The 129,142-nt window shown below is 41.1% G+C and overlaps 5 protein-coding genes across 12 annotated transcripts; 2 read left to right on the top strand and 3 right to left on the bottom strand.

Annotated features, from left to right (window-relative positions):
* The first annotated feature begins 34,203 nt into the window (after positions 1 to 34,203).
* Positions 34,204 to 76,480, top strand: lef1 (lymphoid enhancer-binding factor 1). 7 transcript variants are annotated; one of them, XM_071504191.1, is made up of 11 exons: positions 34,204 to 34,842; positions 36,905 to 36,971; positions 38,242 to 38,369; positions 57,485 to 57,617; positions 61,631 to 61,721; positions 63,569 to 63,688; positions 64,546 to 64,708; positions 65,523 to 65,630; positions 67,502 to 67,550; positions 68,224 to 68,265; positions 76,265 to 76,429. In XM_071504191.1, exons 1-10 carry the CDS (start codon positions 34,633 to 34,635, stop codon positions 68,256 to 68,258), a joined length of 1,104 nt encoding a protein of 367 aa, XP_071360292.1. In that variant the 5' UTR covers positions 34,204 to 34,632; the 3' UTR covers positions 68,259 to 68,265; positions 76,265 to 76,429. The 7 variants fall into 7 exon arrangements, with proteins under 7 accessions (XP_071360292.1, XP_071360294.1, XP_071360293.1 ...); XM_071504193.1 differs by having other exon boundaries at positions 34,485 to 34,842; positions 67,511 to 67,550; positions 76,265 to 76,403; XM_071504192.1 differs by having other exon boundaries at positions 34,485 to 34,842; positions 67,508 to 67,550; positions 76,265 to 76,403.
* Positions 76,481 to 79,111: 2,631 nt separating this feature from the next.
* hadh (hydroxyacyl-CoA dehydrogenase) lies at positions 79,112 to 83,619 on the bottom strand. Its single transcript, XM_071504194.1, has 8 exons — positions 83,431 to 83,619; positions 81,783 to 81,911; positions 81,526 to 81,683; positions 81,034 to 81,160; positions 80,024 to 80,113; positions 79,858 to 79,930; positions 79,640 to 79,756; positions 79,112 to 79,470 (listed from the first exon to the last, which is right to left on the bottom strand). The coding sequence occupies exons 1-8, from the start codon at positions 83,545 to 83,547 to the stop codon at positions 79,352 to 79,354; spliced, it is 930 nt and encodes a 309-aa protein (XP_071360295.1). The 5' UTR covers positions 83,548 to 83,619; the 3' UTR covers positions 79,112 to 79,351.
* Positions 83,620 to 85,662: 2,043 nt separating this feature from the next.
* Positions 85,663 to 91,404, bottom strand: cyp2u1 (cytochrome P450, family 2, subfamily U, polypeptide 1). Of its 2 annotated transcripts, XR_011694458.1 has the most exons (6): positions 90,796 to 91,404; positions 88,558 to 89,208; positions 87,667 to 87,828; positions 87,347 to 87,514; positions 86,260 to 87,238; positions 85,663 to 86,165 (listed from the first exon to the last, which is right to left on the bottom strand). XR_011694458.1 is itself a non-coding variant. In XM_071505063.1 (5 exons), exons 1-5 carry the CDS (start codon positions 91,226 to 91,228, stop codon positions 87,057 to 87,059), a joined length of 1,596 nt encoding a protein of 531 aa, XP_071361164.1. In that variant the 5' UTR covers positions 91,229 to 91,404; the 3' UTR covers positions 85,663 to 87,056. The 2 variants fall into 2 exon arrangements, 1 of the variants encoding a protein (XP_071361164.1); XM_071505063.1 differs by having other exon boundaries at positions 85,663 to 87,238.
* A 2,071-nt stretch (positions 91,405 to 93,475) lies between these two features.
* On the bottom strand, positions 93,476 to 104,086 carry sgms2a (sphingomyelin synthase 2a). Its single transcript, XM_071504174.1, has 7 exons — positions 103,955 to 104,086; positions 103,225 to 103,453; positions 97,780 to 98,283; positions 97,231 to 97,348; positions 96,144 to 96,297; positions 95,549 to 95,715; positions 93,476 to 94,373 (listed from the first exon to the last, which is right to left on the bottom strand). The coding sequence occupies exons 3-7, from the start codon at positions 98,226 to 98,228 to the stop codon at positions 94,188 to 94,190; spliced, it is 1,074 nt and encodes a 357-aa protein (XP_071360275.1). The 5' UTR covers positions 98,229 to 98,283; positions 103,225 to 103,453; positions 103,955 to 104,086; the 3' UTR covers positions 93,476 to 94,187.
* On the top strand, positions 104,005 to 120,131 carry papss1 (3'-phosphoadenosine 5'-phosphosulfate synthase 1). The gene is made up of 12 exons (XM_071504172.1): positions 104,005 to 104,239; positions 105,058 to 105,172; positions 105,277 to 105,512; positions 106,358 to 106,496; positions 107,048 to 107,166; positions 107,485 to 107,598; positions 107,788 to 107,899; positions 110,550 to 110,755; positions 113,308 to 113,443; positions 113,812 to 114,080; positions 115,437 to 115,666; positions 118,876 to 120,131. The coding sequence occupies exons 1-12, from the start codon at positions 104,180 to 104,182 to the stop codon at positions 119,012 to 119,014; spliced, it is 1,875 nt and encodes a 624-aa protein (XP_071360273.1). The 5' UTR covers positions 104,005 to 104,179; the 3' UTR covers positions 119,015 to 120,131.
* Positions 120,132 to 129,142: the final 9,011 nt, after the last annotated feature.

Genomic DNA, 129,142 nt, shown 5'->3' with positions numbered 1-129,142 from the left:
CCACAGCACAATGGTGATGTGTGAAGATGTTTGAGGTTACATTAGCACCTCAGTTATGTAACTATTATTTTCATTATAGATTAATGTTGTTTTTTCAAATATCCATAGATAAATACTAAATCTGAAAATAGTGTAAAAATATCTTTCACAATTTGCCAGAGGCTGCGATGACATCTTCAACAGTACAGACCATCAAACAGAAAAGCATTGAAGCAGCAGTGGAAGGAATATTTGCATCCTTTTCTTAAAAAAAAGCCATCCCTTCAAAATAACTGTAGTAAAAATACAGAATTATAATTAACAAAATATATTTATCCAAATTAAAGGTACTCATTAAGTAGAGTGGCTCCTGTTTTTCATTTTATTATTATGATATATTTTAATATATTATTATTACAAATGCATATAGTATGTTATTATTATTATTGATGCATTAATATGTAAACAGCATTGTAATGTAGTAATGTAATGTATGTAGAATATTTATTTACTTCCAAAATGTAGTGGAGTAGAAGTATAAAGCAGTAGAAAATGGAAATACTTAAGTAAAGTACAGGTGCCCCAAAATTTTAAGGGTAAATGTAGTTCGCACTGCTGCATTTGAGAAGTTAAAACCAGCAAATGTTATAAAACTTTCTGTTGACTGATACATTAATTGACTAATAGTTTCACCGCCAGTTTACATGAGACATTCTGTGTAGGCCTCTTTATCTGAAAAACCATAAATGGTCTTCTAAAGGCCCTTCATCCTGAAAAGAATACAGAGCGATGTTATATTCATGAAAACACACACACACACACAAACACACACAGAGGCTCTTCCCTCAAACATCATCCGTAAGGACTTGCAGAGTGAGGGGCTGGACTGAGAGCGGGGGAATATCGAGCAGGCCTCCTCTCCTCCTGCATCCCAGTATCAACAAACGGGACCCAGCTGTAGTCACTAAAGACAGAGGCCACCTGCTGCTTATCCTGCAGGCCCATTCTGCTGCAGCATAAACATACCTGCACTGCTTTGGGACTGGAACATCAGGGCAAAGGTGCATGCACATACACAAACACACACACACACACACACACACACACGCACACAGAGCACAGAGCCAGCTCTTGGGGCCTACAGGTGCAGATTTTAGTGATAGCTTAGGTCAGAATAAGGATTGGCTTTGCTGGATTCCAGTAAAGACTTTGGTTAGACGAGCTGTGGTGAGTCATACACACTGCCAGGAAACACTGAACAGGCAGCCCAGCAGTTAACGTCTTTTTAATATGCAGTTAGACAGTACTTCATTTTTTAAGTGTAAGTCACAGTCATGAAATATATGTCAACAATTTGACAACAATTAACATGCAACGGCTTTTCCAAAAACAACAATTTTCTTTGCAGTGAAGGCTTTTTTTTTCTTCTTCTTTATTTTTGCCTGAATGTCTGATGAATCACCTGAACCCATTTATAGACTAATTAAAAGAAGGGGTTAGTCTGCAACCGCCTCCACATCACCACCACAGCACAAACACACGCACATGCACGGCTAGGCTCGTAGAGGACCAAAGATAACACTAAAGCTCCAGATGACGAGAATTTATAGACACACACACACAAACATGAGCGCACACATCTAATGGCACCGCCAAAGCTCCTGATGATCTTTGTTGTGAAAAGTTAGCTGAGACTCTAGAGCCATCTTCAAGGTTCAGTCAGCCGCTGCGCTCAGTGAAGAGTTTGCGGGATGGAAAAGCATTTAAGCTGGATTCACAGTGGGGATCTCCACAAAGCACACTCAGAAGACAGCAAAACCAAGTATTATACAGCTTTCTTTGAAGAGTGGGAAATACCAGTTGTTATGTTTCCCCAAAATAAGCAGTGCAGCACACAGTGGGTTTGTACCTTCAATTTTTCTCCTTGTACAAATAAAACTAAACATGGGGGAAACGCAAACACACACAGCCATGCATGAGCACACAGGAGAAGTCTTTTAGATTCAGGGGTACGCTGTGTACATGAAAAAAAGCCTCAGTGATTTACTGTACTTGTACGCACATACACACACTACACATGCATGGCAAACCGCTTCCTAACCCTTTACCGCTAACTAGAGTGTGGCAGCCTGAGAGTTATGTCCCTCCTCTCGCTGCTCTTCTCGTAATCGTCGGCTGGCTGCTGCCTCAGCCACAGCGCTGCCTTGCTCAGGAGCCTGCGGGAAAACAGGCCAGCCAGCCAGCCAGCCAGCCACCTGTGAGGTAGGCTGGCTGGCCTGGTGCCAGAACAGAAAACAGATATGAAAGGTAGTACCTGTGAAGGCGTCACACTCTAGTGCAAACCATACACACCAACACTTGCGCACACACACGCGCACAAAAGGGAGGATAATTCCCTTGGCCACATGAAAGCAGGAGGCGGTGGGCAGAGCGCCAGGCAGCGCTACCTGGAGACAAAGGAGCAGCACCTCTGGGGGGGGGGGGTTTAATGTTCATCTGGGATTCAACATGCTGATGGATCCTGCCTGTGAGGGGGAGAGGGAGATTGGGCTTGTGTGTTTGTGTGTGTCTGTGCACAGATGAATATATTTGAGCCTGCAAGCAATGTGTGCTCCCAGCATGCTGCAGCTCCGTAGTCTGCAATTAATCTCTCCGACATCAGGCCTTCCCCCAGGGGGGGCAGATTTCTCTCTGCTGCTACTGATCTCCGCCGCACAGCAGGCCCGCGGGCTTGTGGGCGGTCTAAGAGCTCACCCAGTCTACTCAGGCAGGAGGGGATCCACCTGAACACCGGGAGAGACACGAGCAAAGGCACCGCTCACCTGCCTTGGCAGGGTTGATGGCGTGATGTAAGATTAGTTTAGATTGTTGCCTAATTAAGTGTAAGAAAGCACTTTAAGTAATGTTAACATGTTTATTTTCCTTATTACCACCTTCTCCTCACAGGGATGTTTGTCGTTATGAAGGAGCTACTTGGTGAAATAAAAGATTTATTTGTTCAAATACAAATTGCCGTCCTCTGAAATTCTGTCAGTTCATAGTGCGATTTCTTTTTTAGGATCTGAGTCCGACTGCCTTTTTTACTTTGATGACAACACATTTTGACGTGATCCAGTGGGTTTTAAAAAGCCTTTTAAGAGCTCCTCCAGAGTCTGATGGTGTCTGAACTCTTAGCTGTTTCTTCCAATGATAAAACAACAATAGAATCACCAGGATTGGAGAACGGCACAACGTTTTGAAAGCCAAATATATCAGTACAAATCTGTATATAATTTGATGTATTTGGACAGTAAATCAGTTTATTATCTGTCATATTTTGAACATTTAACACAATCACGTCTGACAAATCATCACTGGCTTTTCTTTTTAAATCACTTTTTTTTTTTTAAAGCAGAATATTAGATTTGGGGAAAACTGTAAATTGCTGTTGAATTTAATTAAATTGTAAAAGTTTGTTAACTTTACTTATAAAAACACTGTAAACCTGCGTGTAGGCTATGCTCTTGTTTTTGGCTGTGGCTAATAATTATTTTCAATATCTACAAATCTGCCATTTCCTTGATTCATTTATTACTTGTTTGGTCGATAAAATGTCAGAAAAAGCTGAAAATTGTCCCTGATGATCTCGTTGAGCCGTTACTGACTTCCTCATATTGCTTGTTTTCTCCAGAGCTGCAACAATTACTAAATTAATCTGTCAATTGATGAAGCACCAGTTGCTTGACTGGATCATTTTTCAAGCAAAAATGCCAAAAAATATGATAATTCTAAATTCCCAAATTAGAATTTGTTCTTCTTGTTGGTCTTACAGTGAGTTGAATATTATTGGGTTAATCAATTTAATCAACAAATTATCAGCAGATTAATCAAACATAAAAATAACTGTTGCCATCCTAGCTTTGTTTAATCAACTCTAAAGATATTAAGGTTACTCTTGGAGAAGATAATGAAAACCAGCAAATGTAAGAAAAGAATTTTGAACATTATTTGATTATAAATGTGACTTGTTTGTATGGCAGGGTTCAGCTGATAGCTCACTGGCAGGAGCATGGTCAATAAAATCCGAAAAGCATGTTTCCACAGGATAAAATACAAGTGATCTGATCCCTCTCTGGGTGAAGGCTGCTCTGGCATAACGGATGACCTTTTCAGCATTACATAATCTGAACCAAAAAGGATGATGCTCTGGGAAACAATGCACCTTTCTGCCTTCCAAGTCTCTTGGTTCTGTTCCACACACGGCACAGCTGACTGATAGCGCCGGTGGAAGCGGTGGCGCTGCTGCTTCTGCTAGTGCCAGATAATCCCGTGTTTATGTTTGCATGTGTATACTGAAACATGCACAGTGTCACTCTACATCAGTGCAAAGAACCTGTGATGTGAGGATTACCACATAGGAGCAACGCGGTGATTTTGGTTTCATGCGGTGGGACGACGGTTGGCTGCTGTGCACCACCACCCTCTGTCCTAATGATGTTGTCTGAGCACTGAGGGGTGGGGAAGTAGGGAGTGTGAGGGTGGGGGGTGGGGGAGTGCAGGGGAAAATGGGGGAGGGGGGGATGTTACTTATCTTCACTGCTCCGCAGCATTTCTCTTAATTAAAACTCCTATCTGTGTCTTTGAAGTTCATAATGAGTCAGTTTGGTTACGCAGAGGAACAGGGAGAAAATAAGGCCAGGGCTGATATTTATGCTGTTATTTCTCCACCTCTGATTACTCCCGGTATTCGACACCATATTGAATGCATGTTACTGCGTATTATGCGAGGGAACGAGCATTGTTGCGTTTGTTGTAGAGTCTTCTATTAAGTTATTTACATGAAAACAACCTAGAGGAGCTGCGATGTAAGAAATGAGGCTGATAAAAAGGAGCCACTGCTGCTCATTTTTCATTATGGGATGTGAATGGGTTTAATCTTATCACTGACTGCTCCTCACAGCTTGTGCTGATCTCTCTCTCCCTCTCTCTCTCCCTCTCACTGCACACTCCTGCTTTCACAGGCCTTTCAGATTACAGTCAAATATTACAGCCCGTGACCAATCTCCAATTAACCAAATGTTGTAGGGGTATAGTATCACCCTTGGCTCCTTTCATGCTCCTTTAACGCCTTTTCAAGGGGCTTGAATATTTTTCACTTCTGTACTATGAAATATCATTCTGTTAAAACCTCCTTACTCTTCTGCACAGCACCAATGGAAGCTTAACCTAAATAAATCAGTCTTCCTGTAATGTATTCCAAATCAGCTTGGAATTAATTGAACCTCAAAATTGTATTCCAATCAAGTAAATTACCACAGCATCCCAGTTTTGAAAGGCTGACCAAGGAATTTTAGTGTCTCTAATTTTTCGACACAAACTACCAGGCATAATCGAGCGTTTAATAAGCTGATCTTTTGACAACATGGTCTACATGCGTTTTGCTGGTTTACATGCATCTCCTTTGTGTGTGTTTTGACGTGCTTTGGCCGTGGCATCACTGTGACAGTTTTTATCTACCCTTTCTCGTGTGTACGCCACCAGTGGTTCAAAGCACGTAGGAAAATAATTAGGAGGCTGAAAGAGAATAAAGAGCAGAGATGCAGACAGGTTCGGTAACGTCAACCAAGATGCAAACTGCTGTGCCAATGTTGGCATTTCACATTGATGGACAAATTGAAGTCTCTGTGGCTGGGGTTTGTTCTGTGATATCCACTGACCTGCGTTCAGTCTTCATTTGCAAGCAGACAAACATGTTTCTCACAAGTCTGATCTTTCCTAAAGCGATTGCTCTTTTCCACGTCTCGCTCACCACGAGATGAACCTTAGCGCTAACCTGAAAACTTTCTGTATTCCTTCACTCCACTCGTCTCCTAAACTCCAGTTGCTCAAAGCTGGCATCCTCTCTGTTTCCCTCCAAGAAAAGAAATCTGACCCTTCATGCCCAGATACACTGGATGTGAAACTCCAGACAGCATGTTATTTATTTTTCCATCTTTTTCTTGAGTCGAGAGAACTTCAAAAGAACACCCAGATAGTGTAAAGCACGTTTGATGTCACCAGGGACAAATATTGCAGCTGAGACTGGTGTAAAGTTTGGAGAAGGCGAGGTGAAAAGCTCAATATCAGAGAGACTGAAAAGGGCTTACTATATATGTCATATAAAGCAAAATTGTGTCTTTGTGTTTTGAAATGAGAGTGGATTCAATTTATAATATCACTGGATTGATATCTGAGTCACTGTGTCGACTGCAGTGACACTGTATTCAAAAGTGCGACTGGCATGGATATGTACCTTGAGGACTGTGGGAAAGTAGACTTAAAGTTTGTGTGTTTGAACTATCATAAAATATGATTCTTGGATGTGTGGCTTTTCATTTCTGATCTAATTGTTTTCTGGGAGTGTTTCTCTGGTTCACAGGCATATTTTCTCTGCCTTTGGAGTTTCATATTTCAATTCTTCAACTGAATTCTCTGTGTTATAATCTATAACAATCTGGTTGTAATCTGCAACAATCTATGTACAACATGTGTAGACTGTCTTAATTACTCCTAATGAAGCCCTGAATGAAAAGAGGAAGTCACTGAAGAAATGAAGTGATTTCATGATTTGTTTTTACAACATGAAAATAATACACAGTTTTTTCTTTTAAACTTCTTTGTGGTGCTGGGACAAGCAATGCAAATACAGCATCATTGTTACAGAGTTGTTATGGTGAACGTGTTTCCAAACAGTTGCATATCCATTCCATATCCAGCAGACATGAAGCAACGTTAGCATTCATTTGGGGTGAGATTTTTGGCCGGATTCTCTTCTTGCAGATCACTTCAAGTTCTGACATATTTTTAGGCTGTTGTCTTGCAGACGCAGCATTTTAAGATCCTCCCACAGATTTTCGACAAAATTCAAGTCACAGAACTGTGAAGCCTCAGTTTTTATTTCTTGAAGTGCTTCATGGTACATTTTCGAGCTGCACTATTGTCCTGTTGTAGGAGGCAGCCTTGTTTCAATTTCACTTCCTTGACTGCAGGACATTTGCATCCAGGATAGCATAGAATTCAACAAATAAGGAGAAATGATCTTCCAATAAAACATCAATATTTACTTGATTTAAATGAACTTGTCATAACTAAAACTACAGTGCTAGTATTTCCTTGCTCCTCCGTGCTGTAAAACCAAAACAATAAGCTGAAAGTCCTTAAACTGCTCCGTAGTGCTGAGGGGAACTGACGTCTCTGTGGATTTGTCACTGTCTGTAACCCCTTTGACTTTACACATAGTCATTTAAACCATCAAAGATAACAAAAAATTGATTAGTGCAGCTTTTATATAATTAACTTTAAGTTCAAAATGCGAGGTGAAAATGGAGGAGCAGAGGAAAGCAAAGTTGATGTTTTTATCGTTGATATCTCAAAGGCCAGGACTCCTGCTGATACCAGACTTTCCAGCACCTCTATTACTGACAGACACAGCCCAGGGCCTAGAAATTGGCTTTCTGTGTCCAGAGGCAGAATTCACTGGAGCATCTTGAGAAAATGCATCTGCGAGGACACAGAAGTCCTCTTCACGTCTAAACCTTTGATCCTTAAGAGACCTCCACCTTCCTTTTACCCCTCAGGTACTGGCATCAGTGTAATTGAAGATCATTACCAACCCACAATGCAACCCTCTCAGCGACCGTCTCCATAATGGAAATGAATTGTGTGGTGCAGAGCAGCTCACAACAGCAGAAAATGGAAGCCAAGAGGTAGAAGGAGCGAGGGACGTATTCCAAATTGAAATGAAGTGGAAATATCCTGTCCGTGGTGCCATTGGTTAGCCAAGGAGCCGAAACGAGCAAGATTACTGGCTTACATTTGTAGCTCCTCAGTGTTTTTGTTTTGTTTCGCTGAAGTGGGGTGGTATAGGGGGGCTGTGTGTGCACTTCAAAAGAATTTGTAACAAACCTAATTCATCTGAAGCGTAGGATGAGCTGGTAAGAAAGATGAAAGATGAAAGTGAGTTGGCATGGAAACAGAAAGCACATCAGTGCTCACTGGCACACAAAAGGGCTGCCTGTGTTGCATGTTGCATTTTTGCGGGAAGGGATCCAAAGAGGCTTTAAGTGCTATCATGACCTTACAAACAAAATTAGCCAATTATGACTAACTAGGGTGCTCAATTTCCACTTCTTTATGAGACCGTGCTTATCATGTTTTTCTCTATTTTTACATAGGCCTATAATCTGGAGCATAGAATCAACATTTTTGTTACACACCTTCGAGTATATTTGCTTCACACTTGTTACGTTGGAGTGTGTTGATCAACAAGAGAGCGCATCCAAGATTTCCAAAACACGTAAGAAGCTCATTCCATCTGTGTTTCATACCCTGTGTACACCTCTGGCTGTCCGCGTGTCTGCCGTTATCACTTTTCATCTTATCATAGATGCAGGTGAAGTATTAATTGGAAAGCAGTGAGAGCCCATATATCTTTTTTTCCATTTGATCTCAGGAAGGGGGATTCCACAAGTTGCTACTGCACAGACCTCCGGTGCTGCTCTTGCTGCCACTGCACACACATGCAAGCACACGCACATCCATGCATTGCGCATAACAACATAAGAAAAAAAACGACTTAGGAAAGTCAGCAGAATACAAAAGAACAGTGAAGAGTTTAGGTTGAAAGTTTTTCTGCAAGCTGAAGCAGCATTCCCAGACCAAACACAGTCCAAGTAAGAAAAAAAAAACAAAACGTTAAAGTAGACAATCATTTCCAGAAAAGCAAACATTGTACAAGACTGTTGCCCCCAAACATTTGTGGTCAGAACATCTGAAACAAAGAGGGCTTCTAAACAGGTAAACCGCCAGGACACAGTGTTTACCTTTTCATGTTCTCTCTCTGCAGAGGAGTTTGATCTTTTTCTCCTGTATATCCCGCAGTGTCACAAACACAATGCAGTGTCTCGCAGCTTCAAAGGCCCATCGGTGACAGGTTCAGGGGGAAAAGATCAAATATTCATTTCTAAGACACAGAATGGAAATTTAAATGAAATACAGTGAAAATAGGAAAATAACTGCTTGTGTCAGTCGTGACAGGGACTCGCTCGAGAGGAAGAACCTTTAGGCTCTCCTTTGTGTTGTGTTTTTTTTTTTTTTTTTTTTTTTTTTTGGTGCTTGTTTTACTTTTATGACATTGTTCCGTGTGGTGACAATCGCTGTTTTTTTCTTAAGCGGGTTTCATCTTTAAACTGAGTTCTTTGTTTGACAGTCAGAGAAACAGTCAGTCTGATTTTAATTATTACTTCCATCTAAAAACCTTTTTCAGCCCTTTATGAAACCTTAGGGTTTCTCACTCATCACTGTAGCCGAGTTTGTGCGAGAAAGATCGCAGCCTTGTTTTGCCCATAGTTAAAACTTTTCAGTTTGTTGTTTGTTATGACACCAAATGTTCTTATCATATCATCATATTAGCTGGCAACCCTCTCTTGACTCACTTTTTGCTCGCTGCATACCATCAACAAAATATCCCTCTGGGCTTCCATGGCACGCCCAGCAAAGAGTTAATTGAATTAAACTGCATTAATATGACATACTGTATGTCCTTCCAACCAAAGAAGAACATCACTCTCTAATGCCCTCATGTTTATGATTATATGGGCTATTGATTTCAACACTTAAAAGAGCGTTTTATCATATCATCCAAACAGCTCTCTCATGGTTGCTTGTTTACAGCCGAACTCGTCTAAATCATAAAAACAGATAACAAACGTGCATGAAAAAAGTCCCACAGCAATTTCAACAGCAATCCTCAGCAAACACCCTTTTTTACTCTTTCCGTGCACTTGCGGAGGGAGCAACTTAATCTCTCTCCTCTTAGAGGCGAGGCACGTTGTCAACTGAAATATGGGCGTGCTGCGAACCGATTGCAAGCTGAGTGTTTCATCAATATGACAACGATAACAACGGGGTTGACCTCGCGAAGCCTCCGAAGCAGAACTTCACAGAGGGAGGAGGAGCTCCCTCCACTTCTGTTAAGTGTGTGAAGAGGTGGAGGGCTTTAGTGGATTATTGTGATCCCTGCCTGGCTGGCACATGCAAGGGAGCGTCTGCTCCGAAAGTCAGGATATAAGGAAGATCCGTCACCGCCATCATTGTTTTCCTGGCGTCCTGATGTTGCCAAATAACTCACATTACAAAAGCAAACATCATACCAAACAACAGAACAGCTAGGATTAAATAATTCACCCCCCCCCCCGCCTTTCCTCATATTATCTCCCTTGTTCTCATCTTCTCCAAACTGCACTATACCGTGCCCCCCCCCCCCCCTTACATTTTGTGTATGTGTGGATGCATCTGAAATGTGAGCGAATGCTCCAGCAGTGGGGAAAGCGGAAGGGAGACCAGCCGGCACATGTTGAAAGGCATGGCTGCTCTTTAATGTGGCTCCAGCTCGGGAGTCCTGGGCCTAATGAGGTGCTGTGGAGCTCTGCTGCTCCATCTCCCATCGCCTACACACCAGCAGCCCACATACTGCCACTGCCGCACCATTCAGGATCATTAAGGAGATGCTCCCAAATTCCTCAAGGGACCATGAAAGAAAAGAACAAAAAAAAAAAAAAAAATAGAAAATGACAGCCCTGAAGATTGGCACACAGGAGTTTGGGTGAGAACGGATGCTCCATTTGCCAGCAGCCACACCCTACAGCCAACAAACGCACACATTCACACAAAGCAGACTCATCTTCGACCGACTCTAACATATGTCGAAGAGAGCAGAGACTAGTTCGCATAGACTGGTTGGCAGAGACATTTAGATTTGAATTTGATCAATTTTGATTCTGAATCCACATCAGCTTCTTGATTGTGGTCATCTGTCATTCCTGGGTTATTAGTTGGGCAAGAAGAGTAACCAGAATATGGCAGATTTGAGTCATAAAAAGTATTTTGTCATAAATATCTTGATAATTTCTTTGGTGACTCTTTATAAAGACTAAGATAAAAAAACCTGAATATTTTCTGCCTGAGCATCTGCCTAACATTAGCTAATTCTGGAGCATTATGACTGTGAGCTTCTGCAACTAACAATGTTTTTCATTATTGATTAATCTGACAGTTACTTTCTCTATTGATAATTTGGTCCAAAAGATGTGAAACATTCAAGGTGAAAGTGCTTGTTTTGTCCAACCAACAGTCCAAAACCAAGAGAAATTCAGTTTACTTTAAATTAAAATCGTCACAGTTGAGAAGTTAGGACTGGGGAATGTTGAATGACTCAAACAATAGTTGCAGATTAATTTTCTGTCAGTCAAGTAATCAGTTTAGCTCTAATACCATGCAGGATATGCTTTGTCATGTAGACAGACTTCATAGCAAGCAATTATTTTTTCCCAGTAATTACTTTTTTTCTCTATCACTACTGTATTTTAAAAAACCCAGCTACCCTTTAGAGCAAAAACTTTATACACATATGTAAACACATTAATGACCAGTTATGTAGACAAAAGAGCAGTAGATCCAAACTTTACTTTCAGGAATTAATAAGCATGCCTCATAATGACTCTTTGGTTTAGATAAATTAGTAACCAATTCCAACTGAGAAGCGGTTCTCGATAGCCAACCTAATGCTGACACATTCAAAGCCTTTGTTTTCAAAAGCTATTGCATCAGGATTTCAGCTCTTTCACTCGGAAACAAGACCTCGATGATTAGGCGAGGATCTCACACATAGTGATAAATAAGATTACCCTTCCCAATTCTGACTCTTCATTGACATAAACTGATTTCATTTCAGTGTAGTTCAAAAAATATGTCCATTTCTGAAACCTTACTAGAACAATAGCTCTTCTTCTAATACCCACAACTCTATGCATGTCAGACAACAATGGAGTTAGTGTAACCACTTCCTGGTAGATTGCATTATGGGTAATAGTCTTGTATACAATACTATACACTTTAAGCATTTAGACTTAATTAGGCATTATGTTACCACAACTTAATGTGGTACAACACTGCAGTACTGTATATGGTTTTTAACAGCGTCACATTAAATTCACAACAGTCAGTGAGTGATAATACGGGGATAAATATCAACTGCTGGAGTCACAAAAAAAATCTCCTTAAATAAGATTGTCACTGTTTAGCTAAAGCTTATTCTTACTTATCATTTAACAATAAATTCTTGATAAGACATTCATTGTGCCACTGACAAAGAAAGAAAACAAAAACATCTCCATTTGCTTGCATTATAATTATATATACAAGTATAATATACCGTAAATGATGATTGCGCTAGCTTGATGTCTGAAGAATAATCAGCTTAAAACTTTACACTGTCGCTTTGTAACACATAAAACTTCATGTGCAATATTGCACTTCATCTAAACTATGTGCAAAATTATTCATTTAAACTATGTACAATATTACACCACCTGTAAATACAATGACGACGTAAATACATTTCTTTCTCTCTTAACTATGACGATACCTACTGTCGTTTATATCCTGCTGCTGGTGCAGTGATGCAAATTTCCCCCCATGGGATTAATAAAGTTCATCTTATCTTATCTTATAACAACAGCTGTTCCAACATCAAAGTGTGGCAATGGAAAAAGTCAAAATTCTTGAGTAGGAAATATTGGTGTAGTTATTTTTCAAGAGTGTGCCTGTATGTGCATGTCTGCATGTGATGCTGCTGCTGGTGCTGTGTGACAGTGGTATACGGCCCAACGAACAGGATGAATAATCCCCAACACCACCATCAAAGGATCCCCAACTAGAGAGCTCAGGCCATGACAGCGGCACATACAGCAAGTCTCCTAGCCTGTCTCATACCCCCTGGGGACAGCAGAGGCTGAGGAGAAAAGGGAGAGAAGTAGAGAAATGGGTAAAATGACGGGAGAAGAGAAGGGGAAGAGAGCCGAGAGGGGAAATTGGAAAGGGAGAAAAAAGTGGAGAAAAAAATAGAAGAGAGTCTGTGGTTGAGGGGAAGAGATAATGTGAGCTGCAGATAGTTGAAGAGTATTTAAGAGCTATTCCTTTGGGTGATGGAAACAAAGTGTAGGAGATGGTGCTATATCCCAGCTGAGGGAGCCTGGACATAACATGCAGTGTTAACTCACTCTTCTCGCTCTAAAGGATGACCAGCTTAAATCAAGCCTAAAGTTCAAAGTACAAGTGCTATTTTTCTTAGAAAAAGCTTTGGATTGAGCAGTGCCAAAAAAAAACAACAAAAAAAAAGAATCACAGAAACCAATTTTACAGAGGCCAGAAGTCCCAAAATATACTATTTTTTTTTTAAAAAGTGCATACAAAGAATTAAGTTCAATATTAACATAATCTTATGTACATAAGATATTGGTAGACAGCACAAAAAGCATACAAGACAGTGTTGTGTTCAAGACTATGGGACTGTGGTCACCATAAAATTATACAAACTTAGTCAAAAACAGTCAAAAATCAAGAAAACAAAAAACGATCATAAACCTGAGTTTATGAATTTAACAGCCTCTTACTCCCACCACTCAATACTGGTATTGGATTTTGCTGAGTTTATTATTGACAAAATATTCTATATACAACTACACTTACACAGGATTATAAGTTAAGGCCTCAAAACTAAAACTTCAAAACTATCCCTGAAGCTGTCAATTTCACAATAAGCAAAACACTGTCCATCAAGACAGGTCAACAAACTAGAGAAATGGGGCTGTGTTATTTAAGCTAGGCTATATAGGTCAAAACATATGACACTAAACAACATATGACACATGACATATGACATGAACATGTGATAAGTGTGACATGTGCAGTGTAGACAGGTGTCTGGCTGCTCATCTCATTCTTTGCTTGCTATCAGTACCAGTGTAACGCCAGCATCCTGTCCACTGTTTAGGTGAGGCTTGTGCACAAACTGATTGGTCTATCTTACTGTTAATCAAAATGAACAATTATGCTTGCTTTTTATGGCAATCCAGGCCACATGCGAACGTTAAAGTTTAGTTGTGTCCTATTCTACTTCGTTGGGAGAAAGATTGTGAAGAGGTCACTGAGAACTTGCTTTGTTATTTATTGGTTATGATGCTTTTGTAAATGATTCACATTCTTGGAGTTGATCATTGACCCGTATAAAGTCAGCAAGTTAAATGACGTGATTTCAGTTAAAGCATGATTAAAAGTTGCTTTGACTGAAACTTTGTTGATTTTTACTTCATCGAATTTTGACTATTTTATTTATTGGTTATGAGGCTGTTGTAAGCCCATAGTGTCTGTCAGTTTCACCAAACAACTCACAGATGTCACTGTTTAGTTGTGTTACTGTTCTCATATTAGACAACTTCACAATTCTGATAAAAAATTAATTTGCAACTTTTTTTTCTAAGCGACCCCCTAAATTTGACATGTATATATAATCCATCATAAACCCTTCATTTTTAAATAGTCCACTGTACATTTGATCTGTTCTTTATGACTTCAAATACACTCTCCTCTCCTCTCCTCTCCTCTTGGCATCAGTGCATTACTGGCCTGTCTGACAGGGAAATACAGTAGATCACAGCTGGCTTGATGCCCACAGATAGAGCGGCTCCCCAGCGTCCTCGCACCGCTGCCTCAGATCCCGGGCCAATTCTCCTGCCCCGCCTCGCAGGTCAACCTTGGCTGCTCTCTACACCCTCACACTCCGTCCCCTGAGCCGATGCCCATCCCACCAACCCTGGCACAGACACTCCTGCCTTTCCCTGCCAGCTTTTTACACAAACCAAAGAGGATACAATGCAGTGTTTTGGTTAAGAGATGGACATGTAATTAACCTTGGATCATGGGTGTTTTTACTCCGTGTCAAGACTTGTGGAGAGTTACTGAAGGCAGGTTAGCTAACAGTCAGGAATGTTAACAGTGCGTGAGGGGGGCTAAATTAATGAAAACGCCATCCATTAAGCTGTGGGGCTCACTGGCTGCTCTCTCTCGACCCGGGCCTCTGGATGGATCACAGCAATGTAAACTCCAGAAAGCACACGTGAAATTATGCACGTTTATAGTTCGAGCTGTGACAAATAGGTGATTAACAGAACGTTTATTTGGCATCCTTTTTTTTAAAAAAAAATTAATGATCTTTTTCAAGCAAAAGAGCCAAACATTCCCAGTTCCAGTTTCTCAGTTTTGAGATTTGATTTAATTTCTCTGTCTTGTACGATGGCACGTGTGAATTTCTTTGGTTCTTGGACTGAAGGTTGGACAAAGTAAGAAATTTGTTACCTTGGATATTTTTGGAAGCTGTTTCCTTTAGAAGAATAAGAACATCAGTCATTTCCACAAGCATTGAAAATGACTTCTGCTTACATTGTAGTGACAAAGCCTTAGCAAAAGAGGAAGTAGTATGACATCGTTATAGAGCCACAAAGTCCACAGGAGAAAGAGATCACTGTTCGTTCCCTGTTTCCTACCTACACTCAACTATGTTCTTTTTCTTTTTATATTTTTTTAACCGTTGATAAAAACACATTACCATCCTTTCACAGATCACGCCCATGGTCTCCTCTTACCTTTACTCACCTAGAGGCATCGTGAATTGTCTGAGAAGGTATTACAGTTAAATTTAGATTTGCACAGTCATAAGACTCAAACACTGCTCCCAGTATAAAGATAGTTCTCGTCACATGACCCTCTAAGCCGTCCCTCCTCCCCGAATCTGCCAGTTCTGTGACATTGTTCATCAGCAATTACATAAAGCCCTTACAGCCGCTGCCGATGTTAGGCAGCGTCTATTCACATGCAGATGTTACTAAATCCTCTTCTTGTTTTGTTTCGGGGATGGCTCATTTTGTTTTACCCCCCTGCCCCCTCCCACACCCCCCTCTCTCTCTGTGTTTGTCCCTCATATTTTAATTTATAGCTAAAAAAAAAAAAAAAAAATAGGTTAAGTCTAAAAATACATGGTACAGAAATGTTAATTGGTTGCATGGTCTATATAATCAACCCCTGCACGCTCTGGGTGACTGTTTAGATGATGACTGATAAATATTTCATAGTAGACACGAAGCCTTATGTACAGCATCCCCCCCGTCCATTCTGTCGTCCCTCTTTTTTTAAAATCAACCGAACAATAGGCCTGATATTTTTCCCCCCGCTCATTCGCTTCTCCCTCTTTTTCTTCTCATTCTCTGCCATCCCGTCTTTAAAAAGACTCTCACAGCTGCTCCACCAGCAGGGGCTGCCTTTCATCATATGCTGAATCCATTGCTCACCTTTTTTTTTTTTTTTTTTCTTTCATCGCCCTCACAATAAGTCAGGAATCATTGTGACATTACGCAATACGCTGTAACACTATTACCTCATTGTCACATTTTAACGTTGTTGTGAAGGCGGGTACACTGTCTTCCAACACCGTAATCCAACAAATTCAAATGTCCCCTCACACAAGAGGGACACGCTGTGACTTCCTTCCTCTGCCAGACAACCAAGTCACACTGTGGCTGGTTGGCCATCTCTAATTATTTCATGCCCCTTGGTTCTGCGTGTACAGGATGACACGGCATAGTGTTGGAGAAGAATGAGGGTGATTGACAGCCGGCCCCCATCCCACAGGAACTCATTAGGCTTCCTGACTAAAAGCTAGTGGGCACGCTCATGCTGCTCTCTCCTTTTTCTTCCTCTGGTCCTCCTTTTAGTCCTACATTCAGTAAGTTGGAAAAAGAAATGCCTGAACTCAGCTGCAAGCAGAGACTGAACTTACTGTGCTCTTATCTCATCTGATCTGAGGATCAGCTCAGAATAAAAGTTTTTCTGGGCTCTGCGCTCTTTCATTTTGAGTTTCTTTTTCTCTGTGAGGGTTTCTCTGCTCATCTTGGCCCCTATGACTCTTTTGCATTTTGGTTTTTAGAGTGTTCTCCCTCTTGCTCGCTGTCTCTTGCGTTCTTTTTCTATTTCTCTTTGGCCCGCTTTTCTCTCCCTCTCCCGGGGTGATACAAGGCAGTGGTGCGGGTTCTAAGAAGCCCTTGAAGTGTTGGCTCCTCTGAGAGCACTTTAAAAGGCCATTTCATCATGTTCATGAAGCAGCACTTGAGACCAAGCTCAAATATGACTTATGTGAAACTAGTATAAACTCCCTGGAAAGTTTTGTTGCATCCTTTACTGTTATATACCACTTTTCTGTGCTGTGGATGTGCGCTCCTGCTGCTTGTTTGTAGTCTTGCAGCTGGTTATCTTCAGATCTTCATGCATGCACATAATGTTTCTAGTTCAAGGAAAAGGAAAAGTGAGTTACTGGATGTTGATGGGTATTAATTATGTTGAAATGTAACCCTGATCTAAGCTTTTCGTTTTCCAGAACTATCGAATTGCAGCCCTCAAACACCACATTCCTCCACCAAAATTGCAGACTAGAGAGCGTAGGGTGCAAAGACACCTACTTTTAGACATTCACTGTCCAGACTTCTCTGGGCTTTGTGGAGTGGCAATTATGACATGCCAATTAGACAGAGATAGAAAGATGGATTTGCAGCTCTCCAGATTGTAATCCGCTCCCAAACTGGGAAATCTTCAGACTGAATGCATCAGATTTGGTCCACTCACTGCCCTTCATTGAACACATCTGTCATCACACACGCACACATATGCACGTGTACGTACGGCTGAAACACACATACGGATACACACTGATACGAGGGTAGCAGTCTAAAGGTGTCAGTATGCTCATACGGAGCTAGTTCATACAGCATGTCATCCGACCACATCTAAAGGCAAAAATGTTTACACCTGTTCTGAATGGTGGAGCGTCCTCATCTGTGCACACTTGGCCGATCGCTGCACCAAGCAGGTAAGGATGGCAGAAAGTTAGAGAAATTGTCAGATGCGTGTTCATGAGTTCTCTAATGTTGTTTTACTACCAGTGTCTTTAAAGCTTCACAGAAGTGAAATGTGCTTTTTTTTTATTTTGTCACAATTTGAATCAATTTGCACAAATTAATATTTTCTGTCAGTGTTATTTATGTGTGCATTATTACCAAACAGTTGTTTATTTCCCTATTCCGCAGATATGGAGCAACATTAACGTTCATTTGGAGTCATGTTTCTGGCCGCCTGATAAATGAGACTCCAATATTTACTCTTTTTTTTTTTTTAGCTCTGTTTTTTGTCTCTATTAATTCCTAAACAAAATCTCTGGCTCTGTAGCCGCTAAACGCGCCACTACGTTCATCAGCTGGTTTCCTAACTTGGTTTGTCCTCTGTTTGATGCTGAGCAGTGTGTGTTGAGCTGTAGTGTACAGTCAGTACAGTCCTTAGAGCTTTCTGCTGAAAACACCTGCCTGCTGCAAGTGAAAACAACACTGATGAGAATGATGCGACTGAACCACAGGGGTAAAGTTTTCTCATACCAAAATTTTATTTAAAACTGTCTCAGAATTGACACAATTAAATTATGTTCTAACCCAATATTTTGTTTTAGGATAAAACATTAAATCAAAGAAGCAAAATCTTCTGACTTTAAATTAGTTTTAAAATCAAGTTCTTCCTCCTGTCTGAGTAAAAATTAAGTTTGGCTAGATTGTTTAATTAATGAATTTATTTACCACTGCTGTAGCACAGACACACACATACACACACACACACACACACACACACTCACAATATATTGCCTGATTTGATGTATTCCATATTATTTAAACTGAATTTGTGTTGTTTGAATTTACATTGACCCGACTCCCTTCACCAAAGCTGTTTGCTCTTTCTGTCTCCCAATTAGTTTCCAAACACATCTGAGCAAGTTCCATTTTCAGCTCATGCAATTCAATGCAGACAATTACTTCTTCTACTTGCAGTGTAGTACCAAGACTTAAGGGCTCAACAGCTTGTTGTGGGAGCCGGGGTAAATACAGTGCTGTTTGAGGAAATGTTGACGGTGAAATCATGCAGTTTCATCTGCGATTAACATTATTTACGACATTGTTTGCCCTGGGTTTAGCAGTAAGAAATTAATGATGGATTTTAGAAGGCCATAAACACAATCTTTTTTGGTGCCAAGCCAATGGTTAAATATAAATTAAGAAGAAAGCGGAAGATCAATGGGGTTTCTATCACTCTCAAATCCCCATTGCTTTATGTTCTGTTTGATGTCTCAAGTGAAGAGCTCATTCACACTAAAATCAAAGACCTGTCATCTCGGTTGCAGTAAGAGCAGATAAAATCATGATGTGGGACTTTGGGTATGGGTTAGTTTTTAAGTCTTTAGGAAGCTGTTGTTTCCACTGGGAGGTTTATTTGGGCTTGACTTTGAGTCCGCTGATCGCTACTTGCTGACCAACATCTTATTGATTGTCAGTGGGGACCAGTGATCAGTCTCATGGGATCTTGACCAAACAGATGACGTATGATGAGACCTTTCTGACTCATTCTGCAAATACAGTATGACTGACTGCTACCATTGTTTACCAACACGAATGGAAAAAAAAAAAATTTAAATTCAATTATGAACAATAATAACTCTTTTTCAATGTCTTTGGTAGAAATCAATCAATCAAATCAGTGAATCATACAAACATGCTTCTTTTGTTGTCTTAAATCATTACACTTTTTATATTTTCCTTCCTTAAATATTAGAAGTGGATATTCAGAAATACAGACCAACCTGAAATCATAGACTGCTCATTCTTGGTTTCTTTCACATTTTCTGACGACACCTACAAAGGGAAAGTGAGTCATCTCAGACTGTTTTGTAAAGCGTTTGATATTCTTAAATAAATTCTTTTTATTGTTACAACAATTGCCTCTGTTACGAGTCACTCAGCTGAGTGACTCACTTAGCTTTTCTTATGAGAGAACTCAAACTACAAACTACAAACTAAAATCTGATGTTACTCATCCTGATGTAACATAGAGAAACTGACACGTTTGTATTGGCTCCAATGACTCTATCACTTACCGCCCTAAATAGTCAATATTACAGTAGGATTGTAGATGAAGCTCCTGTTTGCTACTCCTTATACTGATAAATTCAAGGTTACAATGTATGTGTCAATATAACAAAATCTCATGACTTTTAATTTCCTCATTTCGTGAAAACTGCCCTTCTTTCTGTAACTTTCATAATCTAAAGATAAAAGGATTAGACAATTAGTAAAACAGTCAACAAAAAATTAAGTGACAGCTCTTTGCTATCTTTTGGTTGTGGACTGAAGACAGTTAGACAAAACACCAAATTTAGACAACAAAGACATCACTATGGGTTCTGGGATAATTAATTGATGAATCAAGGAAATAAGAAGATTCATCAAAAATGAAAATAAATGATAGGTGCAGTTGTTTTAGGTTCATCCCTGTACCAATCCAAATATCACATCAAATTAAGTTTGTAAGATGCTCTTATAATGCTGTTTGACTGGAACTGTCATTTCTTGATTTTATTCTATTATATTAATTAAATTTATTTGCAACAATACTGCCTTTATTACAGACAAATACATAATAATACATAATACATGACAAATGTAGGGTTAAGTTACAGCCACTAAATGCTTTTGTTAAGGGTAAAGAAAAGTAACGGTTGAATAGTTATCTCCATGTATATGGACGAGGATATCAACCCACATCATCCATGAAAACCTCCACGCTCTTACTGTTTGCTGAGCTTTATGAAGTTACACTTCTTTCAGTTCTGATGATGATTGATTGGTCAAGTATAAATATAGTTTCAAATCAGCATAGCTCACAGGAGACAATGCTTTAAACAGACTTACAGGAAATCACACAAAATAATAATGTGTTCACATGCTACGTTTTCCCATGTGACAGGAGAGACGCATGATTCTGTCAATGAACGCTTGTGACGTGAAGCAGGATGTGGTCATGGCAGAAGTGAAAAGTGTTACAGGAGCTTATTGTGCAAGCCTTCGCTTATAGATTACACATGTAAAGCCATGGAGGAAACCCACATGCCACATCACCGAGAGTAATGAGATGTGACGAACTCAAACCACAAGAAGCGTCAGAAAAACTTCCAGTCATGTCAGATGCTATGACAAGGCTGCTCAATGTAAATAAACACAGAAAGATTGTGCGACAGAAAGACAGAGAAAGAGACACGGCGTTCGTGTATTGCTGTAGTCACATACGACCATGGATTTTAATTGTGCTGCACCCAGAATGCCTCCACCAATCAGAAGACTTACTCAGGCACGCTTCAGGGTGACCGCAAAGGAACAAAAAACAAACGCTGGGCAAACAAACCAGCCCTGATCCAAAGCCACTGAGCCCATCCTGTCCTAGCAACAACAGAGCTGTCATGAGGCTTTCAGGGACAGACACCCATTCCTCCACGCTCTCTCCTTTAGATTTCCCTTTTTCTCCCTATTTTTGATCCCATCCTTCCTTTCCTTTTACTTCCCTCTTCTCTTTTTGACTTTCTTACCACTTCTCTATCTGGATGCTTTCTATCTCCCTCCCCTCCTCCTCCTCTGTGTCATTCAGCCCATCTGGGCTGCCTGGTGGACTTGGGAACATCGGTCCCTGTCAGGGGAGCTCAGTGGGGCCCTGTTGAAGACACAAAGGGCGGATTACTGCAGCTGCCAGTCACACTAAGACCCACACAGCAGCTCTTCGGAGTCTATACCAGTGTCCTCAACCCTCACATCCAGCCCTATCACAAAGGGACATCATTAGCACTGGCACAAAGGAGCCCCCTGCTCTCCCCGTCTTAAGCAACGCTGCAATCAGACCCACAAATAGCGTGATTAGCGAAGATAATATGCATGTGTAATGTATGCTAAGGCAGTGTCATCTGCTCAAAATACACAGGGTAGGTTGAGGGGCTTTGTTTTTAAGGAGCATCTTTCACACAGGTTTAGTATCATGTGTGCTCATAATTGGATGTATTCTTAGTTGTTGTCTCACTTTTTGTCTTTTTTTGCACAATGTACCTGTCAACGTTTGATCACTTTTCTGTCTGGAACCAATCGTATGTTTTAAGTATCAGTACAAATGACATAATATGAAAGTTTATAATCAATAGATACAAAAAATGTTTATGTTTCCTTTCCTTTCAATAACCTCAAATAATCTTAGAGTGTCAGAGGATTAAACTTAGGCCTCATAAAACTGTAATGCTCAACTGAAAGGTTATATTATATATTAACCAATTTTAATTATACATCTAAAAAAGGTGCGATTTAATTGGACTTTGTAGGAGAACTTCATTCCTTGTCTTGATTAGAACAAGTGCTGAGACTATGTTTTTGTCAGAAAAATCATTACATTAATCTTAATTGCAAGAACAAAGAATTCCCCACTCATCACTCTCTCATCATCAAACAGCCACAATACATATAGTTTCCCCACTTTGCTTGTTCTTCTTATTTAATCATTTCTCGTATCATTGGGAAGAAATAGTTGTGCAATGTCATTTCGGACCAAGATTAATTTCATTCTCACCCATGATCCAGCCCGATCCCCTCTGACAGAACACGCAGAGCATCTGGTCAGATTTGCTAATGCACCGAAGCCAAGCAGCCCTCGGGGTGCCTAAAATGCATATTCACTGCTCCAACTCACATGCTGGGTCGCTGACACACTGTCCAGCATGGTTATAGTGTTGGCTGTAGACTATAACTTATAACGTCTCTATTCAGGCCAGAGACAACATTGAATTCATTGCAACAGCAACACGGTAGGAAATTTCTCTTTTCCTGAGGAGCGTGAAAATGTTTTGCGCTTCTTCTTGTCATGTGTCATGTTACTCCACTGACACACTGCTTCCAGACTGCATGATGAGGGTCAAGGGGTCAACAGCACTGGTGCTCATGTCTGTGACCTCAAGTTAGCCTTGAAATCTTGTCAAAACACCTCCCAGAGTGGACGTTACAGTTCCTCTATATGTCTTCTGGGTCTTAAAGGAATACACTGACATTTTGGGAAATATGCTTATTAGCTTCCTGGCAAATAAGGAGTTAGACTCTGATCAATACCATTTCTGTCTATTAAAGGCTATAGCCAACAGTCAGTTAGCTTAGCACAAAGACTGGAAACAGGGGGAAACAGATAGCCAAAGGTAGCAACATAAACCAACAACCATAAACCAGCAACTGTAACATTCTCTTATTATCAGGCCACATCTGGTTTGTTTAATCAGTACAAAAACTGAAGTGTAAAAAATGGTAATTTCTCTGCTACGAAGTAAAATGTTGCACTATCCCTTTAAACACCAGCATGAACACCATTTAGTTTTAGGTCCTTGTGGTAGAAGTAAAGTCGAGATGCTACAGACGACACATGTCTGCAATGACTTTCATTTATTTTCTATGTATTAAATTATAACATCTCTTATGTTGGCTGTTGCACATCTTCCCCTTTCATAGGTTCACTCAGGCACTAGCCTTTTCCATATCCATTATTTTATCATTGACCCCGGAAATTCTCATAACATGAGAACAGTCTTTGAATTTGTTGGATTAGAGCAAGGAATAATATAAAAATGAGGCCCAAAGGCTCGATAAAGAGGTTGGGAATGCCTTTTAAGTCTGACCCAGGACGAGTGGCAGTCCACAAAGGGAGGAAACATTCATGTGTTTCATGTGTGGTGGGAGGGATTTCTGTCCATGGAAATGTGTGAACATTTTAAATGTAATCTCTGGAGGACTGGTCTGTCTTAAATCTTTATCAGGGTTTCCTCCCTCACCACCGTCTGTCTCTTCGTCTTTGGGTCTGACAGTGCGGAGCCTGAAATGGTGACCCCAACAGCACTGGCATTCCCGGACATATCAAACATTTAGCCAGCAACAAAACTGGATGGAGATGAAAACAGAGAAATGCTCAAGGGACGCTTGTTTACGAGCATCACTTCAAGTCAAAGCCAGGGTCCGTCAAGTGAATCACAAGAGGGCAAATGACATTAACAGCAGTAGGAAGGCACAAGCACTGGAAAAATCAGCAAGGGCAGTAGGTCACCACACCCTGAACGAAATTCCTTCCCCATATCTATTTTAATTACATGCAAGGAAATTTGGAAAAATAATATGAATGTTTACAGAATGTGGCACTTTGGCCAGGCTGTACAAATCTCACTCTCACAGGCCTTACGTGAGTACACTTTATGAAGCAGATGGCAGGGCGAGGCAGGGCAACAAAGATTTTGGCACAGCTACTTTACTATATATCCTCTGGGATTTTACTGTTTCAAATTTGGCTCAAATTGGGCTGTGACTTGGGCGAGACGGAGGCCAAGAGTTCAAACGTTCTCCTGGCCACATTTTTCGAGCAACAAGACAAAACAAGTCGCAGCTTTACAGAAAACACCACATCTCGGCCTCCACATACTGTATACATCGCACTTCAGAAATATTACCTGCAAGCACATGTTGGAGCTCAAAGCAACAGGGAGGGGAAAATATGACATTTTCAGTTTAGAGTCAGCCCAGAAATGAAGGCCAGTTACTGAGAGACGAGGTCTGCCTTTGATATCCCCTCCAAGACCGACAAGAGCAATAACACACTCATTTACCAACACACACAAGTCATGCATGCACACAAACATAAATGTCAACACACATTTTCCAAAACCTTTTTCCACAGACACAATCACTCACACACAATGCCACACAGAACTTTTAAATTAGTGTCGAATCACTTTTTCTACCATGTTAAAGACAATACAATTTTCAAAAATACAGTTTAAGAGATTACAAAAAATAAATATCAATATCAGTAAAAAAAACCACTTTTTATCAGAAATAATTCAAGCAGGGACAGGATAAGTAAATTGCTTTTGTCTAGAGAAGAACATGGCCATTCTTTTTTCTTTCTTTTGCCTGAGGCCTGCCAAGAAGAAATGACTCATTTGCAACAATTTCTTCATGTTGGGAGACGTGGGGGGAAAACCCTTAGACAAAGGAAAGAAATGAGTTGTTTCCCCACTCTGAAACAGAGTCAAGCACAGCCTGCCTAAGAAAAAAAGAACACTCATCTGATGCTTTTTAAATACAACAAAGGAGCGGAGCCAAGGTGCCTAACTAAACCTGTCAAATTGGCAGCATGTGCCTCTGTCTGGAAATGCTTTCCTCTCTAGTAACAACTCCCGGGAATTGTAGACATTTCCTCTGTGAGACTAGAAGAAATCAATCAGCACGAGTAAGTATCACACTCCAGTGGTTTTAACAGTTAATATCCTGATGGTGGAAGTTTGCACACACAGGAAATCAGGCACCAACCTGGTTAAGCATTGCTTGCTGGGGCTCTTTACACAGGCTCTCTTAAGCTTTTCCCAGTTTTCTCAAGTTGAGAGAAAACAGGTGTAAAACAGCAAAGATTAAACTTGTGCATGGCGTTTTTTTTAATTTACCTTTCAACCAAAAAGAATGACAAAACATCTCGCCATTTATAACAAATGACAGTTTATGGCGACTTAAAGCTGCTCTAATCAATAGTGTTTATATTGACATAGTGATAAACCCACTAAACTCAACTCTGTAGTGCTTTTCCAATTCCTTATGCTAAATGTTTTGGTGACTTTGTTATGATTCAGTCTTACTGCTCTCATTAGCACCAGTGGCATCCTCAGTAGGCAGTAAAGCACTAAAAACAGACTCGACTCTCAGAACCAAAGGGTAGTCAGTCAAAGTAAAGAAACTGGTGAATATAGTGAAACATTATCCAGCTAAAGCACCAGATATTTTCCTCACGAGTTGGTAGAGACCAAAGACAGAGCTAAAAGAGGAATGAATATCAGACTTAAAGCCATCAGGTCAATTGAAACAGGATTTCAAATATACAGCCATATCCCTTAAATTATGTTTCTATAACTAAACTGCAACAGCAGATACATTGAATAAAAACGTAATATGTAAACCAGGAAGACTTAACACTGGGAGTAATGGCTGGTGCGCTTGTCATAGAGGAAGGAAGATGAACTGGCACAGAGGGAAGGGCGCACAGAGACTAAATACACTAGGAGAGGGGAGACAATGAGACAGGTACAACACATTAGGGCGGGGCAGACAATCACAGTAGTGGGAAATACATGAAGGCAGGAAATGGGATCTGAAACAAGAGGGAAAGTCAACTGTTGTGTCTCAAATCGGATACTTCAGTCAGTACACTTCAGTAGTACATTGTGTACACAGTATACTCACTGGCATTAGTATGTGAATTCCAACAGGGTAGTATTGTCCTAAATCAAACACTGCTGTTGTGCACTCACCAGAAATTACGATTGCAACATTGATTGTTGCAAAATAAATGACCCAGGGGACAGAGCAGGACATGACATCAACAAATACAGCATTTTTCAATTTGCTGAAAATAAAAGTGTTTTAACATGGTTTTGTTGTTTTGCTGAACTAATTAAATGGCAAGAAGAGCCCTGACTGATCAGAATCAAAATGTAAATCAAAATTGATAAAAATGAAAAAAAAACAAAAACAAAAACAAATAGTTAGCCCCAACCTTCATGCACCTGGATGTCGTCATGCACAGACTTTGATATTATATGTACACAAGCTTACACACACACATGCAAACACACACACAGTGAGTGAAACCAGGCTGGCTGTGTTTACTGTTTAGACCTGCGTGTTGATGTGATGAGACACCCAGGCTGATAACACAGGGCCAGAGGTACCGCCGCTTCGTGTTTGATCTAAGGCAGCCGAGGCGGGCTGAGGCTGGGCAACGGGCACAGACGGAGGAGCGGGGTCAGCGAGGTGTGCTGTGTGCTTGATTACAGACTGGATGGGGGCCCCGCGACCTCTTAGCAGGTCAGCTCTGACCCCTGACCCCAGCACAGCAGGGCCTGACGCAGTGCTCAATGCTTTCTCCAGTAACACAGTGGGATGAAAGGAGTACCTCTGTGCACCGAGAGGACCGAACCACTTCCCCTTTGGACCCGAAGAATGTAGCACACAACACAGCAGTGCACAGTGTGGGATGGCCGGCGGTGAAGCTTGGCCAGCCTCTGGACATATGTAGCCCCTGTGCAATAAAAAGGAGACTTGTCATGCCTTTCTAATCTGATCAATTACACCAGTGGAGACCTTGCCCTTTCCCACAGAGTAACTGAAGGAAATTCCTCAAAATTTTCACTGAAGATGACCAAAAACTGCAGAAGAGCTCGATATTTCAGTAACCATAGATGTTACAGCACGCACATCGCTAAACGACTGTGCCTATCAACAATAGAAACTCATGGCGCCAATAGGCAAACTCAGCAGATTTCCATAAATTCCTGCCCGCTGCACAGAAGGTGGCCGTCCCAGCTGGGTGAAGTTTGTATGTAAACACCCTCACCATCAGTTTCCCTTGAGGCACCTAAGTCAGCCAAGTGTTAATCTGCCCATTAGTCTTCAGGAGTGACAGCAGGACAGGGCTACGTGCACACACAGAGGAGAAAGACTGCCTGTCATGATATTATATGCTCCAGAGGATTTTTCTTTTGGCTGCAGTGAGGCAGCACCTGAGTATCAGTGTGTGCTGTGGACTTGCTGTGTGTTGAGACAGTGAGGAAAGTCAGCAAATAGACGGAGCCTGTGTCTGTGCATGTTGGTCCAGTGTTGTGCAGCGATGATGGCGGCATGCAAGCATTCTGGTTTTTGAAGCTTGGAGAATGTAAGTTAATACCATCTCGCCTGTGAGTGTGAGCCAAGTCTCAGAGGGAAAGTGATCCCTAACTCTCTCTCTTTCTCTGAGGAGCTTTCTGAGTGCCTCTCTCTCCTCTGTCAGCATTGCTCACTGGCGAGGATAGAAGGGTGGAGTCAGGTGCCATTTGGCATGAATCACTCTTTATCTCTCTGTGAGTAAAACAATAGAGGAGTCTTCTGATTGGATTTGGTAATCTGTATCAGTGAGTGGGGGAGTGGATCCTCCTCAGGAAACTTGTTTTTCAAGTACAATGTTTCAAATGTAGAAATGCTGCAGTGTTTCATTTTTAGTGGTGCTAGTGGCATGGCTCTGTGGATGGCAGTGTTGGTCAGTTGTTCTGTCCGCCACTTTAAATGTCTCAGAGAGGATTGCCATGAAACTTTGAATGGAAATTCAGGGTCGTCAGAGGATGAATCCTACTTTTCCTCTAATGCCACCTGCAGGTTCAAATTTTCAATCATTAAGTAAAACGTCTCAGCGTTTATTAGACGTTTGTGCAGATGTTCATGGTTTCCAGATGACGAAACATAACGACTGCCATCGCGAAAAAACGTAATATGTAAACCAGTTGGTTTACATATTACGTTGGTTATTTGGGGATCTGAGTGAACGAGGCACAGATATACATGACTGCGTGAAGATGACTTGCCACAACTTTGGTGATCTATGAACTTTTACTTAGGACAGGTCAAAATTTTATATCGTCCATTATTTTGGTTTACGTGTTAATACCTGCAAAACTTATGACAGTCCCATCAGCTGCAGGTGTACTCTGTGTTTTGTGCTAATAGCAAATTTAGCTTGCTCAACTTGAATGGCAAACATGGTAAACAGTATAGCACTGAAATTATAAGCATGTTAGCATTTAGCTCAAATAATGATGATGTTTCTTACTTTGCCTGAATTCTTGAGTTTTTCGCTTTCTTGTTCTGTACTTGTGCTATATGGCCTCTTGTTGCCAAATTGAACACATCCCGAATATATACATAGCATGACAAATTCCCCTCCTTTTCCATCACAGAGATAATTTCATTTTAATGACAGTTTGTCTGAGACAGCTTCATGACAGCCATAAATCAACAGATCACACATCTGCCCCTCTCTTCCTTCACCTTACCCTCAAGACATACCCCCCCCCCCCCCCCCCCCCCCCCTTCAAGAAGGTGACTCATCTTCTACCAATCAAAGAGCAGCACAAATAATCACTCACCTTGGACCTCCCCCGTTTTTGATTTTCACATTTGATAGATGGTGTCTTTTCTTGGCTTTAATTGCAAGCTCTTTTCATCATAATTTGATGTTTGTTTCCTGTCGTTTTCTTGGAGATGGCTGCGAGTGCTAAGGGCTATAATTTCTACATCAAGGAAGTTGTTATGAATGACTAGCAGGTGGAATAGACAGCAGAGTAGGGATTTCACCACTGAACTCACCTGGCAAGTGAATTTAGGATTCGATATTGACAAATCATCACACACCGAACAGACTGATATCACAAAACGCAGACACTGAAACACACACACATACACAGCACAATGAACGAACTGGAGATAATTAGGGTAATTTCTGTTTGAAGTATTATGCATTGCAATGAAAATAGAACAGATAAAAGATGAGACAATAATAGATCTAAAGAGGACCTTGACTGAATGTTGTTCCAACAAAGAGCATTTTGTTTGACACAATTCATATTGTCTGCTAAACTGATATCCTCTCCCAACTTTACAAGAGAGGGAAAAAAACAACATATAAAACAAAATACGCTAAATATGCATTATGTTCATCAACACTTTGTTTGTCACCACAATGTGAAGAGCATTCATGCATTTATTTCCTGCTTCAGATTGACTACTGGTCTTTAAGCAGGGAGATAAGGAACTGAAATCTGCTGGCGATAAATTATGCCCTGTGTATAGTTATATTCCTTCCTTATACAACATGCAAAATGTAGTATCTAAAGTGAGAGACAACTGAATTCAGGTCACAGCGCAGCAGGAAATCTTCCTTTTCATGTGAGATCCAGAGGGGTCACTCTTATGAACTCATTAGGAGAGAAATGCTAATGTAGCTCTGTTTTTTCTTCCGTCTCTCTCTTTTCCCTCCACACCAACTTTCCTGGTTATTTTAACAACCAGGGCTGCAATACACAGAGCCTCACTGGAGAATATAATGTTTTTTGATGTCAAGGGAAAGTGTGTAAGGTGGTTCTGACAGCAGCTTCATTAGGAAGGCTGTCGTTTGTTGCCTTGTCATCAAGTCGCTAAACTAGAATCATTACACAGCAAACAAAAGCTTCATCTTTATCTCTGCTGGCTTATCACTGATGCGCCGAATCTGCTGCAGCAAACCGTATTCATTAAAATTGAAAAAGAAAAAAAAAAAAAAAAATCCATATCGCTCGGCGGAATATGTACATCCGCGTAGCGTCCTGGTGAACAAATGACCCCTTCTCACAGGCCTTCTGATCAGGAAGATGGACTTCTCTGCAGTGGTCTCTCACCATGCAGCAGAGAACATTAAATAATAAATCTCTCACTCACCAAAGACTTCTACAAACTGCACTTCCACTTTAAAGGCCAGAATATGAAATTAAAGTAAACTTTAAGGTTATATTGGGAAATTTCCATGCATGAAACCCAAGCAAATAGACACCCTAACTGTCTTTGTCTTCTTGTTCCGTCAGACTAACATTTGGCCTGTGTTATTTAATATGTGCAACAACGGCAACAATATGCTCCATTCTTGGTTTATTTCTTTAATATTTGTATCTTGAATAGTGTCGTTCATCTGTCTTTTTATGAATTTTCGGAGGGGTGTCTTGGATACTGTCTCCTTTAACTGCTTCTTTAAAAAATGAATTGTCTGTTTTTTCTGTTTCAATTTTCCAGTTGTTTAGTTATTAGTTTTAATATTTCTATGGTCAGACATGAAACGACTTTAGCTTTACTTCCTTGTCAACTGGGCTGCTGTTGTATGTGTAAAAGTAATAAAAGAGAAGAAAATGTTCCCCTTAAATATGGATTGATTTTTCAATTATCATTCATATTATTAATATATTTGTTATTATCATTTTAAACATATATGGGTTTAATAAGGTAATATTGTTAATGTAACCCTTTGCCACACACTTGGTTTGTACATTTAATGAAAATAATCAAACAGGATAACAGGATTATTACACCAAAACAGAAACTATTTCACGTTTTAAATGATACAGGGGCTATGCATGACCAAAATATTTGTTTTGCAAATACGTGTTTGCAAAAAAAAGTCATTCTCAGACAAAGAAATGTTTGTTATTCAACATGCTGAGGTTTCTCATGTTTGGGGTCATTTATACCCCACAGAGGTCTAACCCCCTGTTAAACCTTTAATAACAAAATTGTTATGAAACTCTAATAACAGAAATTTAGCTAGATGTAAGCTATTTGGGAAGTCGTGTCAGCAGCAATTGCAGATGTCAAGCATACAAAAATACATAGTATTTATGTTTTACAGCTGGGCTCAGTTCAAAATTGTGTTAATAATCAATTCTCATAAAATTATGAAGCGTCATGAAGTTTCAAGGTGATAAAGCAATGTTTTGAGTTGTTAAAGAGAGCCTGGGGTGTTCAAACAGAATATTAGGATTAAGACTGGTATCCCTAATAAAGTCTGATATGTTGTTGTTTTTTTTAATAATATATGACAATGCCAATAAACCAAAAGTGAACATTAATCATTTAATCCTGTGGTTTATTTAATCTGTTTTTTCACAGCTTGGATCTCTTCAGCTCTTACCTCAGGCCCTGAAGGCCTGCACTGTCTCTTTTTAGTGGCCCATCTTAACAGGCCTTAATGCCACCCCCCACCCAGACCCCCGTTTCCCCTTTCTCCCAATTTTACGATTTAAAACCATATCCAAGGTGAATGCTGGAAAAGCCACAGAAGAAAAACATATGTACAGAAAAGGAGGTTGTTGCTATTAGCCTGGTTTTAGGGTGGCGGCGGATGTAGGTAGCATCATTTCAAATTGTGCCAGAAAAAAAAAAAAAAGTGGCGGCTAATTAAATTAAAGAAGCGCTGTAATGAAGCAGAACCGACACTTTCTACAGAGTGGGAAGGAGAACAGCCAGAGTTTATGCCTTGTGTCACATTTTTTTTTTTTTTTTTGGCTGAAAACATGAAATATAGCTAATGTTAAAAGGTTTTTTATATATATATATATATATATAAATGAAAGGTTTGGTTGTTCGGGTCCGCCGGTGTGAAATCTTTTTTTAATTAACTCTCTACCCGCGCTTGTAACTTTTAACGCGCGTGTTGGTGTGCCTGTGTGCGCGCGCGCGCACGAGCACGAGCACGGGCACGCACGCACGCGAGAGAGAGAGAGAGAGAGAGAGAGAGGGAGAGGGCGCGTGCGGGTGCGCGCGCTTCCCGCCACACTCTGGAATGCAGCCAGTCTCGGCTCTTTTGAGTCCACGCTCCGCTTCCAAAACCCCAAAGCTTTTGATCTTTTTTTTTTTCTTTTTTTTTTTTTTTTCTCGCTGTCTCCTTACCCGGAAGAGAACCCCCTCTCCTTCTCCCTCTCCCTCTCCCTCTCTCTCTCTCTCTCTCTCAGCTGGGATGAACGCACACGTGGAAATGTTGGCCCGGCTCCACACTCGGACCAAATTTAGTCATACAAAGGGAGAGAGAGAGAGAGAGAGAGAGAGAGAGGGAGAGAGGGAGGGAGAGGGAGGGAGGTGGTGGTGGTGGTGGTGCTGCGGGGCGGGGGAGGGAGAGAGAAGGAGGGGGGGGGGGGGGGGAGTCGGGGATGAAAGAGCCAGCCGCCGCAAGATCAAAGGGAGCCGCGGCTCCGCCCCGCTAACCCCACCTCCGCGCTTTATAAAGATCTGCCTCCCCATCCCAACTTTGATTCTCACGCAATCTCTCACTGCTCAGGCAGACGCAGAAAGCATGCCACTTCCACTATGTTTTTTTTGTTTTTGTTTTTTTGTTTGTTTATTTTCCTTTTCTTTTTCCTGTATTTTCTCATGAAATATTACAGACTCAATGCCTCAAGTTCTTTCCTCTTAAACAGTCTTTCCTTATGTTGGGGGGGGGGGGGGCTGTTTTTGCACATGAGGCTATTTCTTAATTAATTACCTAATTTATTTATTCAGTGTATCTATGCGTGTGCATCCCCCCCACACCCCCCACCCCCCCAGTGATAACTGTGGAAAACACTTGTTTTTAGGCCTGTGTGTGTAGCCTGTGTCTTAATAAATTAACACAGCTTTCATCCTTTCCATATTTCCATATAGAGAATAATTGATCCGTTGGGTCTCAGAGGAATTTTATATTTTCCGGGGTCGCTGACACGCAAAAGTTTAGGGACCCCCCCTTTTGTCTATTATTTCTAGACCATTAGCCTGTATCACATTTGGTTATCTCGCTATGGTGGCGGCTGGAGACTTAAATATATCATCTTGTTGAAGAGCAGTAATATAATTTAATATTCGCCCATACTGTGTTGTATTGCAATACAAAAGCACAGTCGTACACAGATGAGCCCATACAAAGCAGTTTAAAGAGAGAAAAAACTGACACACCCCTTTCTCCCCAAAGCTGCTAAATAAATGAGCAAATAAATAAAAGATAAATCTATATGGCTCTGTTATAGGAAGACGTAGAGTGTTTTTCTTCTTTTTTCTCCCTGTGGCCTCACTATCTGAGTATTTCTCCTGAAAATAACGTTATTGCCATTTCTTGCGTTTTGATTAAATTCCACCTCTCCTGTCTCGGCCAGACAAGCTCCGGCTTGTCTTGTTCTTTTCTATTTCTTATTATCATTTTTATTTATCGTGATTGTTTTCACCCGCCACGCACAGTGCGTGTGTCTGCCTCGCCTGCCGCCTCCTTCTCCTTCTCCCTCTTCTTCTTCTTCTTCTTCTTCTTCCTCCCCTCCTGTCTGCCCATTTGTTGTGCGCTGTGTGTAAATCTCTCTCTCTCTCAGGAGGAGTGTCAATCGGTGCGGTGTCAATCAGAGCCTCGGCTTCCCTTTCATCTCTCCTTCCTCCCAGTGACTGAAGAGAGAGAGAGAGAGAGAGAGAGAGAGAGAGAGAGAGAGAGAGAGGAGGAGGGAGCACAGCTACATTACTAACACACACATACACACACTGGTTACATTACACTGTGGAAGCAGTGCGGGAGCAGTGGGAAGTCGGTCCGCGGCGTCTTTTTCCGCTCTATCTTCTTTTTTTTTTGGGGGGTGATTGTTTTATGACTTTTGCTTTTATCCCTCCTCATCCGACCAGCGACGAGGATGTATTTTTACGCGTGAGAACGGCTCTCTGCGCTGCTCGTGGCCTCCTCTGAGTGTTGAAACTGTGTTTTCTTCCAGTATCACATCCATCAGTTACCTTTTCACCTCTAGACGCTGTTTTAGTTTTGTTATAGCCGACTGTTTCTTTTTCTCCCCCCCCCCCCTCCTCCACACACATTCAAGGACAACCCAGCTTCTTCACTGGACCACCGAGGAAATATTTTCTCCCACTTTTCTAGGCTAAATGCACTTTTTTAGCGTTGAGTCATTTTTTTTTTTTTTTTTTTTACTGGACCATATCCGTCGTCAGTTGAGCGCGTGTTGACTGAAAAACTAGTGATGAGATTTTAACTCGTGGTTTGTCTCCCTTTTTTTTTTTTTTTTTTTTTTTTTTTAATTATTTTTTTCCTCATGACATTGAGGCGTGCACTGGACTCTCACTCCGACCCTTCACATCTCAAGTTTTCCGGGTCTGAGTTTCACTCGTTTTAGTTGAAGCGGTCGTGGTGTGAGGGGGACGCCGACAGCAGACGCACTCCCTCCTGTTGCTTCAGTGAGAACACACCGGCAGCGTGTCCGCACGCCGCTTCCTCTTCCAGTGACTCTCGGTCGGCGCTCCGGTGAGACGGAGAGGACGGTTTCCCAGGCGGTTACCGGGGATTTTGGTGGGAGTTTTCCCCTCTGTAGTTTCGGACAGTTGTGGCGTGTGTGTGTGTGTGTGTGTTATCTTCAGGTTTCTTTGTGAAGCAAACATAGTAGAGAATTAAAAAAACAAAACAAACAAAAAAAAAAAAAAAATGCCACAGTTATCAGGCGGCGGCGGCGGCGGCGGAGACCCGGAGCTGTGTGCTACAGACGAAATGATCCCGTTCAAAGACGAAGGAGACCCGCAGAAGGAGCAGATCTTCGCCGAGCTCAGTCACTCGGAGGAAGAGGGAGACCTGGCGGACATCAAGTCATCTCTGGTCAACGAGTCGGAGAGCAGCCCCAACAGCAACAGTCACGATGTGAGTAATGCGTGTTTTTCACTGATGTGGTGAATGATGAGGAAGAGGGGAAGGTGGGTATCACCCTCTGAACTCCATCGGTGAGGAGAGGGAACAGCCTGCGGCCGCCTGTAAACAAAGTTGTTTTATCCCTTTTAATCATGGAGAGACCTGGTTTTCGTTTAGCTTTTTGCACTTTGATGTCAGTGGGTTTGCCAGTCAAAAAGATGACTGATCTGCACCGAAAGAAGAATTAACAATACAGGCCCATTAATGTTTTTTTCTGTCCTGAAGTTTCCTTAGTTTTATTTTGTATATTATTCATTTTTCTCTCTGTTTAGATCATGTACAGGCTGAGTTCAGGTGCAATTGCAGCCTCCTTTGTCTCACTGTGTGTGTGTTTATTTTAATTGTAAATTAAAAGTGTCAGCAATGCCATTACCAGTCTGCAGACCCTGGTTTACCTAAAGAAACCATACAGATGCTCCTCTAAACACCACATCCTAAGTTCTCCATTATCTCCTGACTGTGGATGCTAGAGGCCTAAATACACGGACCCTCTGTTTCAGTTATATTTCATGAATTCATGGTGAAATTTGGATCAAAATAATATATTTTCGGATGCAAGAATTGGGGCCTGGTGTGCTGCCTGTGAGAAGCAGGCTAGTAGCTGTGTTTGCTTTGGTACACTATAACCCTCAGCAGCTGTAAACACCAGCACATGAATCTGTTTAGCAAAAGCTACTGACAAACAAGATTATTAATTTACTTCAGAGATCAAAAGCTTATAAAATGCAACCTAAACAAAGGGACACAATTTAATTATTTTGTTATCAGGATGTGATCTTTGCATTTTTGTTTCCTGCCAATTCTAAATCTTATTATTATCGTATCCGTTTACTGGTGCCCATAAATTATTTTTGCAGGTTTTGGGGCTGAGAAATATATTAAACAAATGTACACTTACCTTTGTTTTGGCCCCACCTCACTGATCAGATATCAATAAAGAATATTAAGAGGCAAGATGGGCCTATCAGATGAAATTCTTAAATGTATAAATGTGTTGAATTCATTGTGTATGTAAATGCATGTACAATCTCAATGGAGGAATTATCAATGATGAATTTTTAATGTTTCTAAAATTGTGACTCTCCTGCTTTACACTCAGCACTCGCATTTTATTAGCACACACAAAGACACACAATAGGTATGAAACATCATGGTTAAAAATTTCGACTTAATTTTTTTTTTTTCTGATTCCCGTCTGTCCCGTGCACTGACCTCAGGATGCAGGCTGCAGCTTCTACACTACAAAGTTAGTTGGCTGTTTTTGTCATTAACCACAGTGTTAATGAAATTTTGGGGAACATCCTGAACAAGACTGTACACATTCACCACCAAATGTACTAGAGACGCACAAGACAGAGGCTGAATGTTAATTAGGAATCCAGCGAAGTTCCCTCGCTCAGCTTGAAGCCATCCTGAGGGGTCTGAACTCCAAAAAAGAGGTCCTCTTCCCAATTCTGATTCAGAAAGAGAAAGGAAATGGATGTGCGAAGTGCAGGGAATTTTTTTTTTTTCTCCCTCTTCTTTTTTTTTTTTTTTTTTTTTAGCAAAATATGTCTGCACCATTTTCTCTTTTTATTGGATGATTTTATTTCAGTTTTTACACAGGCTTTTAATTTCTAACACAAATACACTCTATTTATTTGAATTTAGAAGGAGGCTTAAACTGAGAGATGAAAATGAGAGTGGACCTATGGTATTGAAAACAAGTTAATTTGTAAGCTCCTTAAGGACATGAAGCTTAATTAAGTGGTTCTTTTGAAGCTTTGATGCAGGCTGCTCCATCACCCCTCTATAGATAGTGGTGTGTGTGTGTGTGTGTGTTTGTGTGTGTGTGTTTGTGAAAGCTAGTTCTGCTGTGGTTGCAAGCAAAGGGACAGCATTTGTCCCAGTACTGTTTGTGGGTGTCTGACCGTATCACCATGTCTGCCTGTGTCACTGCCTTTGAAGGCCCTCTTAATTGATTCACCATCATTTCATTTCTTTTCTTTTCTTTTCTTTTCTTTTTTTTTTACAGGCAGCTAGACAGTCCCAAATACCGCAAGATTCATATCATGAAAAACACAGAGACCATCCAGAAGATGGTAAGTGACACAGCCTTCAGCAAGAGCTTGTTGAATCGACTTTTGCTTTATGTTATAGTCCCTGTGCCATTTAGCTGCGACAAAAAAAAAAAAAACAACAACAGGATTTTCAGAATAATGTGCTGCAGCTTGAGAAGTTGAGGTAAGTGTGAGAAACCACCACCTCGTTCTCCCCACACAGAAGTGATCAGTCACACTGTTGCACCGTTGGTCCTGTTCTTATCAGAGCCCCTGTTTCTGCTGCTCTCAGACAGATAATCTCTGCTCCAAGTCTGGTCAGGTCTAGTCATGCTATACCTTCATGGACACAGCTACCTGTTACCTACCTCACAGATGAGGGTGCCTGCAGAAATGGGAAAACAAAGAATACTTGAAGTAAAAGGAGATTATGCCCTCCTTTTTTCCCCCTCATGTTTTAATTTAAGAATGATCATTATTGCAAATGTGGCACAAAGTTACATTTGAGGATAGTTCAAAATCACATCTTGCATTGTATTTACCCCCAGTAAACTATTTCCCCACATACATCAGCTCTGCCATTGCACTGTCACGTGCAACATGTTGCTGCTGCTCGGGGCTCATTGCTCTCTGGCTATTGTAGTCTGACCCCACTGCTGCAGGTCATCATTATAGGGCTTTGAGGAGGAGTGTGTCTTGTCTTTGTTCCCTTTTCACTCCACAATACGATCCCCCTCAATCAAAACACCGGCTTTCTTCACAACAAGATCCATGTTGCCATCAGGCTGTATACCAAAAAAACACTCCCCACCCCACCCCACCCCCCTGGTCTTATTACGCAGCGTGCAGTTGAGTGGCGAGTGGCGTTGTATTGAGGCCTCTTGTATAAAGCTCCCCCTCTCAGGTCAAAGGCATAGAGGAACAGTTGGGGCGTCTCCTGTTTTGACACAGTCTGTATGTTCTTCTAATTGGTGCTAATTGGCACAGAGGGGCTCCATTGTTCCTCTGTATAATGCAACCCTCCTCTCCAAGACGGGAAGAAAGGGCACAAACAAAAGGCTGAGGCAAAATAGGGCACAGGTTAAAGCGATCGACAGCGATACCATTACAGCATCAAAACAGGCACAGGCAGAACTTTGTGTGCAGCTTTGAATTTGGCATCTTTAAGATTTGTTTGTGTTTAAAGCCACACTGTTAAACACACGTTTGATGCTTGCTATTTAAATGTTGCTTGTGCATGTTCTTTATGGAAACACATGATAAACATGATATTTTTCCACTTTTTTTTTTTTTTTTTTTTTTTTTTTATTAGGAAAGCTTCAAGACATGTACAGTAAAGGCCATCCATACTCAGGCTACCCAGGTTACATCATGATGAGTAACATGAACAATGACTCCTACATGACCAATGGCTCCCTCTCGCCACCAATGCCCAGAACGGTCAGTACCTACTCTTCTCTTTACGTGTCACTGTGTCAGTTTAACTCATATGGTGTCAGGGCACGAAATGCTGTTGGTACAGCCATGAATCAGTCTATTATCAGTTTTAATTTGTAAATATGACATTAGTTATTCTCTTTGGGTGGGGGGGTGGGGGGGGGGGGGGGGGTTAAAGGTGAAGGGTTTCTATTTAATTGTGGTAAAAGGTTGTGAGGCGATGCTGTAAGTGCTGGTCTGAAACAACAGGTACCCTTGGTTTATTAACATGTGCTTGAGGGATGGAAAGCAGAAACAAACATGGAGACACGGAGTATGGTGATAGACAGCGGAGATTTAACTTCCATGTTGCACCTGCTCAGGTTAAATCCAACTTTTGGCACAATTCCAAATATTACAGTTGAAAGGACCACTGAAGATAGACGACAGAAGTCGCTTTTAAACTCTTGCATGGTGATGCCACACATTCCGGTATTGTAACGTAGAGTGTGCAGACTGAGGAGGAAACCTGTTGATTTACCTGCCCACAGACTATGCAGACATGACTGTGGAATCTATCATGAAACATTACCTGTGATATTAAATGTCATTGATGGTGTCAGTCCATACTGATAAAGTAACCAGAAATGACAAAAAATGAAATTGAATCATAGTACTTTAAAATAATTGCAATACTCAATCCGGTGCTTATAAGATGTGATAAGGTATTGCAAACTTAGGACCTATATCCAGCCCTAATTTTGATAGTTGGTTTTGTTACCAATTTAGTAAAAATAGCAAACAGTTGCTCTTCTGAGCTCATGTTCTGTGAACATTTGCTTACTTTTTTCCATTTCTAATCATTGTAAATTGAATAGATTGTGGTTTGGATTGCTGGTTAGAGAATGAAAAACAATCAGCGATGTCGCACTGGGCTGTGATATGCACTTGTTAATTTTTTAAGATTTAAGAGACCAAACAATTAATTGACTAAGTAGTTGCTTTGATTTCACAACCATAAAAAACACATTTAATTTCTAATATTAAGATTCAATGAGAAAACCATATAAATCATAAATCATCAAAATTTCATAAACTAATAACATAGACCTAAAATTATAAATTGGGGATTAAAGTAGATTATAGAATTGATGTATAAAGGGCAGTATTTCATGTAAGATTATGTTTTTTTTTATTACTTTTTGTAGCAAACTTAAACTTTACAATTTGGATATTAAAAAAAACTCCACATATCTGTGGCATTTAATGTTTGTGTTGTTGTTGTTGTTGTGTAGTCTCTCTCTACTGTACTTGCCCTCTTGTAGCAGCATTGTTGACACCCGTTCCCTTGACAACCATATGTGAACCAAATGCTTGCCATATCTTCCAGCAGATTAGCATGGGATATAAAGTATTTCTCATCTTGTTAAAATCTTAGGTGATGCATGTCTACATGACCCAAGTAAGCCCCCTAATTTAGCCCAGCATGGTTGCGGGAGGCCTAAAGGCAGCATCACGTCTCTGAGGCCGTCTTGCAGAGGAGTTTCTAGCACTGACCAGGGGTGGCGTGTGTTGTTGGAGAAAACGTCCCCCGTAACAGTATTAATTTCAGGCCAGCTGCAGGTCTCTTACTGGCGGCTTCCTGTGTCTGTCCCGTTTGCAAATTTCTCCTCTCAAGACAGACATAAAGCACAGGGCACACCAGCAGCTGTCCACTCTAATCCTGTTTTGTCCACGTCGCTGTATCACACTTGGGAAGACAACCAGCCTCAGTCTGGCAATGGTTTGGTGCCTCCATACAGGAAGCGTTCACACATGGTGCAGAGGAAGCAAAAGCCCTGGGTTGTTTGTGCTTTTGCAGTGCATATGAGTTAGTTTCATCAGGGTAAAGTTTTGAAACATGAGTTCTCTGTTGCTATAAGAATTGGCTTTTGGAGGCAGATGTGATTGTTGGGGGCAGATGCCACATGCTGTGTGTAAAGGATCTTCATTCATACGCAACTCTATCATGGAATGATGTTAAAATTGCATTGCTTCCCCTCTGCCAAAGTTGCAGAGGGTGAAAGTATGTGACATTGTGGAGAAAATGTGATCCTGATTACCTCATGTTTCACCCTCCTCAGTTCAATAGTTTATGAGGGTATGATGCTTTCCAAATTCTTTTTATGGCTAGTTTTCTGGTCAATTTTATCATTTATTCCCATCGTACACACTGAAAACCTGGTCTGTAAAAAAAAAAAAGGTCTGTATGGAGAGCAGCTGACTGTATGAGAGGAAATTACCCCTCACTGCAGATGAATTAGGCCAGGCAGTTAGGCAGCGTACTCGCTGCCAAAAACTTTTAAAGCCCCGCTTTCATTTCATTTACCATGGCTGCTTTCTTATTTTATTTTTTTTCACCCAATCCCCCCCCCCCTCACCCTGTCTTCAATAAAACGGTAGTCATTTTATATACGTTTCTCTCACTTATCCAATAAAAAGAGCCAAGGCTTGGTGGAAGGATCACGGAACATGAGTCCTCTGGCTTTCTCACTGATGTCAGATTGCTGCCTCTGCTGCTGGCCATCGCAGCCACAGTATCTGCAGGCCTGGGATCGGTTTTCACTGAGATCAAAGGCACATTCTCTCTTTCATTCTCTTCCATCCCTAGCCCCACCGCCGCCCCCAATCCCAGTAGTTTAGATTGATTTCCATTGACCATGACATTCCTGCACATGCCGTCCAGTCATGATGGAGCTGTTGGGGAGTTGCTGATTGTCAGCAGATTTTAGTGCTTCTAGCTTGATAGGTCGCCTCCGCCACAAGAGCTGAGATTTTGGTGTCATGATGCCTAATGGTGTTCAGTTTCGTTTACTGTATGGTTAATGTGGGTTTCAAACAACGCTGACCACTTCAAAGAGTCACTGGTGTGTTATAAATACGCTGATGTTTATGAAAACCTATGGCTGGGTTATGATGAAGAGTCTGCAGGCTAAAAGTTCAGTGAAGACCATTTCATCATTTTGTGATGTGACCGCTTCCTCGATGGATCCAAAGGGCACCGTGTTTGCTGGAACTGCATCTCAATGCAGTTGTGTAATTTAAAGAGATGATCATTTAGCCTATTCTAGACTAACATTACCCATCACCATGGCTACATCTTATACGCACAGGAACCATTTTGTTGAAGCAGGGAATCGGCCGGTATATTCTAGGTATATTAGTAATAAGTATGACCCCTCAGCTTGTAGAGATTTATTTTGGTCAGGGCATTTGGGCTGATGACAGAGTGACAGGGCAGGGCTGTACTTCAGAAAGCACAGATTTTTTTAATTTCACTGTTTATTTCACAAATGTGTAAATTTTACAAATGACCTTCTGTTTAGCTGCAGAAATCAACAAAACTTCTTTATTTCAATTTTAATCTTACTTCTCATTTCAGTTCAGCTTTAGGATCTGCACAGCTTTGTGAAATGATCTCTCCGGTCCTTCCAGCACATATGCACATATTCAAAGCCAGGTACAAACCCAGGTTAAGCATATATATGGTACAAACAGCCGACTCCTTTTAGAAGATATCAAGCTGTGTTGAGTTTCTTTTAGTTTCTTAGCCAGATTAAGAAAACAGTTTAAATAGCATAGAAGAAATGAGGTTACTGCAGAAAACAGACAACAACCTGGTCACTGAACCTCTTGATCAGGGTCAGTGTTTCTCTCGATCACTGCCATACCCTTGGATTTTAAGATGTACTAGATATTGTGAAGAGACTTGTCGACATGCAATGATTCTGACTTCCTGCTGTTATAAACATGGTTTTTACGATCCTGGTAAGAACGATCATAATATGTCCCATAGTGGTTGTGAAGTATGATCTTCAAAGCATTTAGGATGTCATCACTCCAGGTTTGATGTGTAGAAGAATAAAAGTTCACTGCTTTGATGGGCTTTGTCTTATCTTTCAATAAGTGATCCTCCAGCCTCCTAAACTCAAGTCAGGATTTGAAAATGACAGTTTCTAAATTAAGATCAACATTCATGTGATGGGCAGGACATATTTTTAAATGACCTGAAATCCATTCTTGGAGCTTGTCACTGTTGTCACATAAACACCACCCCCTCCTCCCCTTTTAGTTAAAACCACAAAACTCCTGTTTTACATGCTCCTCCATGCGTTTAAACAAATCCTACAACCCCTGAGCTCAAGACATCTGACCGAAACCCTCTGAATAAACTCATAAATGCATCGTTGACAAGATAAAAACACAACTGCGTGTTCCTGGTTCTGAAATGTTGATAGTGTGGAGATATAGTTCAAGGTTTTTCACCTGACTGTGAAGATGTGTTGGTGATCTTCAGCCGTGTAAGAGCAGTCTTACAGTCATGGGCTTGAAGAAAGAAATGGATAGAATCGCTGATATAGATGTTTTGTTTTGTTTTTTTTTTAAAGCTGATTTTTGCTACTGTGGTGGGGGGAGTTTAGAGAGCTCCCTCTCCTTTGCAGTGCTCTCTTTTTCCCTTTGGACCCTCAATTGCAGATCCTCATGGCGAGGAAGAGGGAGTGCGTGTGTGTGTGGAGGAGGGGTGTAGTGCTGCATTTTCCTTTGATGTAGTGGGAACGTGACGGATCTGCTAGCCAGTGTCTCGCAGCGTGGAATCACTAACCCAGGCTTACCTAACGGGATTTGGTAGGACCGCTCTGGTGTCCCTCAGTGCCATGTTTGTCCTGAGCTCATGCCCCCAGCACTACCGTGGAAGATCCCTGTTAAAGAGAACACTACATTTACCAGCAGCCTTCCATGTACACACATAATGTTCTAGATGGCAGCTTATGGCATCTCGTGTAGTTTTTTTTTTTTTTTTTTTCTGAAAGTCTCACTACAGGGTGGACATGCTGTGTGAAGTTTATTAGACTTGAATGTAGCGTTTTGCCTTTAAGCAGCTGAACTCTATATGATCATCCCACTGTCAGCTCATTTCATTTGTGTCTTAAGTTTTCTTTAGTACACTGCAGTCTCTATGTATAATTTAGTCTAAAAATACCTTCATATAATATATAGTAACTGTCAAAAAGTAGAAGTGATATATATATATATATATATATATATGATACCAAATTAGTGGTTTTCTTCAGTCAGGCTGTGTGTGCATCAAAGAGCCACACTAACGTTGTCATCTGCTCTGCAGCTCTGTCAAACGGTGGAATATGTGTGTACACATGAAGGACAGCACCAGAGACCTCACACAGAAGAAACACTCGGCGTCTCTGGCTCTTTGTAGTACCGCCGAGTCTCGTTGTTTTATAAACAGCGCCATTAACGCCAAGGTTTCTTCTCGTCCCCCACTGTATGGTGATGCCGGTTGACACATTTGCTCCATATGCATGGCGCTAATGACGCCATGTGGTTGCAATCACCTTATCAGTGCGTTTCATCTTGTTTAATGGAGCTGAGCAGAGTGATTCTCCACCAGGACCGAGAGATACGCGTTGTTGTGTAAGATGAGAACCAAAAATAAGACGATCGCAGTTCAAGTTTCGGGATGGTTTATTTTTCTTGGTAGTGTAAGTGCCTGCTGATTGATTTACAATTTGATTTGAGCACAAACAAGATTTTTTTTTTTTGTGTGTTTCTGTGTTTGGATGATGAAATGATTTCTAATTTGGATTTTATTTGAGTGTTATGCTTATCTCTTTCTAACACATTCAAACTGAAGTGGCCATTTTTGGCCAGTGTCATTACATTAGAAATTAAAAAAAAAAACAAAAAAAAAAAAAACAAAGCAAGCACTAGATATAATCAGAAACCTCTGATTTTTTTTTTCCTGTTTATGATTTTACAAGTGAGTGATGCAGATGAAAGAACAGCTGTAGATGAAGTTAAACTGATTCACATTAAGTGTTCAAAACGCTGCGAAAATGTGTGTTTCTGTATGTCTGAGGAAAGCAATTGGAAGTGTCATGGTTGTGAGCATGACATGCAAGCACACACTTAACCCCTGTTGATGTTTATTTTGGGCATGTTACTGCTCAAAGCACAACACTCATGGATGATGACACTTTCTTCGCTCCCCATCCTCCCACTGAATTGGATAAAGCTTAACCAATCAAGCAGTGCTGCCTGGAGCAAGTGAGTCAGGCTTCCACGGACAGACCGCTGCTCTAGCCCACAACACCTGCTCGGAGGGCTTCACTCTTCACCAGCAGCCTGCTACTGATCTCCTGGGGTCAGTGAGAAGGCCTCACCAAGGTTGTCCCGTATGCCCAGATCTGTTTGAATGGCCTGGGTGTGGACTTCCTGTAAGGGTGGATCAGAAATGGAGACTGGAGGGCGGTGTGTGCATGAGCAGAGTGTTGTTTTTTTTTTTTTTTGTCAATTAGTTGTGCGTTGTGATGACTGTGCAGTTAGAAGAGACTGTGGTGGCCTCTTGGCAAAGATGTTTTAGTTGGAGTTTAGTTGGGCCTGAATATGCTGCAAAATTAATACATTTTAAAATGAAACTTCAAACCTAATTTCATCATCATGGTCATTGTTTGTTATCAAAAAATCTGTTAAATATGCCCCTACATCACAAGTCTCACCTCATTGACCCGGTTCAGTCTTTAGCCTCGATTGGACAGTAGTCCCTAAAAGCTCGATCACAGCACCTCGCTGTTCCCTGATGCAGCCGTAAAATGAGTAAAAACATGAATAGCTTTATTGACTTCATCCTGACAGCTTGTAGGTCTATATAGAGGCGAGCAGTGTTCCAGCCAGTAAACTGCAGCAAGGGGAACAATAGGACCACAGGAGTGAAACATGGGTGCAAATCCTGCCGGCTGTGTCCAGACTTCAGAGAAGCTCAAACAGCCCTCACTTTGTCCAACCAAGAAATAGAGCTATGATCAATAGCTGCTGTGTTGTATGAAGTTGGTCAGTCTCTGGTGCGCTCTCGCCCCCCCTCCTCCTCTTTGCTGTTTCATATTTTTCAGAAGCTCATTATTTCTTTCTGCTGTGGGTGTGAGTGCTAAGGAGGCTCACATGCAATGTGTATCTGACAGCGCTGAAATATTAATGGTCCCCAGTGTAGGAGGTTGGTATAGGGCTTGCATAGTTACAGTACAAAGGGTGCCTTCTCGCCACCAGGCTTTATTAGCCAAGCTGTTAAATGAATAGATGGATATAGCTTGCACTCTTTCTTCATGCCGCCTTTTGTGTTTTTGCGCTAAACATCAAACTGCTTTCAGTTTCGTCCAACCATTTCCAACACATACATTGGACGGATATTAGACGCAGACTCTCATGTTCACGCACACACACACACACACACACACACACACACACACACACATACATGGGTGCACAGAAGAGCTACGCTGCACTGTTGAATTTTCTGTGGGAGGACAAAGAGGAGGGCTTTGCTATCAGTTCGTTTTGTGTGGTCTTGGCCATAAAAAACACCCTGTTCTTTGACTGTGAAAAAAGCTGCCTGTCTTTAATTTTTGGGAAACCCATAAAAGTTTGTCGCTCCTTTCATATCGGCTGCAGAATTGAAAACAAATGCTACATTCTCCCCTCCTCTCCTTTGAACTGGCCAATTATGGAGTTGTGAAAATAAAAATCAGTCTGTAGATCTCTTTACCCCCGCTCTTTTCTTTCCTTCCTTCTCCCCCCCCCCCCTCTCTCTCTCTTTCTTCCTTGTTCACTTCTTTTTTTTTTTTTCTCCTCCCCCCTTGTTTTTGAAGAAACCGAAGGGGATCACTGATGTCAAAGTCAAAACCAAGAGCATTAAGAAAACTGGCGAAATGCAATACAGCTGCAATCCGACATGACGCTAGAAAATAGGGCTGAGGAGCAGAAAGCCTCTCTCCCGTATTCCCAGGGCGCGCAACTGCTCCCGGCCTTGGCTTTGATCTCTTCAAAGCCTCCTGCCTCCTACTAGATGGAGAGTCTTGGCTGCCGCTCGTGAGCGCTGGAGAGAGGCAGGGAGGGAGGTGGGGGGTGTTTTGGGGGGGAGCCGTCGTCTTTTCCTTTCCAGGGCTGAAATCAATCACGGTGCCGAGGCAATTATGCGTAATTCAACCCCAGCCAGATTAGTGACTCTTGTTACCTGAGCGACCGGAGCTCTGTAATCTGTGAGACACACCGGCCTCACCAGCAAAGGAGTAGCCAGGAGCAGGCGAGGGCACTTGAGGGAAAGGAGGGGATGGGGATGGGGGGGGGGTGCTGAAAAGCCGGCTGCCATGCTGCTGTCCAGCAGAGCAAAAAATCGGAGTACAATGGAGTGATTACACTTGCAGATGTAGCCATATTTATGACGAAGTGGATAGAGAGAACAGAAAGAATGAAGAGTGCTGATTGCCATGGAGCTCGCTAGTTAGTGTGCTAACGAGCCAGGTCTCTTTTGTGCTAAAACATGTGCGTAATGTCACCTCCACTGCGCTTCCAGTCCTCCCCCCACTATCCACCGCCCTGTCCCCCCTCCAGTGCCATATCTCTATCCCTCATGCCCTCCACAGTCGGCTCCGAAATGCAAGCTTGGCCAAGGCTCCTGCCCCAGGCGCCCAATTTACTATGGCTGGAGAAAAACTCAGTGGCCCCAAGTCACAGAGGAAAACAGCAGAGCTGAATGCTGCTCTTTCCCTGCTGCTGCAGTTCGTCTGATCTGTGCAACTGTTTCAGTGTCTTAACACACAGCAGTGTAACAATTTACACCCTTCTGCTTTTTTTATGTGGCTTACTGAGGAGATTTATCCCAATTATGTTTGCTCCTAGTTTAGGCAAATCTAGAACGTGGTAGGAGTTTGATGCTCATGACTAATACCGCCTAGCGTATGTTATGAGATTTTTTATTTGTATGCCTTTTTTTTTTTAAGGCTATGGTATTTTTGTGTGGGATAAAAAAACAACAAAAAAAAAACAATTAATTGGAGGTTGGGTGGAGTGCAGATGAAAAATTGCAGATTCACATTATTGTACCAGTTAATTGGAAAAATATATGATCACCGTGGCTTTGATTTTGCAGCCTGCACTCTGTCTGTAAGTGCTGATGTCACAGGGATGAGAACAAGGCTTTGTTTTTTTCCCTCAGCAGTCACTTGATGCAGGATGATGAAACCCACAAAGATATCTAGCAAGAATGTGTTTGTTCATCTGATGAGCTTGCCTTGTGCTCCTTGTTTCTTTTGATCATCGGACGGCTCGGTTGGTAATGGGATGCACTTATTTTCCTCGTGGGATGTACACATTAAATAAATTAGATATACCGTCCTGTTGTAATAGAACATAGCTTATCAGCACCTTGGTGTCTGCGATAGTTTTAACAAGGCAGGCTGACAGGGGAGTGGAGCTGACTCTAAAAAAAAAATAAAGGTCACGCTGAATGGATTATGTGGCATCAATGGAGCCACCGTCCAGCTCAGCAGGAACCCTTAAATCCACTAGCAGCCGTAACCCTCAGCTCAGGGGCCAGGTGACGCTTTTCATGTCCTCCAATGGAGAGACATCACAGAGGCATCCTCGACTTTGAGCTGCCCGTCATCAAACAATGCATCAAAACATCAAATCAGTCCACCCCCTCTGTACCCCTATCTTTTGATATGACGGATGGGGAAATGTAAGTGCCCACAATAACCCCTCGCCCTCATATCTACATCTTTTCTGTTCTCTCATTGCAAACACTGACACTCTTTCAACACTGATGCAACGATGGAGCGAAAAAATTGTTTGACTTTTACTTTTTTGACCAAACAGTTGTTATCTGACCTCGGCTCACAAATCTGCCCAGGACCAGTTTGATGTGGGTCCACCTTTCTCAACTTTCTGGATTGTACACAACTTGAAGAGAACATCAGCTTAATAGTAGAGGAAAGAAACATTAATTCAGTCATCCACATGCTGACTTTAGAAACCTCTAGCATTTATCTAAATGGTCCAAGACTTTACATAAACCAAAATATCCATCATTACTATATCTTAGTTTGGTTAAGCTACAGGTGATGGTGTGAAGGATATGCCTACTTTTTGCAGGCATGTAGAAATTTCAGGCTAGAAATGCTAAATTGTAGGCTTTCTTCATTATCAGTCAATGTGCTGATTTTCCACTCAGTCAGAAAATGTTAAAAAAAAATGCCCATAATCATTTCCCAGATCCATGAGTGACATATTCATATTACTTGTTTTATCTGACCTGCTGCAAAGGAACAAAAGATTTCTATTGATTGCTATCATATATATGTAAAATAAAAGAAACCATTGCATCATGTCATTTAAATATTTGGAATTTCTGCTTGATAAATGACTAAAATCTGTTATTAAAGAAGTTGCCAGTTACTTGTCTGTTAATGGACTAATAGATTAATTGTTACAGCTCTTTAAACTGACACTTTGTTCAAATAACTCAGAAAACGTACTGCACATGTTACAGCCCATTCAACCTAGCACCCCTATTTGCAATTGACAGATGAGATTGTATTCAAACGTAGGCGCAGTTCACCATGAATAAATCCAGCTAAGAATTGAATTACAGCCACTGTGTGTTCATTATGTGGCCTATCATTCAGATTTGTGGCATCAGGTGCACGAGTGTGCCCTATAATGTCGCTGTAACCATATGCTCTGAACCTAAGGAGTTCCTTTTGTGCTCCAGAAATTCACTATTACCATTTCTTTAGAGGTATCAAGGGATAAGCAGACGTCGTCCGTTGCCATGTTGTACATGGTCATTGTTTTGTTTGTGTTAAAGCCCATAAAACCCTGCCACAAAGCTAATTGACGGGGCGGAGTTTTCATGTGACCGTTCAGATCCTTGGAGAGGTTCTTGAAGTGCTCCCTTTTTCTGTGGAGATGGAGAAAAGCCATTTGTTCGGAGGGGATCAGATTTGAAAAGCTTTGTGCTTTTCATTCAGATCTTAGCAGGGGCGTGTGCGCCTAGCTAGAAAGAAACCCTAAAATGTGTGGTTTGATTAATGACTAATTCCAGGCTGAAAGGCAGTTGTTGGTAGTCTTTACCAGTTAATCCCTTAAAACGTGGAATCACACCCAAACAGTGGGCTGCTGGTATTGTTGCGCGGTCCATAATGTGAATGAGCTGAAAGGTTTGCAGAGTGATCCACAACCATGAATGCCTCTTAACATGAACCTCGTCCGATTATAACCTGAACCAATTTATAACAAAGAAAAACAGTTTTTTTCTAATGTAGAAAGATAATTCTGGAAGTAAAGAAAATGACAGAATGCGTATATCTTCAAGAGGAATGGTGCACTGAGGTGAAAAGAGCACTGATCATGTGACTGCAGGGTCAAAAGTTCAGATCAAAGCCAGGACACAGATGATATAGCACCTGAGGCAAAAGGGCTTTTCATGACCTGCAGTTTTCATAACATTACATAACCCACATAGTTTACCCAATCGGAGGAAATTTAATCTAATTCATACATTTTCTATTTTTTGTTCCGTTAAGTCATCAATGGTACAGGCTCACTTACCCATCAATATTTTTATTCTTTCTATTCTTACACGTTATGTGGGTGGGAGCGCATCTGTCTGAGTGAAATACAGACAGAAAACTAGGTCAATACTCTCTACAGCTCAGGCAGAAGCGGCTCTCATTCAAATCACCTCCCCATCCACATTTTCCTGGTGTGTGCCATTGAAAACCTTCCCTGCACACACAGCAGCGCCTCTACAGCCTGCTGCTGCTGTCTGCCTTCGTTCAGCTCTCCCCGGCTAGCTTGCAGCGCTAATGTTTACCCCTTCCTCTCCGCAGATGTAGTGTGGAAGTGTTGCAATGGAGCTAGCTTGGGCTTAGTGAGAAGAGTACTGTCTCTAGCTCTCGTCTCCACAGGTAGAGACAGACAAAGACCCCCACCAGACTCTATTTTCCCCCCCTCAACGCTGAGCTCCCAAATCCAAACTGACAGCCATTCATACCCAGAATACCTGGGCGAAAGCTGAGGGGGGGGGGGGGGGGGCACTATCTAGGTGTAGCAGGCAAATCCGCTCTTGTTCGACGGATCTATGAAGCTCCGGCATAAGGCAACTCATCAGCACTTTTCCCCCCCATTCTGCACTGCATTTTCTCACCCTCTTTCTCTCTGTCTCTGGTTTTTATATGGGGCGCTAAGGTCTTAGTGCGCTAGCCACACAAAGTTAGCTTGTGCAGCGATTTTATTTGTGCTCATCTCTCAGGGCCTTCGTGTGTTGTTGTTGCTGTTGTTGTTGTTGTTGTTGTTGAATGTGGATGTTGGCACCACCCTGCTGCCTGGCATGAATGTAGCTACTCAGCAGACCAGCGCTGGCTTCTAATGATAAATCATGCAGTGTGTTAATGCAGCAGCGGGGTTGCTATAAATAGCTGCTGGAGAGGGATGCCGATTGATTCAGGAAGAAAAATAAACGTGTCCCAAACATTTTCTGCTTGTGGTCAGTTTTATCGGCTGCTTTCAAACATAGGGCCCCGGAGATTAATGTTTCCATTGATGGCAAACGCACAGCTGATCAGTTAGATGAAGCAATGATGCAGCTGAAGGATTCTGACTCTGATTTTAATAGTTAGACACACTGACATTGTCCGCATATAACAGATAGCTGTGTCTGTATCTCTTTTGTGCTACCAGTGCTGATAAATGATGATGGCGATGGTGCGACAGAGAGCAGCCATGTTCTTTGTGGGGGTATAGATGCCTAGTGGGTACCAAACGTGTGTGCGGTCTGCCTTTTGTGTATGTGTGTGCGTGTGCGCTCGCAGGCCTGCTGACAGTGGCACTTCGGCAGAATGTTTGCCCTTTCCTCAGTCCTTTGATGTGACCAGGTCCTGCTGTGATAATGAGCCTTGTGCCCCGCCGCAAGGTGAACATCCTGCAGTTTGCCCAGGGCGCTGCCAGAGCAGAGGCCCAACCCCCCCACCACACCTCCACCACACACACACACACACACACACTCTCTCTGCAAACACAACAGTGGAGGAGCCGACCTCCACTCAGAGATGATCAACTCCCGCACAGCACTTGGATTGTGTGAGCACGGTGGCAATTGTTCATATGGCAAGGAAACAATTCAGTGCCAAAATCTTCATCAGTCCGGGTACAGTATACACAGTGCAAACCACATGGCAACATGATGATCAGTATCACAGCTTTTCAGACATTGAAATGTATTACAATATGGACACTGTGTGCAAACTTGCATCTAAAATAATCGAAATAATATTACATGCATTTAAAGGATACATTCGATGCTATGCTTTATTTTTTATCACTGTCAACAAATCCCATTAAAGACTAGAACCGTTGATGAATGAATTCCTCCAGCAACTATGTGGAGCTCCATTATTGTCCAAACCACACTGTTGCTCTCGGTGGCATGTTCCTTCATTATCATGAGCAAAATACAACATGTTGTATGTTGTCTGTTGTATGTCTGCCTAAATACTTCATAAAGTACCAAATGTCTATTAATTTTCCTTTTTTTCTTAATCAACGGAAGTCTATGTTCATGTTCACCAATGAGTTTGGGGCTGAGGGCCACACACTTTACTATCAGAGAGTATGGAGAAATGCACTAACACATTGCTGCTTTTGGTCTTTTCATGGGATTTGTTGACAATAATGAAAATATAGAGTAACACCAGTCTCATCCTTTCACTATGTTGTACAGTTACAGATTACATGTATTACATCAGACAAAGCTCTTCACACGTGTAAAACAAAAACCTTCTGAACAATTTTCATAAAAACAAATCATTTGAATAACAGGAAGAGATATTTTATTAAACATTAATACTGTATGATCATATTACAACAACATAATTCCACCACAAGGTGATATGCAGTGATACTGAACTCTTGCCCAGTCGTATACCATAGCCTCTAATTCAAACCTTCATGACCTCTTGCGTGACCTTTTTAAAAACACACTGATTGTTGTCATGCGTCTTTACTTTTCCTACTTAACTCGCTGTGGCTTAGCAGGAAGGAAAAATAGCAACTGGATCATGTTCTGTCGCTCTTCGCTCAGTTTTTAATAGCTCCGCGACATATAGAAATTAAGAGTTGAACACTTTAAAAAGCGGATAAAGTCTTTTCATCTGGGGCAGGCATATTTCACACAAATTATCTTCTTTGCACGTTCAGAATGTCAGTGTGAGAGCTAGCGTGATTGGTTTGCTCGGAGCACACGCTCTTCATGCCAACTGAAGGATGATGGGTAATCCATCTCGTCCTATTCACTGGTGCTTGGTTGTGGTGGGAAAGAGGAAACTTGGCTGTTAATAGCTCCTTTGTGTTCATATGTAGCATGTATGTGTTAAATTCATTAAACGCGTGGTTATTGCAGTCTGATCCTTTCACCATGTACCATAACCACATTTTACAGCGTGTCTATGTGCATTTGAGTTGGGGTTTTTTTTTTGGTGTGTGTGTGTGGACTCCATGTTTATACAGTGGCATGTGTCGCTCATGTGTGTTAATGTGAAGTGTTTGACGCTCGGCTTGTGTGTCCATGTGGATGTAACGGTCGTATTTAGAGGATGGCGTCACAGGTTTCCTTGCAAGATAAATTGATGCTACAACTTAGCCACTAAAACCAGAACACTGTGTATGTGGTACTTGATTATTTTTGCTGTGTGAGTAATGCACACCGCACAGCTTCCAGTTTGTGTTGTCCCTCATACCTTTTTAACCAGCTGGCCTCAGCCTTCAGTGTCATGGCTTTCCTTCAACTTTTGGACTCTGAGTAACACGCAGTATTTATGATCGAAATGGAAAGAGGATGGAGAAAAAGAGATTTTGGGGAGGGGGGGCTTCACTGATGTTAATTTCTCTCCAGGGCAGGCTTTTCCTGTTATTCGTAGCCTCCTCCACTTCTGTCCCTGTGGTTGGCTTCGCTTGTTCGTCTCATTACCCCGGGCGCGTGGTGCTCCATCGCTTGCTGGCGGCCTGGCTTTCTTCTCCATTAATTGGGTTTCGTTACATTAAGCCCCCTGGCTAAGGGGCCATCCTGCCAATAAAACATTCCATTTTTAGCACTCCACTCGAAGCTGGTAGGGTTCAACCCGCGCTACGAATGGTAATTGGTTATTTATTTAAGCTTCCTCAGGTTGGTCTCCACTGATTTTAGTAAAGAGGGAGGGGAGGTGTCGGGTATAGTCCCTTTTCTTTCCTGTGCTGTAAATGGGAGTATGTTTGCTCACTTTTGTTGGGAAAAGGTCGGACAACTTGCACACAGACACACCTGAGAGTGAACACCTGGTCTGAGGGTGACTCTGTACGATTCCAGCTATGGACACACCCTTGCCTCATACTCAAACTTTCAGCATTTACAGAGGCTTTCTTTCTGTAATCTTGTCGTCTCTATGATCCATTGTCAATGGAAACAGTAGCCAGAGTCTGTATTTAAACAATCACAAGAGGGTGTGTGCTCTCTGTCAATGATTCACTGTTATTTTAAAAGATTTCTTTAGGTGGGAATCAAGTTATTTTTATTGGAAATTTACAGCAAACTAGTGATTGGAACTATTTGCCCTGTTTCCTGCCTCATCTTTTTTTTCCTGTTAATATCCTGTGCCTGTTATTTTTTTGGTGCATCCTTTTCCTCCAGAGTGCAGAAAATCCCCTGAGTAGGTGAGGTTGGGTTTGGGGGGGTTGAGAAGGGCATCTTAGTGAAAAGATTTAGCAGCATGGGAATCCATAGCCACCACCACTTGAGCTGCCATCTCCCCAGCTGTTTGTGAAACACCTCACATGGTTTCTACACACTTGATTGTAGCTGCAGGCGCGAAGAGTCCTCATTGCATATAAATTACAGAAGTGGGAAGTGATTATTATAAAATTCCCGCTTTCCCTTTTTTCCACTCCACTCTGCAGAAGTGGTATAATTGAGTGGAGTACAAAAGCCGTGCTGCGAGGGGAGAGAGAGGGAGAGAGATGCTAAAAAGGCAATATTGCAGGGATAGTTACTCCATATACCACATAGACACACATTCAGACACACACTCATGCTTAGAAACCGTGGCAGGATGTTGGTGGAATTTGACAGAATACAAGCTCAGAGACACCGGCGTGCCGTCATAAAAATCCTCCCTCAGAAAAAACAAAAAAGAAACAAAAACGAAACGTCCCATTTCCCCTCCCCACCCCCAATTTCAGACAGCACGCCAAGTCGCTGGCTCCCCCGTGCTGAAACACACTGGAGTGTCTCCTCCATGGAGGGCTCCCTGCCAGCTCCAGTTCCGCACAATGAATTTCTCTTAAAACCACATCTGAGGGGTTCTTTAAAAGGGCCGGCCAAGCCTGGATATGAAATTCCAAATGGAACGTTTTCTTTTCAATCCTTGCCGCCTCTCCTCTTTCGCTCTCCCTGAAAAATATGAATAGAAAGATCCTAAGCCTATTATTTCTCCTATATAATAAAAGGGACCTCCAATATGGCTGCCCTCCATCGCAAGACCGCTGCTGCTGCTTGCTGGGCTTTTAGAGTCAGGATGGGGATGAGAGGGGTTCAAATCGCTGTGATGTGACGTGACCCTCACGGTCGTGGTCAGTTGAGTGTCTCCAACTACTTCCTCCAGGAAATTGGTAAAAGGGTGTCGTGCCTTTTTGTCTGTGAACTTGCCAAGAGCTGCGGAGTGGGCGCAGCAAGCCAACAAGTCTCCACCTGGAAGTATTGAAACGGTGGCTCCATGACGGCTGTTGGCTCGCCATCATTGTAACTCTAAGGAGACACAGTCAAAACATTTTATTTAACCCTAATACTCTTTTCACAGTCATATTGTATCCATCTTGAGAGAGACGAAGATGTATGAAGCCTAAATTACAATTCATTGCTCTTCTTTTCTTCCTCAGGTAAACCATGGTTAGTTAGGGCATGCACTTTGTGTAAATGTGCACCCAAATAGCCATAAATTCCGTATCAGTCACAGAGTCCTGCTAGTTTTTCACTGGTGGATTTTGCCACAATGGAGGCAGTTTATTAAGAAGTTGAGAAAAATAAGATTTGACAGCTGTAACTGGGGAAAGCACAAAAGAGGACTTCTCTTCTATGGTAAAAGGCTCTAGCTGTCTTGGGTGCTAAAGAGTCAAATCTCCTTTTTTATTTTTTTGAAATTTCATAGTTGTATGTGTATGTGTGTGAACAAGTATGAGAGACTAACTTTTGTTTCAACCTGTTTTTTCTTTCTGTTCCCCTGCTACAAGTTGGAGAAGACTTCCAGCTAAAAAGATCATCCCCAGGTTCTTATCTCATTCCCAAAGAATAACAAATGGGAGCGGAGAGGCGTAAAGTTATATGGGCGAGAATGCTATCATTTAGCCCCTGGTGTAGGCTTGTCCCAGCCACCCAGGTCCTGTTAGCCCCCCTTTAGGGTTTGCATCCCCTTACTAATAAGCCCTCCCCTCTGTAGGATGAGGTCTGACACTCCCACACCTGCAGATTATCCCATCACCTTTGACTCTTGTTAACTGGGGTCAAAGAACCCTTCTAAAGTCTCACCTGGACTAGTGTGAAAAGCTGCTGCATCATGGCTTAATTAGTTTTCAGGCAGGATTTGTCCTTTTTTTTTTTTTTTTTTGGCCAGAAACAGAAAGTGTTGTGCAACCGCAAACAGTACAATGTGGACTCTGCTACACGAGTTTGAGATCAAATATGGGAGTGGGAAAAAAAATGGCCCTGGGAGATGAGATTCTTAGCCTGCTTTGGAGCCTGATGTGAGCTTTGCGTGGTTGGGGACACTGAGCTCTTTTTGGACACACACCACACATACTGCCCATACTGAACAGTGTTCCTGGTTAGGACGTTCCCAGAAGGTGGGGAGAAGGGGGGGTGGGGTCTTAAGTTGAGAGTGGTGCCAGTCTGTGAGAGGTTCGGGGAAACTCAGACATTCCAGCCACCCATGTCCACAGCATTGTGTGTGTGTGTGTGTGTGTGTGTGTGTGTGTGTGTCTGTGTGTGCGAGGGGGTGCCAATCACCAGTTAGCACCACAGGAATGTCACCTTGGCACACACCTCACTAGAACAACGAAGTGAGAGCTAATGAAGAACAGTCTCTTGATTATATCTTGTCTCCAGAATTTTATGCTCATACTAAATTTAGATGACTATCATCAACAACATTTTGAATCAGGTGACTGCCCCTGTGGGAGCATCTGATTACCATTTCATGAAGTTTTTCTCTTTAATTCAAAGCTTGTGGGTGCTGTTCGGTGAAAGACGTGTCTCACCCAACGGTGAACTGATGTCTCTCCGATTAGCCATATATCCTGTGGAGGTGATATTTTGACTCCAGCTCAGCTCTGGGCTCAGATTGTAAATAGTAGATTTAGCATGGCTAAGCATTACCATGTGTTCAGTGCTGCTGAAGCATGTAAGCGCTGTTGGCTGGGGGTTGGGGCTGGGGTTTTTTGGGCCTGGCTCGGTCTATTTTAGTTGTCAGGAGGCAGGTCTGTCTGAGTCAGCCGGGGATTGGGGGGGGGGGGGGGGGGGGGGGTTTGTGGCCAGGCCACTGTTGACGTGATTACCCCTGCATTAAGTACCGCTACAGACATCTGTCTCACTTGCGCTCTCTCGCCATAGCCAAACCCCCCCCCCATCCCCCTTTCTCCTCCTCCTCCATCCCTCATCTCTCCTTCCCCCGGCTCTTGCTCTGTAATGAACTCCCCTTATTCACCAGCTAATGACTGCCTTTGATCTCCCGCCTAAGACCTCTGCTCTAACTCTACCCAGCGAGTCTCTTTTCTCTCCCCTCTCTTTGCTCTATCGCTTGCTTGCTCCTATTGGCTCCAGCTCTGCTTGCATCTTTCTCTCTTTTGCTGTCTCAAACATGCTCGTGCACCTCTTTGACTTGTTTTTCCCTCCTTCCTTGAGGGGAATAGGGTTTTCAATCCTGCTGACCTAGGCTAAACAAAGTTTTTAGGTGCCTGGCTCAGGCTACTAGAAGAAAAGAAATTTGAAGAAATGTTTTTTAGTAACTTTTTTTTTTTTTCTTGACCATACTAATAAGCTTCATCCACATCTATCAGGAGACTCTGTGCTGCACAGTAGACCACCCGCACTGTGTGCCTTTCCAGTCCCCACATCATGTGACAGGGAACGGGCCCATATTGCTCGTGGAAGAATGCAGCTGAAGCTCATATATAATATCATCACTCTTTCTTATTGTTTTTAAGTGTCCTCGTGCTTTTCTCAACAGTCCAACAAAGTCCCTGTGGTGCAGCCGTCCCATGCCGTCCACCCACTCACCCCGCTGATCACGTACAGTGACGAACACTTCGCTCCGGGATCCCACTCTGGCCATCACCCCCAGGATGCCAGCAACAAACAAGGTAGAAACCAGAGCATGACACAAGTCCAACAGCCTGTACACCAACTGTGTGGCAGCTGGGTGAAATACAAACAAACATGTTTTTGCGTATTACTCATAGAGAGAGGTTTTTCTTTTTAATTCAATTTGCTTCAACAGAATTTTGTGAATCATCTGCGTCCCCACATATTCTGGATGTACTTAACAATGTGCAATATTCAGTGGCAAAATTTTCAAAATAGACAACAAGATGTTTCTTTCCATTTCACGTCTGAGCTGCTTTAGTGAGCAAGAGAAGGACTTACTTCTCTCCTGATGTCAGTTCTTTTGCCTTTACCACTCTGACAGCGGTGCTCTCTTTTTTCCCAGATTTAACATTTGTGTGCCTCACTGCGTAGAACTCCTTTTTATTGAAGGTAACATGAGGCCAGGGTTTGCTGTGGGGCTAAAACCTTAGTTGGCAGCCTGCCATGACTGAATAGATACAACTGATCGAAGAAACACTGAATTTTATGGCGACGCTGATGAAGGAACTGTAGTTAATGTAGCTTGTTCAGTTGAAGTCTGATACCTGATCTGCTTAATAAGGTCAGTATAGTTGCTGATATCGATCCATTGTGTTGGATCTCTACTACTAAATCCAACAGAGAGTTGGATGTAGTTTTTGCATTCCCTCTTCCATCCCATATTTGGAGTCAGCAGGAACATCGGTAATGACTTGATTTGATTGGCAACGTAACTAAAAGTCAGAAAAGGAAAAAAAAATCAGTGACCCTGCTGGTCGCCATTAACAGCAGTAATGTTATATTGATAATACAATGTGCTGGATTGTGTGTTACTCCCCAGTCTGGTTTTAATGAGGATATTTTGCAGAACAAAATTTGGTATTTTATGCACCGTTACATTTTATTTGAACTGGCGTCCAAAAGGTCTTCAAGTTTTACATCACCCTTAAATAAACGGGGATAAACAGGCTCGCAGGCTCAGAGATAAAATGGGATTTTGTTCAAAGTATTAGCGCTTTGAACAGTGAACTCAGTCTCCACTAAACTGAACCACTACCTGATTCTTTCTTTTCTTTACATCCCTATCTGCCAACACTGTCAGGAATCAATAGAGACACACAAACCAAAATGTGTCACAGCAAAGTCATCCCTCCTATCAGCTCTAAGCATGAACTCATTTGAAGCAGCCTGTGGGATGGCGCGCTGAGCTCCGCTGCCCTCTCCCTCTGCACTCTTTGCCTCTCAGTAACAACATCAAGCTACAGCTCTGACAGCTGCAGAGGAGCTCCTCAGCAATTTGGACGAGCTCCTCAGCCCCGCGCAGCTGGAGACTTTGGCAGCTTCTCACCAACGTGAACAGACGTGGGCCCTCCATAGTTTTCGTCCTGCACCTTTTTTTTTTTTTTTTTCCCCTCTACTCCTGCGGCTGCAAGTTGAAAAGGAGGAGAGGAATCAGACAGGATGTAGGCGATGATGAAGATGACGATGACGCTGGGAGGTTCTAAGGGATCAGCTATAAATAACAAAATAGAACTGAGCACAAGAGTACACAGCTTAGTGAGATGAAGGAGAGCGAGACACGTAAAGAAATTGTGCTCCACATATGTCAGAGGAATCATGTGCCAGACACATTTTGTTGAGTTTTTTTTTTTAATAGAAGCAGGGAAGCATTGTGTTGACATTGATCAGAGCAGTAGATACAACATACACACATGCACGTGTTAGAATTTGTAGTCATGTAGTACAATTTATGAGGTAACACTCTCCATTTTATTCCTCATGTTCGTCCATAGAGATCCACTCAAGTTTTCTGACAAACACAGAAGAGCAGACAGGACCCCTGGAGGTCTTTTTCTTACTATATTTGATCTTTGCACTCGACGCCCAACAGAAATCCATGTCCAAGCGATCCAGATGCAGAATTAGCTGCAAATGATTTCCCCAGGCATATTCATATGTGTATACCAGCAGAGCTGAGCCGAAAATGCTCAAACCGAATCCTCCCTTATTCTCTTTCTTGCTGTCTCTCCCTCTCTCTTTCTTTCTCTCTCTATAATATCGACCAGTTGATGCTCTGCCTTCCTTAGTGGGCTCAGACTTTGATCTGCTCGTTAATTATGAAAAACAATCATGGATTTTCTCATTATGAGCTCTAATATGCACAGGGCCGCAATGTGGGATGGAAAGTTGGGGGGGGGGGGGGGGGGGCTTTGAACATTTTAAACCCTGAAATTTAAGCCTTTATATTGTATTTAATTTTTATTTTAAAAATGCAAAATATGGGAACACTAATTTGAATACAGATTTTTTTTATTTTTTTTTTATTTTTTATCCTGGTTTCACAATGAGAATCATGTCAGTGTTGCTTGTTTTGAGAGGAAATGTAAGTGTGAAGAACTTCTGGGTGTCAACAGAAACGTGTGAAATAGGGGGTTGGGATTGGTGGGGTGAGTAATTAGGCACCTTAGGGATGTGAGTGACAAGGTTAACACGCTGGGGCTCTCTTCTCCTCCCTTGCCACCTCACCCCTTGCCTCCTTCCCTTCTGCCCTCAGGAGGGCCCTAAGGAGTGTTCGGTGGTGGATTAGTGGGCAGGGGGTAGTGCTATGCGCGCTGTGAATCCAGCGTTGCAACATTGGCTTTGGAGATATAAGCCCCCCGTTCGCCCTGTCTCTCAGGAGGGAGGCCCCTTCAGACCACAGCCTGGAGAGGGAGAGAGGAAGAGAAAGGATAGAGCCAGGGAGAAAAGGCTGGCTCCAGCAGGGATTAGAAGATGGTGCTAATCTGGAGGCATTTGCCCTCTTTTTCTTTGTGTGTGTGTGTGTGTGTGTGTGTGTGTGTGTGTGTGTGTGTGTGTGTGTGTGTGTGTGTGTGTGTGTGTGTTGAGCACACGTGTAGGCAAATTCCACTTGTCGGTGTATGAACAGTATTTCTTGATATCTACAGACTTTCAAAGGTATTATTGCTTCATCTGCGCTGAGATGAAAAACAAATAGGTGTTTCACCAGAGGACGTGAGCCAATGTGGATTTTGTTAGATTTTAGTCATCCTGCAGCCCCATTCTCTTTAAGTCTTCTTACAAAAAGAGACCCCTCGACCTTGAAACCCAGTAGGAGCAGGCGAGCTGGAGATGGAGCAGCTTAGTCCTGAAGATCCACCGACAGTTAGTCCAGCTCAATCCCGTGTCTACAGGGAGAGCTGCAGCCTCTGCCACAAAGAGGAAGCTTCAATTAACCAGCTTAAAGACGCTGTAACACATTGGAAGGAATCTAGCTAAGCGGAGAAAATATGATCCTTTTCTACTGGTTGATAATGTGAGGTCAAGAGGCATGTTCGAGCCTGATGTGTGTACCGTCCTTGGCTTGTAGGAGAGCAGGATGGCTAAGGTGGGAATGAGCAAGGAGGCTTAAACAACACAGTTTGATTTAAAAAATAAATAAAATAATAAAAAAAAAAAAAGTTTTAACTTGAGGTCCACTTACTAGTGTGTTGGGAAATTTGTAACCACTACTCACGGTCTGTTTGCTCAGAGGTCATGGACCAAAGGGTTCTGTAAGAAGCTAGTAAGTAAACCTTGAGTTATTTATTTTATTTTCCCAGATCAAGAATGAATGTTCAGACACTGTTCAGCATTAAAGGGACGCACCAGTCCAAAGCAGATTCCAGTACACGGTACAGATCTGATACCAGTGCTCTGAGGAATGTGGACAGTGTTTTGCTCATTAAAAAAAAAAAAAAAAAAAAAATTCTCAAAGACAGCAGTGTTAAATGTGGTCTTATCGCAAGCAACTGCACAAGAGGCTTGCCAAAATAAAATGACTTTAAATTCTTTAATTAAAAAGAAGTTATGACTTGAATCAGAACATGTCTGACAAAAAAAAAAAAATATATATATATATATATATCAACAAGACTTGATAAAGCATTTGATAGTTGACTTGGTTTTGAAACTCAGCACTGTGGGTACATTTCGGTCGACATGCTACCCTGTCTACCCTGACTGTTTTCTAACACCATTGTTGTGTTTTTAGGAATGCCAAGGCATCACCCTGGACCAGACATGACCAACTTCTACTCCCTATCTCCTGGAGGAGTGGGGCAGATCACGCCACCGCTGGGATGGTGAGTCACAGACAAATAAAAACAACAGCATGCACAGTTGATCCGTGTAAACTGGGAGCGATTACTCTCCTGTCTCTTCACATCAGATGCACACTGACACTGTAGTAGCTTTGTGTAGTGAACGGAGGAAAGCTGGCCTGCAGCAGCAGCAGCAGCAGCAGCAGCAGCCTTCACAGGGAGGTCTGCCGCTGGCTGTTTCCTGCTGCGCTGCTGTGGCTTCAGCCACACCGCTCCTCTATGTGCCCAGCACATGTCAAACACATCACCGCATACGTGCCCCTGCATAACCATATGGCTGCTTAACCCCCATCAAAGGTTTCTGGAAGCACTTCTCTCTCTGAGCCCCACTTCATGTTTGTGGTGTACTTTTTTAAAGGATCTTTTTACATCTTTTCTCGCTGCCTTTTTGACTGCATCCTTGTCACTTCCATTTCCTCTGACTTTTTTTTTTTCTTTTTTCTTTTCCCAATACATCTTACCTTCTTTCTTTCTACTTCCTCACTGTCTCTATTCTGTGTGATGTTTGCAAAGACAGGGCTTTCAGGCATACACTGAGTGAAGCCAGATGTAAGGTGCAAGACAATAGTTGAAGGCCAGACATTCTCCTCCTCCCTAAATCTGAATACCTGCAGTATATTTTAGCCCATTTTGATTTAGGATTTTTGCCCACACTTAGAACTTTTTCCTAAGGACTTTCCCACTCTCCTTCATGGGGGAACTAGTTATGGTTTGGGGCCTTGGTGATAGTTTGTACTTTTTTTTTAATATCACAAAAAACAGCAACCAGTTGATTGAAACATAGCCACAACATGATGAAGTGAGTGCTGAAACAAGTGGAACAAAATGGAACAAAATGGAAACTGGAGATACAGACTTCTTGTACCCTCTGATCTGATGACAAATCGAGATTAAGACGTGACGAGGGATGAAAAGCACATCCAAAGATTCCCTTGTGTGTAGTAGATCTGTATATTAAAAAGGACTTTTGAAAGAACCTGAAATGACTTCAAACTGAATTTATAAAAAATACTAAAGACCACAATATATTTCCAGGTTGCGTCCTCCTATTTTGGCCAACCTTTGGAGTTTTGGATACCCAGTGTGATTGAGTGTAAAAAAAACTCCCCGTATGAAATCCCCCATATTATCATATAAACTAGTGTTTCCCAACCTTTTCTTTAAAAGTGTCCCTTAATATGAAGCTTGAGCTCCTCATCACAGTCTGCATGTCATGTAGCTGTGAGCAGTTAGATTATTTTTATTTTTTTTATAACTAGTATTTCATAAGAAAGAAGTAATTAAGTCCAAATTATAAACATATGTAATTTTATGTCACAGCCCACTAAATTCATCTAGTTGGGCTCAGGACCCCCAGATTGGGAATTACTGATAAAACTGGTCAACATTTAGAATTTTGTGATGTTTCAGGGTGTTTATGGTAATTTTCATTTAGTCCAGCGCGATATTATTATAATTATTATTGACTGCTGTCTGTAAGCCAGACTGCCCCCTCAGGGACATTAAAGCTTTACTCCACTGCTCCACTGGAATATTGCGAGGAAGAGGTTGATGAAACCAGTGCTATAAAAAGATCTAGAGCTAAAAGAAACTGCACACACAAGAACTGTAGCCAGTGACCCTGTTCTCATCATCTTCTCTTTCAACTAAAAATGTCTAAAATATTAAGTGTTGACCATCAAACACATAGAAAAGTGTGGATCATTCTCTTTCCTTGTTTTCCTACTGTCGCTTCGTTTTCGCGCTTAGTGGACCCTTCCCATGTCATAGAGCTTCCATGTTTATCCTCTCTGCTTAATTACAGTGCATGTTGTCCGCTGTCATTGCAGGTTCTCACACCACATGGTGCCCGGCCCCCCAGGTCCCCAAGCCACAGGGATCCCCCACCCGGCCATTGTCAATCCACAGATCAAACACGAGCCACCGCATGAAACAGACATCATGCACATGTGAGTGCTGCAAACACGGAATACCTTCATCAAACACCTCTTTCCTCACCCATTCCTTTTTTTTTTTTTTAAAGCTCAAAACCTCTACTTCTCCTCTCACCTCTCTATCAGCAGTTTTCTGAGATGACATACTTCCAGGTATTTGTGCACTCCACCACTACAATAGGCCATAGCCGAACAAACTCTCTGTCAGAGCCTTGTTCTCTTTCCCTTGATGTGAGCAGATAGGCAGCGAGGGCCCATGCTCTACTGATAACAGGCCTATGCTTCATTTGGCCTCAGGGATCACAACACACTTAGCCAGCAACAGATACAGGTCCTAGATTAGTGCTCGGATGAACTGAATTCACATCCCCAGTGTGTGCAGTGGGAAGTACTGCGAGCGCCCTGAAGTGGTTATCACTGATACTTCCATTATTCACGGCCGTCCTCGTACCAAGACTGCACTGGTATCAAAAGGGTTGTTAGAAAGTAAGTCAGGAGTCGAGACTTTGAGTGTGTGAGTTTGAGCATTTGGTTTTAAGCGATTGGCAATGTGTGTGGACAAGAAGGGTTTGGTTGCCATTACTGGTGAAGTAATCTCTCCGCATGAAGGGCTGCAACTGTACAACTGCACATGATTAAAGAGGCAGGGGCCCATGGCGTGGCAACCCCTCTCACGCTGCCTCACCATTGGCTAAGAGCAACCAGACCCTCGCTGCTTTTGTCGCCATCGTGGCACCGCAGTTCCCCCTCTTCTCTTGCTTTGCTCTTTTTATTTCTCTCATTTTCAAACTATTTAGTTTCTTCCTCTTATTTACCTCCACCCTTGTCGTTGTGTTCTCTTTTTTTTTTTTTTTTTTTTGTTCCTCCTGCAGGAAACCCCAGCACGAACAGAGAAAGGAGCAGGAGCCCAAAAGACCGCACATCAAGAAGCCGCTAAACGCCTTCATGCTCTACATGAAAGAGATGCGTGCGAATGTGGTCGCAGAGTGCACGCTGAAGGAGAGCGCTGCCATCAATCAGATCCTGGGACGAAGGGTAGGTCACATAGTTGGTGTACTCTCATACAACGGTCTCATTCTCCCTTTCGCTCTAATTTATCTTTGTGGATTGGACTAAATCACCAAGAGATCACAGCTGAAGCCGTGGCTCTGAGGAGGCTGCATGGACTGACTTTCCAGGCCCAATTAGTTTAAAAAAGGACAAAGATTCCTCTCGATTAACATACACTCTTTATGAACTGGTCGTGATTATTGTCATAATGATTGCCCCAGCCAATTACTTCCCTCTCAGCAGCAGAGATACACACTGCTTATCTAAGTGACATTTAATCAAATTGCCTTTAATAAAATATGCCTGGATAATGGCACGGTTGTAAATGACAAAATTTGTTCCTTTTGAGGATTGGGAAAAGAGTGGAACCACAGAGCCATGTTAAAAGCCTTAACGAATAGGCCTAGTGGTTGAGGCAGCCAGCCACAGCAAAGCCTAGTTTGTGGCCTGCATAGGGTAATTGCTCGCTGACATAGTTTGAATAAAAAGCGCTGCTAAATTGGAACCAGTGTTTTGATATGAAATCAAAGTTTTTTCCCTTCTCTTCTCTTCTCTCCCTCTCTGTCTCTTGTGCATGTTAATCTCTTCATCATGTTTCCCCTTCTTCTTTGTCTCTCTTTTATCCCCCCCCCCCTGTTTTTTCTACACCAAACGTTTGGAAGTTGAAAAGGATTTTTTTTTTTTTTTTTTTCTCATTACCAAAACACCAGCACACTTCTCTATGCAGGGGACATGCGAGTGCATGCCAGTAATTGACTGTATGCTATTTTTTCCCCTAATCTCCTTTGTACTGAAACAGTGGCATGCTTTATCTCGGGAAGAGCAAGCTAAGTATTATGAGTTAGCCCGCAAGGAACGGCAGCTCCACATGCAGCTCTACCCAGGCTGGTCCGCTCGAGACAATTATGTAAGTATCAACAGAACAGATTGGCAGAGGTGCGCCTGCGTGTGTGTTTGTAGGTTTACGTTGTTTGTTTATGTCAGTGTTGCATGTCATGTTCTTTAAATGGCACACAACAACCCCACACACACGCATACACACACACTAATTCACACTAGTATGCTCCATGCTAATAGGGTCCATTTGTGGACCCTTTGTTTCAGCCTAATGTGTAATTCATAACACTGTGATTCACTGCTATATTACCATCCACACTAAAATGGATTGTAGTATCACGGACATTGTTATTGCCGCAGTGAGTGAAAATTGCCTGGTAATGGTTATGCCAGTCTTTGATGTTCCATATCAGCGTGGAGCTTTGGATGTAAAAAGCAACAGTTAGACCGAGTTGTGGAGGCTGGATCGTGCATACAGCGTTCAGCAGCAGCAACCTTTGCTCCCTTAGCTGCCCATGTTGTTTGTGAATGTGGGAGGTTCAGCTGGATTTAAGATGCAGCCTGTTTTTGGTGTATATCACTGTGTGTGTGTGTGTATGTGTATATATGTATATATATATATATGTGTGTGTGTGTGTGTGTGCGTGCGTGTGGTTGGAAGTTGTCAAAATCGGTCTCTGAGTATGTGGTGTGTATGAATTTGTGAGAGAGAGAGAGAGCACCAGCCTTTATTAAAAAGTGTGGCTCCGGCACTCACATTCACTCCACCACCAAAGTGCTTTGTGGTGTTTATCTGCCTCCCCTCGGACACCGGCAGCATCCCTCCTCCTTCTGCCTCCACTGCTCCACTGCCAAAATGCCTCGCTGAGGGGGAGACAGTTTCACAGCTCTGCTCCCAGTGAAGCACAGCACAGTTAAAGATACACTACATCAGCTTGTGACACTTAGAACCAGTTCCCGTTTCATTTCCAGCTTTGTTGGTACAAACATATTTGACGGGTGGGGGGTTGGGGGTGGGGGAAGTAGAGGAATAGCTTTCTACTTGGCATACAGGAAAGATAAAGGGAAATTATATGTTTAATGCAAAACATTTCTTACAAATTAATTTTGTATTCCTGTGAGCACTGCTCTGTGACCCCTCCCTCAGCTGTATACAGGCGGCACATCATGCCCGGAGACACCCAGAATAGGTAACGTACTGGCATTGAGAGCGTGTAGCATTCATAGTTCTGCTGTGTACCCCCTCTCTCATCCTTTCTCTCACCCACTCTCACTTAGTCTCTCTTCTCCCCTGTCTGCCGCAGCAGTAGAAGGCAGATTAGCTCATGAATAAGTGGATTAGCAGACTTTGCAGCAGGAAACCAAAGTGCTGCTCATATTTGACTAGAACGACTCTACGCTGCTATCTATACCTATAGTCTCCCCCCTGGGGATTTAGCATAAGCTATAAATCCTTACAAACTCCCACCACCTCGCTGGGAAAAGAGTGGTGCTCTTCACAGTCATTGAGCTAGACTAGCCTAATTACAGTGAGCATTTTTAATTGCACTTCATGTTAATGTTTGTCGTTAGAGGGACTTCAAAGGTAGTGGAAATCTGACACAGACTGGTCACACCGGTGGACTAAGCTACCGCAGGGATGGTCACAAAAATAAAAAAATAAAAAAATAAAATAAAAAAGGCCTGAAAATGATATAAAGTAAGTCCTTTAAAACTAGTTGAGAGCAGGTAGAGCACTTAACACTCACATCAAACCGGAATCTTGGTCGATCCGTCCCTCTCAGCGTGGCAGTTTGCGGCGGAGTCCGGAGTCTGAGGGATGCTGGTTGGATGCCCAGCAGGGGATGAGTGAACATGGCAGTCAGCAGCAGGATATCAGAGTGGTCTAGTGAGCGTGAGTGCTGGAGCCACACTTTATGCGTTCCTCTGTATATTTTTTAGGGAAAGAAGAAGAAGCGGAAGAGGGAGAAGATGCAGGAATCGGCCACAGGTAAGCAACAGCCCCTGCAGTTCCTTCTCGTTTTTTTTTTTTTTTTTTTTATTTCTATTTTTTAAATTTTGCATCTTGAGGTTGTGAGTTATACCATCTTTCCATAGAAGACGCGTCATCTTTTACAGTATATTGCTGCATTTTTACTAATGCACACCCTGTAAAAAAAACAAAAAAAAACACTAATCTCCCACTAGACATGGACAAGTAGAGGTGCACACTAATGTCACCTGCTATCCTTACTCTGGCTTCAGCAGACTGTCTTGTGCAGGCAGTATAGTCACTAACTCACTGTTTCCTAGGAGACTTTCTTTGTATACACCCCTTCATTCACTTTTCCCTTGCCTCTCTCTCATCCCTGTCTTCACATATAACACCTACTTTGGGATTAGTCTGTCCATTCTATACGACTACTTACCGATCCTGGGCTTTGCACTACTTGTTTGCTTGCTGCACTCCAGTATGTCTTTCTGCTGACCTTGTTTAGCTGCACTTTTGAGCTTCCTCTTAGCACTAAAAGTATAATCCATTGAGAATTACATCTTAAGTAAAATGTCAATTTTTTTTTCTCTTTTTTTGGGTCTGTACACTGTGTAGGCCAAATGGACGGTAAAGATTTGTGGCGTCCAGATACCTCAATTTTTTTTTTTTAAAAAGATGCAATTTTCTGCAGGTACAGGCCAGAGAATGAAAACGGCGTACATCTGAGAAAATGGTAAGACAACCCCTCTATCCCCTTCCTGTCTGGTGCAGTTCAGTATATGTCAAGTCTTTTTAAACTGCTAAACACTGATTTGAGAGTGTGTACTCACAGACTAATCCTAAAAAGGTCCACCCTAACCTCGCCACAGTCATTGTGTCAGTGGTGTTAAGGCCTGAAGAGGGATTGTGCTTTGTGTGTGGAGTTTGCTCAATGGCCTCAGCACAATAGGCATTGGATTTTCTGCATGTATGTGTGTGTGTGTGTGTGTGTGTGCGCGCGCGCAAACATGCATGTGTGTGTATGTTGAACTGGTCAATTCAATGTGTTTCTGTTCAGCACTGATTGGATGAATGGTCAGATGTTGTGTCAGCAGTTTATGGCTTATTTTTCTTCCATCATGCCTTAGAAAAATGTCCAAATAAAAAAAAGTGGTTTTGAAAAAACATTGCTTAATAAATCAGACAGCTCATCCACTCAGTGTTTACTAAATAATACATCTGAAAGCAGTTTAGCTAGCCCACAACATTTATTTTTTTTGCTGGTGGAGTCTAGGATGTCAGCTCAGCTCAGCTCCATATGGACTACATGTGTTGTCTCTCTCTGCATCTTTGTGCAGAAGAACAGGACTCGGCAGCTTGTTTGGCAGGAACTTAATGAGATGCTATACCTTAATAAGATTTCATGGTATCTGGGGTTTTCAGGGTGTCTATAATGCTTCCATAACAAAGGAACTCCTGTAGTCGTCTTTTTTTTTTTTTTTAAACATGTGAAAGATATGTTGAGATATATTGATTCATGTGACATGAACCCTCTCCAAACTGTCACCTGTCCCTGTTTTTTTTTGTTTGTTTTTTTTTTTGTTGAAAGGATTAACTTTCCCAATGTGTGGCAAAGCAAGTCTATTTTCCCCTCTTTCAATCTTCTTTACTCTCTCTGGATCTTTTTCCTTCCATCTATCTCCTTCCCTTCCCTCTCCCTCCCAGTGAGTCTGGTAGCATCCTGTTATTCCGCTCCCTTTCGGCAGCAGAAAAAGCCGGGCAGATGTGACAAATCTGGTCTTACGTCAAAATCGCCCCAACCAGACAAAGGTTTTCACTTGATCGATTCCTGACCCAGTGGCTCTCCCTGAACCCAAAATTGGGCTGCTTTTCTTTTCTCTTTTTTTTTTTTTTCTCTCGCCTCAGCCAGTTTTCAAAGCGCACAGAGAGCGAGCGCTAAAAAGCACTTTATCTCTGATCCAATAATTAGCAGCGCCTAGCCGCAGTGGGATGGACACCCTTGCTGATTCTCAGTGACAGCCTTAAACTAATATGCATAATACCAAGGATACTGCCACAACTCCCCAAGCCCTCAATTTATGCAGATCCCAAAGAGCTGGATTGAGGTTAGCTTGGTGTATTCGCCAAAAAACATCTTTAAATGAACTCGTTTGTCTGTTTCTTTTCATCTGCCCCATCTGTCTCCAACCCTGTGTGAACAATCTGAAAGGAAATTTGTTAATGAGTTAATTCTGAAGACACAATTTGAACACCTTTTTTGTGCAGTAGTTCAAACACAGTGAGCGTTTGCTCCATTAGATTTTATTTTTAGCACTTGCGGAGTCATAATGAAGAACATTCAGCATGACAAAATGAAATACTTCAGTCTAGGTAGATTTTATGGAGGGAAAATTGACTTAATACATTTTCATATTAACATATTTTATGGCTTCTGCTGAGTTTTTCTGCCTGTGAGGCAAACCAGGGGTTGAGTCGTGGAGCAGTGTTTTATGGCTTGACGTTGGTTCTCTTTGTTATCTTTAGCATGTCAAACACTGGGCTTGCCACACAGCTGGCTCTCACCACAGTGGAACAGCACTCTGAGAAGTCATTACTCTGACATTGTGAAATTAGGGTTTCCGTCTCTTCCCTTCATCACGCCATGCCCCAGCCTCCTTCTCCTTACTCCGACTTCATATGTGCACTTTTACATTTTTTTCCCCTCCTTTCCTCACTGTTCAGCGCCCATCTTTTCTTTTTTTTTTTTTTTTTTTTTTTTTTTTGCTTCCTCTCGCACTGTTAGCCTTTTGTCTGACTAAGCCCACTGATTCACAGCCTTTGAGATAGTTATCTGGCCGAGACACATACGTGCCCTCGAGGCTTTCTTCTGTTTCAGCCACTGCACATTTTTTTCACAGGGGGGAGACACTCCTAACAAAGGTGGCTTTTTAATTTTGCTAGCGAGGGCCACAGAGTTGCAAACACTTGCAAACTACCATAAAACTGCATGTGAGTCATCTTGCTCAGACTTTTATGAAGGTGCTCCTTTGTTGACATGCAAAATGGATGTCTTCACTAGTCAGTTTGCCCATACGCTTGAACAAGAGGTTTTATTTTTGTTTTTGTTTTTTTTAATCACATGATCCAGGATATCATGGCTTTTTTTTATGATATTTGGTAAGTGCATCAAGGGTCATCTCTAACCACATGTCCTGGTCCAGGAACATGAAAGAAAGTGTTGTTCAAGCAGGAGCTTTGGTGGTGGCTACTCTCTCTCCTCCTCTCTGTGCCTCAGCCGTGCCCCGGCTCTGCTCCCTCTGATGTGTGCAGCCAGAAGTCAGCTGTCAAAAGACTTTGATGAGCGAGGAGGGAGGAGGGAGTGAGTGTGTTAGGGTGAAGGGAGTGCAAGAAAAGGGCCAGAAGAAAATCCCTCATTCTCGAGGGTTCTGAGTTTAGCCAATCTCACTCAACTGCCACTCATCCTCCAGTCTCCATCCCTCATTTCTTCCCCCTTTCTCTCTCTTCATCCGATGCCTCTCGCCGTCTCTCTCTCGCTTTCTCCCAGACGCTCATCGCTCGCTGCACATTTCTCTCTCTGTCGCACACATCTGAGCAGCCAGCCACACACTCCAGCTGCAATTAGGCAAGATTCAGCGTCTGCCTCTATTTCCCGAGTCGTTTCAATTTGGCACCGAGCCTCCAGGCCACTGCGGCACAGCCCAGTGCCTCCACACCCCGCCTTATTAGTGACCTGGGATAATTGGGGAAGAAATCCGGATCGCAAAACTCACTGTAGGTCTCGCTCTGAGCGGCGAATAGGAGATGAGAGGATGTTTCTAAAACTATATGTCTTAAAAAAAAAAAAAAAAGTTATGGGTGGGGAGGTAGTGGAGAGAGATTTGGGCTTAAATCAGAGCGACGCCCCCAGCTAATGTTTCTGTGCGGAGGATATAGAATCGGAAATGTTCACCCCCACAGTCGTCCCGTTCTCCCACTCCCCTGACCTCCACAAAGCCTACTCTGTGAAGAAAAATAACCCTCTCAGCACTTAGCGTATGGACTTCCAGAGGGTGGCAGTATGTCAAACTCGATGTAATTTAAGTATGCATTTGTGGTCTGAGCTCAGAAGTACAAATCTTTTACCCTGACAAGGTTGTCTCACCCTGGTCTGGCAACCTTATTTGACACTTCTGAGAGAGAGAGAGAGAGAGAGAGAGAGAGAGAGAGAGAGAAAACAAAAACATTAAGACCAGGGTATAACCCTCTTAAAGGTCTGTGTTTACGTGTGAGAAAATGCAGCCATAGTGCTCCCATTGTTTAGACTGGGGCTTGAAATTTGTTTTGATTGAGTCACGGGCCTATTTTGTTGTGGTTTGGCCAGCTGCAGTAACAGTATGAGGGTTCAGTCTCTTAGCTTTTTTTTGTAATGTCTTCTTCACTTCCTCCCTTTCTCTCTCCGTCTGTCCCCCTCCACCTCCACCTCCACCTCCACCTCACCCCTGTGGCTCCTTGAGGCATTGCAGGCAGAGATATATGGCCGTGCACAGTACCCCCCTCGTGAGATGCCTATCTCTGAATGAAAGGCCTCCAGGTAACATGGGGGCATAGACAGGAAGAGAACAGTGGAGCTGGAGGAAGCTGTGTTTATTTGTATTTTACTCTAGTCAGTCTGGCCATTGTTAAAACAGGCAGAACCTCATCCCCAGCTCTTTTTTTTTTTTTTTTTTTTGATCTTTCACTCATCGTTTTCTGCCTCTTTCCTCACTCCTCCTTTTCCTGCTCCTTCTCCTCTGTCTTGACGGTGAATATGAGTGGCGGTGGAGGCCTTTGAAGCGAGACCACAGCAGAGGGAGCAGTCATTGTGTAGGCTCTTTGAATGTGCTGCAAGCACCCCCCCCCCCCGACATCCCCCAGCCTGCAGCGGCTCAGACTGAGCTGTGCGGGGGCACACGGCCAGACTTCAGCTGCCCGGGCCCCCAGCGATGCCGCCTCAGATGTGGGCAGCGCCTCCCACCACCTCCCCCTCCTCCTACCCCCACCCTCCTGTGCTCCCCTAGTCTCACCCACACATGCCTGAGGTTTGGGGTTTTGGTGACTCCCCCCTCCCCTTTTCCCCTTTTGACCACAACCAGTCCCCACCCTTCCTTACTCTCCAATATTCAACAGTCTTTCCTCCTCTTTCTCTTCACCATTTTAGTTCCAGCGCCTCCTGACTGACTTGTTAGTTGCTGATAGCCCCTGTGGTAAAGATACATCCCCCTCTGAGCCCCACTTTTGATTGGAGGTTGAAAATTTCAAAGCTTTTCTTAAAGTGGCGATTTCTTTTATGTTGAATGTCTCAGAGCTGGAAAAAGTGCTGACAGTGCAGAGCATTTTGTTTAAGACATCGGCCTCTCTTCCAGGTGCTTTTTTTTTTTTTTTTTTACATTTTTTTTATTTTTCCCTTGTCTTTAAAAGAGGTACTGCCACAACTTTATAGAGAGGAGGCTGCTTTGAAAAGGTGTCACCAGAGCCAGCTGTGTGATCCAGGCCAAGGTCACTGCCAAGACTTGTCACCACACCAGACTCTAATCTAAATGTGTGGACATTTCCTTACAGCTCATGGTCTGTTCGCCTGACCTCAGTGCATGATGTAACAAAGGGTTGGTACTATTTCTTTTTTTTTTAATTGGATCTCTGGTTGAAATCCAAGGGGCACCAGTTTCAGCAGCATCCTCGTTAGATTTGGTCGATTTAGCTGGTTCCGTTTCTGTTACATTAACCAATTGTGGTTCTTGTTACTTGTGCACTTCTTTAATTAATCAACTGGTCGATGGTCAGAAAATTAATTTTCAGTAAGTTGGGGAGTTGATTCATTTACAAACAAAACTGCTTCACATTCACTGGTTTCAGCTGCTTTTCTGTTTTTGAGCATCTTTTTTTTTGGTTCTCTGCTGTTAACAAAAACAAGCCCTTTCTTGCTTTGGGCTTTGAGAAATTGTGATATATTTTTTTCTGTCCATCTTTAGAGTAAACAATCCAACAGTTCAGAAAATAATTGAAGGAATCATGGATAATGGAAATATTTGCACCCTTGCAGTATTTTTGTGGCCTGACTTTGAAGTGACAGTTAAAGGATGTTCCAGTTTATTTCAACTCAGATGTTACCCATTTTCATTTCGGTTATCGTTCTGACATTACTCGCTGAGATCTGATAACAGGGCGAGATTGCTCAGGGGAAGTCCAATGGGGCAAGAAATATGTGCAGTGTGACAATCGGGCAGGTTGTATACAAACCCTCAGACTGCTTTTTTAGCAGAGTCATCATGTTCCTGCTTCTTAATTAACTTGGCGAGGACAGCCTTGTCATAACTGATAAAGAATGATGGTCAAAACCATGACATTAAAATCCAAGTTGTAATAAACAGGAATCATCCTTGAAAACTGATCTCCCCTTCACTTGCATTGCTCTCCCTTTCCCATCAGCCTTTCCCTCTCTTCCCTCCTCCAAATCTCCCGTCCTCTCTCTGCCATGGTAAAGTCTGCACCTCAGCCTGTGCTGGAGACACCTCTCTCCACTTGGCTTATTTTTAGAGTAATTTGTCGGCGGTGTTTTCCTTTTTAATGGCACCAAAAGAAACCCCAGAGCTCCGTGTAAGGAAGGAGGGAGGGAGCTGAGGAGGTGGGTGGGTCGGTGGGTTTGGAGGTTAAGGGGCTATAAGGCGGGTGGGCCCCAGCTGCGGGTGCTTTGATTTGGCCTGGGAGGTGAAAGCGGCGATTGAGACGCGAGGCTGTGCCAGTTATCTTAACCTCCCACACTTCAAAAGCTGGGCGAGAGCTTGTCTGACTCCTTCCTCCTCCCCTCTCCCTCCCTCCCTCCCTCCCTTTCTCTCCCCTCCGTCCCGGAGAGGGAAAGGAATTGGGGGAGAGAGAAGGGGGAAGACTAAACCTTTGCTAGCCGTCTGAACAGAGGAGCGTTTCATTTCCTGCAAAAAAAAAAAAAAAAAAAAAAAAAACTCGGCCAGCATTCCTGAGCACTAATGTAGAGGGAGGGTGATGGAGGGAGGTGAGGGGAGAGGAGGGGTCAAGTTGCTCCTGAATCCTAGTGTTTGTGTCGGCTGGACCTTGTGAAGCGCTGGCCTGCTGCCCCCTACAACCAACCACCACGCAAGCACACATCCCTGCTGTTACCACCAGCCCTTTTTTTTTTTTTTTGAAACACACACACACACACACATACACACACTCACAGTTTTCGCCCGCAGCCCCTCAGGCCTCTTCCCCAGGCAGGAAGGCCAGCGCTTTTCATGTCTGTGGTGGGGGAAGGAAAAATGCTCCCCAGGAAACAGGGTGCAGTACCGGGCGTGCGGGCCCGCTTTGAGATCCTGGGATGAAAAGAGGGAGGGCGGCGGAGGTAAATAAAAGCGACAGGGGCTCTCTCTTTCTCTCCGAGCGCTGTGTTCCTTTCAGTTTCTGCTCTGTGCAGCTTGGGGTCAGCTCTCCTCGGGAAAGGTGGCCTCCGTCCTGTTCCCTTTTATCCACATGTGGTAAAGCAGTCTGCAGGATGGTGTGTGTGCATGTTTGTGTGTGTGTGCGCTAAGACTTTTGAGTGTTAAGATGCTGCGAGCAGCAGGGCTCAGCTGACTTCTCTCCTACAAAAACACACTCTTGGCTTTGCCACAAGGGAGAGGCAAACTAATACCGTTTCTTTTCCTTTTTTCGCCTTCACAAAACATCCATCTTTTTGGTCGCAGGAGGCATCCATCCACCTCTGTCTCTGCCTCTCCACTTTGATCACAGATTCTATTTGATGCTGCTCTGGTCTAAAATAACTCTCCTTGGCTTGTCAATAACTGAAGCTAACTCTGTTATGTTAGCTCAGGCCCGGATCACGAGAGGGAAAAGAACACTTTTGCAGCTTGACAAACAATTTCCCTGTCAGGGAAAGGGGTCAATTTCATGAGAGTCCTGTGAAGTGGATTGAGCAGTTGGGCAACATTTTTACACTATAGCATCAACCTGCACCTGGACCGCATTGGTTCATGATAATTACCAACTACAGTTCCACGAACTGTGCTAGTTTTAACCGGCTAGGTCGATGTGGTGATCCTCCTGTGCGGAGAGTATTTCCTCATCTTGTTTTCCCATCGCCCACCTGCAGCAGCAGCAGCCTAAATGTCAACCAGAAGCTACACAATTGGGTGCTTGCCTTGAGAGAGTGAGAGGAGGAATGAGTCAGTCAGGGGAGGGCACAGAAGAGCGTAGCATTGCCAGCTGGGTCACGGCAACCCCCATGTTAGACTAGATCAAAGCCAGACCAGCCCACATCCTGTCACTGACCTATAACCCCCTCTGTAGTTCAGCTATTGGCTCAACACTGAGGCTTTCATTCAATCAGCTGTAAGATTAAGAACAAAAACGAACTAATGATTGATTATGTAGATGGTAATGATTGTGATTTGTCCCTCGCTGAAGTGGGGAAGCATGCTTGCATGCTGAGACACTTTTGAGTCATTGTGATTCATCTTGATATGTCTGGTTTTGGTTACTGTGACGTGAATGTGACCTGTGTTTTGGTGTGGGTTGCTGATGTGTTTTCAAATTTTTATTTATTTTTTTTTTTTTTTTTTCCCCCCATGGAAAATCTGCAGATTTTCCTTTGTATACAGATGCAGTTACTTCATCATTTGTGCAGTTGATTGATCGACTTTTCTTTTGTTCTCATCTGTTTTGTTTTTTTTTTTTCCTTTCTTTCTTTCTTTCTTCTTCTTCAGGAGGAAAACGGAACAATTTCTCCACATGCAAAGCGAAGGCAGCAGCTACGGGCCCTCTGCTAGAGATGGAGGCCTGTTAGATTCCATGAAGACCCTTAAATCTCCAAACTGAAGCCTCCAGTTCTCAGAGGACCCCCCCCTTCCCTCCTCCACCCTTCCCTCCCCCACCTAAGCCTACTCCCTTTCCTTCAACACAGTCACATGCCACCACCACCACCACCACCACCAAAAACACTTCACTGTTTGACTCTACTCCCTTCCTGAAGGCGCCTGCTGTAGAGACACTGAACTGAACAAGACAATCATGATTAGTAGGAGCACCCTCACGAAACCACGTTCTCGCACCGAAAAAACCCCCAGAAAACATCAATTTGACGTCTGTGTTGTGTCAGTTTCCTTTACAAATCAGCTTTACCGCAATCCAAGGCACTGCACTGAAAAACAGCAGCAATTTTGATGTGCGCACAAACTTCTCCCTTGCACCGCCCAAACTTTCCAAACACCTGTTTCTAAGTTATTGTAAGTTATTTGTCACCTCTGTTCCTTTGTATAGTTTATTAGGCCGACATTCGCTCCCTGAAAACCCCCTCCCCTTTCTCTCTCTCGCTCTCTCACTGGATTTTTGAGACCATTTGGGGTTTCGCCCGACTGACCAAACACCTCTTTTTAGACTGCACTAAGGAAGATGGAGGGATCTCATCTTGTCTAAGAAACGTCCTCAAGACGCCATTTTAGTTTGTTGCTGACCAGTTGGTGCAAAAAAGGATCAACAATTTGATTTGCTTTTCATTTTAGACTGAATTTTATTTTGAATGCTTTTTTTGTATCTTGAACCCTTGTTTTAATTTCTCGGTGTATATTTTAGTGATTCTTCTTTTTTTTTTCTTTTTTTTTTTAATATTGTTTTTTTTATATAGTGGTCTATATGAAAATAAGCTTTGGACACAGGAAAGCCATTTTTCTTGTTGAAGCGTCTTGCAGAAAATTAAAACTTAAGGCTTCTTTTGATAACTATTTGTAACAAATAGTGACCTCGAGTCTTGCTCAGTTGTAAAATAATGCTCAGTATGTGTACTTTTTAAAACTGTCAGGATATGTCAATTTTCTTGGTATTTTTGCAGGCAACATTAGGACAAAGGCGAGAGTGATAGCTCAGAGGCCTATATTTTATTGTTCTAAAACATGACAAATGAAGCAGATATATATATTTACCCCAGCACTTGGCAGTCTTTCTTTTATTGCAATGGACCTTTGTCTTTTCTCTCTGGTAGCTAATAGTGTGGTCTTTAGCCATGTTGTTTATTCCATGCAAGCATCTCTGTAACATTTTGATTTTAATGCTCTATTTTAGTATTACTTGATGAATTCCTTTTTTTATTATCATATTCTGGGTCACTGTCATCTTGGTAGAGCATTTTGCTTCCCAAGTGGTCATATTTGAACTGTTCCAACATGTTTTTTTGTTTTTGTTTTTTTGTTTTGTTTTTTTTTTTAAGGAAAAATAAAAAGGCACCATTGGCTCATGTGATCACTTGTGTGGTGGAAAGACCAGAGCTAGAAGTGCCAGACGTAACAGTCTGTGTGTCATCTTTGGAGGTTAAAGGTATCTATAGGCACTAATGTTACTCACAGTCATACACATTCAATACAACTTGCAAATTCAACTACAATCAGCTCAAAAAAAGTGACAAGTAATTAAAACTCCCAATACACACAATGCTCAGGGCTGCATTTGTACAGTATTATTGCAATGTTGGCAAAAAGAAAAGCACATCATCTGAGTATAAAAACCTTTCAACTGGGGATCAAGTTTCCAATGTTAAAAATATAGACTGGAAAACTCAATAAAACTCTTAGGGTAACAATATCTTTTAAGTGAACAACATTTTTGATGAAAGAGCCAAGATCAAAGGAAAAATTTCATTTCTAGACAAATCTGAAATGGGTCTCTCAAATGTCCCCATTTCAAGTAAAACAGCGCCACCTTGTGTTCCTGTTGGGTTAACAGGACATTTTGAAGAAACCAAGGGGGTGAGGCTAAAACATTCCTGAAATTTCAGGTGCTTCATAAAAGCACATGACATATGACTCTGTGCATTCAAATCAGTTTCATTTACAAAGCCCCAAATAACCCTTTAACACTGACAGAAGCTGTAATAATAGTATATTTATGAAGTCATGAACACTGACATAAACACCTTTTATGTTAATATGATGAACTTGTTTGATTATTGACAGATCCAGCAGAGAGGGAGAAACATTTATCATTCACTTGGAGTTGTGTTCGATTCCACCTGATGGATTTCAGTCCAGTATTCACTGTTACAGCGCTGTCCTCCTGGCTTGTTGGCTGCTAAATACTCCAATATGTTCACCAGCAGCTCTGATGTTGTTTTGTGTTGAGCAGGTAGTGTAAACCAGAGCAGTACAGTTGTGGCCCGGACAGCTAAACAGTGATCTGAAACTCACTATAAAGCTAAGTAAAGCCAAGGGTTGCTGCAGATAATTCATGATTATTTTCCGTAGGTGCATCAATATGAACAATCATCTTCCCATTTTCATTTGATACACATTACATTATTATGAAATTATTGATTATAGCTGCCTTCAATAATCAGTCGAATTGTACTGTTCAAACTGCAAAAGTTACTTTCTCTAGCACTGACCTGTGTGGCACATTCAATTTTTAAGCTGAAAGAAATGCCTCAGGTCGTAGTCAAAGGACTCAAAGGATATTCATTTGTGATATTTTTGAAGTGATGCTGGTAAATATGAGAGGCAATAAAAACCAAATTTTTACGTGTATCTGCAAAACAGTCGCTCATACAAAGGAATAAACACAAAGGATTCAAAAAAATCTATTCTATTTATTTCATTTAATCTCCTCACACATAAAGATGTCATTCAATGAATAAGTGCAGAAGAAAATGGGCTGACAGACAAAAGTTGACATTTCATGTAGAAGGCACAGGCACTTTGTATTTCTGTTTTTCTTATCAGTCCCCCTTGGATGGTTCATTTCTTATTTTTCTGACTAGTTTCAGATTGACGTCCTCCACACAAAACCAGAAGCACTGCAAAACTTAATTACTTGTACCTGTAGAATCCTTCTCCTGTCTTTTTGCCATATTTGCCCTCTGCAACCAACTTATTCAGCAGTTCACTTGGGGCAAAGAGTGGGTTGTCAGGATCCTTTGCGCTCCAACCTAAAAAAAATGCAATAATAGAAAGAAATAAGTTTTTACATTTAATATATTAGTTCATTCAAATTAGCTTTGTTTCTCCCTGCTTGCTGTGGTTTCATCTTACCAACAGGAAGTCAGTTTTAAATTAAAGTCATACCTGCAAATATATTTTCCATATAGTTTAACTCACCATCCATAATGAATTTCATTGTGTCTAGTCCTACATAGTCTGAGAGCTCAAAGGGTCCCATGGGGTAACCAGCACCAAGTTTCATGGCAATATCAATGTCCTCTTTGGATCCATGACCTGAGCATGAAAACAGAAAGAAACACACAAAAAAAAAAAAACGTTAACCCTAACCCAAAACTGCAGAAATCATTAAAAAAAAATCACGCAGGTATACACACCTCTCTCATGCAACCGGATGGCCTCCATTATGTAAGGCACGAGCAGGCGGTTTACAATAAATCCTGGTGTATCCTGAGTGGAGAGATGTTGGATTCTGCTGAGTGGGCGGTTTGATATATTCTGTGAGAGACTACAGCTGTAATGAAATCAGGCAGCAATTCTTACCTTGCAGGACACCGGTGTTTTACCAAGCATTTTGCTGAAGTTCAAGAGGGAATCAAAAGTCTCTTGGCTTGTTGCTGAGGTTCCAATGACCTGTGGAAGATGAATACTTCAGTGTTACTGCCATTACACACCTGTATAATGACTTGTACTTAAATGATTTAAGAACCTCACTGTCTGCACCACACCAGCCTGAAAAACATCTAATGCAAGTAAATGAATGCAAAAAGGACGCAGACAACAGCGCCCTAACAAAAAGGAGCGCCCAACAGTCAGACTGTGTGGTAGGCTAAGCTTTGGCCTCTTGCCACATTTTATATGCACTATTACAATATGCCTTTAAGCATAACTCAGAATATGGCAACCAAATCAAAAATGGGAATAAATGTACACTCAGCATTAATGTTGAGAGTATGTGTTGTTTAAACGAACACATGAATCACAGCAACGAGCTAGCGTGTAGGCTGCCACTGCCTTTCTGTGTTTTGGACGGACAGGACGGTGGGAGAGAAAGTGCAGTTTTTCCTTATTGTGCACACGAGAGACTTTTACAAATGTTCTTTTGTAGGAAGAAACTTGTTTGAACATACTGTGTGTGTATACTCATGTTATATGATATAATATTCATGCGTCCCACTGCATTGTTGCACACCTCTGTCTTAAATCTTCGTCATGTACATGCACTCTCGTAACAACCACAAGATGTTGTGCACATCGGGTCACTCAAGAAAACATACATTACCCTACATAATACTCAAGTACATGTAAAGGGGCATTATTTTGAAACAACAGCTTATATAACAACAAAGATAAATATGTTGAATGGATCCACTGGTCACATTGCCAATGCCAATGCACACACAGCCATGTACAATGTACATACACACACATTTCTGCTCACACTGTTTCACCTTGTTACATCTTGTGGTTTAACAATGTTTAACTACATTGTCACTTTTAAATAAAGAATAATAAAGAAAAATAAACGCGGGATTTTTTTTTCGGGGCCCCACCTCTACGAGCTTCATCATAGGGACTGGGTTGAAGAAGTGAAGGCCGCCAAATCTGTCCAGCCTGTTGGTGGAGCTGGCGATGTCAGAGATCGGCAGGGAGGAAGTGTTGCTGGCAAAGATGGTGTGTCTGAAATGCAAAGTGCAGAAAAACAGACAGTGAGTACCACATTATATGGATAGCAGTTTACACTAAAAATAGATGTGAGCCTTTAAAGACTTTTCCCTTTCACTGTCTAAATATAACATCTGATGCAGTCTTTTTAATGCTGACAACTGAAGAAGAAACATGCTTTAGATAACAGCACACACTGAACCCCATAAAACCCAGACCATGCAGGAATCGACTGCAGCTTCTGGATGGTATCCAGATCCAAATCCTCCTGGCATTTCCTGGCACGTGATTGCATAGTCATGATGCTACACTGATGCCACGCTGTTTTCCAATCTAACACTTAAAGCTAAGGAGTACAACAGGAATGGGACAGTGCTTACGCTGGTGCCAGCTTGTCAAGCCGACCAAAGAGATCCTGCTTGATTTTTAGATTTTCCACAATGGCCTCCAACACAAGATCCGAACTCTGAGCTGCAGATCCAGCATCTGTTGAGGATGAAACATTCTGAAGGACTTTCTGGACGAACTCTTCACCCGCCTGAGACAAACCAAATACAACATTATCCACTAATTGCACATATTTCACTCTATTAATGACCTGGTTGTTCATTTTGTCTGTTGATCTACTGTGTCTCACCTCTGGCTTATCAGCAAACTTCTTCTTGACCACTCTTTTAAGGCTCCCTTCAATCCCTTTGATAGACTTTTTCAGGATGTCGTCATTTGTGTCCACCAGCGTCACCGAGTGGCCAGTGGATGCAGCAACCTTCCAGAAAGAAACGAGTTCACAATAACTTCAAATACAGCCATAACTTGTCGGTGATAATGAGGTGGGAGCGGATAAGGTGATGGTATTCACCCTAAACCTGATGCATAGAGTGCAATGCACGTTGCGAGTGGTGGTGAAACAGCTTGACAAAGATCATAGAAAACAATCAAAAATAATATTAATACAAAAGTTAGTTGGGGTTTTTTTTTTGTATAAAAACGACAAACGCTGCAACTTGCTGTCAGACTGCATTCTGTTAGCATGTAGTATGTATTTGGGGCAGCTCACATTCTCCAATGGTAGGTTACTGCAGAGCAAATATGGAGAGCGACACCTTGTGGCAAAATCTGGTATCTTCTAAAATTCCCTGTAGTGCATCTGAAATGACTCCTTCCTTTGTCTTGTCTTGTCTTGTTATATTACACCACAAGGAAACAACTGCATTAATGGACAAGTGAATTACTTCATAACACAACTTCCTGATGGAAACAATCAGTCATTGTGTTGAGAGAAAAGAAAACTGTTTACTATCAAGGAAATGTAAAACTTTTTTTTTTTTAAAGGCTCATTGGCTACTATTGGATTTTATAGTTATATAATATGGGACACTTAAGAAAATGGTGTCTTAAAATAATGATTCGTAAGCAGAATTTCTTTTCAAATAGGACAGTACTGCGCCAAGGTTTAGTTACATGACTGACATCACTGACACCCAAACTGAGTATTTTGGGGGTTTGGACTGTTGGTTGGAGTAAAATACAACATTTGAAGACATTCCCTTGGCTTTAGGACATTGCATTTTATTTATTTATTTATTTATTTATTTATTTCACAGTTTTGTGACATTTTTATGGACAAAAAAAAATAAAAAAATAGAGAATTAACAGGAGATTTGCATCAATTTTCATTAAGACACATAAGTGCTGTTTTGTGGGATTCAAACTTAAGAACACACCGGTAAGTTACATTTTATAGTGTTGGCTGTTTGACATTTGTAATGAAAAAAAAAAAAAAACCTAACCTAACCCCCCCCCATTATTATATAATAGTCTCTCTGACTTCTATTGTTTTCGTTTAGTGTAATTCTATTTGTCTTGCCTTCAGGTTTTAGTAAAGTAAAAGGTATCCCGGCAAATATGGAGAGCGACACTCGTAAATGCGAGTGTCTTCGTATAAATATCATATTTTTTTAAAAGGAATTCTTTTTGTGCAGATGAATAAATCGGCAGGTTAATCGATAAGGAATCTAATCGGTAGATGCAGCGTTAAAGTTAGGCAGGATTTTACACGTCAATGACAACGTCGCACGTTTGCACATGTATGAACAGCTGTAAACGGAACAAATCCCGATTCCCAATCCGGGTGCTGTGATATTTTGTAGCCTTATGTGACACAACACGGTCACAACTTGAAGCGCCCGGTCTTATTTGTAGCATGCCAGCTGGCTAGTTACATGGAGCTAACTGCTAAACCACTCGGCTAAACAGAGCCCGCCCGGAGGCATTTCGCCGCGTACCTGTGCAATTCCCGCACCCATCTGTCCACCGCCGATGATCGTCACATGTTTAATGGCAACATTTCTCACAGCCGAGGACGAGAGACCTCTGCAGAGCTGGTGGGTGAAGAAAGCCATTCTGCGTGGACCTGCAGCAACGGGACTCCAGACTCACAGCTCCGGACCCGGACACGTAAGGAAGTGGGAGGAAGGTCGCTGGTCACATGATCATAAAGACACTTCCGTGACCTTTCACACACATATTCACATGGGCTACAAATCGACTCATAATAGTAACAGGTGAAGTGTTACAAGTTGAAAACTCCTGTCTCTCACATATTCAGATTTAGCAAGAGTTACATTATCATTAGTATTATAATACTGAATATTGGATTGATAAGTGCTGGGTTTTACTATTTAACCCAGAATGCTGGGTTGGTCATTTGACCCATGCTGGTGAGTGAAATTAACTCTGTAGCTGGGTTACATATTACCCATACACTTGTTATTTCTTGTCTCATTGCCTTGATACTTTTACATTTAATAACAACAACAACAACAACGACATATAACAATTATTATTGTTGTGTATTTAATGATAACTTCTCATAATCATAATCATTTTTTTTTTTTTTTTTGCCAAAACAAGTTATTGTGCTTGAATACTTGTACAAAATATACAATAAACTGCATGCTAGAGAAACCCCCAGGTGGGGAGGCACTGCTTGTAACTGATGTCAAACAAACATCTGCAGCCACCAGTCAAAACTTAGTGTTACAGTATAACTGACATTTAAGTTATGAAAAAGAAAAAGTGAGAATCAAGATTATTGTATAAACATTCCAAATATGGTCAAATGCAAATATGTGAAAGGCAAAAAATAATTTTATATCAAAACTCTTTTGCTTTTGAACAAGCAATTTGGACTAATAATACTATTATTGCTTATATTACTTTAATGTTGTCATTATCATTAAAACACACGTCTCTGAGTGACGTCACCACTGTGTACGTGCACTCTATCCGCGGTCCCGCTGTGTCACGGGAACGAGGATGGTTGCTAGGTTACTGCTAGCGTCGTCAGGACGAGAACAAGTTAGTGTGAAAAGCGAATAAACGACACAAAGGCGAGTTTTCTTCTACACAAACCAAGTTCATTGATGTTGTGTTTTGTTTTTCTTTTTGTCGCACTTGTTCGTCACTTCTTACACTTTTTTTCAGGAATGTAATTGTTTTTAATCGATATATTCGCCGCATAACTGGATTCACTAAGACGCCGATATGATTTTTCATAACTTCCTCCGTAACAGTTTCTTCAGGTATTTTAATTTAAGTCACTGAGCTTCTGTGTGATAGTTTCTGTGATGTGTGAGCAGCAGTGTCTCATCCTGGCTGCAGTTCACCAGCCTGTCATCCGTGTTATTATTTTATAGATTATTTAATGACCTTCACTGTGTCAGCGGGTTAAATGATAACTGAGTCCGGCCTGGATGCAGCGTCCTCCGGGTCAGCAGCGGGGGCCTGAGCTGCTGCAGCCCGCTGCCCCTCTCTGTCCCTGAGGGGAAGAACCGCCCTGGACGTCCTCATCAGAATCAGAATCAGAATCAGAATCAGTTTTATTGCCAAGTATGTTTTCACATACAAGGAATTTTTTCTGGTGATTGGTGCAATTGATCAGCAACAGTGGGGCTCTCTAGCCTTGTTGATGAGGCTAATAGCAGATGGGAAGAAGCTATTTTTGTGGCGAGAGGTTTTGGTCCTGAAGGACCGCAGCCTCCTGCCAGAGGGGAGTGTCTCAAAGAGTTTGTGTCCAGGGTGGGAGGAGTCAGCTACAATCTTCCCTGCACGCCTCAGAGTCCTTGAGGCGTACAGGTCCTGGAGGGACGGAAGATTGCAGCCAATCACCTTCTCAGCAGAGTGGATGATACGCTGCAGTCTGTTATTGTCCCTCTCTGTGGCAGCAGCGTACCAGATGGTGATGGAGGAGGTGAGGATGGACTCAATGATGGAGGTGTAGAAGTTCACCATCATAGTCCTTGGCAGGTTGAACTTCTTCAATTGCCTCAGGAAATACATCCTCTGCTGAGCTTTTTTGATGAGGGAGCTGATGTTTAGCTCCCATTTGAGATCCTGTGTGATGGTGGTTCCCAAGAACCACTCATCATCTCACATATTCTCATCACCGTCTCTCTAACGCCCCACGTCCTCAGTGTGTGCTCACTATACAGTTTGCCATTTAAATTAAATATTTATTTTTAAAAAATAATTTTGATATATTTTTCATTTTCAAATCAAATATCTGTGAAACAGAACAGTGAAAAATAGAAAGAGGGCTAAGTAATGACGGGACATAAAGCTTCACTACAGCAATGCAGTTTTGATTTTTTTTTTTATAGAAGGCATGCCGTATAAATATGCTTCTCAATGAGAGAAAGTAAATGTAATAACTTTATCTGATGAGTTGTAGTTATCTGTCACATGCAGCATCCATATCTTAAAAATGCCTAATTACGTGACTGTAATTCTGTACTGCACGGTATAAGTGGTTTTTTAGTGCTTACTCAATAAACATCTTATAAAAAGTGCCAGAATGACCCCAGCTGGGCTGTTTACTTCTATTGTTTTTCTAAAATTATGATTGGGTATCAGTTTGATTTTACAGAATGGGGGTAAAAAAAAGACTTGAATGATGATATTTATGGGTGCACATATCAGTGGTTCAAGATACCCAAAACCTAATTATCATTCGGAACCACTCACATGAGCATTTCTCAGCAACAGATACAGCACTTTTAAAGTTTAGCAATAGCTATGTCCCCCCACTGCTCTGGTAAAATAATATCTTGTACATTTTTTAAAAAAGAACAAAAAACAGAACAAAACTATACATTCGAGACCCAAGATAAATTGAGGTAATTGTTGGTAAGATAATTCATTTTACATAGACAGGTTGCCAAAAATGTATACATAAAGTCTATTAGCAAATATAGCTTTAAACTCTGGGACAAAAAAATATTTCTTTCTCTTATGCCTTTATAAAGGACATTACATGGAAAGATATGTGTGGTGATTTCTATAAATCTTTGGTATGCACCTTAAAATAACAAAATGATAACATTTCAATCCAGACATTCAGCAGGTTTGTCTTTTAAAATTAAAGACATTTAGCATATCATACCGACCTTACTGACCAATTAGCTGATTGACAAATAATTAATAAACAGAATTATGATAACAGACCTTAATTATTATTTGATAATCATGTAAATATACAAAACATTTTCCGCTTACTGATTCTTAATTGAGAGAATTTAAAGTGACTCTTGATCATATCATGGTAATGCCCCATTTTTGACCCGATGTCAAAAATGCCCCCATCCAATTTTTGTTGTGTATTTGTCATTATTTTTGAAATATTATGAATTAAATTACTTGAATAATCTGAAAAATAACCAATAAATGTATAAATAATAAAATAATAATGACATATGCAGAGGAGCCACATTCTATTCAAGTAATATATCTTAATACTTTCCAGAAATGAAATGGTCTGTCCAGGAGTCCCTACTAACATCTATGGCCTTTTGTTTTCCAAGGACCCTGGCATAAGGGCACAAAATCTGTTCAAACCAAGTCTTCCACTGTTTCAACTACGAGTGCTTACACACACATTGTATGGGCAGGGTGACAGTGTCAGGCCGAAGCGTCCGTGCAGGGAAGGAGGAGGCGTTCCCTCTGGGAGTCTGAATTTGAAGGCCTGCAATAAGCTGGTAACTGTCAGGAACAGCTCCATCTTGGCCAGCTGTTCGCCCATGCAGACCCTGCGACCTGGGGGATATATGGTACAAATCATTACATCCTGTGCACACACAGTTAAAATTAATTTAATTATCAATGTTTCAGTTGTTTAGCCCATACAAGTAAGGAATGGCATACCAATCCCAAATGGTATGAAACACTCTTTCCTGAGCAACTTTCCGTCTTCATCCAAGAAGCGTTCTGGGTTAAAATTGTCTGGGTTGTCCCATAGAGTGGGATCTCTATGGACAGACCACAGATTGGGCAAAATAACGGTCCCTTTGGGAATACTGTAGCCTCTGAACACTGGAAAGGGGGAAAAAAAAGCCTATTACACTACCATTATCTCAGTGAATTAGCTCAGGAAATTATGAGAAATCTTCATCATGCCTGTAAGACAATTATGGTCTGAGAGCATTTAGTGAAAAAAACGGGTCAAAGGTGTTGTCTAAGTTCACCTGTTGTCTTGGAGGCCATATGCGGAATACCCAGAGGAACCACTACAGTTAATCTCTGCACCTCCATGATGGTGGCTTCAGTAAAGGGCAAACTTCCCTTATCAGTCATAGACGGTACCCGACGTCTCCCCACCACTTCATCAATCTCCGCCTGGACCTTGTCTAAAATCAAAAGAGGAGAAGCAAGGCAGCATTAAGCAGATCATGTGTGCATGATTAATGAATCTAATCTCATCAAATCAGCTAAAACACAGTGTGATTTCAAGACACTTTTTAGGCTGATCAAAAAATATTAAAATGCAGTAGTGAATGCATGTTTTGATCTGCTGAAACAGTTGAGGAAGTGGTTGAACATATGAATGTGCCAGACATTTTGATGTCCTAAAATGAGGATGTATTTGAGCTGTGGGTTCCCACAGCCGATTTCCAATTCCCTTTTTCCCCAAAACTGTTTGCTATTTATGCAGAAAACAAGGTCTGTGGTTCATGTAAGCTTAAAACATTTGATCTAGTTCTACAACATCAATTTCAAACTATAATGTTGTGTTGTGTTTCAATTACATTTCATATTATTGAATTATTTATACTGTTTGAAATTAAGAATGTATTGCATCATTGATTCAAATGCAGTAGTGTATTGATTTGTGAAATCATCTTGCCATTGGAACTCAGTTGCACACAAGTGATTTTCTGCAGAGCCAGTATTAAGAAATAATTATAACTTCAAAATCAGACAGCATCTGATTGGAGATTTTACGGGTGATGGTCCCACAGCCGCACTCTAGTGTCTCTCTGGAGGTCAGTTTTGCACAAGCAAGCTACATAAAGTGCTAGATTTTAATGATCTGTAAGCATTTGCTGTGGCACGGGATGGACCGTTGCTATGTTTACCTTGGATATCAGGGTATAATACCATGTAGAGCAGAATCCACAAAACTGAATTAGTGGTAGTGTCAGTACCAGCGATGAAGAGATCTCCTACTATATAAAAGAGGTAATCGTCTGTGAAGCTACTGTCCTTCTCTCCAGCTGCTTGCTGGGCCAACATCTCCATTAAGTACATGTCTACAAGGTCCCTTGGATTTTCAGGATCTAATGTTTCCCGATGTTTTGCAATAATCCTCTTCAGAAACACTGTGATGTCTCTTTCCACCTGCCTCAATTCCTTGAAGACCCCAAAAGGCAAATAGTAGAGCAGTGGAAAGATGTTGATGAGGACTGCAGGGCTGTTGACACAGATCTCCAGCCCACGCTCCATCAGGTCCAGCAATGTGCGGAACTTGCGGTCTTCATGATGGAAGCGTTGACCCAGGATCATTGAGCAAATGACATTTGACACAGCGTTGCTGATCAGCGGGGCCAGGTTCACACCGAGGCCTCCGGACTCCTCATTACGTTGTAGCAGCTCTGTTTTGATGGTGGTGAGGCCTTGCAGAATGCATGGCTCAAAGCTCAACTTTCCCAGGCCAAAAGTTCGGAGTATGGTGTGGCAGAATTTGCGTTGCTTTTTCCATATGGGCCCATAAGGTGCAAAGACTATTCCTGAAGTTCAATTAAAAGCAGAAAAGGGGCAGGTTATGCCTTAGGTCATTAACATCAATAAAGAGAGCATTTAGGTCAGGGTCAGTATAGTCAGTTTTTCATCCTTATCTCTATGGACTCATCAAATGTTAGCGTACCCATAAACAGTTATACTTCTCCCTAAACCCTGTATTTGATAACACAGGCCTTAAAGTATGACAGACTTATTTTGTCCTTTAAACCTTTCAATATTATCTTTGACTAGATATAACAAGGGACTTTGCAGTCTGTGATACCAAACTTATTTGTATTTGCTATTTCCCAACCGGTTTACTGCATAGCCCAATTTAGGGTGGTAAATGAAGCCTGTCTGTAAGTTTAAGCTATTTTGATGAGTACTGATGTGTATACCGAAGTCTACAATATATTACGTACACCTATAAAACCAATGGAGTCAAATACAACAGCCCTGCAATAAATCCTGTCTCCACAAAGGTATTAATGTTCAGGTTTGTTGAAAGTGTTTAAGAGAGGTATTGATTCAACTTCATGGTTATTTTGGAGGCTAGTTTGCTGTCCAGCTGTATTAGGTAATACTCTGGACGGAGTTACCAACAGGCTAACAACTCTTCTGGGCCCCCAGACCTTCAGGTGCCCCAGATGCTGTGGCAACTAGTTTGTGGTCATTTGTTTGGGAATATGTGCTAAAGCACAATAGAAACTGAAATAATGAGACTTTAAGGCAACTTCTGCTTTCTCAAACTTTTAAATGGGGCTGAGCCCATATGGGCATACAAGACGCAAGACAGCGACAACAGCCAGGATGGTCACACGACAAACCATAATGTACAGTTCCACAAATTCAAAAAGGAACAAAAGCTCTAGTTAACATGCGTGTCCTATTATGAGTGATGCAGAGTTCTCTGTGCTGGCTGCCATGCATTCTTTATACATCACACCAAAACAAAAACTAATGAACTTTGCCCCTGCAGGTTTGAGGACAGGTTCACATTTTTTCAGGCCTATCTTAAAACAGTCCTCACATGCTCATATCTACAGTGAAACAGTTTTTCTTTTCTTTTTTTGCTGTAATTGTTGGTTTAAAATATATTTTTAAATTTCTTTCTGGTCACTATGGACAGAGGGGCTAATTACAGCAACCAAGAACGCTTTAAGTGTACATACAGTCTGGATATGTCAGTATTAAGTATTTGGATCTGCTACCAGTATTAAGATACACCGGAGAAAATGTGCATCTTATCCTTTAATCTGCCTGTGGTAATACTCAGAGGTGCTTCTAACAATTGCCCACCCCATTTCTTATATCAACCAGAGCAGACTAATATTAGAAACACCTCTCTGCATAAAACAATACAATTAAAAAATATATATATTTGTCTCTAACATGACAAATCAACTCTCTAAGGTTTAAACAAGAACTGGATCTATTGAAGGGCTTGTCTTATTGCAGGTGTGGGTGAATTTGATAAGGAGGAAACTGAGTGTGTGTATGAATGTCTGCGTTTAGCATGCTTATAGAATTTGCTCACCATACATTCAGGGGTGGAAATCAATTGAATGGCCTCTTTAATGCAAACACTTTCTTACCTTTGCGTTTGGTCATGATAGTGACAGTGGGGATATCCGGTCTATCGGAGAACACCTCAGGATGGTTGGACAGAGCGTCCTTGACCGCTTCATAGCCATTAAGCACAACAATCAACTGACTGCCAACAAAAAGGCTGTACACGTTACCGTACGTGTTGGCTTGCTCCGTTAAAATCACTAAAGCGTTTTTCATCGCACCGGCGCTGCCGGAGCGCTGCCCGAACCTCCTCTGGATGAAAGACGGGATGAGAAAGCCACCGAAGTTGCCGACTACAGGCCAAGGTTTAGGACCCGGAGGAATATTTGCGAGGTGTCGCTGTTTCTGATAAAAATGAACTAAATAAAACACCAGCAAGGACACGAGCAAAGCCGCAATGTTTACACGCGACAGTACGCAGCTGCTCGCCTGCTCCAGCGATGGCAGCGGAAACATTGTGTTAAGACTTCAAGAAACTAAATTCAGTGAGCTGACAAAACTAGCCCATTTTCAGGATCGCCCATAGAGTCCTTTTAGTATCACTTATACTGTGCCAACACCACGACACTGGTATTTACCGCACCGGCGCACACTCTTCCTGTGTTGTTGTAAAACAGTAAGACTCAACGTTATTCCGTTATTGTCTCCCTATTGGCCGACAGACTTGTGGCCTGCTGTGATTGGTGGGACTTTAGAGTCAGTTTTTCCAGCCCTCTGAAATGTCTTACAGGCTACAGTGCGGTTTTTGCATCAATGTTGCTGTCGGTGTACATTAGTGACTTCGGAAACAAATAAATCAATAAATAATAAAAAGTGGGGACAAATAAACTGATATTATTCATATTATTATTTATTTATGTCATATTTATTTATTTATTCCTTTTGATTTGTCACATTCATTTGTGTATTAACCCTATAATGCCAAATGCATCAAATTTGATGCAAGCATTTCTGAGACCTTATGGTAAGAACTTCACTCAAAACCCTCTTGTATCCAATCTGATACTTGTCTTCCAACCCCTGGTGGAAACCTTTATCACTACAACAATTCAAACAGTACATGGGACGATCCAAGTTGGCCACCTTCAGATGGTTCCCAACTCACTGGATCAAGGTAAAGAAAATTGCGATTTTTACGATTTTTCAGTGACATTTTCTTTGAAATTTTTAGTAATATTCTAACATGAACACTTAATCTGTTGAAGCAAGTTATAATTACATAATTTTTTGCATTTTAGTATGTAGAGAAATCGTGTAGAAAATTTGGAAAAACCTATATGCAAATAATTTTTTGTAATTTTTTTTTTTTTTTCAAATTTTGTGAAAGGGCCAAATAAAGGTTCCAGATTCAAGAAATCAGAATTTTCTGTCCATTATTTCTGGGGTCAGGCAATACAGGGTTCATTTTTTAAATTACAGTTTAGCTTAGTTTGTTTACTTGCATGCACGATTTGAAAAGAAGTACAAATAAAGATGAACACATATAATGTGCAAGGGTAGGCAAAGAGGGTTATATTGGAGGACTAAAGGCTCGGGGTAGAGTGGGAATAAAAATCAGCCCAGGACTTTTGACTCAGACTGGCCCGCCAAAGCCAGTCTAGAGACACTCCATCACATACATCCCATGTCACACTTCGCTGGAACTGGTCTAAAAGTATACTTTGGCTGAACAGAAGTTGCATCTTCTATATTTCCAAAATCAAGCTTGCTATGAACCCAGAAGCTGTATGGGGACTGAGGAAATCAATGCTTTCTTCGGCAGAAATGTGACACACACTGTCACACATAAGGTCTCAGCCCAGAAAGTTAAAAGGGCATACATAACAAGGGTTAATTTAGAGTCTAAAAATTAACCTAATGTCTTTGGACTGGGGAGAACACGCCAATTCCAGGCCCAAAGTTCAAACCCGGAACCTTTTTGCTGTGAGGCGACAGTGTGCCCATGTTCACATTTGTAATTCCCAAACATTCCCAAAACATTGTTAATGGTTCAGATATTGGCTCAAATCCTGGTGCTCCTGTACTGTTTTAGGAATTTAGATGTTTTAGATGCATAAAAATGTACAAATCTTGTCACAGTCACTTAAAATTATTATTACTAAACGGTCGTGGGTTGTCCCTATTATTAACAAATATAACAGAAACATACATAGTGCAAAGTACAAAGTACAAAGTACAGTACATAGTTGCTTGTCAATCCATTAATTTTATAATATAAGGAGCTTCTTTAGGTGGACACTCTCTGGATTTCTGTCTTTTCTTAGTATTCTTTGGTTTATCTAATGCTTCCTTTTAATGTAACCCATAAACTTAGTCTCTGTGTTGCAACTGCTAATTACATTAAAACTTGCATATTTGTTTGAAACATACAGATAACACGAGAACTTAATCCAAATGTAGCGACAGATCTTATGCTTAAATTCATAATAGTTTGTAAAGTATATGATAAAAAGTTGGGGGTTACACTGCACAAATACAAGAGTTATACAACCTTATTTCTTAATGTGGACAATTTTAATACATAGGCATGACTTTATTTTCATGCATCATATGAATTATTTTAGAAAACGTATATTTCTTTTAACTTGCGAAACAGGAATCCTACATGTTTGAAGAGATGCATTAAATCTGAAATTGTAAAAAACGTGCAGTTGCGTTGTACTGTATGGCATAATGATTGTTTCATTAAATTAGAAAATGCAATGAAGCCTTAGTATGGTTCCATTTTAATACAACAGAATAAAGTTGAGACTACAGCTAGGATATACATACTCAAGCTAAAATGAATACAAAATTATTATTATTATTATTATCATTACCAACAACAACAACAACAACAGCAACAGCAACAACGGCAACAACAGCAGCAGCAACAACAACAACAATAATAATAATAATAATAATAACAACAATAATAATAATTATACTTATAATAAACATAGTAATACAAAAAAATAAAAAATAAAAAAACACACCAAGACTCATAATGGTAGTTTTGGTACACCTTCTGACATTTAACACACTAAGGCACCTTGTGACTTGAGCATACTGATATCATATTGAGATAAACCCCATCAATACAGTATGAACGAATTATGGTAGCGGGTCCAAAATCATAGTCTTGCAAATACTGCAACAAACCTGCGAGTCAGTTGCAACAAACTGTCTGTTCATGTCTGAAATTCACCAGGAACTGATACAAGTATCATTTACAGAAAGAACTTATCAACTTATCTCACAAATAAATTACAGTGGCAAAGACCCCAAACAATATGATTATCCTTCTAGGCACATTTTTTGTTTCTTTCATACAGTAACTATGTATTTGGTACCATAATGTTCTTGTCCAGTAGACAATACTGAATGAATGATTACCACTTCAGTGGATTATCAGGCATGGGGTATCAGGATCATATCACTCCTCTCGTGTGCTTTGTACCATGGCATACTTCTTGCAGGGGTTCTTAAGGCAGGCAGGAGGCCAGGTGATGGGCCAGCTATACGAGCACGGCACTGAGGTTTGGACATTCCTCTCCAGGAAGTTGAACAGCGGGTTCCACCACGTGTTGGTGAGGTAGTTGTTGGGCGAACATTTCAAAGTCTGTCAAGAAAAAAAAAGTTAACCTTTAAATTTTATAGTAATAGTAAGAAAAGAACGTGCTTATTAAAGCATCTTCCGTAAAAGAAATGCAGCTCAATGTGGTGCTGATGAAGAGGCCATGAGGAAGTCGTCTTTTTGTCATAATGTGACTCATTGCTCTTATTGCTGTTTTGTATCCAGCGGCCTAGTTGAACAAGCGAACGTGGAAGTTAGTCTGTCTGGGGCGGATGAAGTACAATATGTAACTGCTGTGAACATCTGAGTGTCCAAACACAATGCTGATAAGGCTGGAAATTATTTACTGTTCAGACCTGTAAATTGGCCATAGTGTGATTAAATATATAGTATGGTTTCTATTGTCCTTGAAGTTTGCATGTTATCTGTGTGTTGTAAACAAATATGCACGTTTTAATGTAATTTAGAGTTACAACATGCAGACTAAGCTCATACTGGCCATTAAAAGATTAATTTCTAATGCACATCACTAGAGGAACTGGGGGACAAAAATTCACAGTCCTCTTTCAATGCAAAAATGTTTTCCAAAGGTTATCTGGTTTATACGTTAATAAGAGGCTGAGTAAGACAAATCAACAAGTGGTTATCTTCCAAAATTACAGACTTTCTAGTTTTTTTTTTCTCAGAAACAGTATATGATTTATAAATAGTTAAATTAATCTACACAGACTGACAAGAAGCTGAAATTTGCATTTGATCATACTTGCACTGAAATCAGTGGCCAAAGTTAATTCTTTTACTTTATTGGTGTGCTTTTTGGCAAAATTGTGGTGATTGTGTTAACCATGTTTACTATTAGTGTTTTAATATAACCTAAGGAATAGTTTTGTATTGGTGCCACCCCATACCAACTGTGTGCTTACAAATTGGCCAGTGGAGGGAGTGATTCAGCATTTTGAAGTTATACTGACTGTTTCAGGGAATGACATCCAGACAATTCTGACACAGTCTAAAAATGTGTGAACGAAGTTTATAATAATATGTAATATAGAGAGACTTTCCTTTAAACATAAACAGAATTCAATTTTTGTGTTGGTAAAGCACAGACAGTGAAGCCTTGCATGTATAATGACTCATGTGTAACAAGGTGAGAGGGATGAGAGGGTGTGACTCCAACGGACACAAAAATAGCCATCCACTGTTGAGTTCTGTGTTCAGACCTGTAAATTGGCCATGGTGTGGTACCACCAGAACAGGCGGGAAGTGATAAAATAGGCCACGACCACATCCACACTGTAGTGCTCATGTGCCACCAAGATGCACACCACACCCACGGCACTCAGCAGCCAGCACATCAGATGGTACCACCAAAACGACCGCGGCGAGTCTGGAGACAAAGGGGAGAAAAGACAAGAGTGTTGGCAATATTTATGACAGCATCTATTTGTGTTCTGTTCTTTCATGTCTCCACTGGCAAAAAGAGCCAGGCTGTAATATTTCAGTGAAATGTGTCAAGAACAGAGGGATTTCCTGCAACACATGGACAAACAAGGCTACAGCAAAAAAAAATTGTAATAGTGAAAAAACTGCAACTTCTGCTTATAAACCAAACTTAGTTTTGAATATTCAGAATTTTTTTATATGCACTTGAACATAAAGTTCACTCAAAACCTCTCTAAAACAGTTCAAATGATGGTGGAACACATAAGATGAGAATGGAAACACACAATACCATTCATTTATGTTATTCATGGGACATTCCAATAAATGTTTCCACATACAACCAAACAAACAAGCGTTGCTTTGAGTACGCACACTCCTTGATGAACAGGTAGGTGAGGGTGAGCATCACGGTGTGTCCACTGTACAGGAAGTCTCCACACAGGAGATGGGAGTTCGTAATGGAAAGCCCTCCACCAGAAATCAGCCGCAGAATCCGCTGGATTTTTGCCTGGGAGTCTCCATGGAGCTGGTGGAGAACAGAAAGTAGATGTGAAGAGGGAGAAATAGATTAACACTGGATCAGTGGTAACATTATTGCATAACCGCTTCTTTTGAAGTTGTCGCCTTGTGTGAAGCATGTGTGCTCAATAAATAAATTCTTATTCTATATTTTTCCATTGGTCTGGTCAACAGTTTAGTGGCGAAAGATATTAAATTTACAGTGAGGTAAAACAAAGAAAAGCGGCAAATCTTCATATTTGAGAAGCTGGAACCAGATAATATTTAGAGCTGTTGATAGGGAGATTTTTTTACCTGGGACCAGGCTAGCTGTTTCCTCATGTTTCCCGTCCTGTATTAAGCTAAACTAACACGTTGCTGCCTGTAGCTTCATATTTAACGTACAGATATCCTAGTGCGATCAATCTTCTCATTTCACTCATGGCAAGAGAGCAAAAAGCGTTGAATTACTTAGTTTTCTTTTGATCTTTTCAACTCTATAGGCAACATATTGTAATTTGAAGTAATTTACAGGGACAGGAAACATGTACTCAAAGAGGAATTGAAGAAAGAAAAAGATAGTTACAGAGTATCATCAGCTAGACATGGAAAAATCTCTTGTACCTGCTGCTCAAATTACTGACGATAACTCATTACTCACAAGGAGCTAAAGGCTTTCATACACTCTCCGAAACATATCAAATTCTTGAGAGAAATAACAACTACTAAACTGCCCGACCTTTGATCCTTTTGCACTACACAGCCCAGCAAATAACTGCCAGGAGCACATGTTTTTGATCAAACACTGATGTACCTCAATATCACTTGAGGCAGTGAAAAGTCAAAATGACTTTTTTATAGCTGCCTCTTGCGTGGCTTCGCAAAATGCCAGAGGGTGCACCAGAGCACCTGGATGAACAGTGACAGCTTATGTCTGCTCTGATGTCTGCATGCTACTCACCTTAGGAGCACAAGTCATATGCATGCCAGGTACAGGCAGGGTGGTGATGTACATAGTGACACAGCGGTACAAGTACAGGGTGCCAATGAGGAAGAAGAATCGCCTGCTTGCTATTGACCTGCAAATGGATAAATTAAGAGCCATAATCAAGCGGCTGCAGAAATGATGTGGTCACCTGGTTTCGCCATATTACTTACAAAGTGGCAAACATCTACTTAAATCTCCCAAAATGGAGACTATCTTGCACAGTGGTGTGAGTCAATGTCAAATCGGAGGGCTCCGCCTCAGCCAATATAATAATCACAAAACTGTTAAATATTTAACAAAAAGAAAAACTGGAGCCCTTTTTCTGAGTGAAGTTAAATTTTTCTCTGCTCATTTAATTTCCACTCTGTATTTTGCAGAACAAGAAAAAACAATGTAAATGCAATGTAAACACATACCATAAAAAAAGTAACTTACCTCAAAAAAGTAAAGAAAATCACTACACTTACTCTTTAAGCTGAAAGAAAACTGCTTATACAATGGACAGTAAGCAAAGGTTCTTACTTGTATCTGAAGAAGAACAACTGGATCATCCAAATGACCAGTAGAACCATGCCATTGATCTCTGTCACTGTAAATGCCCACTTAACCCTGTCAATATAGTCAAAAAACTTATCAGGAAGAGGTGGGCTGCTTTCTTTGGGTGGGACTCTCTCATGGACTACAGTGATGACGACCGTGGTAAGGACCAAGTTGAAGCCAGCATAAAAGAAGGCGAGAAATGTCTTCCACCACTCCATGGGCAGACGATTGACCTTGGACTCTGGCACGGAGATCTTCACGTAGTCATTATGCCTCCCTATGCCTTTCCGAAAGCCCCTCTTTGTATCCTCCCCACCTGGGGTGTGGACAGGACAAGTTTTACCGCTGCTGGGCACAGCACCACCTTCCATTCCTGGGTTCATATTATCAGTGGCAGAGTCTCTTGCATCGACAAGCTCCTGTGATGCCATGGTTGCCTGCACTGTCCATCCACAGGCCCTGCTCCCCTGGGTTGAGGCTTTTTAGCTGCCATGAGAGAAAACAAAAAGTTGAAAACTGACAAACTCTTTGGTTTGGAAAGCACAAGCACTTTCATTTGCACAAGATCTACCAGCACAAAAGTAAACAGGAGCTGCTTGGTTGCATTAAGAGTATCACCACCATCACCATGATGAGAAACAGGGAGGTGATGAAGACTGGTTTACTTTTGTTTCCGCTCTTCCTTATCCTGGGGATTAGCAAAGCAAGAGATGGAGCTTTTATTGATATAAAGTTCTTGATTCCACTGGCCGAAATGTCCGTTTTAGACTGAAAAACTATTTTTGAGTTGCGGTTGTCTGAGTTACATTTTCCTTTCCCTGGACATTCACCAGAACCACTCAGACAGTTTTCTTTTTAGATGTTCAGTCAGACTCTTATTTTGGGCCTTCCCGAAGTCTTTGTCCTGCACTGCTTTGGTTTTCTGATTTTGTCCTCAACAACCAGCTGCTATGGTCGGTTCAGTTTTCTAAAGTTTTCTGATCAAACATTGCAACAGAGCAATTTACGTCTCTCAACATCTCAGCTCAACATCAAGTTTTCAGGCTGTATGAATGCAAATGTAGCTCAAGAAAAGTAAACTAGCTGAGATTGACAGTTGATTCTTGATCTTGGACATAGCAAGCAATATCACGACCACCAAGGTCCATTTAGTAGCTGTTCCGGAACTTTCAATCGTATCACGCATTATTTCTCTGCCTTTGTCATTTTTCTCAGCACTTTAAGGACTTCTTATCCATGGTGGCTTAAAAGTCCATGACAACTGGGAAAACTCCATGTCCCGAAGAAGATGTAATATGATCAAAAGCTCCAGAACAGCGGCTAAATTGACCTTGCTGTGATATTGTTAATAACAAAAACAAAAACAAAACAAAAAAACAATCAAAAAACACAAAATTAAATAAAATACGCACAGATAATAAGACAAGAAAGTTGAAGATGAGCTAATGGAATGTTTGTTGTTGAGTTTTTTTCAGTTAATAACTTGAGAGAGCACTACAGCAATGGCCCTTTTTTATTCTCCCACATCTAAAAGGCTTCTAGTCTCTTTAACAGCTCCTTTAATGGATATGAGGATATTGCTTTCAGCCCTGACATGCATCACAATAAATGTCATCCGGGATACATACAGAATGGTATGTTTACATAGAGAAAAACCTGGCACCTCGACGAACGAAGGGAGAGAAATAGAATATGCATGGATTCAAGAGAGCTGCTGAAAGCATCAGTTTCCTCATGACCAGTTTTGGGGAAAATATTATTACAGTGGAGAGAGGCTTACAGGAGAATGCCCTCTGACTCACCCACAGCATTCAGCCTCTGTTATTCATCTGATGAATGGCTACAGAATACAAATTCTGACAGACTGTATGGGTACATAAGGTGTATTAATACTGACCAAGATGGCAAATAAGATCAACAAGAGCAGACAAACAATATAAACTAATTACAATGCCACGCCCCTTATGCTATTAGTGATTGTATTGCATCTCTGTGGTACATTATACTGCAGCTTGTTATCCTATATGTTGACATTTAAGGATCAGTCACTCTGTTGTTTAGCATAGTGTTTACATCATGACTGTGAGAGCTGGTGAATCTATTCTTTTGGTTTGTCGAATATAACATAATTTAGTTTTTGTAGTTTTTTTTTAAACTTTTCTAATATTGAACATCTCGGCTTAAACTTGTGAATTTGAGCAAGTCTATACTTCAGCTGAACAGCAGGGAGACAGACTGTGGTGACAATGACATCTGGAGATCCTGCTGCTGCTCCATAGACTCCATAATAGGACACTATGACAGCACCATAGTTTAACTGGGATATTGTGACATTTTCTGATTCATAACCCCTTAGCCAATTCAAATACAATTAATTTATTGGTAGTACTTCATTTCAATGTTCAAACAAGTCCTGAACAACAAAACAAATTGTTTATCACTGTCTTCCAAGACAAAACACATGACCATTTTTATGGTATAGTTGGATAACATTGTCGTCATTGCTTTCCACAACAGTTGCAAAGGAATTATATGAGCCTTTATAAGAAGATTTGTTTCATCTGTTCTATTAAATTCAATTCACCTGAGGGGAGAAAGTTCTGTTTACCTCTGTGGTTGAGGTTTGCTTCATTCTAGACAACTAAAAACTGGATTAAGGTCAGGGTAAGATTGTGGTCATGGTTAAAAACCTACTTAGTCAAGTTTTATGCACATTCCCAACTCAACGTCCAATTACAAGCTTTTTACAGAGCTTTTAACTGTATCACATAGTCTTCATCAGCTGATGGTTTTTTGCCTGCAGCTCGTAGTTGTAAATATTGACTTGTTAAAGAGGCACAGTATTAATTCTGTGTTTTAGCTAATCTGTCCTGTGTCAGTGTGACTTCCAGTACAAAGAAGATGGGAGATATTTATTTTCACTGTGAAACTGCTGCATGTGTACTGTACATGGGAGGCCAGCAGAGTGTCTCCATTAGACTAGTTTTCCACCGGTCCCCTCCTCACCAGTGTACAGTACACAGTGTTTTCCCACCAGCTGGAGCACCCAGTTCTCTAAAGGGATGGGTGGTGGATGGAAAACTGGCAGAAAAACCTATTCCACATGGTCACAGGCCGTAATGGATAACTTGGCTGCCTCCACTCACCCAAGCTATTTCAGGAGAAGCCACCCAGTTGCCTTGAAGGCTGTATTTTACTCCAGGGGAACCATGGGCTCTGACTGCACTTTGGGGCCTTCATAATAACATGCTACTATTGCTGTCCACTCATTTTCTTCTTCACATCATGTGGACTGTCTTCATCAAAGGGAGGGTTTAAAATAAATCGCACTAGAAGTGACCCTGCCCTCTAGAAACCGGTGGCAATGTAGAGAGGAGCTGACTATATGCTATAAAATGTACCTTGTATAAACCCAGCTTTGAAACTGCATGTTTAGCATAACTGCTTAAGTTTTACTTTAGTTTCATTTCAGTAACATGCTCAAAATGTTAAATGTATAGTTCAGAAGACTCACTGAAGAGGATGTGATTGAAGTATTTGACACAAGTTTGTATAGCACTTAAGTACTATGCATGCTGTATTTGAGGCTCTATAATAAAAGATAAGAAGGCCTCCTTAATGCCTGTATGATAAAAAGATTATTTCTTTGTGCTTTGAGAAATAACAAGAGGAATGTGCATCCTTCACTTAAGGGAAAACTACAAAGAATCACAATGTAAAAGTACTCCATTAAAAGTAAAACATGTTATTTAAGTAGAAGTGCATGTATTTGGGAGCAAAATGTACATAAAGTAACTCAAGTGAAAATGGACCCAGAGTGTTATATTATATTACTTGATTGTTAAATTAACATGTATTGATGTCTAAGTATTCTTTCACTGTTATGGCTGGTTCAGGTAGAGCTAATTTAAAGTACTTTATACTGTTAAAAAAAGTTTTATCTGAGAAAATGCGTCATATTATATAGTATTATTGTAATCTACCTAAACTCTTAATTAACAAAGTAACTGCCACTGTCAGCTAAATGGACTGGAGTAAAAAGTACAATGTTTACATGCGAAATGTAGAGGAGTGGGAGTATAAAGTAGAATGAAGTGGAAATAAGTACAAGCACTGTACGTCAAACTGTACTTAAGTAGAGTCCTTCAGTAAGTTTACTTTCTACCACTGATAAGTAGAAGGAGAATAAGTGGTAGTGGTGATGGTAGTAGGAGTAGCCTATATTTGGGGCAATAGAAGATATTGACTTTATAGTAGCAGTAACATCAGTGCAATTTGCCATTAGTTATTTCCTTGCATAGTCATTTGCCAGTAAACGTGTCATGATAGTCTGAATGACAGAGAGCAAATGTGTGACACCGTTGGTTTCACCACAATGATGTTCTCTTCCTCTACTGGATCCCATGACTACTGTATAATATTCACTGTCACTGTCCAAAGCTGTTTATCAAAACACACAAAAAACACTTATTCCTTGCTGACAGAGCAAATAAATTTTGCTGTATTTTTCTTTTGAAAGGATAGCCACTTTTAACATACAAGCCAATATGGTGACAGTGTGCATGGAGCCACCCCTACTTTTCTGGGTGCCATAACCACATGTGGGGTGGATACTGGCAGTAATGTCAGGTTCATCACTGGGTGTTGTCTCTCAAGCGCCCCATATATTACAGGGTGGCAGTCTGTCACATGGGATGTGCGTGGTGAAGCTGGTTTTGAAGTTTACTTTTGGGGTGTAGCACAGTGGCCCCCCACACACACACACACACACACAGTGTTGAACACCATGCCTCATGTGAGGCTACTGGGTGGGGCAACAGGTCATTACATGTCCTGTAATTAAACCCTCTCGTTTTCATTTAGAGCTATTGCATTTGGGAGCTGGCAACTGAATTATTAAGTCACAGCTGTATTACAAGCATCCACAGAATATGTACATTGTAGTATTTATAATTCAAAAATATTGTTTTTGATTTGCATATATGTGACAACTTGCTATTTTTATCTCTGTACATGAGGCTGCTGATAAATATAAATGCAGTCTACAGCTGACATCATCACACCATAAACACGTAGCCCGCTGCTCCAGCTCATGCCCAATGGTCAGCCGAATCAAACTTTTTTGCGAATACATAAACCCTGTACAACAAATGAAAATTCAAAGATGTAATGTCGAATAGAATTCGTATCAACAGTGTATTTTTTTCGTATCTGTAAGCAAGAATGATTAGAAAAAAAAAAAAAAAAAGTTGAATGTCATCAGGAGTATAAAATCCAGCCCGGCTGTAGGCTACCATCCTTTTCAATATCACATATCAATGCCACAAAATCGTCTATATTAAATACGCGTAACCCAACATATAACGATGAGAAGACGGGGATCCGCATTTAGATTCACATGTTGCTCAGTTTATGTAGCATCCCTACCTGCCTTGCTCGGGCCTCCTAGTGCCTCTTCCTGTAGTTGCAGTTCCTTGATTCCCTGATGCTGCGCCCTGCTTGATCGCCGCTCTGCTCAGGCTGCTCTGCTACAACACACGACACTGCCGCTGGCTTTTGAGGGAGCGCTCCTCCCCGTGGCCCCATTCATCCCTCCATCCGTCCATCCGCTATATTCAGCCTCCTGCCTTGCATCCCCTTTAATTCTGAGTCTGTCCTGTAATCAGCACAAGCTTCACCCTGTAACTCTGTTCGTTTAAAATAAGCGTTCTGCGAGATCTTACACCACTTAGGTGGAGTACCGCGGTATTTTATTATTCGCGGGTAATTTTTTTTTTTTATAATGGAGACACAAAATTGTATATTTGTTACCATTTAATAAAACGTATGCAAAGGATAAAATAAAAAAGAAACAATATTAAAATCTAATTTCAATGCATTTAACGCATTTAGCTATGAATCCTTCCCATTATTTTAAGTAATCTCAAAAATGTTCTGTCATGTCAGTAATGATACAGGCTTCGTTTAATAAACATCAATATTACAAGTAATTAAATCTCATTATACGTTAATACGTAGTAATGTTCCCCTTACAACCACGAACTGTCTACTTTACAAGTACTGGCTGCAGATCAGTTGAGCCATTTAGACGCTGACCGTGCTGATGAACGACTACCAAACAAAACTGACCTCAGATCGGTTTCTTCCCCGAACTGACCTCAGACTGAGGAAATGCGTCACCGCGTCGTCGGTGACGTGGCTGTTGGAAAGCTCTTCCCGGTTGATGTGCCAGGCTCCACGGCTCCGGCTCCTCCATTGACTGGAGACAACTGTGCCAAAGAAAACGAAGACATACCTTCACAAGTAAACAAAGAGCCGAGCAGCCTCTCGTTTGGTGTGTTTTAAAAGAGGTAGCTGGTTGAGTCAGCCGCTGACCGCTGTCATGGAGACGTATGGCAACTCGCACAAGAAACAGAAGCTTAGCAACGCCGCCGAGAGCTGGGTGAGTTTTCTTTTGCCAACTTGTGTTAAATCGACACACTGATTCATCACGTCCGTCCGCCTCCACTAAAAAGATACTAACGAGCTAACGGAGCAAATGGCCAGACAGCTAGCTAACTAGCATATTTAACATTACACTGGTGTACAGTAAAGCTAGCTCTACATCGCTAGCAGCACCGAGAACGAAAAGTGGCTAAATCAGTTGACTGCTAATACACTTAAGGAAAGGGCATCAAATGTTTGGTTAATGTCATTGCTGCTGTTATAACACTACCCTTGATTGTTCCAGTATCAGTGTCAGAAAAATACATTTTGCAAAACGTTTTCTTTTTCCTCTGGCAAGGTAATTTATTACATGCACTAATTCATATTTGATTGATGATTGAAAAGACACTGAAACTAATTCTGCTAAACAGTATTTGCAACCAACAAGGGTAAAAGAAATATAACATTCATACAATGTGGTCTTCCAAAATCCAACAAACAGTAATAACACACAAACAAGAACAGGGAATTGGAAAAGGCTCTGGATGTTTTGGGGTTTTGGATTGTTGGTTGAATAAAACAAGGTATTTGAATAGTCACCTAGAGCTGTGTTAAACAATAATCAATAGATCAGTGAATCATGAAAATGGTTGTCATTTGCAACTTGACATTTCAGCTCTCTTCATAATATAGAACGGCCAAGTGAGTCTACAAATTTATGAGAAACCATATCTTAATGGTTTGAAAGGACTTCAATGAAATGGTCTCTGAAATGGCTTGCCCCGTTCATGTTAACCTCTGGGCTGAATTGACAGTAAATCTTTATCATTTCAGGGAATGCAACGTGCAACTAATGTCACCTATCAGGCTCATCACGTCAGCCGAAACAAGCGTGGGCAAGTTGTGGGCACAAGAGGCGGGTTCAGAGGATGCACCGTTTGGTTGAGTGGTAGGTTGCAACATATTATGAAAAACACATTTCAGAGTGTCATCAATCAACACCTTTAGGTGATATAACAGTTGTTTCGTAATCCTGTTTTCCTCCATGTAAAGGTTTGTCCGGTGCAGGGAAGACCACAGTGAGCATGGCTCTGGAAGAGTACCTGGTGTGTCATGGTATCCCCTGCTACACCCTTGATGGGGACAATATCCGTCAAGGTCTGAACAAGAACCTGGGTTTCAGCCCAGAGGACCGGGAAGAGAACATTAGACGCATTGCTGAGGTGGCCCGGCTTTTTGCTGATGCTGGGCTGGTCTGTATTGCCAGCTTCATCTCTCCCTATAGCAGGGTGAGTGACTGTTCAAAAGAAAGCATCAGCGCTTGAATGAGAGAAAAAGATGAAGGGGATAAATGTGACTAGGCCTTACTGATACTGTAGTAATGTGGCTCTTATAACTGTTGTCCCATCTTTATTGAAATATATTTAAATCAAGTCTGACACTTTGAGAACAGTTTTGTTCTAGGCTGAAAGGAAGTTAGCTTTAACACGCTAGTGCTTTACAATGCTATAAAATTTACATCTGTTTTTGGAATACTTTATTGATCTTTGATTGATATTGATGACATTGCTGATTCGGTCACTGTCCATCATCATTGTTTTGCTGAAATTAATGATGCCAGCACAAACACAAGATTTTGAAGTTTTGATGAAGCACGATAAAGTAGAGCTTTTGAAGGCAGGATATTATGTGTTCTTGGCCTGAATTTAAGACATACTGGGCACACGAATTTGAGTTATTTAAAAAAGTTAATATGTCAATTTGAATATTTGAATAAAGGCAAATAAGAGAAAAAAAACCCTCTTCAAATTCTGCATTATACCATTTGCAGTGCAACTACCACAAACTTTTTTCAAATTACTATGAAGGACTCTGTTGGATGATTAGCAGTGTATTTTTCTTTTGACTTCCCTTTATTGTCTGTCACTGGAAGCCAGTTCTCAGCTTCGTGCTTGATGGAGTAGGAATTAATTTACTTCATGCTACGGTGAATGATGTCCTCTTGCATCAGAGGACACATTTTTTTGTTAAACTTAAACCTGATGATCGTTAATAACTTAATGTACTTAACTTCCTCTAACACTGGCTAAAATCATGTGTGTGCCACACTATACGCTTGGTTTTTGTCTGACAGGATCGCCTCAATGCTCGGAAGATCCATGAGGCTGCAGGGCTGCCTTTCTTTGAGGTGTTTGTGGATGCTCCACTGGACGTATGTGAGCAGAGGGATGTGAAGGGACTGTACAAGAGAGCCAGGGCAGGGGAAATAAGAGGTGGAGTATGGTCTAATACTGTTCATATGAAGTTCATCAGTAGAGCCAAGGCCTAGACTCTTGTATTGGTTGCATAAAGAAAATAGGTCAAAATCACATTAGGCTGAATTTAAGATAGTGGGTAGAAATCTACAAGCAAACAATCATTTCCCACATTCTGCTCTCTGTTTTTACTCATGCTTATCAGCTCAACCAAAAAAATGATGCATCACTGTTAGAGGAAGCACTTTTTATCAGGTGTGGTACAGCATGTTGTTTTTTTTTTTTGTCATTTCCGTAGAGCGAATAGCTCTCGTTAAAGTTTCCGCTTGGTCTCAGGTAGCGGAGACATTGTTAATGAGATGATATTCAGTGCTGACCTGTTCTCTGAAGCTCTACGTGAATTCCAGAAGAAACATGAATAACTCTGATTTGTCGTAACTAATCAATGGTTATTTCTACTCTTAACTTAATTGACTGAAGAGTATTTCAAGAGAAACAAAAATATTTGGTTAACAAGTGTTGTTTAAGCATTGTGATAGAAACTCTGTTCCCTGTATCTACTTAATCAGGTTTCACTGGAATTGACTCGGAGTACGAGAAGCCAGAGGCTCCGGAGCTGGTGCTGAAGACTGACTCCTGCAGTGTGAATGAGTGCATACAACAGCTTATTGACCTGCTTCAGGAGAGGGTGAGGAGACGAGCTGAGATGTATCATGTTTTGGAATCAACTGGTGTTGTTTTTACTGGCTGTTTTTGTGACGACCACAGAGACAGGCAGGGGCTTGAAGTTCAGACCTGATGCACATAATGGTGGCGTCATCCCTCCACTGGCCACCATGGGGCAGTGAAGCCTCACAGCTGTGTGGATGTTGTTGTGTCTAGACTATTATCATGTAAAATCAATATTGCTTTAGTAGATGGGAACCCTCTACCAAAGTCTTATTGTGCAGGGCGTTTTTAATGATTTATGTTGAGTAATTAATTTCATGTTATTTTGCTCCTGCAGGATATAGTTCCTGTCGATGCATCTTATGAAGTGAAAGAGCTGTACGTTCAGGAGAACAAACTGGACCTGGCTAAGGCTGATGCAGAGACTCTGCCTGCTGTACAGATTGGCAAGGTGCTTCTGATTTTTAAAGATTATGATACATTTTCAAGTTAAGCTAAAAAAAAAACTGTAGATAGCTTTTGTGTATATAGAGCAAGTATGAGTCATCTTTCCATCAACTAATTTATTTTTGTGTATTATTTTGTTATTCAAAGTTTAACCTTCACGTGTACCCTATGCGCCTGTGTATGTGAACTACAGGTGGACATGCAGTGGGTGCAGGTGCTGGCTGAGGGCTGGGCCACCCCTCTGAATGGTTTTATGAGGGAGAGAGAGTTCTTACAGTGTCTTCATTTCGACTGTCTGCTGGATGGTAAGATGTCATTTATGTTTTGAGGGCAAAGGAAATCTTAACATTTCATTTTAAAATGAAGTGTTGCTATACTTAAGAAAAAGCACTAGGTGGTGCTGAGTGATCACAAAATGGTTTAACCCGGAGGACACGGGTGGCTTTCAGTTGGGACATCAGTACATATTTTTCAAGGCAGTAGTTATATGCAAATGTTTTTCTTGTAAAGCACTTATTGGTGCCACGATCGCTCGATATATTGTCCTCCAACTATAGTAGGAATGAATTTATCCCTGTTCTTATTTAAACATACTGAGCACCGTGACAGGCTTTTGGTCTGCCTGTCCTTAGCTTACCTCTTAGCCAAAGGGTTAATTCGCAAGTGTCTATAATTTGCCATTTTCAGTATTGTGTTAATTCTGTCTACTGAACCCTCAAACGTCTGTTAGCTGTAGCTGTAACTTTTTTTTTTTACTGAATTCAAATAAAAATGCAGCACTCTTGATTAAATGGAGCGTTAAATTAGATGAACACTTACTCCCTGCATGTGTCCCTGCAAGCTGCAGTGTGTATTTTTGCACTGTTGGATGCACTGAGGGGCTTAAATAAGCTTTTCCTGTGGGCTGACGTGCCGAAGTATTGAGCCGTTATACAGCAGTGATAGACAACTTAGCCAAGGTGGCAGAATGACACATTGATGTAATCAGGAGTAAAGTTGATTTAACTGTAGATTTTCAAGAGTGATGATGCTGTGTATCATGTTGGTGAAGTAATGATTCCATTTGCAGTGAGGGCTCAGGAATGCCTCCATTTTTTATTTTTTTTATTTTTTTGGCTTTTTTTGGAAAACAAATATCATTTTGGGCGTAGAGTCTCTTGTGGAGTAATTACAGCAATTTCTCATGTATTGTTTGAAATTCCAAGAAAAAGTCAATTTACTTTTATTGCCCATATGAACACTTAAACCTCTCTTCTGTGTTGTGGTGCCAAATACTTTGATACATACACACGGAGTAAAATGAAAAATATGTAAAATAAATTGAAAGTTAACATAGCCTATATTTTATTTTCAGATTTTGACAGGAATATATTACAAACTCTGTCCTCACTGAAGGATAAAGCCATCAAATTATTACAACTTAGAATGAAATCACAGAGGATTTACATTCTTTCCCAGGAAGAAGGGTAGTCAGAGAAACTTGCTGAACAGGGGCAGAAATATATATACAATGATGTGAAGAGTCTTGATTCCACTTTTCCTGTTTGTCCTGGATGAGAGGGACACAGAGGAAGAGGCCTCTGTATTGATTGTCACCATATGCCTCCATTTGTCCATTTTCCCTTCCTTCCAGGCATTTGACAGTGAAAGAATGATATCACAGTGAGAGGATCGATTGCTGTAACACCAAAACTTGTTGGGAAGCAGAAAACTGCATGTTTGACTAATCAAATAGTCTGTAAAAATAAACAAATTCAAGCTTGTGTCTCCCTTGCTTGGACATTTGGCAGGCGTGTGTGTGTGTGTGTGTGTGTGTGTGTGTGTGTGTGTGTGTGTGTGTGTGTGTGTGTGTGTGTGTGTGTGTGTGTGTGTGTGTGTGTTTTATTGAAACCAGCTGTGAGCTCTACACTGTGACAGAGGGGACCAGGAGAGGGTACAGGGGGAAGTGGGGGCAGCAACAGTCAGCGTCCCCTTCTGTCTCCGCAGTGTTTGATCTGAGGTGATGTGAAAACCGTGCCGTTCAAAATGTTTTCATCAACCTGGATGACAAAATGAACCCGACAACAGAATGCTGTCACTACACAGATAAATCTTGAAATGAGAAAGGGTCAAGCTCTGGCTTAGCTTAAAAGGGGATGTTTCTCCTCTAGCTTCTTAAATTGCAGCCTTGAAGACTCAGTGTAGCCTGTGGTTTAGCTGTATATTCCACATTTAGCCTGAAGGGGTACAACATGGAAACTTTACTAGAGAATGGTTGAGCTGTTTTGTTGCAAACCTCAGAGCATTTTAACCTGCCTTTGTGGAATGTTCTCAGAATCTCAGGGCTTTGCAGTAGGGTCCCATACATTGTTTTTCCCTCAAATGGTTATCTGATATGCAGTGTGCCATGTGGGGTTTTCTTGTAAACATACAAAAGTTATTTCTTGCATTCAGCTTCTCATTAAAACACATTTGAAGTCTAAGCATTAGCACATTGAAGGCATTTCCGTTTCATAAAATTGCGAAACCATTAAAAAAAAAACAAAAAAAAAAAAACAACCGCTATTTCAAAAGTGAATTCCCGTACATCAGTGTTTGCTAGCTTCTGCCTTGGCTGTCTTCTTCATGGTCTTTGTTGGTACACTGCCACATTTCAGGGTGTGTTACTGCCACCAACTGTCAATCAGTGGAATAGCTATTGCATTGCCTGTATCTACACATTTCTCCAAAGCGCTGCTAGTGGTCAAAAGCTCCACAGTCTCTGTCAAATCAGAAGTCAATTAAGATGTCAACTCCCTAGATAATAAATATCACACTTGGATGTTCCATTAGTAGATTGCCAGAAAATGAATTTGCAACAATAGGTGTGCAACTTTTCAAGCAAATATATGAACAACTGTGTGTTGGACAAAACACTTCTTTCTGTGTAAATGTATCTTTTGGCCTCATAAACATTTCGTTTCTCCCTTGTCCTAGGTGGCGTCATCAACCTGTCAGTACCTGTGGTGCTGCCAGTGTCTACTGCAGATAAAGAGCGTTTAGATGGGGTAACAGCCATGGCTCTGGTCTATGAGGGCAGGCGAGTTGCCATCCTCCGTAACCCTGAGTTTTATGAACACCGCAAAGAAGAGCGCTGCGCTCGCCAGTGGGGCACCACTTGCAAGGACCACCCCTACATCAAGGTAAAGTTCTGATGTGACCTATTCAGAACTATAAGCTTACAGCATGGGTCGATATGTTGGAAGGGATATCGAAAATCCAAAAGCTCAACAAAGTATTGAACGGCATCTGCAGATCTTCAGACGGTCTTTCTCAGTGTGCTATGTGATAAACACTCTGCATGTGAAAGCAAACTGCCTCCCTGGATTCTGCATTGATAGAACACAGATCCGAGCTGGCCGTTTCACAGTGCTTATGGAAAGACTGACTAGGGTGAGGAGTGGAGCTTTTCTCACAGTCTGTCAGGACGCCCAGTGTAATCACTTGATCTTTTTGGTCCACCCTCATTTTGCAGGTGTTATATTTGGATGCTGAGTTTCTCTCTCAGCCTCCACCAAATGCGTTTGAGATTGTACCGCTCAGCTGAACAGGCTGTGGAATCCCTGCCAGCTTCTACCTTTCCGCTCACCCAACCCTTCTACAAATATACCCGGGAATTGTTTCCATCTGTCTCCTATTGACTGCTTTGGGGCTCAGGTAGACTGAGTGGCGAGGTAACGTCCTGAAATGATCCTCCACACCCTGCGGAAAGTGGCACTGGCTTGTAGCTGGAAAAGAACAGAACTGTCTGGTGTTGCTGACATAGATAGCTGTCAGATTTACTTTTTATAACTCCATCTGCGTGAACTGACAGTGCAAGGTTACCTTTTAAAAGTTGCTTGTCTGGCTAATTTTAACTCTCATTGTTTTCAGGATTAGTGCTGTTGGGCAGCCACTTGTATACTGGCAAAGATGCAAGACAAAACTAATTTAACCTCTGTGGCAACTGATGGTTTCACTCCCCGGGGTCAGACATGCTGTAAACCTCATTGGCTCATTTTAAAGCCTTTTGCTGCTACAAATGCAGGACAGAGATTAACGCCAGAGAACGGCTGTCTCAATATTTCACCACAGTGTACAGTCATTTTTAATTTCAGCAGATATCTTTCTTGTCTCACCTTGTTTATGATCAGATCTGGCTCGGTAATGTGTTTTAAGATGCATTAGAAGCTGCCAGTTTCATAAATTGGTACCATGACTCTCCAGTGTCAACACCTGATGCCTCAGCGCTGGCTTTAAACACATGCTTAATGCTCTGTATTTCCGCAACTGCCATTCTTCACCCACTCTAACTTGTCACAGCTGAATATGTGTGTTCAGCTTGCTGTGATTCAGGTGTCACTCATTAAAAGAGTGTGTGTATGTATACTTAAATGTATGTTTAACTCTCCACGCCGGAGCCAGTCTGTCAACACGCCTCTCTACAGTTTTTTTTTTTTTTTTTCTCAATCTCGTCTCTTTCCAGCCAGAGTTGACCTGCTCCGTATTACATGTAGTTAATCCTCTTTTTCCTGTTTACCTGTCCGTCAGTCAGTCAGGACCCCCCTTCATCGGAACCTATGGTGTAGCGGCTGTTTATTTGGCTATGGCGATGTTAAGCTACAGGGCACTTTTAATGGATCAACAGAGCACATGTGTACATGTAGGCCTGCTCCTTTGATTTATCCACGCAGACATTATATTTTCCGTTCACTTATGTTAGGGAAATAAATAGCAACTTGTCAATGCTGTTGATCCCTCCAAAGAATAAGACTGTTCTGCATCTGTCATGACTCTCCTATCTCAGGCCAGCAGTGGGCAGGTTGGATTAATCGGATTGTGGAGAACAAATCACAACATGATCCTGAAAACTTCTTAAAACAGAGCCAAGTTGTTATTGATCACATCACGTAGCCACCTCCACTGCTGAAAAACCTCTGACTTTTATATATAGGTTGCCAGATCAAACTGAAACTGGTATGTTTGTAAAGCATGGATATCAAAGAGTTTTTTTGTGTTTTTCAACATGATAAATTACTTGTCAGCGAGACAATTGACATGAATGGATTTTTCTTTTTTTATCAACTTCCAAATCGGCTTTTCGCAATGCCTACACACTTCAGGTTTAATTTGTTGCCTTTGTTTTGAGTTCTCACCATCTAAGTTGCTGGAGCTGTGCTTCTTTTTATTGCCGGGCCTGTAGAGAATTGTCACTTTGTATCACATTAACATCCCACAGGCCACTGTTTTCAGTAACTCTAGCTACGGTCTCATAAATGCCACAGGAGGCAGGGGAATGGTATTGCCTGAAACAATAGTGGCCTTTGCCTGGATCCTGAGCACTTTAGTGACATTGTTGGATTAATGTTGTGAAGGGAAAAAATCCTGTCCAGTGTGGTCATGAGCTCATCACCAGGTTTTACTGTGGAATACAATCTGACTTTGTCTCTGCTCTGTTATTGAAATTAAGGTAGTAGATGTGGCCAAATGCAGAAGAGGGGGCATGCCAGAATTTTGTTGACTGTTTAACGACACATGGGGACTTTGATTTATGCTGCTGTGTCCGCGTTACAACTGGGTAATAACTCTGGAGTTTTATTAGAATTCATGCTGGCCTGGTTCCAGCACAGTGAAGTTTTTATGGATCACAGTGTCTTAAGTCTGCATTACGTTCGAGTTGTGTTCACTGTCATGATCAGTGTGACTCCTATTTCAGATGGTGATGGAAAGTGGGGACTGGCTGGTTGGTGGAGACCTGCAGGTTCTGGACAGGATCTACTGGAACGACGGACTCGACCAGTACCGTCTGACCCCCACTGAGCTGAAACAGAAGTTTAAAGAAATGAATGCAGGTATGGGGCCAAGTTGTGTTGGTACTTATTTATTTTCTTTCAGAACGATAATAATAAGTTAAAGGATTTTTAGAAAGATGTTAATGTGACAGTATTCATAAACGGCCTCCATTTTTTTAAAGGAGAGAAGAACTGTGGATCGTCCACTCACCTGCAGTACTTTTATTTTCTGTTGTAACAGAAATAAGGGAGTGGGGGGGTGGGGTGGGGGTCACAGTTGAGGGCATCACTCACCAATAAGACCACAGGCTGTATGTGATTTCAGTGGCTGGGCACTTAGCTGCTTGATTATCTTTGGTTACACTGGGGCCTTTTGTTTGACTTGTACAGATTATAACAAAGCCTTCTTCTCCTTTCTCTCTATTCAGATGCTGTATTTGCCTTCCAGCTCCGCAACCCGGTCCACAATGGCCACGCTCTTCTGATGCAGGACACCCACAAGCGTCTCATTGAGCGAGGCTACCGCCGGCCCGTGCTGCTGCTCCACCCACTGGGAGGCTGGACTAAGGACGATGATGTGCCACTGCCTTGGCGAATGAAGCAGCATGCTGCTGTGCTGGAGGAGGGCGTCCTGAATCCAGACTCTACCATTGTTGCGATCTTTCCTTCACCCATGATGTATGCGGGGCCAACTGAGGTAACGACTATCACATATATTGTATTTTCAGTTACATGCTTGAGGTTTCTTTTTTAAAAAAAAGGCATAATGTTTTCCTCAAAACTGGAAGGGAACAAAAACATGTGACAGCAGCAACAAGTAATGACAGCAGACATGGGGAAGAGGAGTGTCACGTACTTTGTGTCTGCACATTTTTGAGTGTGATAAATGGCAGTAAAAGGGATTTACTGGCACTCTGTTTAGTGTTTCCATGCCATACGCAAACCTCTCCGTGTGACTGAGCGTCGCTGTGTAGCTGGGAATCTTTTAATCATTCACTTATGAAAATGGGAAAGCTATGGAGAAAATTATTGATAGCAGATTGGAGGCTGGTGGATGTCAGGCAGTGAATTTATTCAGTTTGTAATTCTAAATGGGAGTTTTAGAGAACCAGACTCAGCTCCAGCCTTAGTGTCATTGTTCTCACCTTGTTTAACAACATATACCCTTGATGTCCCTGTCACTCAAATTGTAAAACAAGCTTCCTACTTCCAGGCAATGTCCATATTTGCCAGAAAGTTCTTGAGCTTCCATCCTGAGCTGAAATCACTGGATTTGTAAGCCTTATCTAAAAACCCTACATCCTAAAATACACAAACTACACAGGCAAGAGCATTATTCTAATGGCAGTAGTATTAGTAATTATCAAGAAGTAATGTGAAGTTTTAGCAATTATTGATAATGAGAAACAGAAAGAGAACCTCTGTGCTTTTGGTGAATGCAAATTCCTAAGGGCAGCAATTGCTGGAGGCTGGCTGGCTTAAGTCGTGGAGGTAGCGTACATCTACTAAAAAGACTAACTGGCAAAGGTAGCTGTGATTTGTTTTATATTTAGGGCTACCTTGGCTTTGTATTTTAAGATTTCAGCTAATCTTTTACCCTACACAATTTAGAGATAATATTTTAAGCTGTAGTGATATATTGTAGCATCCACAATTAGGTCACTGTCAGATTAAAAGTAAGTCTTTATTACAAAAATACAGTGTTCCTCTATTAAATCAGCTACAGCATAAGTGGCAAGTTGATCATTAAACACAATACATCTTGCTTGAAGTCTTTAATGTTGGACTAATAATAGCATGATTCCCCAGCACTCTGTATAATTGGCTCACAATCTGTTAAAGGCAACCAACACCCCTGGTATATTTCCCAAGTAAAGCAAGTACAATAGGGTGGAGGCTGAGCACAAACAAAACTAAAACAGTACTGCAAAAAGACTCATTTTAATCTCTAAGAACAATTTTTCAATATAAAGGTAGCAACTTATCTTTTCCAATCTAATCTCTGCAATGTTTCCTCAGTCTCTACAGTTTCTCTTTTTCTTCTCGTCCACAGGTTCAGTGGCACTGCAGAGCTCGGATGGTGGCTGGTGCCAACTTCTACATTGTTGGCCGTGACCCTGCAGGCATGCCCCACCCTGACACAGGAAAGGACCTGTACGAACCCACTCACGGGGCCAAGGTCCTCACCATGGCTCCAGGTCTCATCACATTGGAGATTGTACCCTTTAAGGTCGCTGCTTACAACAAGGTCAAAAGGGCAATGGATTTTTATGACCCCAAAAAGTGAGTACTTGTTCATCTTATAATTTCATTAGTTAAAACCTGCGTCCCATCTTGGATCCCGGAGTCTTTAAGTTTATTAGGTTTATGGAAAACAGACATGGTTAAGAGTCTAAAGCAGCAGTGCTCACTCACACTAAATTAAATAGCTAATTTGTAGATTTAGTCCAGAGCAGTACCGCACATGTATGCCAATTAGAACCAGCAGCCTAAACAGAAATTACATTCTCCAAATTAAATTAATTACTAATTAGGCCAGTGGTGGTGTTTTTGTTTTGTTTTGTTTTTTTTTTGATTTTTTAAAATCCTTTCATCCATTTTCTGTCCTCTTTCTCTTCTGTCTACAGTAAATGCCAAGCCAAGAATAACAGGTTGTTTTTCTTTCTTACACAGTTAAAAGGTTCTGTGGATTAGTATGAGCTTTGATGTTGCTCAAAAATTACAGAAACCTGCTATTAATTAAAGTTTGTATACGGATATTGCACATGATGACTAACAAAAATCGTGCAATCTCACTGCCTCTCCTTTGGATTTGATGCAGCCTCCACCATCAGGTTATGCAACTGTAGCCGTGTTTGGCAAGGAATGTTAAAACTAAATATGGCCAGACTAATCAGAAGATTTGCTTTGTTTTCCATGATGCATATTTATGACGTTAAATCCAAACCGAATTGTTGATCAGGAACATCAAGTACTTATGTGGAAAGAGATAACAGTGCTTTGAAAAGATAGTAGAGTTTGAAAATATAACCAACACTTTGGCTTTGAAATTATGGCATGACCAGGTAAGAAAAAACTGTGTCCTGTCTTTGAAAGACTTTGATCAGTTTGTGACAGAACATCTCTTGTTAACAAACTGTTTATGCTGAATGTCTTTTTACCACATTGGGATAAAAGGTTTATTTATTTAGACCAAATTTAACTGTAAAGTTTACATTTTTTGTCTAAAGTGAAGCAAAAAGCTGTGCGGCATACTCATTAAGACTAGTGTGAAAAATAAGAATGAAGACAGAAAAAATAAATATCATGAATAAAACAAATCCAAAAAAAAAAAAAAAAAAAAGTTGACGTGTGCCATACATTGGCAAAATATATCCAAAAACTTTGTACAGATTTGAGTGTAAATAAGCATATGCATGTGAATAATATGCTCTATAGTTGTTTTAAAACATGGAAAATGTCCTCGTTGGCCTTTACCAAACTTGTACACATTTCAGAATGTCACGTAACATCAATAAGTTAAAATACACTATACAGTATTTTTATGCCTCTGTGTCAGTGACAGCCGTGGCTGGAGGCTTCATGTTTTTGGGTTTCCTGTCTGTCCGTCCCATTATCGTAAACACGGTATCTCAGATACACCTGGAGGGGATTTGGTGCAATTGTTCACTTGGATGAACTAATTTGAATTTAGTGGTCAAAGGTCGAGGTCATTGCGACCTCACAAAACACATTTTTGGCCTTAACTAGAGAATTCATACTCTAATTACAACAAAATTTCACACAAATAGGATAAAATGGTGAGGTGATGACATTTTATATCCAAAAAGTCAAAGGTCCACTTCGCGGTGACATCACAGTGTTCTGCAAATAGACTTAATACCTTCTATTAAATTCCTTTAAAGTCTTGACTACATACATATATGTAAACTGCAGCTTGACTGCAAAAAAACACTAGGCAGTAATTCTAGCTTTATATGGAATATCACTGACTTTATGGTTTTGTATAAGCTAGAGAGCAAATGCAAGCGAATAACTGGATTTCCAAAGTCTGTATTCATCTCTCAGTTGGATTTATGGCATTCCATTCCCCCATGCACGCTGACAGCGCTTTGCCAAATTTCAGGAGGAGTATCGATGCTAAAGCCTAATCACCAGCAATACCTCTCAGTCTTTGTCTAAAGCATAATGGCAAGCTGTTTCTAATTTGACACTGTACAAAAATGCTCTTGGAAGAATTTGCCTGGAGCTCCTTTACCTCACGCCATGTGAAATGCAACGTCATCGTCCTCACAGATTCTTAATGTTTCAAAGCCACACGATGCCCTTTGTCATGTGATAACAATTAGAAATGGTACTCCATAAACAGCAGGACTTCAAGCCTCTCTGAAAGTGAGCTCAGTGAAGATGAGTCTAAATGTCTGCTAACAAGATGTCTAGAAACCGTCTTGATTATTCCTGACAGTAATTTGTAGGCAAGGCAAGTGAAGATGTGATGAACTTGTGCCAGTGCTCTGCACAGCCCTGGTCAGAGAGGAAGACCGTCTTTGGCTCCACACTTCAAACAAAGTTGTTCATATCTTTCTTGAACTAGGTGAACTCGGTGTGCAGTGAGAAGCCATCTGTCATAAAGAGAGGAGGGGGAGTAGACATCAGAATGTCTGAAAGATGTAGAAAAATGTTTGGACAAGAGGAATCTGGTTATCAGAGAGAAGCTTTTCCCTCATGCACACACATTTAATTCGATTGTTTGTCAGTAGTGTGTGATACCCTAAAGTAAAAATGTTTTTTTTTTTTCCAATTTGTTTTAATGTATTAATTTACAGGTATATTAGAATCAGCCAGTGTTGCATTTAACAGCAGTTGGTCAGCAGTGATATTCTACTGAATGTTAGGTGTTGGGAGAAAAAAAACAGTTCACCAGAATTGTTAAAAAAAAAACCTTCAGGCTTTAATATTGAAAGACAGCTTAAGCAATGTATTTGGAAGAACAAATGGGAAGCTTACTGTGTCCTCCTGAAGGCTTAATCTGATTTTTAAAAAATATTAATCATATATTATATAAAGTAGGATTTTAAGAATTGTAGTAGTGGTAGTAAAAGGATTCTGTGGCAGCATTGTATAGTAAAGACCTATAAAGTACCTTAAACACAGGTGTGCTGCTATTTTCTGGATTGTCACAGCATCTTTCTAGCTATAGAGTAATTTGGGAGGAAAGCAGGGTTTTGTAGAGTAGAGTTGTGTAGATAAATATTACCAAACACAGCGATCACATCTATTTTCATTGCGAATGATGTGAAATGCTATAAGAGCTTTGTTTTGTTTTGCAGAAATGCTAACTGGCCTTTTGGTACGCCTCAAGGCACTTGATTCCAACTCAGCAGGCAGTTATTGTTGCCTCATATTTGCTGGTCTGCTGATAAGCATCCTTGTATTTATTTGAAATATGCGTACTATTAAAAACTCTGTTTTTTCTGTTTTTGAAATTGCAGCCATCAAGACTATGATTTCATCTCAGGTACACGCATGCGTAAGATGGCTCGCGAGGGAGAAAATCCTCCTGACGGCTTCATGGCGCCCAAGGCCTGGGCTGTGCTGAAAGAATACTATAAATCACTGGAGAAGGCCTAAAGGTTGAGTCTGGGATGAAAAAAAACATGGGAACACAGTGGTTTCTACTGACGCTTAAAATGATGAATGTGGGGACCACTCAGTTACTATCAAAAACCATGCTCCGGCTTATGTCTGTGTCACTTTTCACGCTCAACTGTCAGTTATGAAACTAGTCTCTGTTTATTTTTAGTCTTATCACATTTATGTTTTAACTGTATGTGCTTTATTTAACCAAACTTACTCTGACTGTAAAATGTAGTAGGAGAGGTCACATTGGTATTACAAGAGAACAAACTAAAAATGTTTTCTTTAGTAGATGTGTGTTTCTCACTAACTTTATGACTGTACATTCTTATGACTACTTTCAAAAATGTTGTGTAAAAATTTTAAGATCAAGTCTTGTATTGAACTGTGTGGAAAGTACTGTTGACCAGTACTTAAATAGTCGGGAATGAATGTTGAGTATTCGTGGTGTCCAAATTGAAAAAGTTACTGCACCTGCTAGAGTTCATATAACTCACTACTAAACCACAAACAAGTTGCTTTTTACTGTATGCTTGCAAGTGGCAGTGGCAATTGCTCGAAATTTGGTGTACACAAGTATTTGATGTAAAAGTTGAGTGCCTTGGTCTTAAGAAAAGTGAATTCAGATGATGTCTTGTTTAAATTAGAACACACAGACACACCTGCTTCTTGTCTCACCTCTTGTTACACTGAAATGGTCCAGCAGTTCAAGAAATGGTCTGCAAAACAGATCAGCTTTAAAGATGTTTCTAGTAGGATATGCTATCCTAACCTTCCTAAACTTCAAGGAAAACTTTTAACATTGCTTTTTTGTCATATTTAGTCTATTTATTCTGTCACACCGTTGCAGTGTTTTCTCCTTTTAACTGTTGTGCATGTAGTTTGGTGCTCTGACCTTTTCTTTCAACAGTGTTGATATTTTGTTACGTTTTCATCATTTGTGTGTGTTTTTTTTTTTTTTTTTTTTTTCTCTCACGGGTTGCTAATATTTTCCATGTGGTAATTCATTTCTAAGAGTTGGCCTGTATAATCAAATAGTTCATGGTTACCATCAAGGGATCAGGTTTGTAATCTTCCTTATCCAATAAACCATTTTTAGCAAAAAGAACAATTTGTTTACTTTTGCTTTCTCTAATCTTTGGGTTTGTTACACACAGGACGATATGTGTGTATGTTTTCTTTCTGGTTTTTTTTTCTTTCTTTTGCATCGCACCAAAGAGTTTTAAATACACAACACACTCTCAAAGAATCCCACATCATTTGAAATGACAGCCCTGAATTTCATGTATTTTAGAAACTAAACTTACAATGATGAGATGTCATCAACTTTTAGTTGCCTGTGATCTCTCTGTGATACAGCTCACATTCTGACAACTCAATAGCTCTAAATCTCTTCATGTCCTGGTGACTAACTTGCTTCAAGTGCAGTTTGTCATCTACATGAACAGTGCACTCTTCAAAATTAAATTTCTCCAGGTTCATATAGACCCTGGCTGTTGGAAGTTCTGTGACCTCCCAGTTGGTCCATCAGCTGTATATTGAATGAGACAGACACTCTGGTGACCCCAATCAGACTCAGACACACTTGCACACTATATACAAAAGAGCTGCAGCTGGCTCCCAGATGCAGTGAAAGTGGAACATATAGGGTTAAAAACAGGCTATGAATAGTGGCTCTGTCAGAAATACCCAGGATACTTCATCTAATCCAACTCCAAGATATAATGACGAGACCTGCCAGCAGCAATTTTTTTTTCTACCTTTTGCCAGATCTTGTTCGATCTCAAGTGGTAATCAAGCTGGGACCTCAGTACAACTTCAAAAGAAGAGCTGTTCTTTTTTTTCTTTTTTTTTCACACAGAAAATGATCAAATTATTTTGGAGAGGTCGCCATATGATTTTTGTTGTTCTTTTAACTGTCTGGAGGAGATCAGTGCTCTCTGGGTAATGCAGGTGTCTGTTACTATATGCAGTCTTAACCTCCTGATGTTATCTTACTGCAGCATCCACAACGTATTTGAGTTCTGGCTCCTTTTTCAGCTTGTTCGCCTCATAATCAGATCTTGCTTTGAAACTTTTCATCCCTCTGAGGGTGTTGTTGCACTGTAGCACACTGCCGGAGAAAAAGGGTGACGGTGCCAGAAGAACGTGTTGTGTTCTGACTACTGTTTACATGACTTATACCTCCATTCACCTGCACCACCTCATTTCAGCTGGAGCGACTGTTGTGGAGAGTTTAGACAAAGTCATAAACAACATTCATCACAGGCAACAACAGTGATGCATGTGTAAGTGCTGCGTGTTCGAGGACCGGCTTTACAATGTACAAGTACAACGTGTCAAAGAAATTGAATGTTATTTAGTTATGTGCATGTTTTTTGTAGAAATAAATGTAACACATGATCTATAAATTAATATGTTATGTTATTGCACAACAACACGGGGTTTTTCCTTGCTGGTGTCACTGTCAAACACTATGATTGTTATAGTATTTTATATATAATTAAATGCTTTCCAGAAAGAAACAAATACTTGACTGTCTTTTTGGAAAGCACTTACGTATATGGTACGCTATAACAACTGGGTATAGTTTCAGGTGCTGTAGTTATCCCATAATTTCCCAGAAGTGATAAGATCAAAACAGAAAGAATCAGATACATAACTCTTGGAAATTACAGCTTTTAGTCATCAGGTCTGCTAAAGACATAAAAATGAAGAATATCTCACACAGAGAATTCCTGTGGAACGGCTGAACTCATGTATAATTTCCTAGTTTGATTATAGTAATAAAAGAAAAAACAAACATGCAAAACACTCAAATAAATCAGTTGGTGCTTATTATGCGTTCTATATCTGATCTTTTTTTTTTTTGTATTTTCCTGTAATTATTATCAAATTATGTAATTCTTTGCAGGAAATGTCCTGGAAAATAATCAGGAAATTACAGGAGCTATAAAATGAGTTCTTACTGTATTAGATAGATGCAGTAAGATATGGTAATTTGAAGACGACTGATTGAGTGTCACAGCAGCATAAATACAAGAACAGCAGCATATATGAAGAGCTTATTCAATAGACAGAAAACTAATCATCCGCTATATTTTGCTAATCAATTAATAATTTTAGTTTTTGTCAGACAGAAAGCCTCTCAAATGTGAAAATTTCCTGCCTTTCTCTGTTTAACATTATTGTAAATTGAATATTTTGATGGTTTTGACTTTATGTGGTTTTGTACAGAAAAACTAATATTTGTATCTAACTTTTTATCTTTATATCTAACATCGCGTTAGACTGACAAACTTGAATGGATAGTTTTTGACTATTTTCTAAAGTTTATGAATTGATCAATCAAGAATATATTAATTGAGTATATAATAACTGCCAGATTAATATAGAATGAAAGTAATGGTTAGTTGCAGCCCTACATAGATATGATAACAAAATTATAAAAATTATAAACAAGTGAAGCATGAAATAAAAAATGGAAGCAATGGTAGTACTATAGTCACAGACTGGAATCAAAAGTTATGTCTCCATTGCAAGAGCCGTTGTATGTAAATGCCACCAGTACAGCCTCTCTCCTCTATGCAGATACTGTGTACTCTTGTACTTGCATGCAGTGTAGTACACCCAGTGACATCATTGCTGTCTCATCCCATACCACCAAAAGGTTCTGCTCCTACATGGACTCCAGCTGCATTTATCTCCAATTTCCTTCCATCTGGTTCGAGTTCCTTTCAAAGCCACTCATGATAAAAACAGGCTTTACTTTGCAAAAAGCAATACAGTGATAGAGGACATGGTTAAAATTCAAGGAAAGCTGTGCTCCTCAGTGATGGCTCTGAGGTGTGTGCAGGGCAGGGTCAGAGCTCATCAGCAGTAATGGATTTGTGTGATCATCTAGGCCCTTATGATGGCAGTGGAAAGAGCTGTCTTGCAAATTGTTTCGTAAGATCCAGCAAAAATTGAGTTAGGAGGTTCTGCCATATGGTTAACATACTGTATTGTTATGATCTTAAGGGTCCTATAATACACTCCTCCTATAACATATGTGTTCATGGAATAAATTAAGCCACTGTCTGAGTATGTCATCTTAGAAAGATTAGGATTTATCATATTTATTTTCCCAGTCTGATCAAACGAATCCTACACTAATGCAAATATCAGAGCACTTCACTGGAGGATTCTTTAATCTTCATCATACCCAATCCACACAAAATCTTTACTCTGTAATATACAGTGTATGCTCTACATTTGTTATTTGAAACACGAAATTCTTGACTATAATCGTTTACATACTTACAAATAGTATAAAGATATTTTGTGCAGTGTAGCTTAATGTTTGCTAATAGTAAAAGTTATTAGAAATTCTGCCAGATAGACATATGATGGTTTTAATTTAGTTGTATCATCAGCTAATATTGTAATAGTCAGGCAGCCTCCACCACACATAGGTACAGACATGTAAATTTAAGTCAGACACTCCTTTGATGTTTATGTACAGCACATGAGCGTAACAAGAGAATATCCACAAATCATTAGTCATGCTGCCATCATATGTGTTGTACTCCTTCCTCACGCATACCGTTAATATAGGATTCAGAAGACATGGGATACCTTATGATTCTCTCGTCGTCTCATGTCAGAATGAGGATAGACAGCCTCAGGAACATTATCTCAGCAGCCAGAGGCTCAATGTAAAGATATGATACACAGGGAGGGAGGTTATACATCAAATGATGATGAGAAGTGACTACATCTAAGGTAAGCATGTGTTTCACCACCTTGGCGGGTTGCCAGAGGATATAACAGCTGAGAAAGAGGAAACAGTACATTTTTGCCTGTCACCATCAGAAGTAAATGTAAAAATCAACAAAGCTTTGCACATTATGGGGGTAGTCTGCAGAGGGTCCAGACCTGAGATGACGTGAATAATTTGCATAAACCAGAATTGTGTATTCATGTGATTAGCATTTAGGAGTGGGTCCAAAACTGAACCTTCAGGAACTCCACAAGTAATTTATATGAAATGAGAGGGGCAATTTTGTATTGTGACGAGGAATTAGATAACTAAATAAAGCTGTGTGCATGTTTTCAAAACTTCTAATTTTAGGGTGGGAAAATAAACTTGTATATGAGGTCAATAAAGTCTAACACTTGAGGAGAGAGGCCATGGTTGCCTGTTTTTTTAACATGTGGTTGAACTGCAGAGAGATGGCGAGGAAAATGCTAAAAAGTGACCAGAGATATATTTTTACAATTATTTATAAAACATCAGGCTCAACTGTGTCCAACATCTATTGAATATGATGTTGGGTTAGAGGAAAAATAGAGAAATTAAAAAAAAAAATAAAGGTACATGCAAAATTGACAAACATATCATAATATATCATATTTACTGATATGAGACCAAAAAAATTGCCCCACAATGAGAAATTGCCCCACAGTGAAAAAACTGCCCAGTTAATTGCTGTCAGCCTTTACAGTGTGTAAAGCACATAAAATTATAGATGACTCAGTGAATAACTCTTTCTTAAAATATATGTTATTACAGTGTCCAGAGTGTCCATTTCTTGTGACAGAGCAGCCACTTACTGTGAAGGATTGCAGACACTTGGATACACATTAGCGCACAGCCACACATTGTTTCATGGTTGATATATAGCAGACTGACTTTCAAAACTTTGTGATGACCCAGCAATCAGTTTTCTTTGAAAAAGAATCTCTGTAAGGGACATACATTACTTCTAGATTCCTGTATCAAGACATTTCAAGCAGTTCAAGGTTTTGTCTCTTGACTGTGTCACAAACTGTCATCTCAGTTACTCTGGATTCTGTCTTTGGGAAAGAGTTTAAATTTTCATAAACGTTGGATCAGACTTGATTGAATTGAATATTGGAGTAACGTCCTATTTTGGGTGGTTTTTGGATATATTTTAAATTTAATTTTTCATGCCAATTCCTGTTTGGAATTCAATGGTTTCTTGAGCCTGGACAGTTTGTTTCTGCTATATGCCAATTTTTTTTTTTTTCCAATCAAATTTCTACAATATGTGTGTTCAGGTGCAATTAAACGGAGGAAGGACAGCGCTGCTGGCATAATACACCCCACTCAGCAGATCGCATGGGATCTTGGATTGTTTGACTGCAGCAGAGCATTTCTCAATCTGAGACAGCAAAGCCAGAGAGAGTAATAACCCTGACAACTGCCAGGGGTTTAAGGTAGCAGAGCCAACAGATATTTTAGCTTTGTAAAACCAGTGCGGGGAGAAAGGAGATCTGGCATGTGAGAAATGCAACAAGCCAGTAATGTCTTGAAGTAAATTAAATTTGGGGAAGACATTCAAGAGGAAACTAAGGAAACAATGGGACACTTAATATTCAATATGTGATAAATTTTACAGGATAATAACCAATTTCATTGTAAGTGACACTGAGCTGATTAAAACTGTTATTACTGTGAACTCTCATCAGTTGTTTTGTGTTTTCTGTATTTGCAGCACATTTTTGTATATGGTTGTTTTGTCTATATTTGGTTGCGTTTTGTTATGTGTGTTGTGAAATATGTGAAGATTATTTGTCTGTTTACATGTGTCTTCTACCAAACATTCTTTTGACATAGCACATGCTTAAATAGTGTCGACACTATAAAGAAAGTTTGAATTACAATGTTGAGATAATTATTTTATCTGATCCATGTGGGCAATGATGAATGACTTAAAATGAGTGCTCTATTTTGGGACAGGACAAATAAAATTTGGATTGCAGTTGTTTGCTCTGAAAATAAGTGAGACGAGCGGGGATCAAAAGGGAAGGAGCTGCTGACCAGATGAATCAAAATGCACAATGTTACCCTAATATATTTCACTATAGCTGAGCTGGCTAGTGCATGGCAGCATCTGGACATGGAAATCAGTGCATGATTTACTACTGCTTTAACTCCTTGAAATTCAACAGCCTTCTTTGGTTCAGGCTTCTGAACAAAATAACATTTCGTTCGTTGAATCCAACCGAACCAGTAAAGGAGCATCTGCATTGGTCCAAAAGGATGAGAAAACAACTGAGGCTTTTTTTAAGGGAAGTGTCAAGATGATAAGAGCAGCTGTGAAAAAATGGACAAAGTGGGTCAAGGTCAAGAAGTGACATGAAGAAGTCAGACCACTAGGTAAATTAAAGCTGTGGTGCCCTTAACATAAAGTTATATGTCCCAATTGTATACCACATAATGAGCCATTTAGATTTACATTTTATTAACCTACATCATATAAATCAGTGCTGAATTAATCACTTCCGGGGGATCAAGGATCACACTGTGCTGAGCCTTTCTCTATGTATGTATACCGATGTTGCTGTTGCTACTGCTGCTACTCCAGCCCCTAACTACTTTTGTTTTCCTCAGCTGCATAAAACTTAGACTGTTTATATGTAGTTTTACATGCGCTGTGCATGTTGTTTATGATGTTACTGTGTATTCCACGTTAAATTTTATTGCAGGTTGCCACAAAACTAAGCATCCCTGAGGGGACAAACTGCTGAATCTGCTTCATCTGCTTCAGGATTTCATTTTTTCTTTAAAATCCTCATCAGGAGGAGATAGAGGTGTTTGGCATATATTTGATTGATTCAAGGTGTGCCATCGTGTTGTTCAGAAGCATTTGTTAAGCTGAGGATATCCCTTATAGTTTTCTACCTTAAAATGTGCCTTAAAGTTTAGACTTTAACATTAACTGATGAGTTAACCGTGATTAAGCTTCTTTTTTGATTGGTTGTTTGATGTTTGATATATTTCTATGATTGACAGGTTACTTCTGTAGTAGATTTTGTGCTGACTGTACATAGGTGTTCACCGCTTGGTTTCATGCTCTACACCTGTCCTAAATGCACTGGGTTATATAAAATAAACGTGATACTGAAAAATGTAAACCAGGACCACTTCCTGTTATAGTTGTGCATCCACAAACAGAATTTAAAATCACTCTTTGTCTAACAATTTAATTGAGGATGTAGACTTTCCAGCCATGCGATGGCTAAAATATGATATATAACCTACAAAATATAACAAAAAAAAAGAAAAAAAAAGAAAAAAGGAAATGATCTCCTGGTCATTCTGTGTGTTGATGCTAAAACAACTTACATGAGTTACATATGATATTAAAATTATCTGTGATTTTTTGTTTCTCTGAGAAAAGAGATCAGTACCACAGTTATTTCCTGTACTCGTACACTATATGGCAGCTGGTTTGCACAAACCAGAATCCATATGCTGTTGACCCCTATCATATTCTGTGAATCATAAATCATGTGCTGCAGTTCATTCTGAGTTCACAAGGTCGGCTCATGTATGAAGACATAATGAGTACCTGTGATTGACTTGCAGCCGCTTTTGCTCGCAAACAAGTGTGGTGATGCGGTTTCAGCCTCTCCCTGGCACAGCTCACTTAGGCAATCTCAAGTTCCCCCATATCATCAGATGTAGTGCTATCCGATGCCGTGATTCTGTTTGTCTTGGACATTGTTCTAGCTTTGATCATAAATTGCAGTAATTACTCTGGGCCTTATCCTTCCCTCTGGAAACAATGCATGGAACAGGAGAAGCCAGTGCGTACACAAGCACCGACACAGAGGCCGACAGTATGTGGGAGCACCGGTGAGAGGATAAATGGCCTGATTGAATGCAGCCTTTATGTTTTTCATCCACAATGCACTTTGCAGCTCAGCTACCAGTGTGCAGCCACTTAGCAACGGATCACTTAAGTCCGGATGTGCTAACGAAACAGGGTGTTCTGTAATTGAACCAGATCTCTTTCTGCCTACTCCTCCCCCCTCCATTTCCTTTTATCCTTATGTCTCTAAGTACAAATAAATAAATGAGTAGAACCTGAGACATGACAACAGGGAATTTTTCATTATGGACTCTGGAAAACAGCAGCAATCAGGACTAACAACAGGCTGTGTGACTCATTTTGGTCCCTGAATTGTACAGGGGCCATCCATTTAACCCCACTCTTGCCACATGGCCTTTCATCTTCTTCACAGAAAAATTGTGTTTTTTGTAGCCTCCCCCCAACAGGAAACAAACATGTTTGAATTCCAAGTGCTGCGTGCATACCGTGACGAAATTTTATAATTAGAATTCCTGTCATATTACACTGTAACTTCCCGGAAGATCATGAACCTCTGTCTCTGAGAATTAAACATCAGGCCGCAGTGGAGCCTCACTGTGGTTATCCAAAAATATGGTGACAGAAATTCCACAAATTCTCTATTTATAACCATAAAACCTTTAATGATGTGAGATCTAACCCTTCCATGGGTGTTAGGACATGTTTTTCAAGGCAAAGAGGTTTTGGAAAACATAATGGAGAGCAGAACATGTAACAAGGAACTTCTAAGAGTATGAATGGTACGTTTTATCCCTGATGTTTAAAATCAAGTTAGCTCTGGGAACCAGCCATGTATGCCTTGATATTTAACATTGCCTTTGTGAGACTGTGCTATCAAGGGAGAGCAATGCTCAGCATCAGTTAAGCGTCAGTCATTACATATGTTATGAGAAAGCCCTCCTACTGCAGTAATAATTGTGAGAAAGTCAGGTGACGAAAATATAGAGCGAAGTCCATGCAGGGAAGAGGATGAGGAGCATGGATGAGATTGTTTCCAACCAACAGTCAGTGTTTTTTTTTTTTAAAGCATAACCACAATTGTCCCTGACGATGAAGGCACCTTAACCTTGACAAAGTAATCGCCTTAGTCCAAACTACGTTTTCCTGACCTTAACTGTTTTAACCCATTCCATGCACTACCCCCAAACCAATCCACGTTCTTTTTGTACCTAAACCTAGCCAAACATTAAAGGGTTTCTTTTTAAGTTTTGCTATTGCTACATAGCTAACATTAACAGCTATTTGTGTACCATTCTTGCCAAGAGCTTCAACCATTGTTTGTGTTTACAATGCAAGAGGTTATCATACACCCTCTGAACATTGCTACTTCTTCAGAACAGACTGGATGATACAATGACTAAAATTGATAAGATTGGAGCTAGCTGGTTAGCATGCTAACTATAGTAGAAGAAAAGAGCCGGTCGCAGCTCTTGGCAAGTAAATGAATGAAGTCATTTAT

Source organism: Trachinotus anak, unplaced genomic scaffold, assembly GCF_046630095.1.
Source record: "Trachinotus anak isolate AG129_WGS33_773 ecotype Australia unplaced genomic scaffold, CSIRO_AGI_Tana_v1 ptg000019l, whole genome shotgun sequence".
In the NCBI taxonomy this organism is placed as follows: Eukaryota; Metazoa; Chordata; class Actinopteri; order Carangiformes; family Carangidae; genus Trachinotus; species Trachinotus anak.
This window is presented reverse-complemented; position numbering and strand designations above follow the sequence as displayed.

Coding starts and splice junctions, on each gene's coding strand:
- cyp2u1 (XM_071505063.1), bottom strand. CDS start 91,228: ATGTTTCCGCTGCCATCGCTGGAGCAGGCGAGCAGCTGCGTACTGTCG. Junction 87,829..88,557: donor ATTATACCCTGATATCCAAG/GTAAACATAGCA, acceptor TTTTGATTTTAG/ACAAGGTCCAGGCGGAGATT. Junction 87,515..87,666: donor TATGGCCTCCAAGACAACAG/GTGAACTTAGAC, acceptor CCCCCTTTCCAG/TGTTCAGAGGCTACAGTATT.
- sgms2a (XM_071504174.1), bottom strand. CDS start 98,228: ATGGCATCACAGGAGCTTGTCGATGCAAGAGACTCTGCCACTGATAAT. Junction 97,349..97,779: donor TTGTTCTTCTTCAGATACAA/GTAAGAACCTTT, acceptor ATCCATTTGCAG/GTCAATAGCAAGCAGGCGAT. Junction 94,374..95,548: donor ACACCATGGCCAATTTACAG/GTCTGAACACAG, acceptor TTTTCTTGACAG/ACTTTGAAATGTTCGCCCAA.
- lef1 (XM_071504187.1), top strand. CDS start 34,633: ATGCCACAGTTATCAGGCGGCGGCGGCGGCGGCGGAGACCCGGAGCTG. Junction 34,843..36,904: donor CCAACAGCAACAGTCACGAT/GTGAGTAATGCG, acceptor TTTTTTTTACAG/GCAGCTAGACAGTCCCAAAT. Junction 67,551..76,264: donor GATGCAGGAATCGGCCACAG/GTAAGCAACAGC, acceptor CTTCTTCTTCAG/GAGGAAAACGGAACAATTTC.
- papss1 (XM_071504172.1), top strand. CDS start 104,180: ATGGAGACGTATGGCAACTCGCACAAGAAACAGAAGCTTAGCAACGCC. Junction 104,240..105,057: donor GCAACGCCGCCGAGAGCTGG/GTGAGTTTTCTT, acceptor TTATCATTTCAG/GGAATGCAACGTGCAACTAA. Junction 114,081..115,436: donor TGTATGCGGGGCCAACTGAG/GTAACGACTATC, acceptor TCTCGTCCACAG/GTTCAGTGGCACTGCAGAGC.
- hadh (XM_071504194.1), bottom strand. CDS start 83,547: ATGGCTTTCTTCACCCACCAGCTCTGCAGAGGTCTCTCGTCCTCGGCT. Junction 79,757..79,857: donor CATCCGGTTGCATGAGAGAG/GTGTGTATACCT, acceptor TTTCATGCTCAG/GTCATGGATCCAAAGAGGAC. Junction 79,471..79,639: donor AATGAAATTCATTATGGATG/GTGAGTTAAACT, acceptor CATTTTTTTTAG/GTTGGAGCGCAAAGGATCCT.